At 43.1% G+C, this 144,179-nt stretch overlaps 5 protein-coding genes and 1 non-coding gene across 10 annotated transcripts; 4 read left to right on the top strand and 2 right to left on the bottom strand.

Moving 5' to 3' along the window:
• Positions 1-37,931: 37,931 nt before the first annotated feature.
• Positions 37,932-60,580, top strand: col1a1b (collagen, type I, alpha 1b). Its single transcript, XM_014179844.3, has 49 exons — positions 37,932-38,184; positions 39,857-40,051; positions 40,758-40,783; positions 41,204-41,239; positions 41,931-42,026; positions 42,704-42,775; positions 43,827-43,871; positions 44,235-44,288; positions 44,627-44,680; positions 45,064-45,117; positions 45,379-45,432; positions 45,705-45,758; positions 45,877-45,921; positions 46,188-46,241; positions 46,526-46,570; positions 46,695-46,748; positions 47,407-47,505; positions 47,779-47,823; positions 48,015-48,113; positions 48,419-48,472; positions 48,815-48,922; positions 49,545-49,598; positions 49,992-50,090; positions 50,329-50,382; positions 50,633-50,731; positions 50,939-50,992; positions 51,188-51,241; positions 51,431-51,484; positions 51,608-51,661; positions 51,918-51,962; positions 52,144-52,242; positions 52,489-52,704; positions 52,919-52,972; positions 53,118-53,171; positions 53,309-53,416; positions 53,985-54,038; positions 54,190-54,243; positions 54,423-54,584; positions 54,942-55,049; positions 55,221-55,382; positions 55,670-55,777; positions 56,169-56,222; positions 56,340-56,447; positions 56,680-56,733; positions 57,392-57,499; positions 57,732-58,023; positions 58,248-58,438; positions 58,648-58,890; positions 59,308-60,580. The coding sequence occupies exons 1-49, from the start codon at positions 38,103-38,105 to the stop codon at positions 59,452-59,454; spliced, it is 4,368 nt and encodes a 1,455-aa protein (XP_014035319.1). The 5' UTR covers positions 37,932-38,102; the 3' UTR covers positions 59,455-60,580.
• A 1,185-nt stretch (positions 60,581-61,765) lies between these two features.
• On the bottom strand, positions 61,766-75,239 carry sgca (sarcoglycan, alpha). Of its 2 annotated transcripts, none has more exons than XM_014179845.3 (11): positions 75,113-75,239; positions 74,588-74,716; positions 72,441-72,592; positions 69,293-69,362; positions 66,473-66,671; positions 64,705-64,873; positions 64,118-64,326; positions 63,888-63,914; positions 63,494-63,673; positions 62,475-62,501; positions 61,766-62,355 (listed from the first exon to the last, which is right to left on the bottom strand). In XM_014179845.3, exons 1-11 carry the CDS (start codon positions 75,147-75,149, stop codon positions 62,349-62,351), a joined length of 1,206 nt encoding a protein of 401 aa, XP_014035320.1. In that variant the 5' UTR covers positions 75,150-75,239; the 3' UTR covers positions 61,766-62,348. The 2 variants fall into 2 exon arrangements, with proteins under 2 accessions (XP_014035320.1, XP_014035321.1); XM_014179846.3 differs by having other exon boundaries at positions 72,441-72,589.
• A 1,880-nt stretch (positions 75,240-77,119) lies between these two features.
• On the top strand, positions 77,120-104,879 carry LOC100380747 (neurabin-2). 2 transcript variants are annotated; one of them, XM_014179843.3, is made up of 11 exons: positions 77,120-77,515; positions 77,654-79,260; positions 96,106-96,238; positions 96,590-96,710; positions 97,107-97,211; positions 99,973-100,105; positions 101,667-101,819; positions 101,933-101,986; positions 102,353-102,582; positions 102,814-102,907; positions 103,147-104,879. In XM_014179843.3, exons 2-11 carry the CDS (start codon positions 77,791-77,793, stop codon positions 103,195-103,197), a joined length of 2,544 nt encoding a protein of 847 aa, XP_014035318.3. In that variant the 5' UTR covers positions 77,120-77,515; positions 77,654-77,790; the 3' UTR covers positions 103,198-104,879. The 2 variants fall into 2 exon arrangements, with proteins under 2 accessions (XP_014035318.3, XP_045565954.2); XM_045709998.2 differs by having other exon boundaries at positions 77,120-79,260.
• Positions 104,880-104,886: 7 nt separating this feature from the next.
• LOC106589631 (histone-lysine N-methyltransferase PRDM9) lies at positions 104,887-109,757 on the bottom strand. 3 transcript variants are annotated; one of them, XM_014179841.3, is made up of 7 exons: positions 109,547-109,757; positions 109,139-109,243; positions 108,917-109,015; positions 108,443-108,714; positions 107,923-107,990; positions 107,631-107,821; positions 104,887-107,435 (listed from the first exon to the last, which is right to left on the bottom strand). In XM_014179841.3, exons 2-7 carry the CDS (start codon positions 109,230-109,232, stop codon positions 105,304-105,306), a joined length of 2,856 nt encoding a protein of 951 aa, XP_014035316.3. In that variant the 5' UTR covers positions 109,233-109,243; positions 109,547-109,757; the 3' UTR covers positions 104,887-105,303. The 3 variants fall into 3 exon arrangements, with proteins under 3 accessions (XP_014035316.3, XP_014035317.3, XP_045565951.2); XM_014179842.3 differs by having other exon boundaries at positions 108,929-109,015; XM_045709995.2 differs by lacking the exon at positions 109,547-109,757 and having other exon boundaries at positions 109,139-109,540.
• A 182-nt stretch (positions 109,758-109,939) lies between these two features.
• Positions 109,940-110,010, top strand: trnag-ccc (transfer RNA glycine (anticodon CCC)). The gene has a single exon. It is a non-coding gene; the product is annotated as a tRNA-Gly (tRNA).
• An 840-nt stretch (positions 110,011-110,850) lies between these two features.
• fbxw10 (F-box and WD repeat domain containing 10) lies at positions 110,851-138,792 on the top strand. The gene is made up of 15 exons (XM_082970363.1): positions 110,851-111,407; positions 112,518-112,715; positions 113,872-114,117; positions 121,022-121,149; positions 122,389-122,610; positions 122,782-122,888; positions 123,104-123,307; positions 123,584-123,705; positions 124,211-124,365; positions 124,596-124,738; positions 124,855-125,013; positions 136,257-136,543; positions 137,016-137,216; positions 137,370-138,078; positions 138,233-138,792. The coding sequence occupies exons 1-15, from the start codon at positions 110,876-110,878 to the stop codon at positions 138,459-138,461; spliced, it is 3,642 nt and encodes a 1,213-aa protein (XP_082826489.1). The 5' UTR covers positions 110,851-110,875; the 3' UTR covers positions 138,462-138,792.
• The last annotated feature ends 5,387 nt before the right edge of the window (positions 138,793-144,179 follow it).

Genomic DNA, 144,179 nt, shown 5'->3' with positions numbered 1-144,179 from the left:
GAATCCCAGAGCTGACAAGGTAAAAATATGTTGTTCTACCCCTGAGCAAGGCAGTTACCCCACTGTTCCTAGGCTGTCATTGAAAATAAGAATTTGTTCTTAATTGACTTGCCTAGTTAAATAAAGGTAAAATAGTGATTAAATCTTCCTCTGATTTGTCATCCAAAGGGTCCCAGCTATATCATGTAGTGTCGTTTTGTTAGATAAAATCCTTCTTTATATCCCCAAAAGTCAGTTTAGTTGGCGCCATCGATTTGAGTAATCCACTCATTCAACATGCCAAGATAGGAATCCAAAAATCTACCCCTAAACTTTGTTTCAACAAGTCAAAATACATTTCTAATAATCCTCAGATACCATAAAATGTAATCAAACTATAATATAAAATTATGAAATGTCACGTTTCACGTGTCCACATGTGAAATCATGTGTTTCTAAATGTAATAACTTGTGAAAACATGTGTTTTTGGAACACTTCACATGTGACATTACACGTGAAAACAAGTGTTTTTGGAAGGATTCACGTGTGACATTTCATATGAAAACATGTTTTTGGAACACTTCACATGTGACATTTCACATGTGTTTTTTAAACACTTAACATTTGAAACTTCACATGTGATCATGTTTTTCATGCGTTATTGCTGTTCAGCTGAAGTATGACCCCACCTGGGATTTGAACTCACCACCTCTGGATTTGAGGTATACTGACCTTTCTGATACATCAAATGGGCTATAGCTTTCTTGTACACATTCAATACCTATAATACATATCTGCACTTAGTAAAAAAGGGCCATTTGCACTGCAATTTTAGTTATTCTGACTATTCTCTCATCATTGATTCGATTTACTTATTTCAGCAATTTGAGGGTTTTCTGAAAAGTTGTCTATTGTTGGTGGGGAATATTATCCTGCTTTAATGTTACTTCTGAATCACTATGATAAATATATTTGTTTTTTCATGAGTGTTGTTTTAACAAGGCTGAGATGAACTTTGAAGTACAAAGTGTAGAAATACAGGTGAAATCAATGGTGGGGTAGCAGGACAATTGGAATGTTCAAATCCCAGGTAAGGATATTTTGAATAATAATAACTGTATAACTAAACATACACAATGTAGTCATCAACGTCAGATATGTACTGTGTATTAAATGCACTGTGTGTGTATCATAACAACTCATCTTTGTTTACAGGGCATCAACTGTGAAATCCCATGTGAAAATTTGAATCCACATGTGAAATATCATCACATGTGATGTGTTCCAAAAACACATTGGTTTCACATGATCTCACAAGTGAAATATCACATGTGAAGTGTTTCAAAATCACATGGTTTCACATGATTTGTCATGCTGTTCGTCATACCAAAACCAATCAATACAAAAATAACAGCATCTACCTAAATCTAGCCAACCATACATGGCAGTCTAGTGGCAATGAGATAATAACATGTAAATGATATGCTAATAATAAGGTAACAAAAAGCCAACATTAACATGTGTCAACCCACTTTTTCCAGAAAATAACCCTGACAGATACACAGAGCAAGATCTGGGTTGTTGTCAGAGGCCTTACAGTTCTGTTCTCCAGCGGTGTGACCCAGATTTTTTCCATCTTGATTTTCAGAGAAAACAATGGGGCTGAGTGTGGGAGGGGGTCTTTTCTCTGGCTGGCCCTCAATGGGGTCGTGACTGCGGTGGAGGGTTGCGTCACAAATGGCACCCCATTCTCTAGATAGTGCACTAAATAGGGAATAGAGTGCCATTTAGGACGCAGTCGAGGAGGCCGCACAGCTTGCACCCTTGGGCCATCCAGACACGTTTATCCTGCAGTGTAGAGATCTTGGCAGGATGTTGCCTCACAAGTTGCTTTGAGGCTGAACTTACTACTTATAATATATATATATATTATATATACAGAGAGAGAGAGAGAGAGAGAGAGAGAGAGAGAGAGAGAGAGAGAGAGAGAGAGAGATTATTTGTTGAACTGCAGTCTGTACTCCATTTTTTTCATCATTCTTTAGTTCTTCCACTCTATCCAGATGTGCACTAACTAGCAGCCGGGGCGTTGAGGCAGAGAGCTGGTGCTGCAGTCTGTTCTGTCTGAGCTGCACGGACAGTGTGTTCTGCCTCATGATTCATCCTTTCCGCACACAAATATTTAGTCTTCCAGCGGGACTAGTGCTTACAATAACTGAGTCTGTGGCCCAAATGGAACCCTATTCCCTACATAATGCACTAATTTTGACCAGGGCTCTGGAGTAGGATTTCAATTGGGATTTCAATTGGGACACCGTTTGAAAAGCTGTGCCACAGACTAAGTCCCAGACCAGAGAACACTAGGATTAAAAGCAGCCTGACTCCATTTCTCAACTTTACTTTCTGCCAGTCAATGTGGGATTTGTATTGTGTTGAGACGGTACAGCAGCCTACAGTTTTTCCTGAACACTATTTGTGGTGTTAAATGAGGTAGTCGTGCTGCTTGTCACTATATATTAAGAACAGAGTCATTACTGAGTTAGTGGCGGTGGTAACAGTTAGGGAGGTTAGGAGGGGTAAGGAAGAGAGTTGCCGGCTGGGAGAAATGGGATGGGTGTGAATTCAGACGACAACGTCCCCCAGAACATTTTGGTCTCGTGACTCATTTTAATTACAGTGGTGGTAGATTGAGTTGATTAAAAATAGTTTTGCATTCAGTGGTTACACCTATTGTTCATTCAGATATATAAGAATTGGTCAGGGCCAGCTCTAGCCTTTTGGGGTCCCTAAACAAGATTTGGTTGGGGGGCCCCACACTTCTCAGCAAAACATTTATAAAATAAATTTTTCTTCTGACACCTGCTTGAACATCTCACTGAAAAAAATCACAGGCATTTATATGGCATTAATATTGGTCCCCCTTCGCTGCTTTAACAGCCTCCACTCTTCTGGGAAGGTTTTCTACTAGATGTTGGAACATTGCTGCGGTGACTTGCTTCCATCCAGCCGCAAGAGCATTAGTGAGGTCAGGCACTGATGTTGGGCAATTGGACCTGGCTCGCAGTCGGCGTTCACGATTGGTCCCAAAGGAGTTCGATGGGGTAGAGGTCAGGGCTCTGTGCAGGCCAGTCAAGTTCTTCCACACCAATCTTGACAAACCATTTCTGTATGGACCTCGATTTGTGCACGGGGGCACTGATTCGTCTAGAATGTCATTGTATGTATGCTGTAGCATTAAGATTTCCCTTCACTGGAACTAAGGGGCCTAGCCCGAAACATGAAAAACAGCCTCAGACCATTATTCCTCCTCCACCGAACTTTACAGTTGGCACTATGCATTGGGGCAGGTAGCGTTCTCCTGGCATCCGTCAAACCCAGATCCATCCGTCGAACTGCCAGATGGTGAAGCGTGATTCATCATTCCAGAGAACACGTTTCAACTGCTCCAGAGTCCAATGGCGGTGAGCTTTACACCACTCCAGCCGACACTTGGCATTCCGCATGGTGATCTTAGGCTTGTGTGCGGCTACTTGGCCATGGAAACCCATTTCATTAAGTTCCCGACAAACAGTTCTTGTACTGATGTTGGTTCCAGAGGCAGTTTGGAACTCTGTAGTGAGTGTTGCAATCGAGGACATACGATTTTTATGCGATGCACGCTTCAGAACTCGCTGGTTCCGTTCTCTGAGCTTGTGTGGCCTACCACTTCGCGACTGAGCTGTTGTTCCTCCTAGACATTTCCTCTTCACAATAACAGGACTTATGTTGACCGGGGCAACTCTAGCAGGGAAGAAATTTGACGAACTGACTTGTTGGAAAAGTGGCATCCTATGACGGTGTCACATTGAAAGTCACTGAGCTCTTCAGTAAGGCCATTCTACTGCCAATGTTTATCTATGGAGATTGCACACCTGTCAGCAATGGGTGTGGCTGAAATAGCCTAATCCACTCATTTGAAGGGGTGTTTACATACTGTTGCATATATAGTGTACATTGTAGCAGTTTTAACGGCCCAGTGCAGTCAAAACTATATGTTGTTCCTTTGTACCATATTGTACAACAGCTGGTGGAACTAACACATCATTGTGAAAAATAACGATCAGTGTTATCTCCTGATAGCGGGTTGAAAATATAATCTACACAAAACCTTTTAATCAGCAGGTTTGCATGAGCCAGAGTTTCAGCTTTCCACGGTGACATCATCATATGGTAAATTGGTTAATAGACCATTAACAAAGAAGGTTCCAAACATCTACCAATAACAGCTAGTTTCAGTTTTTCCTCCCCTTTCAGACCACTCCCACATAGTCCTAGTAAAATTTTTGCTTGAGAAATCGTTTTTTGGGGGTAAAATGGAAATCTTTAACAGTATGGCACTAAATTGTTTCCCCAAAATAATTTGATATTGATATAAAAACGGCTGCATTGGACCTTTAAAGCTTATTCCCTGCAATTCTACACATTTTGTAATGGCTTATGCCATGTTAATATTATATCTGGCTGAAAATGACTAACAAAATCAATGGGAGCACCCCTGGAGCTCGGGGCCCCTGGGCACGTACCATGCGTCGGCATTCAGCCATGATTACTACAAGTTTAGATAGCTGGCTAGACCCTAGCGCCCGGGGGCCCCCTAGTGCCTAGGCGACTGCTTATGTTGCTTATGCCTGGAACCGGCCAAGGAATTTGGCCACAGGAGGTCATGTAAAAACAATGCTTGTCTTGCCTGGTGTTGTGTACTGGAGTGAATATATCTTAGATACAGAAATGTAGGAATCATACATCACATGCAAGCTAAGTAGTTGCCCTTAGCAATTGTAAAAGTGTGAAGTGAGAAAACATGGCCCTAGTTTAGTAATACTCATTTGAATTAGACAATGAAACATTTCAAACTATTGTCAAAATTGTGCCAAACCCAGGCTTATTTAATTTATTTCAGCTTCCCCAATCCCCAGTCTAGTCTTCCAGACAATCAATGATGAAAACACTCCTTCTTCAAGTACTCCTGGAGGCAGAGACATCATTACATGCCAAACCACACGTTTATAATTGGTTCTAAACAAGTAAATTCAGAAGTAGAAATAACTGATAAACATATCTAATAAATGATATGGGGAGTTAATGTCCATGCTTCACATATGCTATCTATTACAGCTGAATAAATTCAATATATTCTGAATTGAGTGTTGAATCTGCTTAAGGGCCCAGTTCCTACTTAGAGAAATTGTTTTTTCTTATGGACGCCTGTCCTATGCAGTAGTTGGTATTCAGACTTACCTTATGAAGGTGCGTAACAGGCTTTGCAGGAGTGGTTCCCTTACGCGCGGTGAATACATGTAAACACCAGCAGCATCCCTCTGCTGGCTTACCTCTGAAGCTAAGCAGGGTTGGTCCTGGATGGTAGACCAGATGCTGCTGGAAGTGGTGTTGGAAGGCAAGTAGTAGGCACTCTTTCCTCTGGTCCAAAGATAATATCAAAATGCCCCAGGGCAGTGATTGGGGACATTGCCCAGTGTAGGGCGCTGTCTTTCGGATGGGATGTTAAAAGAGTTTCCTGACTTTCTGTGGTCACTAAAGATCCCATGGCACTTATTGTAGGGCTGTTAACCCCGGTGTCCTGACTAAATACCATCATGGCCACCTAATCATCTCCCCTGTAACTATTCCCCAGATCATTGCTGCAAATGAGACTGTATCTCAGTCAACTTACCTGGTAAAAATGTAATTCAACTGCTGAGAACCCTCCCACTTGCTGACCAAAAGATTGTCTTGTGGAGTTTTCATTCAATGGGGATTTTAGTACAAGTCATCCCTTTAAATACTGTGTACCTTCAATTAGAATTTTGTCGACAGACTACATCAAGAGAAAGGGTTTAGAAAACAGGGATCAATGAAAGAATATCATCTATGCATCTTCGTCTCAGTTTCCGCACCAACTGATAGAGAAAAAAATACTCTGATCTTGTAGATTATTTAGGCATATTTTAGGGTTAAGAAAGTATGTATGAATCATAAAAAATGGTTTGGGAGCACTAAATATATTGATGAATAAAAAATACTGTGGTTGTTTGATTCATTCATATTCAAGTTCAATCCAATATTGGATGGTGTAAAAAAGTGTACAATAGGGGTTGAACAATAGTCCTATAAATCTACCCTAATTTACACTCATCATGAAGCTGTATGACAACGGTCCAGTCGTAGTGAACCGTGTGCCAGGCTCCAGGTTTAACCTGCTACGTGTGGTCTGAGTTCCATAATGATTCAAATAGGCTACATGACCCAAATTATTGCACAACGTTAGCCTAATATGATCCACTATTGCTAGCGACCCTCAGGAACAACTACACGGACGTGACAGCGGAAAGAAAGAGAAATGGAATGGAATGAAATGATGCAAAATGGAAGCTACAAATGGAAGAAAACGAACACTAAAGTGAGTTATAAATGTATGTGGGTATTACTAACTGTGGCTCCCGATAGTGACTAATACTTAACATGATACAAATTGTAAAATAAAATGGAGAAAAGCCAGGGCAAGGGTTATAATTAAAACATTGTACAACTCAGCAGGTTCAGCCCTACAGAAGCCTATAGCTTGAGTTTCCAAATTTTATCTACGCAAATTATGAGGGCACACAATTAAAACTGAAAAATTGCACAGCTATTTATAGCATGTTTCACTGTGGAAAAGGGGCCGCAATACATGTCATATTGATTTAATTTTCAGTTTGCTTCCATATGGCTGGTTTCACATTCGTCTCCAGGGATCACAAGGAAAAATGATCTAAAACAATTGCTATGTGTATTTACAATCCCCTTCTCCAAACGGATTACTAATTTACCTAGCTCTTATCAATAGCTCTTATCCATTTATAAATTACAGTCCATGGAGAATACTGTTATTTATATCAGAAAAAAAATTAAGAACATGCTTTTTTTCACTTGGAACCGGCAGGTTCGCTCGACCTTGAATTATGAGGCCATTAGGTCAAGGTCAGAATATGGCTTATCTGTAGTCACACCTCCGCCACACCTTCAGTTCTTAGATCTCAAAACCGAACAAATAGCGGGTGAATAGCATGCTATTCTCATGCTTAAGTTCAAGGTCAGAATATGCATTGAGAGAAAAGTGCATAAAAAGGGAATAATGTTCCATATACGCGCACTTAACTCGGGTCGGTATTGGGGCCTAAGTGTTTTGTTTCTTCACAATTGTTCAGTAGAGGTGCGTTGATAAAATCCCTGGGGAAAAAAAATGCCTCCCCTCCCCCAAAAAACATATTACAACCTATGTGTTGTGTGATAATGGAATTGTTTACTCTATAACCTGTTAATTAAGAAGACACAGTGGCATAATAAATTCAACCACTCCTTTGTTTTATTACAAAACCGGATAGCAACCTCTGTCCAATGAAGTTCATTAAGTATATTGCATGTATAGTAACAGAAAGTTACATGACCTACAGCATGGTCAAACAAGATAATGTTTCTGACATTTTCGGTCCGCTAAACAACTATTGCAAGTCGCATTGAAAATAGGAGCTGCCTCCACTATTCAAGCACCATTTCAACTTCAACATTTCAACATCATCAAATCACCTCGGCTTAGTCTAATACAGTGACAACTAAATGATACCAAAAACATTTTAGTCCAATCAACGTAAGCGAAATATGATGTGGCTGTCCATGGTTCTAATTTCTGTGTGTGCGTGCGTGCGTGCGTGTGTGTGTGTGCGCATTCATGCAATTAGAAGAACATGTTGACTCACCCTACTTGTAGAGAAACGCCAATGCCATCCTCATATCACTCTGTCATACAGTACATGCTTTTATTTGTTGTTGTCCTAGGCTACCTGGCTAAAATGCTTGCTCACTAGCCTAACTTACATTCATGGATAACGTTAGCTAGCTAACAGTAGCCTTCTACATCGAGCTACATATTGAACTTTCATCTTCTCAGGCCAGGGACACAACAATGTATGAATTAATGGTTGGATCAGATTCACAATTAAAATCATTAAGTAAAACCACAAGTCCAAATCCCTATCTCCATCCATGGCTAATTTAGGAAATTGCCAATTTTAGCTAGCTAGCTAGCCACCGGAGGACAACAACACGAGATGCAACAATTTAAGTTTTTCTGTCACTGACGTATGCGCACAATGGGATTTGATAGGAGTGATGCCAAAATCCAAACAGGCTTCCCTTGACACTTTCTTTTGGTGTGCCAGGACCATTCACAGTTGAGCTCGTTCAGTTTAGCTCAACGCTGATTGGTTAATTTTTATACGTTTTTTTTATGTCAAGTGAGGCCAGATGCCCACTGGCTTTCCTTACCTTCAATGCTAGGGGCGGCTTCCCTTGGCAGCCATGAATACACGCCACTGCAATTGTTACACTTACTGGGTCGAGCTAGGATTTAATTTTCATGCAAAAATCGGCATGTATTTTCCAATGGGGGTAAATAGTGCACATTAAGTAAAGTGCACTGATTAATTTTACCTGTGAGAATGCAACAAAACAATAATTTTGATAAATCAATCAGGTTCACTGCTGTTACTATTTTTCCCTGTGTATGTTTTGTTACCACAGCTGAAGTCATACAGCAGACCTCTGCTAAAACGGATCCAGCAGCATGAAACTAAGTGATTCCAGATGCAGGAGGAATTGAGCTCATGTGTCTGTGAGAACAGAATGATGCTCTCGTTTCCTTCCTCAATCTGCCATCACTTTCTCTCACCTGTGTCTCTATTCAATCCGTATCACAGAAGTTGAGGGCTATAGTGTGGTTGAAATGTAAAGGTAATTTCTGATGGAACCGACATATGCAGAGTTTACCACGAATGCAGTCTCCTCTAACGCAGGAACATTGCCTTTAATTCAGGCTGTAATACGGAACTTCAGCGCTAAGGATTGAATCAAACCTTTTATCTTTATCACTCACATGCCTGAACTCAACCTAACAGTACCTGAGTCTGCTGCCTCCTGTAGCTATAGGCATCATGAGGTACTATTAGGGCTCTTTGGTATAAAACAAAGGGAGGCAAACACATGGATGGTAAAGCTGCGTTTGAAACCATGAAGAGATCAAGTTTCAAGAATATGGAATGGAAAAAGTTAGACTCATTGGGATGGAGAAAAACTGGAACAAAAGCCAACCAATGACTGGAAATGGGAGAGCCATTTAGAGGACTAGAAAATTGTTCTGCGCTTTTTTTTCTTCAGCTTCTTGCCTGAATACTGTACTCCAATCCTCTGCTTTAATCAGTAGAAAGTATAGAAACTCAGTGTAACAAACATAACATACCATATAAATCCTACTTAACATGGAATAATAACTAATAAACACAACAGCTATGTAAGTATTCACAAGTTAGTAATTTTAAATGATCTGAAACTCTTTTATTGTACATTTAAATAATCATTAAAGAGCCTCAACATGGTAGAAGTACATATCACCCAAACTGTACACATCACCTGGCCTGGCTGGCCAGTTGGTCTCTAGAATTAACGGGGTATCCACATTAAATCATTCATTCCCTCCAATCCTAATAACATTCCCTCAGTAAAGACAGGGATGGGTAGGGCAGGGTGCGGCAGGGCCAGGAGGGGAAAGGCAGGGAGAGGCAGAGACTAATTTGGTGTGTGTTACGTCTCCCCTATAGTGAGCTGATGAATGATGTAGAATGATGCACAAGGCAGGTAGAGACAGGAGAGGGAGAGAAAGACAGGGAGGGGGAGAGAGAGGGGTGATAGAGCTAGAAAGAGAGAGAGGGGAAAGATAAATGGAGCGAAAGAGAGAAGTAGAGAGAGAGAGGGAGAGAGAGAGAGAGAGAAGGGGAAAAGAGAGGGAGGGAGAAAGAGAGATGGAGAAAGAGAGAGGGAGAGAGAAAGAGAGAGATGAGAGAGAGAGAGAGAGAGAGAGAGAAGGGGAAAGAGAGAGGGAGAGAGAGAGAGATATTCAGATTTGGAGATGTGGCAGTGAGGGGGGAGAGATGACTTGTGTGTCTCTCTCTGCTCAGGCATGAACAAAGCTAATGAAAGGTTTGTCTCTTTGGGAAGGTCTCCAACAGTCTGTATCTGCATTGAGCTCTGAACCTCTGAGAGGGATGTACAACGGAAAGATTCACTGATGTGGTGGTGAATGGACGACTTTCTATATTAATTCTCCCAAATTAACATTTGTTAGGCTACATTTTTAGAATGACTTTCCTTCTCACACCCAGCTGTGTGTTTTAGTGATAGTGATGATAGCCAAAGTCAATGCAGGATATGGCTAAGGCCGGGTTTCTTGTTTTAAAGAGGGGCTACTCTGGGAAAGCTGTTTTATGAAGGAATGCTGTCTGCTCAGTCTCAACATGCTGAAGATTAGAGGGTGCAGGTGTTTATGCTTAATGTCCTCCATTAATGTTCCTACTGGGTCAACAACAAAGGAGTTTTCTGTGGCTAAAATCAGATACTACCACTGTAAGCATAAATTATAACTATACATGCAGGCTAGAATGTATATATTTCTGCAACATGGCACCCTACTGCATACTGTATATCAATAGGCAACATTCTTGTAGTTTAGAATGTTCAAAAATGTGTTTTTGTGAATGTTCACACCCAGACTATAACATTTACTATATACGACTTTAAACGCCCCCCCAAATTGTCGTTTAGGGGGTCTTCCACTGTAGTGTAGGTGCATTTGAAAGGAGGATAATAGTAGTCATTTGTGTCATGTACAGGGAAAGAGGGAGGGGAGAGGATGCTTTAAATATACATCTCTGGGTAGGGTACTGTAATTCTGAGGTAAAATATTCTGTGCCTATCAGAGGCAAGGAGGAGTCTCACCAAAACTTCTGTGTCCCAAATGGCACCCTATTATCTAGATTGTGCACTATTTCTGGCCGTGTGGGGCCTGGTCAAATCTATATAGGAAATAGGGTGCCGTTTATAATACAAAATAATTTGGTGGGTGCTGAAATGTGTCCTATTTCAAACAAATGTGTATTGGAAATGTGTTTTTGCATATCCCCATGAGAGTGAGGTCACGCCCTGCCATTATCAACAGCAACCCTGGAGAAATTAGAGTTAAGTGCCTTGATCAAGGGCCCATTTGCAGACTTTTCACCTTGAGGATTTGAACAAGCAACCTTTCGGTTACTGACGCAAAAATCGAACCTCTTGGCTATCTGTTGCTCATTTGGAACTCAGATAATGTCAGTCTAAATAATGAACACGTTGAAATACTTTCGATCCCTTCCAAAGTTCCGTTCCTCCTTCCTTCAACTCCACATCTTCATCTGACTTGAATAATCCCACAACATAGAGGAGCTATGCTGTGATGACTCATTCCCTGTTTAAAGCTCAAAAATGTTTTTCCGCTTTCAAATACACATTTGACTGCAGAGTAAAAGTATACTCATAGGCTACATCTTTGAGACAAAAGCATGTCTTTCCTTTGTTTGAACATAACATGTCTGGTTCCCATAGTCGCTGAAGTGAACATGGAGCATAATTCATGGGACGTAACAATTGTGTAAACATAGGGAGGCTAAAAGATAGTGCGAGAATGTGGGAGAGGAGGTGGGCTAAAATAAATAAATAAAGTTTAAAACATTAATATTTATGTTGAGTCATTATTAGTGGAGCTATTCTCCTAAAAACAGAATAAAACATGATCAACATTACATAATTATTTGTTGAAGACACAGGAAAGACAAATAAAACATACTATATAGAATTCTATAAGCAGCATAGAATATATGTTTCTCACACTCTAGACAGTAACAGTACATGTGCATGCGTGGCCGTGGATTAATTCAACATTCAAAATGCAACAACCATACAAACTAAAGTTGTGTAAGTGCTCTCTTCTGCCCCTCCCTTCTCTCTCTCCCTCCCCCCTCTCTATCTCCCTCCCTCCCCCTCTCTCTCCCTGCCCCTTCTCTCTCCCCCCTCTCTCTCTCCCTCCTCCTTTCTCTCCCTCCTCCTTTCTCTCCCTCTTTGGCTTTAAGTGTTGTGTTTCTTTTTCTCTAGTTCGATCTGAGGACATGTTTTTTCTTCTCTCTGTTTGCACCTCAGCCAAGCGTACTCCCTCTGTTGATGTGGCAGGCAGGCCTGAGAAATAAAATGGTGATCTGTATTTGTGTTAGCAAAGCCTCCAGGACAAAAGGTGTCCTCCTCTCTTTTCACTGGTGTTCATTTGCATGGCTAAATAGGTGGGTTGAAACAGGTGAAGGCTCAAGAGGCCTCCCTGACCTGCACCTCTAAATATTTTATTGAGCATAACAATTAAAAAGTGGCGAATTAACTCACTAATTAGGAATCAAAGTCATGGCTGGAATCCCCCTCAATAAGTCAAGTTATTTAAATGTATTCAGTGGAAGCCTTGTTTTAGTGAGTGTAGGTGGGCCAGAGGCTGGATCTAGGATTCTGATCTATGCTTAGCGCGTTGCCATGATGTGATGTAGAGAAAGGAAACAGGCGGCTAGCTTGACCCCATTCCAAGGTCCAGCTGAACACGCAGCATGGAGAAACTAGCAGCATGGAGAAACTAGCAGCATGGAGAAACTAGCATCATGGAGAAACTAGCAGCATGGAGAAACTAGCGGCTCATCTAAATATGAGCATCTGTCCACAATCAGAAAACTAGCAATCTTTACATAGCCAATCAGAACTAGGAATCTGTCCATAGCCAATCAGAGAATTAGAATCCTCTGGCTTCATCCATTCCTAATTCACAAGTGACTCACTTTCACCTTATCCCTTTTCCAGTTAAACATGTGACGTGGAAACCTCAAATTCAGACATTTATTTATTTACAGTTCTCTTCTTTTTTTTTTACTCTAGGCTCAGTTGTCAGTCAGTGTGTCTCTCCTCCCCTCAACTCCTCCCGTCTCCTTTCCTCCCAATCGATGCCCTCCACTCCTTTCCTCTTATTCCCCTTTGTTCTCCTCTCCTCGCCTCCTCTCTCCACCACCATTTCTCCTCGCCTCCTCTCCTAGCAGTTAAGTGTTGGGCCAGTAACTGAAAGGTCGCTGGTTTGAATCCCAAGGTGGAAAAATCTGCCATTCTGCCCTTGAGCAATGCAGTTAACCCCCAACAACAACTGCTCCCCGGGGGCCGATGACGTGGATGTCCATTAAGGCAGCCCCCGCATCTCTCTGATACAGAGGGGTTGGGTTAAATGTGAAAGACACATTTTGGTTGAGTTGAACTGACTAGGTCTCCCCTTCCCTTCCCTCCTCTCCTCTTCATTTCTTCTGTGTATCTTCCCTGGTATTTCCTCTGAAGGGTTTCTGGTTCCCAGCTGACAGAGAGAGGGGCTTTTGGCTGTTGGCTGGGCCAGGGCGATGGGATGTTTGCAGTGAATCTCTCTGTCTGGTAGGGGCATATGGAGAGACACAGTTGGACTGCTCCCTAACTATGGCCATAGATTCAGGGCTGGTTTTCGCATAATTATTTTTAATAGAGAATCTCCATTGAAAGTGTGTTTTAGTCCAGGACAAGACTTGATCTGGTACAGGGAAACTGGTTCTTAGTTTTTACCGGCACTATGCTATTGAACAGTGCAGTGTTGCTTTATGAACTGTACAATGCCATAAAGAAACCCAGGTCTGTAACTCTGTTCATCATTTTCAGTAGACACGAGGGTCAGATTAGTACCATGTTTATGTGTATAGTAGTGTCTGCTAGATGAACACAAACACACAATAGTCCTAGGACATCAGACACCCTTATCGTGAGCCACAAACGCTTGAGTTAAATAGGGATATATTAAACTGTGGAGCATTTCTTATAAACATTCCCCAACCGTCTTGAACTTTCAGACTGACTATCAGACCGCACAATGTTCCTCTCACTCACCAACAGAATGCATTTTTACTTGCTCAAGTCAAATGTTTGTCCATTTGGAACAGAAGGGAGGCAAGGGAGGGTGGGGGAGCTTTGCTGGTGAGACACCAAATAAAGACCTTTTCCTCCAGCCTCTTCACCATGACTACACACTGTCCTTATCCCTGATGACTGTCTTCTGTTCCAGTACTGTTTATCTCTTGTGTCCAATTGAAGTAGCAAGTGGGCAAGTGAAAACCTGTAGCCCATTTTATACCTGTTTATCTATATAGCCCAATTTATACCTGTTTATCTATAGCCCATTTTATATTTATTTATCTATAGCCCATTTTATACCTATTTTTACATACCCCATTTTATACCTGTTTATCTATATCCCATTTTATACCTGTTTATCTATAGCCCATTTTATACCTGTTTATCTATAGCCCATTTTATTCCTATTTATCTATAGCCCATTTGGATGTTTATAGTTTACATGGCTAAAACATGCATGTGCTGTGCCTTGCTAATCAGGTAGACAGAAGTGGAATTTCATGCACTACCTGGCTATCACAAAGTGTAGACTGGTCTTTATGTCAACATAAACCAAACAATTTCAGCCCTAAATTCCATAGAGCATGGGTGTAATTATGACATCAATGACAGGACCCATACTGTTTATATCATACTTTTCTACCACCACAAAGGGATTACAGCAAAATGCCACTGTAGATCCCCATGAAACAGACAGGGTGTGCCTAATTCACCTTAAAAAACCCTTGCCCCCCAGCGGGCAAAACTGGTTGCACTGTTGTCTAATAATGTCTTTAGTGAAGTCATGGTCAGGTTGTATGCTGATTGTAAAAGGATGTTTTATTATATGTCTTTTCGGTGACTTGAGTATTCCAATTTGAGACACTGAGAAGTTGTTGTGAGAAAGACATTGAGTTGAGGCAGACACGTTTCAGCCTTCGCACTGCCTGTCCTGAGCTACTTGGCTGCTGAGTCACAAATGATGTTCTATCTAGTTTCAATACTGCAGTCCAAGGAGCATCTGCTTTTGTCACACATCAAACATTTTCGAGAGTTAGTAAGTCAATGAACTCATCTCTAGATAGAGGCACTGCAAAATACATTAGGCAGCAGAGAGAGATCAGAACCTGTGAAGTTAAAGAGTTTGGAGTGCTTACAAGTGTCTTCCACTGAATGGATATCCTTACCTGTTTTAAAAACTGGAACTGAAATTGTGTGTGTCTGCCGCTTGGCATCGTAGAAAACACTGTTAGAAAATAGCTGCTGAAACAGATTATATCGGCTCAATTTGTAACTTCTTTATGGGACTTCAGACATTGGCATTCACATAAAAAGTGTGAGGTCCTTTAAATCGAAACCTTCTGCTATTCTGATTGGTCAATCAACACTATGGAAGTTTGGATAGCAGCCCAAGGTGATAATATAGCTGTTCAACTTCTTCAGGGAACAGGGATACAACACTTGAGCAATTAGAATTAAAAAAAATCCCTAGCTGGCTGTCAACATTAGAATAAACTGAATCAGTATAGATAAAGTGGGAGCGCTGTAGACTGAATTTCTAAAACCAGAAAGTTCACAAAATGGCTGCCCTTTAGACATCATCAGTGTATCATCCAACCCTCTGTTCAAACACTAGCCAGAGCAGACAGGGAAGGAGGTACTTGGCAGGACACCAGCAATAATAAAAAATGAGAAAATTATATTCAAGGCTGCAATCTGTGTGGTACTAGGCCATAAACCAAGTTACCCAAACCAGTCAGTCCTTCTCTCTCTAAAGCCTCTAATTTGGGGACAAAGTATTTTAGTAGTTTATATTGAATGTGTTCTCTGTGCAGAGTCAACATCACTTGAGGCAATGACCTTGCACTATTCTCTTTCATATGCCACTCTTTTTGTGTAGTCTATGGGATGTACCCCAAATGGCACACCCTATTCTCCCCATAGGGTTTGGTTAAAAGTAGTACACTAAATAGGGAATAGTGTGCCATTTGGAATGTAACCTATGAGTCATCTGAGACTGATGGGTTGGTTAAATCTGCTCTTTATTTCAGGCGTCTGAATTATAGAGCACTGTGTTATGGGAAATGAGTGTCTCTGTGCTATGGGAACTAAATGGGATTTTCTAAAGAATATAATAGAAGAAGACAATGCCTATCCTTTAGTGCAGGGGAGACATGTCAATTCAAGAAGAGAAAAGTACAGTAGCTCTTCTACTACTTACAGTAGAATTATATCTATTTAGGCTATGGATAGTCAGCCATTTTGGAGCAGATTACTTTTGTGTGAGCCCATTGTTAAGTATTTTGCGTATGTCTTTGACACTGGCAATAGGAAGAGCTAAACAGAAAACACTCCGTTGATATTGTGTAAAGAAAGTCAGAATTCAAATAAGCAGCCATTCTGTCTTTAAAGGACATTTTAATGACAGCAGTTAACTGAGGAATTGGGCCGGAACGGCCACTGGTTAAAGGGGCAATCTGCAGGTTAAACAACAAAGTGGGCACCCGCCACTGATTTAGTAAACAGCTGAGGGATAGAGCTGGAGAAATGTAGCCACTCTCAAATTCACATACAGACCTATGGATGCAAGGACTGACCATCCAGAGATTTAAATGATTTACAGCGTTTTTCCCCCAAATAAAAACAATGGAGTAATTTTTTTTTTGTTGGGGGGGGGGGGGGGTCCTGAATGGGTACGACAGTTGAACTAAGCTCATGAGGCATAATATATTCTTTGAGAATCGATGGGTATATATCATTATTTTAAAAATCCCAAAAAATTGATGTAGCAATCGCAGATTGCCCCTTTAAATTGCAGTGGCCACATTGAATGGTAAACAATGGAGGTTGAAAGGGAGGACCTAGTCGTGGGTAATGTTCAGTCCAGGTGTCTGAGAGCTGAGTCTGAGATTTACAGTTGCATAAACATAGTGCAGGAAATTAAGTGTAACTTGTTTAATATATACCATACATAGCTAAGTACGCACAGCCTCAGAAAGAACCCAGTAAGCAAAATTACGTTGAAAATACATATTTTAGAAGTATTTTCCACTTTGACATCACATGCATTTTAGGTGTTGAATGAAAGGTGAAAATACGTATTTTCCGGCCTTCAAAAATTGGTATTTTTAGGGATGTTGAAAAGAAGTATTTTCCGGACATTGAAAATATGTAATTTACTGACATTGAAAATACATATATTTTTTTGTCATTGATTCTATGGGTAAATTTCAACTGCTATGCATTCTCAATTAAGTAGGCATTATATCACAATAATCATTTTTCGTGCCACTTAATGAGGATCGGACACTTTTTAAATGTTTCTCCTAAAATGACATACCCAAATCGAACTGCCTGTAGCTCAGGACCTGAAACATTGCAGTTAGATTAACAAGAATTGAAGCTTTCTGCCCGTATCAGATATGTCTATGTCCTGGGGGGTGATCCTGTAGAGGTTACTAACAAAGAGGACCCAACTGAAGGTTGCAACAAAATATGTATTATTGCTCCCATTTATCACATGCACATTTTTTTGTTATTTCAAAAGCTTTAAAGATGTCCTCCAGTGATTTTTGGACTTTTACTGTTAGGCACATTGGTGCAACGACAGTGCTTTTTTTGGAAATGCGCTTGTTAAATCATCACCCGTTTGTCGAAGTAGGCTGTGATTCAATGAGAAATTAACAGGCACCGCATCGATTATGTGCAACGCAGGACATGTTAGATAAACTAGTAATATCATCAAATCATGTGTAGTTAACTAGTGATTATGATAAGATTGATCTTTTTTCATAAGATAAGTTTAATGCTAGCTAGCAACTTACCTTGGCTTCTTGCTGCCCTCGCGTAACAGGTAGTCAGCCTGCCATGCAGGCTCCTCGTGGAGTGCAATGTAAGGCAGGTGGTTAGAGTGTTGGACTAGTAACCAGAAGGTTGCAAAAACGAATCCCTGAATACCCCCTGAACAAGGCAGTTAACCCCCATTCCTAGGCCATCATTGAAAATAAGAATGTGTTCTTAATCTGACTTGCCTAGTTAAATAAAGGTGTAAAAAAAAAAAAAAAAAAAATATCTCGGCAAATCGGTGGCCAAAAATACCGATTACCGATTGTTATGAAAACTTGAAATCGGCCCTAATTAATCGGCCATTCCGATTAATCGGTCGACCTCTAATTGGTTCATATTTGGTCCGGTCCGGACCAAATCTGAACCAATTATAAACGTCTATGTTTGGGCTAAATCAAGGCTGGTCCGGACCGGACTTGATCTGAACGTCTAAATCAAGGCTGGTCCGGACCGGACCTGAACGTCTATGTTTGGGCCAAATATAGGCCGGTCCAGACCATACGTCTGAGGACCTCTACGATTGGTTCAGAAAAATCTACGTCAGAGGACCAAAAAAGACGTCCACAAATACATATTAGCGACTACTTTTGACCAGGGCCCTAAGGTCAAATTAATTGCACATGAGCTTCCATATGTGATGAGCCACATGACAAATCATGGTCACAACACTATATGTATTTACATGATGGGAAAGTTCCATCCATGCTAATTGAGTCAGTGTGTCTCTCACTATGTAATTGAAAGTAAGGTTAACTCCCAAATCACACCCCATTTCCTATGTCATGAATTATTTTTGACCAAAGTCCTAGTCAAAAATAGTGCACAAAGTAGGGAATGGGTGCCATTTGGGACACAGTCCAATAACATTTGGTAACTCAAATAAACCGTAAAGAGGGTCTGCTTCCTCCAGCCTTGGCCTCCTACTGTAGTTCTGCCCTACAATGACCCATCTCCAATCCCCACCCCCCAAGCAACATCGGAAAGCTTTTAGCAACACATTTCCTGGGTGAAATAGGAGGCTGGCTTAAATCTTGGTTCTCGTCTGCCCCTGCGTCACAAAAGAACATGTGGCACCAGGCGAGCCTCAAAGCGCACCACATGAAATATCCCCCTCACAGTCCTCCATGACAGAATCCTCCCCAAAACAAGGAGAAGACTAATAAAGAGGACATGGGATCACAGGTCAACGACAGTATAATGTCCAGGTCTGCGTCCAACTAGTGCACTACATAGGGAATAGGGTGCCATTTAGGACACAACCCAGGTTAATCCCGGCACCCAGAACCAAATCTCCAGTGGAGGCTATACCACTCACTAGAGGCTATGTTATGACTAGGTTGAAGAGGACCACAATTGTGGATGTTGTGTTGTGCTTTTGCAAACTGTCAGCGTTTCCACAAAGTCAAACCAGTAAAATGAGACAGTCCAAATGGATCTCATTCTTTACTGAAGAGAGGATTTAGCATAATAAAGAAATAATTCAGTGGATGGAAACATGCCAGAAATAACTTCATTTTGATCTCTATTCCCAGTGAGAACAGCAGCAGCAGGGAGGAGAAATAGTCTAACGTGGCAACCAATGTTACACTGATCCAGTGGATGGAGGAGGAAGGGGGAGGAAAGAGAACGGTTGTGGCCATTTTAAAATAGGAAAAGGCATATTCTCTCTCCACTAAACAGTGGGTTCAAGGAAGAACACGTATTGAGTTGGATGTTAGGGGAGGGAGAATCAACCGCGGCGCTGAATTCTTTTCCATTGAGGTCACTGCTGCTGCTTCTCTCTCTCTACCATTCTGATCTACTCAGCGAGCAGAAAGAGCTGTTGGTCTGGTCCCTCTGCAAGCTGTTTCAGCACAGAGTTGGGGTGCTGGGCCTCTGTCTGCACATGCTCAGAAGAGTTTCAGTCTGATGGTGCTCTCCCCATGACCCACCACAGTCTTTGCCCGCAGAGAATCTGACTTTTCATTCATTCCTGTACTGTATGTACTAGCTTCAACATGGACTACGTCAAATTATACCATGGCATTGTTGAAAACTCATTTTTGATTGGCTTGAAGGGCATTATAGGGCGTGCATTATTTCCCAATTATGCACAGTATATTTGCACGGTAGAATTCAATGGCTATAGTTCTTACATGTTCTATGTTTGTGCTTGTCAGGCGGGGGGTGTAGCTGGTGCATGAAGTCAGGCGCAGGAGAGCAGAGATGAGTGAACAACGCACTTTACTTGAGAAAATAGCACAAAGTAACAAAACCAATGTGCGAACAATAATGGTTGCAATACAACACGGGTGAACACAGCACCCGGAAAAAAACAGCCGGAAACGTACCGACCTTAACAATAAACAATCACACACAAAAGACATGGGGGAAACAGAAACAGAGGGTTAAATACATGACCAGTAATTGGGAAATGAAAACCAGGTGTGTGGACAAAACAAATGGAAAATGAAAAGTGGATCGGCGATGGCTAGAAGACCGGCGACGTCGACTGCCGCCCGAACAAGGAGAGGAACCGACTTCAGCGGAAGTCGTGACAGTGCTGATTTTGAAAGCAAACGTTGAATTGAAAACATTATTGGCATTGTTGAATTTGATTGTCATAATAGCAAGCTAGGACTGATGGTTTGGTTAGCTAAACTAGCAAGTCTGTTAGGTTACCAAGGCAACTACTGTTGCTATCTAGTAAACTGTCTAGCTATTTAGTGGATGTTGGACACGTTTCTACCTGCAAATGAACACATTTCTAGCAGTAAATGTGTTAAATTATAGCCTTGGTATGAAAGGGATAATCATTGAGGGGCTTTGCATTCTCTGGAAAATAATGCAACTCAGTGGAAGGTTAGTGCCACTCCGCTAGCACGTTGTGGAACACCTCCCACGTCATTCATTATTTTCCAGACAATGCATAAATCCCCTTGCTGATTATCCCTTGCATGTTCTCACTGGTTGAATTAGCAACTCAACCAATACATAGGCACTATTCAGGTATTACGGTATATCTCAAATACTGATATGGGTCCATGACAATTCCGTATTCCAGGTGGGCGCCAGCTGGCAACATCACATTCACATTTGGCAATCTAGTGAGTTACAGGGATAAAAAATTACATGCTATATTTCTTGCTCATTATTTCTTGCTCACACATACGGTTTGCAAATGTATGAGCTTGTGGTGCACACAAGTAGACACACAAACTCCCTCTCAGCACACAGCAAAATCAATGGTGTACGTTTAACTCTTAAAGTGTAAAAAGTACACTATTGTCAGTGAACATATGAGTCCCACTGTACTGGTGTTAAAATAATACTTTTGAAAGTGTTAAAGCTTTAACTCTGTTGCAGTGTTACCCATTTTACTCTTAAAGTGTTCAAATTAACTCAATTGTGGTGTTTGCATAGCTCTACTATAGAGTAATACGCAACACCTACAGTGTAAAACATAACACTTGATTTAGAGTAAACTGGACTCACTTTGCTTAGTGCTAACGTTGTTACATTTTCTCAGTGTAAGAAATTAACACCTGTAGTTTTACAATAAATCATTTTTGGGTGTTGTTTTAACACTGTATGTGTTAACACCTAATTAGCATATTCCCCTTGGTGCCTTTTCTTTTTAAGTAAATTGTAGCGTTAACGCTCATGACTGTATGTGTTAGTGACAGAGACTGGTTGTCGGGGCTGCAGGTAGCCTAGTGGTTAAGAGTGTTGGGCCAGTAACCAAAATGGAGCTGGTTTGAATCCCTGAGCCGACTACGTGAAAAGATCTGTCGCTGTACCCTTGAGCAATGCACTTAACCCGAATTGCTTCTGTAAGTTGCTCTGGATAAGACCGTCTGCTAAAATGTAAATGTTGAACTAATTAAAGGACTGTGGCTTTCACCAAGTGAGTTCTTGGGCAAATGTTATCATTAAACTGAGACAATAAATTACTAATATCATAAGGCCTTAATATTGGCCTAGTTTTACCCTAACACAGTGGTGTTAGGAAAGTCCTGGTTTACAGGCCACATCAAGCCTGCAAATCACATTGCGAAGTGACTTGTAATTCCTGTTGGAATCCAGCCAGAGTTAGGATAGCCAACAGTTCGATTTTTGTATTCATTCTGCATTCAGAATGACTTTCAGGATTAGGGAACTTATTTAAAAAAACACTACCTAAACCATTTCAATCGGAACATCAAATTTAGTAACAGGTGCAATAAATCAAACTAACTGATTGAATTAGTTTACAACAATTAATGTTATTTATCTTTGTAGCATAAGATGTATCAATCAAGAAACATACATGCAAAAACACAGATATTAAAAACAATCCCCCAAAATCTGCTTGCAGTAGAGCATGCTGGAAAATATGATAATAATGGGTGTGGTTTTGATGGGACCGTTTTACTCTACACAATGTTAAACTATAACTCTGGTTATGAACACCAACACTGGGGGCTGTTTTACACCACTGAGTGTTAATTTCACTCTTACAGAGTGAATTTAACATTTTACCGCAGTGGGCTAAATTAGGGTCACACAGAGTGTTTGTTGGTAGCCTTAAACAAATCTACTTTGAAACAAAAGTATACACCTCACACACATGGTTATGGGCTTAAAAAAAAGAAGACACTTGTACCATGTCAGTATTCAATTTTGAGTTTGCATCCCAATATTAACCTTTATATACAGTGCATTTGGAAAGTATTCAGACCCCTTGACTTTTTCCACATTTTGTTAAGTTACAACCTTATTCTAAAACGTATTAAATAAAATATCAATCTACACACAATACCCAATAATGATGAAGAGAAAACAAGTTTTTAGAAATGTTTGCATATTTATTCCAAATAAAAAACAGAAATACCTTATTTACGCAAGTTTTCAAACCCTTTGCCATGAGATTCAAAATTGAGCTCAGGTGCATCCTGTTTCCATTGATCATCCTTGAGCTGTTTCTACAACTTGATTGGAGTCCACCTGTGGTAAATTCAATTGATTGGACATGATTTGGAAAGGCACACACCTGTCTTTATACGATCCCACAGTTGACAGCAAAAACCAAGCCATGAAGTCAAAGGAATTGTCCATAGAGCTCCGAGAGAGGATTGTGTCAAGGCACATATCTGGGGAATGCTACCAAAACAATTCTGCAGCATTGAAGGTCCCCAAGAACAGCGGCCTCCATCATTCTTAAATGGAAGAAGTTTGGACCCATCAAGACTCTTCCTAGAGCTGGCCGCCCAGCCAAACTAAGCAGTCGGGGGAGAAGGGCCTTGGTCAAGGAGGTGACCAAGAACCCGATGGTCACTCTGACAGAGCTCCAGAGATCCTCTGTGGAGGAAGGACAACCATCTCTGCAGCACTCCACCAATCAGGCCTTTAAGGTAGAGTGGCCAGACGGAAGCCACTCCTCAGTAAAAGGCACATGACAGCACGCTTGGAGTTTGCCAAATGGCACCAAAAGGACTCTCAGACCATAAAGAAACAAGATTCTCTGGTTTGATGAAACCAAGATTGAACTCTTTGGCCTGAATGCCAAGCTTCACGCCCGGAGGAAACCTGGAACCATCCCTACGGTGAAGCATGGTGGTGGCAGCATCCTGCTGTGGGGAAGTTTTTTTGTGTCAGGGACTGGGAGACTAGTCAGGATCGAGGGAAAGATGAACGGAGCAAAGTACAGAGAGATCCTTGATGAAAACCTGCTCCAGAGCACTCAGGACCTCAGACTAGGGCGAAGGTTCACCTTCCAACAGGACAACAACTCTAAGCACACAGCTAAGACAATGCAGGAGTGGCTTCAGGACAAGTCTCTGAATGTCCTTGAGTGTCCCAGCCAGAGCCCAGACTTGAACCCTGATCGAACATCTCTGGAGAGACCTGAAAAAAGCTATGCGGTGACGCTCCCCATCAAACCTGACAGAGCTTTCGAGGATCTGCAGAGAAGAATGGGGTATTGTGTGTAGATTGACGAGGGGTGATTTTAGATGTTAGAATCAGGCTGTAATGTAACAAAATTTGGAAAAAGTCAAGGGGTCTGTACATCAAGGGGTCTGTACATTCTTTGATGTACATGCACTGTACATCAAAGAAGACTGAAATATAACAAAACCGTTTGACATAGAAACACAGAAGTATTGTTTATTAATTATGAAATTATAAAAAAAATATTAATAACATTCAACCCATGAGTCCACTAAAGGGTGATTTGGTCATTTTACTGCAGGAAAGAGGTAGCTCCTGAATCAACACTAGAAATGCTGCACTGAACACAACACCAACACAACACAGTCAAGGGGCAGGCCTTTTCTCATCATTCATTAACAGCCTCTCGCTGATGTCATGTAAACCTTTATGGCCGTTATGGGCTCTGTAAAAATAAGTTGGGAGTGAATAGAGACTAACCTTTGAACTTTAACCTTTGAACCTTAACCTTTGGACTTTAGACATCGAGGCAGAGCGGTATAGTGCAAAACTGGTGATGCACAACAATATTTAGATGGGTGATATTCCATCCACAGGCGGCTGCTGAGGGGAGGACAGCTCATAATAATGGCTGGATGGAGCAAATGGAATGGCATTAAACACATGGAAACCATGTGTTTGATGTATGTGATACCATTCCACTCATTCTGTTCCAGCCAATACATTGAGCACGTCCTCCCCAATTAAGGTGCCACCAACCTCCTGTGATTCCATCTTATACAGTACATACCAGTATAAACAGTATAGACAGCTCTTATTATGCTTGTGAACTTTTCTCATTGTTTGTCATTGTTTATGCTGAATACCACCATCTGAAGTTATGTAATTGCAAAAAGCACTCCAGAGTTCTTTCAATACTTGTTTTGATTTCTAATGCGTATTTATTGTGAGGATGTTTACTTGTGAGTGAATGCTATTTAGGTTTTTATAAGTTCACTCTGATTGCTGTTGAAAGCCATCTAAGGTTTACAAGACAGATCAGAGTAAATACAAACCCTATTTTCACAACAGGAAAATAGACCTGTTAAACTAAGGTTGCTTTAACAAAGGCAGAAAAATAATTTGGATTCAGGAATTAATTTACTTGTCCATTGGTAGTTTATGTTTCTTATAAATGCATCAATGATTTAAGCATCAATGTGATCTGGTAGATCTGGAACATGTTTTTGTAGGTGAATGTGCAGTTTTTTTTACATTACAAGGAACACTATTTAGTTGAGCCAATCTCAATAAGAAAAGAGTCGTTGGCTTAGATACCAGGACAGATGTGTCTGAGGAACCGTCATGCAGCTGGACCGATGGATTTACCTGCTGTTCTGTAGAGAAGCAGAGAATAGGGGGCAGAATATGAAGAGGGAATACGGGAAAGCAGAGAGGGGAGAGAAATAATAGTATGCTAACTATAGCTGCCATGTGCTACAGTATCATAACATGCTGTTTCTGTTTGGAAGTGAAGAGAAATATGGGAAAATCAAAGGATAGGGAGGATAAAGTATGCTAACTGTGGCTGCCATGTGAGATGATCACATGATTGTTTTTGGGCCTTCTTCTCAGTAGCCTGCTGTGAATCAGGTAGAGGTATTTCATTTTTTATATAGTATATCAACATGGTAGCAGTCGGTTAATTGAACTTTCCACATGGTAAATTCAAATTCCACATGCTTTTGTGCAGCGCTAACACAAAGAAAGGAAACAAAACCCTTCATATGAATAGCGTGTCTCACAGACTATAAAAGCATCCCTGCACAAAATGAGGTTTTAAAAGGTTGTGGTGAGTTTAGTTTTAGCATGAGGGGAGAGCGTGAGTCATCCGTAAGATGTGCACATTTTCCTCCCAGGGTTCCAATCTTCTCCAATTCCCATCCTGGCTGAGTCAAGGCTGAGGTTTCCCCATCCTTCTTTCTTTCTCTCTGTCTCTCACTCCTTTTTCTTTCTTTTTCTCGTTCTCTCTCTCTCCCTTTTCTATCTCCCTTTCTCTCTGTCTCTCGCTCCTTTTTCTTTCTTTTTCTCGTTCTCTCTCTCTCCCTTTTCTATCTCCCTTTCCCTCTGTCTCTCAGTTCCTCTTTCTCTCTCTCCCTTTCTTATTCTTGCCTTCTGCCCTTACCTCTTCTTTCCCCTTCTCTCAGACTATGAACATCTCTCCAGAGCCGCCTCAGTATTTATGAGTGCTTGCTTTACGCTGGAGCGTCAGGTAACCGGGGTGACTGAAGAGATTTCCAGACCAGTCTTTCTATGAGCTCATTTCCCCTAATCATTTTCACATACTCACCTGTTGACATGGGCCTCGGTGTAATGTTTAGCCTTGGCGTAATGTACCTCGTCTGAGACGTTTTCCCCCCAGCCTGTACACTGTACTATAAGTTAGGGTTTGCAGTCTAGGAATCCAGACTTAATTTAAACTATTTTTCAAGTTTGCAACAAAAAAAAGGGAATTTCAAGGCGAGATCTTTATAGATTTCATATAGGTTTTCAAACAACTGACCTCATGCAGGACTTTATTCATGATCATTAAAGCTAGCTGGACATATAAACAGCAAGACAGCCTCAATAAAGATGATTTGAATGAATAAAAGGGAACAACAAAAGATAAAAGGAGTTAGAAATAAACTGAAAAGCCATGAAACCCCCTTTTCCCCAGATGTTTCTCTGGCATGGAACCAAGATGGAGATGGACAGCCTGCCAGGGCAAATGGAAATTATGGCTTATGTCGAACAGGCTGAGAGTTTCTGAGTTCCTCTGCATATTTCCAAACCCTGAAACCCTGCATAATCCATTTGATCAAATGTAAAAGATACATGATAGCGTAAGCACTCTTCAGGACAGTCTGAATGCCAGACTCGGAATGCCACACAGAAAAGCTTAATATAACGGTGTTGGGGCGGTTAAATCGGAAAAGCACTCAGCATAAGATTTCAATTTGAACACCTCACATGCAAAAAATGCATTCCTTTTTCTCTCCCCAAATGCTCAACCCCATCCAAAGCCAGACTCCCCCTATTCTCCGACACAATAGTCTCTCCCTCTGTTTGGGGTTTTGTGGCTGGGAATGATGCTTCCCATGTGAGTCTGTCAGGACCTTGGGTTGTGTCTTGTGGCTTCTGTCGTTGTGCTAACATGCACTCAATGAACATAAACACTGTCCGAAGAGCAGGTTGTTTAGAGGTGTTGTGAAATACAGCTCTCTGAATTACTGCTCTGTAGAATCTGATCTATGAAAATGTTTATTCACTCATGGGGGGGGGGTGGTCATAGGTTGGTCATCACTCATATCTGGTGACGTGTCTACAATGGAGCTTTCTCCATAACGGCTGTCTTCATGCTTTGTGCTCCAACTTCTCTCTATGACAAATGAACTAGTTTCATCAGTTGGTTCCCTTATAGCAGTGGAGTGGAGGCATTGGATACAATATCTCACCTTTTCGTACAAAAAGTCCTTAACTCCCCCAGAACCTTTTTTAGATCAAGAATAATCAGCTGCATGTACAGCCATAAAAATAATGAACAAGTTGGAAAAACTGTTAGCTCTGCCATAGACATTAAGTATGAACAAGTTCCACCATTGCCCAGCTGTGAAGTAGGTTTCAATTGATGAACGTGTCACACTGCGTCCAGACCAGCACCACAACCCCAGAGAAACTGCTCACTGTCTGGTATGCTTTCTTTACCTCTGTGTTTAGTTGTGTCATGCCTGCCAGCAGAGCACCAGCAGCAGCAGCACCAGCCTTGCACATTATCTGAAGTTAGGGAAGAATTCAGTCATATTTTCCATGTACTCAGTGTGTCTGACTCTGAATGTCTGAGTGGTGGTGGAGCGGGAGTGGGATGAGTGGAGAACACAGAGGGAGGGAGAGAGAGATGGAGGGAGAGAGGGCGGTCTCCGGCAATGGCAGCTTCCAGAGAAGGAGAAGAAAACTGGACCAAGACAGAGGAAAAAGACCTTCGCTACAATTTGTGTTCAGGCTGAGTTGAAGACAGAAAACACAATACTTTCCAGAGGTATAGGTTTTTACCAGTATGTGTAATGTCTTCCTAAACACCTGAACATTCTCCATAAAACCTGACAAAAGCTGCTCCCTAGGTTTAGAGGCAACTTAACCAAATATTCAAATGAAATGAGGTTTGTGTCCGAGTGTTGTCTTGATGGCTTATTAAGGATGAAGACCACAGAGGTGTCACGCCCTGACCATAGAGAGCCCTTGGTTCTCTATGGTGTTTAGGTCAGAGCGTGACTAGGGGGGTGTTCTAGTCTTTCCATTTCTATGTTGGTGCTCTTAGTATGGTTCCCAATTAGAGGCAGCTGATGTTAGTTGTCTCTGATTGGGGATCATACTTAAGGGTTCCCTGTTCCCACCTGCTTTGTGGGATATTGTTTTTGTGTGTGTGCATGTTGCACCCCGGCTATCATGGTCGTTGTATGTTTATAGTTTTTTTATGTTTCACTTTAAATAAAAGATGTGGAACTCAACTCACGCTGCGCCTTGGTCCGTCCATTACGACGATCGTGACAAGAGGTTTAAGGTTTGGATTCCTCACTACTTTTCCTATGGCCTGTTGGGGAGGTAGCACTCATTCAAAGGGGAATAGGGTACCTCTTTCTTTATAGGCTATTATTTAAATAACAGCATAAAGTCTTCAAGTTAGTGTTTTTTTCATTTGTTTCCATTTTTATGCATTCATTGGTGGTAAATCTGTGATTCAATTATCTGTCAATGGAGAAAGCTCTCACGAAATGAAGAGCTAAGACATAAGTCATTCCAACGCCCACTAACTACATGGATCCACCACCATGAGGGGAAATTCATGGCAATACGGTTATCCCAAAATACAATAGAAGCCCTACCACTGGTATTTATGAGTCTGTCCAGAGATATACTCCTACAGTATGATACAGTCCTCTTCCAACATTCCATGCCCAGCTTAAGTAGAAAACTACCACCCTGGATGAAAATGACTAGTATGGAGACGACAAGAGTGGTGCTCCACTAGCACCACTCTTGTGGTCCCCAGAAGCCAAACCCATGGGATTCACATGATTACAGTCCATTACGACACCACTGGCAACACAGCCAGCCCCAGGTTAAGTGAGGTGGATTGGATTAGGTGAGGAGCATCCACCCTGTAATAAATGTAATTGAGCTTTTCCCATATGCTGCAGATAGAAGTACCCTCCTGCCAATATTAGACTCTAACTTCGAACAAACTGAAGGTCTAGTACAGCTTGATGGTTTATTTTCACAGAAGCATTGGACACTCCAGGACTACTAAAACACCACATAATTCACCCTGTCACTCTCTCTCTCTCACTCTGAGAGAGATGAAGAGAGAGAAATGAAGAGAGAGAAATACTAATTATAAAAATACTTGAATCAGTTACAGAACCTTTTTAATGTGTATAGTATTGCTTACTAGATGTTGTCCAATGAATTCTGTAACCACTCCCTCTTTAAACCAGGGCTGATTGGAAAAATCTGTTCAAAAAAGGACATTGTATTATAATTTCTTTGTACTCCCTGACGAAGGCCATGCAGCCGAAACGCATCAGAGTTTTAAAACTTTGTTTCCATTGAAACATGCCATACAAATAAAGGCATTTTAATTCATTATATGAAGAGTGCCTTGGTCCTCCTTTCTTTTTGATGAGCAGTTATAGAACCCATTGCCCTTTACGGTTGTGAGGTCTTGGGTCCGCTCATCAACCAAGAATTCACAAAATGGGACAAACACCAAATTGAGACTCTGCATGAAGAATTCTGCAAAAATATCCTCTGTAAAATGTAAAACACCAAATAATGCACGCAGAACAGAATTAGGCCGATACCCGCTTTTGATAAAAATCCAGAAAAGAGCTGTACAGAGAGATGAACCTGGAGAAGAGTCCCCTAAGGAAGCTGGTCCTGGGGCTCTGTTCACAAACACAAACAGACCCCACAGAGCCCCAGGATCATGAGACCCAACCAAATCATGAAAAAACAAAAAGATAACTACTTGACACATTGGAAAGAATTAACAAAAAAACTGAGCAAACTAGAATGCTATTTGGCCCTAAACAGAGAGTACACAGTGGCAGAATACCTGACCACTGTGACTGACCCAAACTTAAGGAAAGCTTTGACTATGTACAGAGCATAGCCTTGCTATTGAGAAAGGCCACTGTAGGCAGACCTGGCTCTCAAGAGAAGACAGGCTATGTGCACACTGCCCACAAAATGAGGTGGAACTGAGCTGCACTTCCTAACCTCCTGCCAAATGTATGACCATATTAGAGACACATATTTCTCTCAGATTACACAGATCCACAAAGAAAACAAACCCAATTTTGATAAACTCCCATATCTATTGGGTGAAATACCACAGTGTGCCATCACAGAAGCAAGATTTGTGACCTGTTGCCACAAGAAAAGGGCAACCAGTGAAGAACAAACACCATTGTAAATACAACCCATATTTATGTTTATTTATTTTCCCTTCTGTACTTGAAATATTTCCACGTAATTTGACATTTGAAATCTCTTTATCGTTTTGGAACTTTTGAGAGTGTTAATTTCTATCATGTATTTCACTTGTGTTTATTATCTACTTCACTTGTCTTTCCCATGGCAATAAAGCCCTTAAATTGAATTGGATTGAATTGAGAAAGAGAGAGAGAGAGAGAGAGAGAGAGAGAGAGAGAGAGAGAGAGAGAGAGAGGGAGGGAGAGGAAAAAAAAGACTGGACTCGGGGCAGAAATGAGCTACAGATGTCTGGCTGGCTTGAAAGTGCAGGACAGCACTGCTCGAGGTCTCTTCGGGTTTCCTTATTACATTCCATGACTCATTTTAACATGATATAGGCCTGAATAAATCTACCACACACCCTACAAGGCTGATAAGTTATAGGAAGATATGAGTTGAAAGCGAAGAAGAAGGCCTGTGCCTACTTGTGGTAGATGGACATTTCAGAGTTATTGGTGCAAACTTTAGGAAAGAGTGACTTTCGTCAGAGCCTACATATCAGTGCACCAAGAACACTTTGATGCACTTCTCTACTCATTCTTACTCCTGAGGGTGTTGTATTAATCATCTATGTTTACACAGAACATATCTGCTTGTAGGGTGGCTTGGAAAAATAACTGCAGAGACTATGGAATATGTCGGTTTGTGGCAAGTTGCACAGTAGCTAAAGAAAAAGTTGGAGTGTTATCAGGATAACACTGCTTAATGTTTTTACGCTTGTATCGCTTCTGACTTCAGAAAGAATACAGATCTGAGCTACTTCAGATCCATTATGGCAACAATATGTTTTATTTTACATAATAACAGACATTAACATTTAAAAGTAAACATTTCAGGCAATCATATCCCAAATACAATTCGCCCATTCCGAACCTACAATTTGTCTGGAATGGTTGGGATCACAAAAGATGACTGCCTTAATTTTAGAGGACATAACATGTCTGCCTGGAGCCAGGTTTACCCAAAACTTGAGCTCCAAAAATCCTAAATCGTAATGAGCTGGCCATTACATAGTAATCATTATGCATTATGAATCATTTCTTAGTCAACTGATAGATCTGGGGACTGTTCCGTGCCTCTAGCTATAGATTAACCTCTCAGGGTTCTAAATACAACTTTGTCTTCACAATGATTGATAGTATCAACCAGATTTTGGCATCACAAGCATTTGGAGCAAATCTCGCATAAGCTCCATCCGTTTCAAGTAGAAACACGTGGACAAAGCCAGATGCTGTGTTGCTGCTTGCTACAGTATATAGCTCAGAAGCTTGGAGAGGAATGCTCTGTTTTCTGCCTTTCATATTACCTTTAAAACTATGCCTGCTACAGTGCTCCAAAGTCTAATAGGCTTTAGGCTTTAGTTCAGATATTAGGTTCATATTACATTATTAAAAGTCTTCGAAGGTGCTTTCTTGAGAACACAATTTTATTACATTCAGGTCCTGGCTGACTTTCTGTTGTGTTATGTCAAGAGTGAGATGTGTTTTGACAATAGTGTCTTGGCCACCATTCTCAACCTAGCCTATTCACGGTAAGGGATGAGTATTGGGTTACATTGTGGAAAACAGTAAGTCATGTCAGAGTAGACTGTAGCAGTTGCCACTGTGGCATAACGCCTTCTCTCTCTCACACAGTTACTCTTCGGGTTATGACTTCTATGGGCCAATGAAAACATTGGATTTTCCTCTTTCTTCTTAGAGTTGTAAGGATTCTGGGCATCTAATTCAAACGAGGGGGTTTCCTGTTCCTCCTTTCATTAAGATGTGGAGGCTATACGTCTCCATTGTTGATAACATTACTGTGAGACAGTCATAAAGACGTCCTTCTCCCAAATCTTATTGTCAGACTTTTATTTGAATATAATTCAAAAGTAAGGTTATCTCGTTTCTCCTTTTAAAGATGTGAAGGCCTCCTCCTACCAAATACTGTAGACTTTTATCTAAAATCCTTCTGGCAGTTTGTGAGGCAGTTATTTTAGCAGTACTTTTCAGAAAAAGGTTGTCCCTGGACACCATACAGACTGCTGAAACGCCACACTCTCATCCAGTCTGTTTCCATACTGACCACCGGCCTGAACCTTGACACTGTGACCGCAGAAATACAGATGACTATCAATTCAGTTCAACAAAACCACCAAAACCACAAGTTCTGCTTATAACTCCGTCCTGCAGGCTTCCTCCTCGTCTCACTGGAACGGCAGTGTCTTAGCGTCTTAAACGACTATGAATGTTACAGAATCAACTAAAACAGCAGGGATAGACCATCACAAACTCATCATGCATTTGAGTTGTCGTTCCATTTACTGTAGTATAGCTTTGATGTCCAACGCACTTAAATAAAACATTGACATTCTGATTAAGTGTTTTAAACTCACTGTTCTCACTCCATGAACTTCCGTTCCAACTGAAAGCAAGACCTTTCCCATTGCTCTGGTCCTAAAATTATAAACTTAGTGAGTGATATAAACTAACAACAGCTGCTTGATATCACTGTTTAACATTTCTCCTCAAATTGAATTTGTTAGTTGAGCCAGACATTGGGTAGTTTGAACAAGCCTGATTTCTACTCAAAGATAGCGACAATGGGACTGCAATAACCAGATATCCCTATTTTGACAGGACACATTCATGATTACAGAGGACTGAAGGGCAGACGCAAACACTGTGGGACGGCTGGAAAGAAAGAGGGCAAGATTGTGTGTCTGCATTTTTAATTGTAGTTAAAAATACACACAGACACACACACACACACACACACACACACACACACACACACACACACACACACACACACACACACACACACACACACACACACACACACACACTATCATTATCCCTAGCATTCTCTCTCTTATCAAAGGAGATTCAGGAAGTGAGTTTGCTTATGTTGTGGCTTGAACCTTCTGCCTCAGGGCACCATGAACCATCTTCATGGGTTATTATGTGTCCTTTGTAAACAATGGTTTTATACAGTAGGCCTGTTGCAGTGAATTGTGAAGCACATTAGAAATTAAATTATAAATGTGTAATAGACTGCTTATGAAGAGTATTCACAATATTATCAGGACATTGTACAATACAAGTACTTTCTTAACCACAGAGCCACAATGACAGTCAGCACAATTGATCTTAAATAGGTGACATAAGATTTGATTTAATAGGTGATAGAATTCAAGTAATAGTACAGCTCAACATATAGTACCAGTCAAAAGTTTGGACACACCTACTCATTCAAGAGTTTTTCTTTATTTTTACAATGTTCTACATTGTAGAATAATAGTGAAGACATAAAAACTATGAAATAACACATATGGAAACATGTCATAAGCAAAAAAGTGTTAAACAAATGAAAATATATTTGAGATTTGAGATTCATCAAAGTAGCCATCCTTTGCCTTGATGACAGCTTTGCACACTCTTGGCATTCTCTTAACCAGCTTCATGAGGTAGTCACCTGGAACGCATTTCAATTAACAGGTGTGCCTTGTTAAAAGTTAATTTGTGGATTTTTTTTCCTTCTTAATGGGTTTGAGCCAATCAGTTGTGTTGTGACAAGGTAGGAGTGGTATACAGAATATAGCCCTATTTGGTAAAAGACAAAGAACAGCTCAAATAAGCAAAGAGAAACGACAGTCCATCATTACTTTATGATATGAAGGTCAGTCAATACGGAACATTTCAAGAACTTTTAAAGTTTCCTCAAGTGCAGTCGCAAAAACCATCAAGCGCTATGATGAAACTGTCTCTCATGAGGACCGCCACAGGAAAGGAAGACCCAGAGTTACCTCTGCTGCAGAGGATACGTTCATTAGAGTTAACTGCACCTCAGATAGCAGCCCAAATAAATGCTTCAAAGAGTTCAAGTACAAGACACATCGCAACATCAACTGTTAGAGAAGGCTGTGTGAATCAGGCCTTCATGGTCGAATTGCTGCAAAGAAACCACTACTAAAGGATACAAATAATAATAAGAAGAGACTTGCTTGGGCCAAGAAACATGAGCAATGGACATTAGACCAGTGGAAATATGTCCTTTGGGCTGATGAGTCCAAATTTGAGATTTTTGGTTCCAACCGCCATGTCTTTGTGAGAGGCAGAGTAGGTGAACGGATGATCTCCACATGTGTGGTTCCCACCATGAAGCATGGAGGAGGAGGTGTGATGTGTGGGGGTGCTTTGCTGGTGACACTGTCTGTGATTTATTTACAATTCAAGGCACACTTAACCAGCATGGCTACCACAGTATTCTGCAGAGATACACCATCCCATCTGGTTTGCGCTTAGTGGAACTATCATTTGTTTTTCAACAGGACAATGACCCAACACACTTCGACTGTGTAAGGGCTATTTGATAAAGAAGGACAGTGATGGAGTGCTGCATCAGATGACCTGGCCTCCACAATCACCAGACCTCAACCCAATTGAGATGGTTTGGAATGAGTCGGACCGCAGAGTGAAGGAAAAGCAGCCAACAAGTGCTCAGCATATGTGGGAATTCCTAAACGACTGTTGGAAAAGCATTCCTCATGAAGATAGTTGAGAGAATGCCAAGAGTGTGCAAAGCTGTTGTCACGGCCTTCGTAAGGATTGGACCAAAATGCAGCGGGAATGTGTATGCTCATTTTCTTCTTTATTTAAATAAATGAACACTGAACTAAAAGAACGACGAAAACAGTCCTGTCAGGCACACAGCTAAACAAGAAACAACTACCCACAAAACCCATAGAAAAACACCCCTACTAAATAGGACCTTCAATTAGAGGCAACGAGGAACAGCTGCCTCCAATTGAAGGTCAAAACAATAAACCAAACATAGAAATAGAATAACTAGAAAATAGAACATAGAAATACAAAACATAGAACCCTACCCAAAAACCTTGACAACACAAAACAAACACACCCCTGCCACATCCTGACCAAACTACAATAACAAATAGCCCCTTATACTGGTCAGGACGTGACAGCTGTCATCAAGGCAAAGGTTGGCTACTTCGAAGAATAAATATTTGTATTTGTTTAACACTTTCTTGGTTACTACATAATTCCATATGTGTTATTTCATAGTTTTGATGTCTTCACTATTATTCTACAATGTAGAAAATAGTAAAACTAATGAAAAACCCTTGAATGGGTAGGTGTGTCCAAACGTTTGACTGGTACTATATGTTCAGAAGTGTTAATGGAATTGAGAATTAGGTTATTGACAGATGCCTGTCTCCTAATCAATTGTTTGAACAGACAGTCCTTCTCCTCAACTTTCATTTGGCTTTTAACATAACAGACAGTAGAGAAAAACTGTTTAGAGCTACAAAATGGTACCTGCAGAAGGCCGTAAACATGGGCCTGCATATGGAAATAATGGGCAAACCACCCGTAGACACCAGCAGGTGCAGGAATGACAGAAAAAACACAAAGTACTGTAACTGTATGGATACATGTTGAATAATTTCTGAAATATAATTTATATTTTCTGCAAGCCTTAACCTGTGTCCAGGATACCAGCTCATAGAGTCTATCTTTTGTTTTACAAGAGTAGCTCAATAAAGTTTTAATAATAATGCTGCAAAACATTTCATTTTTCCCTCTGATATTATGTTTTTTAATTGTAATAAGAAAGTCAGACATGTTTCTAGGTTGAATGCCCTTAGTGACATACAGCAGAAAAAAAACTAATGGGAGAAGGAATGAGGTCAGATGTGGCCACGTTTATAGAAGTTGCAACGTGTCCTCTCACTGAGAGTGCAATGAGAGGGCTTTGTAATACTGCCACATTTTCTTCTCTTCTTCTTCTCTAGCATCATCGTACACATGGGAGGGGCAACCCAGATTTGGATAAGCTGCATTATGCATGTCATGCAATTACAGTGCATTCAATGCCAGCAGTGATTGTTGTGCTGGATTGTATGCCATTCAACTGTCTTTGTCAAATTTGTGTCAACCATACGCTGCATGTGAGAATAACCTGAGAATAAAAACAGAATGTTGGATGCACATTGTAGGAATTTAATTTGAATATAAGTTTTCTTTAATACTAAAAACTTGAATGAGAGTGTATACAAGTAATCTATTCATTTCTAAATCATCTCAACAACGTTATAAACTCATAGCACATATCGTTCAAAATATCAGTATCTCAAGCTTCCCCCAGGGCATTTATATAAGTAATCTATAACTAGGCCACTCACATGTCATAAAGTCTATGTCTAATCTCATCCTAATAACATACGATTCAATAATGTTAACATCAGTGCTATCAATCAATAAAATGGCATGAGGCCCCTGACCCATGAGAGATGAAGGGTTCCCTAGCCAGCCTTGCATAAACAATTAACATCTATGTTTGTAAAAGTCTGTGCATATAAGTCAATCAACGCTTAAAGTAACTGTCCAGAGAAAATCTCACATTTAAAAGTTAATATATAATAACTCATACCCAAATAATGTCATATACTCATATTTGTGGCCAATGCACAAATTGGAGGAAATAAACAAACACTTCAAAAACCCCACCTCATACGTGTATCTCAAACAGATTTTTTTGGTTGAAAAAATGCTTGCTATTTCCTCATAGAGGATGATGTCATCCTCCTGAGGAGGATGAGCTGGCCAATCAGCCTTCTATTTGCATGAATATTTTTGTATGACTTGTATACACCCACACCATTCCAACACAGAAAAGCTTATTTTAACATACTATTTTAGAAGTTAAACTATTTAACTCAAATTGTAATTAATTGTAGGTCCTATTTCATAGAAATCTGGAAACATTGATGACTTTCTGTGCAATCAGATAATTATTCTTATCTTGCATTTCATGACACAGTCCTGAAAAACATCCCCATCCAACAACATCTCAAGATTCGCAACACAAACCCAGCTGTTATACCACATAAAATAAAAGTCCTAAGGCTACAACACAATTGAAACAATAAAACACTTAATTGCATTTATCAGATATACAGTGTTGGGGAGTAGTGAACTATATGTAGTTCAACTAGTAATTTAACTACATTTTGTAGTAGCTTGGTGGTAGTTGAACTAAATTCAAATCTAGGTAAGGTTTTCAGTAGTTAGTTAATTTTTTATATATGTAGCAGTGTAGATAACAACTGGAACTACACACTACTTTTTTTGTAAAATAAAATATGGGTGAATAAGGCAATAATGTCCTTTCATTTTCAACATCAGACCTGCCTAATTCTCACTTGAAACAACCTTTTTTGTGTCTACTAGGCTAAATTACACATTCTGTTAACATCTGACTCCAGAGTGATCTGTTCTTGCAATTGGTAGTCTATGACATTTCAGATGTAGATATGATAATATATCACAAAGTAGTTTAGATGTAGTGAACTACTTTTCCAAACTAACTTTAGTTAAGTAAACTATATTTTATCCATTAAGGTTAGCTTAAGTTTAGCTGAACTTCTTCCAGTGTAAAGTAATTGTTAGCTTGGTAAAGTATATTTGCAGAGTAACTTCCCCAACACTGCAGATATACAGCAGGGAATGTCGCCTTCTGTTTTGGCTAAGAGAAAACATATTCCAAAGTGTTGATCAAACACCTTGCCTCAAGTTGAACAAAAGTGGTTCGTGCAAAGAACATCCACAGGGACGGGTAACCGTTTGAAGATGAAAAAGGAAAAAAAGCGCACCGGTGTTTGAATGTCCACGTTTTAACCAAAATGTGAACTTGTTTGACACCCTCCTCCCCCCTTGTGAAGGAGGGACTCCTTTCACTTGTACAAGTTATCTTCTGCGCCCAGGACCTCCCCAAAAGTTTGGCATATAAAAACCCAGTTTACTCATTTGTTTAGGCAGTAGGGAGGTTCTGTCAGGGTCTGGATTGGAGTAACAAAGTACCGGACCCTACTTTTTATGGTTGGAGTCTGAGGAGTTAAAACAGGATTCCCCTTGCCTCAAAGAGTCTACATGTCTAATATTTAGACATGTTCAGCTTTGTGGATATTCGGTTAGCGCTGTTGCTAAGCGCAGCAGTGCTATTGGCAAGAGGTCAAGGAGAGGACGATAGTAAGTATCACTTTATATGAGATTATGGGACACAGGGACGCTCGCAAGAACAATGGATAGCGCGTAAAGGGACCTTTCTATTATGTTTGGGATGATGTAAATGACGCTTACCTACCCTGTGGGACACCTGACGTTAAATTGTCAGCAAACATCATCAAAGGGGTTATATCATTGCTTTTGGAGCTCCGAAGCTCGATGCATTGAACAAGGATTGTATATTTTTTTGCTTCCATGGCTGCTCCGTTCCCTGGCGTGCAGACACATGTTCAGTGAGCATGTTCAGTGAGCCCCTGCGCTCGCTTTTCACGCGCTATTTCATGTCCTCCGGCAAGGAAAATTCTAGCTGTTGCAAAAGCTTGGATGCGCAATGATGACATGATGTTAAAATGGAATTGGAATAAAATACAAATATACAAACCACTTGAAACAATTATATTACTAATGTTAAATACAAATAAGAAATAGGGAAATGTTTTTCAGAAAAAAAGCTCAGAACAAAATATTATTGTCATTGACGCCTATCACCCAAATTCATTAATGATATTATGTACAATGGCAACAACGAATTGTGCCTGGACTGGAACTAGCTCCTGAAAGATTAGGCGATAGGAAAGCCTTATTCCCCATTAGCCTACTAGTATACATGGAAATGTGGAGCCTATTTAATACACTTCATGGCATCTGCAATAAGAACTTTCCATTGCTTGATTTATAATAACTTTAAGCCAGGGAGGCTAATTAAATGAAAATAGTTGTACTATGACGTCTTCAGGAATTGTCTAGACATCAATTTATCAGATTGGGTGGGTATAGCTAGGGGGGTGTGGCTCGGTGGATTATAATACCATTGTACAGGCTTGGAGCGCAGCTCTGTGGCAGATAGTGGAAATGTTGGCCTCATCACCAGAATGACAAAACAAGCCTGGGCCGACTGCCCAAATCACCACACGAACCTTTTCCAGTGTGCCTTGATTGGCTACTTGCAGGATATACAGCCTGACGTTGGCTACAGGCCTAGGCCTACTTCATATTCTTTCGCTTGTAGTTCAAAGTTCAAACATAGGCCTGGGTAAATGTCATTAAACATTATGCATGCCATGAAGAATTTCATGTCATTTGGAAACTTTTTTATGTTTTGCAGGGGCGGCTCCCCCATTTTCACCTACCACGTTACAACTCCCATTAGACATCCCCAATGGCCTTTGGCCAATACTGGTCTACTGCAAAGGCAACAACCAGCGCAACACAATAGGACATTTAGATAATTTATGTCTATAGTTCGGAAAACAATGAAGGGAGAACCCTGTCTCTGTAGGCTACTTTCTCTTAAGAATTCTCTAAATCTATGAAATATCTCAAATATTCTCTAGTTGGGCCATGAGTCTGGGATGTTGGTAGGTATAGGCCTTGCTAATCGTATGCCTATGTCATTCATTGAGAGTGGCCTCCTAGGATCCTACATTATGACTACCTGTGGCAGGACTCGAGTTTCACAGCCATGACTGGTTTGCTTAAACAGTTTATTCTGTTTAAATAATGTATCCTTTTTTTTATCAGACATTCAGACAGTATAATTGGAGAAATAGTTTGCTTTTGAAATGCTCACTTCTGATAGGTCTATTCAATTGCCATGTGACTTACCTTTCGTCTCCAAAACTCTCCATCTTCGCAGGCGGATTCGGCAGCTGCTCGTTGGACGGCCAACAGTACAACGATAAGGATGTATGGAAACCAGAACCCTGCCAGATCTGCGTCTGCGACAGCGGAACCGTTATGTGCGACGAAGTGATTTGCGAGGACACAACCGACTGCGCCGACCCTATCATCCCCGACGGCGAATGCTGTCCTATCTGCCCTGATAGCGAGGGTAGCCTACCTTTGATGACCACTTACACCTGTGCCTTTTGGTAGCGTTCTGGCGCCCCCAGTGGCACCAGTAGGCTGCAACGTTTCCAGTTATAGACAGAGGGGGACAAAGGAAACCGGGCGGGCCTTACACAGCCTTACACGCTGGCCATTACTTAGAATGGACTGTGGATACCTCATTGAGGATAAGCAGCAAAAAAAATCACATTGGATATTACTATTGCTTTTCTTTCCCCCACACCTTCTTTATGAATGGATTAACCCTGTTCAATGCTGGAGATGTGGATGTGCAGATTAATTTTACACACACATTTTATCTTCACTAGGCAAGTCAGTTAAGAACAAATTCTTATTTACAATGACAGCCTAGTGGGTTAACAGTGGGTTAACTGCCTTGTTCAGGGGCAGAATGACAGATTTTGCTCTGGGATTTGATCCAGCAACCTTTCAGTTACTGGCCCAACACTCTTACCACTAGGCTACCTGCCGCCCCAAGGCAGGTATATAGGCCTAATCAGCATTAGGCCTGTAATCCCTTCACACTCTGCTATATGGGATCCAGCCATACAATAATTGTCAACACAGTATTATTGTACATTGAGAATCATTGTTTTACAGGATATGGTTTTTACTACTAAGTTCATGTGTGATATGAGTTTCTAATGGGTAATAATAATATTATCTTTTCCTCTTAATTGATTTCATAGATCCCCAGGTACCAACTGTGCCAAAGGTATTTATGCACATTTTACAACTAATATTGATTGTGTTAATTATGTTATTATGTCATGTTTTATATGTGTTGTAACACATGTATTATTGTGTTACTATGTCAGTGAAAAATCATATTGTCAATGTATTAACATTATTGAATAATGATTGAACTCTGGCCTTCTTACAGGCCTCATAAATAAGCCCATATGTTCATTATGGTTCATATTTATTCAAACTGTGATACCATTCAACTGTGCTGTAGGCCTACCATTTAACCCTCCACCAAAGGTTCAATGCCTTCATTTATGCTAGGCCTACTCTACATGTGTCCTGACTCTAGTAGTTCATAGCTCAGTAGGCCTACACCACTCTCATTGAAGTGCAGTGAAACGAGCACTGCAGCACACCTGATTCTCTTCCTCTTGTTGTACATCCACAGGGACCACAGGGAGGCGATGGCCCCAAGGGTGATGATGTAAGTTTTGAACTGTTTGTTTTCAGAAATAAAATGAAATCATACATACATACATACATACATACATACATACATACATACATACATACATACATACATACATACATACATACATACATACATACATACAACCACAGTGCATTAGTGTCACTGATTCTTTTGAAGAAGCATGGCTTTGTGGAAGTGGTGCTTAAGGTTGAGGCTGAGATTTGAATTGTAAAAGATTGTAAACACAGGTGGGTATTTCGGAAGGGGAGGAGCTGGAGTTTAGGCAAAGGCTTTGACTTATCTGCTGTTTCTGTTCAGTACAGATTTAAGTACCTCAGCACAGAAAAACTATTTTGCAGTATAGTTAATACTATGTCATTTTAACTACTTAACTTATACCAATCTTTCAAAGTAATGATTGAAATTAGTTTCTAGAGACTGGTATGTATTTTTCAAGGATTTGACCTATTGACCTATCAACCTTTGGCGGAACTTTGACCTTTGCATCACAGGTCAAGTGCTCCTGTGGGTGGTAAAATCCAGATGTAGCTTTCTAGCACATGGAGCCCCAAATTCAATCATTAGAGATTTTTTTTGTGTGGGGAAAGCAGCAGGGCCAGAGCTGTTTTCATGGCATGCTGATCCATCTCTCTGTCTTTGTTACTAAGAACCTGTGTATCTGTCTGTCTGTCCATCTCTCCAGGGTCCTGAGGGTGTTCCAGGTAACGATGGCGTGGATGGCCAGCCTGGCCTGCCCGGCCCCCCAGGCCCTCCTGGACCTCCTGGCCTTGGCGGCGGAGTAAGTTACCGCCATGACAAAATCATTTCCAAAGGCTATTTCCTGTGGATATTTACCAGTCACTACCAGTCTAGTACCAGAGTTATCCGTATCCATGGTTTTTGGTATGCCTGAGAGGAAATATTAATAGATATCTAAGTTAGAGAGTAGTGAGTGTATCTCCCTGCTCCTTTCAGCACCAGCGGTGTGTGGACAGCTCCCTAGTCCCTAAATCTGGTTTGTGGAGGAGAGGAGTTAGACTAGAGACAGAATACAGAGGAACACAATAAACTGTTATGATTGTTGAGACAGTTGGTAGTAGAGGGAGACTATTCCTCCTTCTTGATGGTGATGATAGTAGTGACTAGCCACATTGTATGATTCATTGTTTCATGTATCAAGCTGTTATTTCCCCCTCTGACTAAGGCTGCATCCGAAATGGCACCCTATTCCCTATATAATGCACTACATTTGACCAGGTCAATAGGGCGCTGGTCAAAAGTAGTGCACAATATAGGGAATAGGGTGCCATTTGGGACTCAACATACGACTGAGTTACAGACAATTTTATAAACTGTTGTAACCAGTTATGAACAGTTGTAACCAGCCGTTTTGTCACCTCTATGTTGTATGCTTAAGAAACATCCCAAATCCCCCAAAAATAGAAAACAATTGATTATTTATTTCCTTTCCTGCAGAGCTTCTCTCCTCAGATGCACCATGGTTATGACCAGAAATCCGGTGGTGGCCAGGCCCAAATGGGACCGATGGTATGAATGTCCTCATCTTGTCTTCCTCTGTGCTGTTTTAGTGATCAAAGTAGAGCCACATTTCCAGGCTAAATTGAGCTAAGATGTCTGGTCTCAGGCAGTATCAAGCACTATTGTGAACTGTATGCAATGCATACTAGATGACAACATTTCTCTTGTCTGGATTCAGAAATGCACAACCAATATGTATGTGGTCTATACCAAACCTCTACAAAAGCAGTCTTCAGAGCAGTGTTTAAGCTATATAGTTTAAGCTACCAATTACTTCACAATGGAAGAAGTTACACTACACGATAGATACCCTTATAAAATATATAGTTCTATAGTTACTTTGAAAAAGTAGTTCACTACATCCAAACTACTTTGTGAAAAAATATAATCTCTAAATCTGAAATGTCATAGACTACAAATTGCAAGAACAGATCACTCTGGAGTCAGATGTTAACAGAATGTGTAATTTAGCCTAGTAGACACAAAAAAGGTTGATTCAAGTGAGAATTAGCCAGGTCTGAACACTACCAATATTTGAGTTGAATTCAACAACCACCAAGCTACTACAAATGTAGTTGAATTACTAGTTGAACTATATGCAAAACCATTGGGATGCTACAGACAGAAGTTGACACATCAGCTGTACCAAAGTGCTGTGAAGCTTGTGGGTGTCGTGGAGCAAAACAACCAACATGTACATGCTCGTGGGAGTCTCACCTTTCGATTTCTTTATTGTACAGAATAGATTTCCGCGGGGGCGCACACATCAACTCTAGCTGCATGGTATTGCTGTTTTGAAGATCATGGATCCTGTCATGGTTAGGTGATGATTTGCCTATGCAGTGTAGTTTACACTAAGCTGTACAGTACAGTACAGTACAACGCTTTCAGGTTTGCAGTAGTCCTCTGGTAGTGATTGCTCACAATGATCAGCTATGTATTTTATGCTTTAGGTTACAATACCTCACATATTCACTTTATCTCAATCAAGGGAGGTAAAGTACTGTTTCCAATGGTGTCATTTATTAATTGACTAATTGGTTGTTGTGTTTTCCATCAGGGCCCTATGGGGCCCCGTGGTCTCGCTGGACCACCAGGCAACACTGTAAGTATCCTTTCATTATTTCTTTTCATTTTCAACAACAACAACCTCACTCATCTCATGTTTTATAAGACAAATAATGAAACATTTATTTGAATCGCTTTTTATTATACCAGGTGTGAAAATCATTCCAGTTATAACATTTGTTGTACATACATTTATACAGTATACAGTGTAGTATATTTATATTTGTCTTAAGTAATATATATCTTATAACAATACTTCTTATAGGGCCGGTTTCCCAGACAGATTAACCTTGATCCTGAGCATGTTTTTTAGGCCAGGAAAACCAGGCCGTATTTCTTATTACAATAGTGTATATAACCCGTGTCACATGCTCGGATCTGTGTTCCTGTCCTCCACCAGGGTCCCCCCGGTCACCATGGTCCCCCTGGCGAGCCCGGTGAGCCTGGCAGTTCTGTGAGTATACAAAAACGAGAACTTCCTGTTGATTTAAATATCAACTGACAACACATTCTGAAAGCACCACTTCCTGACCATGACCAACAGTTGTAGTAGCAACCCCACCATACCCCCAAAAAGACCCCCCTCCCACAAACACGCACACAGACACACACACACTTCATCCAATTGTGTTTACTTTATATTTCACTGAGCCCTGACATTTGTGATGTACAGCAGTCATAGTAACTATACTCATGCACTAGCAACCTTTGCGAACCAACATCGACACACAAAATCATCCATTTTGAAAGGACACACACACACATCCACTCATCTTTGTTTGTTCCTTGTAGGGTCCCATGGGTGAACGTGGTGCAATGGGCCCCCATGGCAAGAACGGAGACAATGTACGTTATATTTTTTGCACGATCTCAATTTTCATTCTATTTCATTCCATTTGTCAGATCTGTAGCTCGAAAAACATGTTCATTTGTAAACACAGTCAACACAGAACTCAACATAGACTTGTCTAGTCTTACCCCTTTGCAACTTACACCACAATATTTCCCCCCAATGTATATTGTATTGACATGTTATCATTACATACATTTTAATAATATATATAATACATTTCATAGTAATTGTATCATCCATTTTTTTATACAGTTTTTTTATGCCACATTATTATCACTGTTTGTATTAGCGGCAGAATTATTCACAGTGAGAGGACCTCTCTGTCTCTGTGTCTCTCCATTAACCTCTGTCTCCATCCCTCCTCTCTACTCCACAGGGTGAGCCTGGCAGGTCTGGTCGCCCCGGTGAGCGTGGCTCCGCTGGACCTCAGGTGAGTAGCCCTCTAACCCTATAGGTCAAGGGTCAGATGCTCCTGTCAAAACAGACTTGGTTCATATCAGTAAAGGACCTACAGGGCAGCTTTCCTTTGACCAATGTGTTTTTGATGAGAACCATTCTAATAGACTACCGTAAAAGTAAATAACCACTAATACAAAGACATTTTAGTTTCAACATTGAAAAGGCAACACTATTTTCTTTATGTCTCTTATGAAGACGAGTCCACAACATTTCTTCTTCTCCTATCCTACAGGGTGGTCGTGGAACCCCCGGAACTCCTGGCCTCCCCGGCATCAAGGGACACAGAGTGAGTAACATAAGGAGGAGGAGGGACATGAGGATTCTCCAGGGTGAAGTCTCCCCTGGGTACAGATCTAGGATCAGCTTTCCCTCCCCAAATCCTTTCCCTAACCATTAGTAGGGGAAATTAATAACTGACCCAAGAACAGCTACTAGGGGCAACTTCACTCTACTCCCATGATGATATGATGGCCATGACACTACAACTTTCCTACATTACACTCCTAACCATACAGAACAACACCTGACCTAACAAATGCTCTTTGATTTCCTCCCCAGGGTTTCAACGGTATGGATGGCGCCAAGGGAGACGGTGGCCCAGCTGGCCCTAAGGTTAGAAGTCTATCTAATGATATCTATCACCATGTGAGCCTATCATTACCTGTTGCGGAGAACTCATCTGTTCCCCGGTGTTTTCTTCCTATTTTTCTCTCTGTCCCTCTGACCACAGGGAGAGGGCGGTGCCCCTGGATCCAATGGCAACTCCGGTGCTATGGTGAGTATCCCGTTCATATGACAAATACACTTTGATTTCATTTAAGTAAAGCTCTCGTCTCAATAAACACATCAGAGCCCATTAACTCTCAGAAACTTTAAAGATATCAACCTGCTTTCCAGGAGTAGCAAAGACTAAATAATGTCCGTTTTTTAAACGAAACGTTATGGCCCAGTGAAAGTAGCCAGCCGCTGACATTGTTTAGTCATTACTGTACTATCTAGCATTACTGAACTCCCTCTGCTTCACCCCTCCCATCTACCCAGGGTGCACGTGGTCTTCCTGGTGAGAGAGGCCGCCCTGGACCCGCTGGCTCTTCTGTAAGTACCACACTGCACTGCCTTCACTTCATTTTGATTGATAGATTGATTGATCACAACATGAATCGCAGAAAAACCTTAGACACCATCTCCAATGACACAGAAAAGTCTGAGACTTGATGTCATGTTGATGTAATGCTGCAATACCCCTAAATATCAACTCCTGTCTTTAATGTGCAGTATGCTTACACTTGTTCCCCTGGCCAATATGCTTTCATAAATTGTTCTTATCAGAACCAGAAATAAATAGAATTGATAATAATATCCCCCGCATCTTCTTCTAGGGTGCTCGTGGTAACGATGGTAACTCTGGTCCTGCTGGATCCAATGTAAGTATCTTTATTACTGGTGACTAACCTGTCAACCTGTCAAAGCAATTCAGAGTACACCATTCAGTGTCATGTGTTTCTCCTGACTATGTGAATTTAACAAGTGTTTATTTGATCTTTCCAGGGACCCACTGGCCCATCTGGTGCCCCTGGATTCCCCGGAGGTGCTGGAGCTAAAGTATGTCATACCCCCCACCCCACCTCGCTAACCCTAATCCTCTTGTTGCGTCCCAATTCTCCCAAAGTGTGCCAATTGTACAATCGTCACCATGCATTTTGAAAGCACTGGATAGAGGCAGTTTCACCCATATTTCTTACACCAGGCTTTTCCTCTCAAATCCATGATTTAAAGTGAACAAGTACACTCTTAGGGCAGAAGGGTAGAGAATTGGAACCCAGATTGAGAACCTGATCTGATATAGGCAGTGGCCACCAGATGGCATATGTACACCTCGTGGTACACCTCTCTACTGTTCCCTTACTGTAGACTACAGTACAGAGCTCTATTAGAGAGGAAACAATGAGAGGAGGGAGAAGATGAAGTGGTTCAGAATATGAAAGATATAAAAATAACATGATTAATTATCTTCCTACATTCCTATGCACACACACACCCACCCACCCACACATACACACCCGCACACACACACCCACCCACCCACCCACCCACCCACCCACCCACCCACCCACCCACACATACACACCCGCGCACACACACACACAGACAACCCCCCCTCTCCGTCCCCCTACACACACACAACGGTAACATCAGTCACAAAGACTAAATATCCAGTATCCATACGCCCTCCTAATTCCCTCTCTGCTGCCCCCCTTAGGGAGAGACTGGTCCTCAAGGAGGACGTGGCTCAGACGGACCCCAAGGATCTCGTGGAGAGCCCGGTAACCCCGGACCCGCTGGTGCTGCTGGACCCTCTGTGAGTACTGTTGTGCATGCATATGCTTGCCCTGATATGCTTATATGATTATTTCTCTTGGTTGCAAATGCTTATATGTCCTTGTCTTACATACTGTAAATCCTTATCCATATATATATATATATATATATGTATGTATGTGTGTATTTTCTTATGGTTGCCCTCATAGTGCACCATCTAACCTCAGACCCCTGATGTTTACTGTAATATAATGTCCCTCCCTCTTCCCCTCTCTCTTCCTCTCTTTTCCTCTCTTCTCCTGTAACCAAACAGGGTGCCCCTGGAAGTGATGGCCAAGCAGGAGGCAAGGGTTCCACTGTAAGTATGAGCCATGTGGATACATCAAACTGATTGTTCAAATGATCTATGATAGATTATGTTCAAATGAATACTGGTAATACTTCATATAGAAATTATAATGTACGCTTTTATGCAAAACGACTAACGGTATAGTATGTCCATACTGGTACTGGTACACTAACGTTTGTCTCCTCTTGTCTGTCCCAAAGGGTGCTGCTGGTATCTCTGGTGCTCCTGGTTTCCCAGGAACTCGTGGCCCCGCTGGACCCCCTGGATCTGGTGGTGGACCCGGCCCCAAGGGTAACCATGTGAGTACCACTGTTACGATCACTATTTTGTAAATTGGTCAAATAGCATTTAATGTATACACTCGCTGTACTGCATTATTTGGTGATGTGCTTGTGCTATTTTGATCAAGCAGTCATGGCGAGTATTGCTTTGTAAATTGGTACAACACAAAATTCAATAGAACACAGTAATTTAATGCATCTCTATGGGGTAAAAAAACTATGAAACTTTTGTAGCACTTCACTCCATTTTGTGATGTGTAATATTGACCAGGAAGTAGTGGTGTGTAACCTGATGTGATTTGTTTGTTTGTTTTCCCTTACAGGGTGAGCACGGAGCCCAAGGCCCCAAGGGAGAGCCCGGTGTAAAGGGAGAGCCTGTAAGTTTGCAATGAACTCTATGATATATCACCTATGGAAACACAATCTTGCACACTGTATTTAGCAAGCAGCTTACCATGTCTCAAAACATTTAGAGGATGTATCCGGGACACAGATTAAGCAAGCCCAGTTCTGGACCAACAAGCATCTTCACTGGAAAATCCCAATGAATGTAGCTTTTTGTTCAGGACTATGATCAATCTGTGTCTGGGCCATAGGTGTCTAACCCAGGTGTATAACCTGTTTCTTCTGAAGGTGTTGTTAGACTGGTGAGTTTACTGTACTATGGGTCTGGTCTCATGTCTGACCCCTCTGTCCTTTCCACCTCTTTCTCCAACCAGGGTTCCACTGGTCCCGGCGGACCCCCTGGACCCTCTGGTGAGGAGGGAAAGAGAGGCGCCCGTGGTGAGCCCGGTGGAGCTGGTGGTGTTGGACCCCCTGGAGAGCGTGTACGTTCCCCACCTCTGACTCCTCAGCCCCTTTCTCCCATGTCAGATAACCCTTCCCTGAAGTGCCTCTACTCATAACTAATGTGTCTCTACACAGAGATTCATTTTAAAGTGTTTGTGTTTTGTTTTCTCCATATGTTTACAGTAAATATGTTTATTTATTTTAGAATATGAAAAACCATCAACCAACCATCAGAGCCTCAGCCACCAGTCTATACTACTTAGAGCCTCAGCCACCAGTCTATACTACTTAGAGCCTCAGCCACCAGTCTATACTACTTAGAGCCTCAGCCACCAGTCTATACTACTTAGAGCCTCAGCCACCAGTCTATACTACTTAGAGCCTCAGCCACCAGTCTATACTACTTAGAGCCTCAGCCACCAGTCTATACTACTTAGAGCCTCAGCCACCAGTCTATACTACTTAGAGCCTCAGCCACCAGTCTATACTACTTAGAGCCTCAGCCACCAGTCTATACTACTTAGGCCCAGAACCATCTGCATACTGTAGAATACGTTGAATTCCCAGGGGTCAGTGTTTGTCAGTCAAGCCCTGACTTTGTGATATGGTGTGCCTGTGCTATGGGCCCAAGTGTAATGTTGGTTCTGTTTCTTCCAACAGGGTATGCCTGGTATGCGTGGTTTCCCCGGTTCTGATGGAGCTGCCGGTGGCAAGGTGAGTCAATAGTCAGATATAATAATGATATAATCCTATAATAATATGTGTACAGTGTGTATACGACAAATACACTTTGATTTGATTTTAATAGTTAATAAACTGTCAACTATAAAGCCATAGTCTAAGAAACATGAGACCTGGTGTGTAGCGTGAAGCACCATGTTTGGTCATACGTGAAATGAAGGAGCACTGTAAGCATCGTAGCAGAACATTGTATTGAACCTAGAAACACATTTTATTCAGCACACGATCCTTAACTATGCTGTCTGTATGTGTCCTTATGGTTACCCTCATGTAGCACTATCTCATCTCTGAGTCCTGGAGCTTACTGTAATGTTTACCTATCAAAACTTGGCGCTGACATCACCAATTGACCTTCCTATGTGATAGGGTGGCCCTGGTGAGCGTGGAGCCAATGGACCAATGGGAGCCCAAGGTGCCACTGGTGAGGCTGGTCGTCCTGGCGAGCCTGGCATGCCCGGATCCAAGGTGAGTGGTACCTGTCCACATCTCTCTCTATTTCTCTCTTTCTCTCATTGTAAAAAAATACAAATAAATGACCATCAATTCACCATGTGACCTTTAACTTTACTGTAAGAGCACAGTTTACTACATGATATATCATTCACATAGATGTTGTGCAGACTTGTAGTCTTTGAGTATTGTAACCTGTATTCTCAGGTAGAATGTCATCTAATGTGTTTTCTTCTCTCCCTGCCTGCTGTAGGGTATGACTGGCAGCCCTGGCAGCCCCGGACCCGATGGGAAAGTTGGCCCTGCTGTAAGTACTACTGACCTATTCACTGCAAACTCAATGCATACTTAATTACTATATTATTACTATGATATATAATATACTATATTGCCAAGAGGACATTATCGAGAGGATTTAACACGTTTTATCCTCCACGTCCCTTAGTCATGATGCAACGATAGCAGATCATGTGGTAGTCATTGCATTTGTTCAATCTGGAAGGCACCAAACCCTTTCATAACCTGTGTGATCCTTCTCTTCTCCTGATGTACTGTAGGGTGTCACTGGAAACGATGGTCGCTCCGGACCCCCAGGCTCCTCTGGAGCCAGAGGTCAGCCTGGAGTCATGGGATTCCCTGGACCCAAAGGACCTGCTGTGAGTAAACAAACAAGCTAACAAACATACAAACAAATGAACATGAATTTCCTTCCTAAATAGTTGTTACTAATGAATTATTTTCACCATGCTATTTCATGTTCTGAAAAAATCTAAATGAATGGTAGGGCTGGTGTTCAGTGTGTTTTCTGACACTCTGTATAAAATCTAAATGTATTGTACATTTTGTCTGTCTCTTCCGTATAGGGTGAAAATGGCAAGCCCGGCGAGAGAGGTGAAGCTGGAGCTGTTGGTGGTCTTGTAAGTAAAGCTATACGTATACCTGAAACAGATAGGATCAATCATTCATACTGTATCCTTTATGCGATATGGGCCCAATTGTGGACTGAAGTCCATGTTAAGTCAACTTATATCAAGTCAGAATAGGGCTCTTTGTCTATAGGCCATTGTGTGTTTTCTTGGGTTTGTAATAGACTCCATCTTGTTTCTGTCTAGGGTGCTCCTGGTAAAGATGGTGACTCTGGTGCTCCTGGAGCCCAAGGGCCTGCTGTAAGTATTCACAAATACTTTTCTTAGAATTAATGGTACATTTAGCCACACACATCTCCAGTACATTGTCTCCTTCAATATTGGATTGTCTCTTAACACGTTGAGACACCTTTGTATGAATTCATTCATGAGCCACCCAGACACCATACTTAAACTGCGCACTGATATAGTTCCCCCCTTGTGTTCCAGGGTGCTCAAGGAGAGAAAGGAGAGGGCGGCCCCGCCGGACCTAATGGATTCCAAGTAGGTTACCAATCACAATCCTAACCTCCACAATCATTACTTGTCTCCATATTCACATTTTCTAACAGTAATGTTACATGTTGACCTGAAATCTCAACCACACTTCTCCCCTCTTCCCTATAGGGTCTGCCTGGAACTCAGGGAGCTACTGGTGAGCCTGGCAAGGCTGGTGAGCAGGTAAGTAGTACCCTCCATCACAGAGATCCTATAGGTTCTAGATGTAATTCCATGACATATTGAATTGAAATTGGAAAAGTATACCTTATATACTGCTGGAAAGCAAGTTTTTTACCCAAATGCAGTTGTTGAAGTCTAATCAGCCGCTATCAAGCAATAAATGTCATTATGTGGAAAATGTTGCTATAAAAAGGGCTATAAATACATTTGATTGATTGGTTGATTGACTGATCCCCTCTCCTCTGTCGCTCCACAGGGTGTGCCCGGTGAGGTTGGAGGTCCCGGCCCCAGTGGATCCAGAGTAAGTACAGTACCTTACTGCAGCTCTGGATAGGATCTGAAACCCCAGAAGCTGCCATCTGTCTAAGCTGCCTTCTTCAGTAGCTGTTCCATTACTAAACATGATGTTCACGGATCTTCTCCCTGATCCTCTCCTCCCATCTTCTCCACCTCTTTTCCTCCCCTCTCCACCACATCCTCAGGGTGACAGAGGTTTCCCAGGCGAGCGTGGTGGCCTCGGATCTGCTGGCCCCACTGGACCCCGTGGAGCCAATGGTTCTCCTGGTAACGATGGTGCTAGGGTAAGAGAACACTGGAGAGCACAGATACAGATGACATCATTGATTAAATAATTAAGTTGGTCCTTCTGTTGATCCAAGGACTGAGAATTACATTAGGCCCCATACAACCATATCATTAGTCGTTTTCTTATTTATTTTATCACCGCAACAAATATTTTTAAGGATGTAACATTTTTGTTGATATATTATTTGGCCATAATGTGAAAGGAGTTTTAATGTATGTCTCTGTCTACCATATTTGTTCAGGGTGAGAGTGGTGCTGCTGGTGCCCCTGGTGGTATGGGAGCTCCAGGTCTGCAGGGAATGCCCGGAGAGCGCGGCTCAAGTGGCAACTCTGGTGCCAAGGGAGAACGAGGTGATGGTGGCCCCAAGGGAGCCGACGGTGGCCCTGGAAAAGACGGCATGCGTGGTATGACTGGACCCATCGGACCCCCTGGACCCACTGGTGCTCATGGAGAAAAGGTAAGAGCAAAATGCTGTTTGGATGAAACGGTTTGATTACTCAGTAAACAGTGTAATATCATTTGTTGAAAAACGAACGCGTATCTACAGCCTTGATGTATAACATTATTTTTTAAAGTATTAAGTATTCAATTGAGACAAATATGAGATAGTTTTATTCTCATCTGATTGCCGCTCTCCCCCTCTTTCTCTCTCTCTCTCTCTCTGTGTTTAGGGTGAGGGTGGTCTCGGTGGCCCCCCTGGCCCCACTGGAGGTCGCGGTTCCCCTGTGAGTATCTTCCAATGACATACTACATCTTCACCTGCTTATGACGGTGGTGTAATACCCCGAATGATGGCACGCCATTTCTCTTTATCACACTATATATGTTTTTCATTCCCAACCTCTGTGTTTTCTACCCATAATCCTCTAGGGTGAGCGTGGTGAGCATGGTGCCCCTGGACCTGCTGGATTCGCTGGACCCCCTGTGAGTAGCATCATCACCCTATCTGGTCCAGTCCAGAACACTCTGAAGCTGGTCACAGTTCTGCTTCCAGTGGAATCCCATAACCCAGTAATGACCAGTCTTGACCAGTCCTTTCCACTTCTCTCTTCCCACTTCAGGGTGCTGATGGTCAGCCTGGCAACAAGGGAGAGGCCGGTAACAACGGCCCCAAGGGTGAGGCTGGTGCTCCCGGGCCCGGTGGACCCGTTGGTGCTCCCGGACCTCAGGTATGGCTGTCTGAGGCTGTCCAATCAGCTTTAACTCCTGACCCTCCAGACCCTCCCCCCCCAACTACAACATTTTATAATGTGTCCAACTGATGCATACTTATCATTTATATGCATTCAAATTTCCAAGATAGGTAGAAATATACATTTTTCATGTTGCTGTTTGTTCCTGAATCAACCAATTCAGGAACAGTTTGCAAATATACAGGACAAGTTACTTTTAGCTAACGGGGCACCCATGTACAACATATATATCCTGTAACGTACTGTAATACAGTGACCGATAGAAATAGTCTCTCACCATTAGAAGGTGCTTAGGACTGAAAAGGTGATGTGACAGTCCTGTGTTTCTTTTTCTTTTCTTTTATTTCACCTTTATTTAACCAGGTAGGCTAGTTGAGAACAAGTTTTCATTTACAACTGCGACCTGGCCAAGATAAAGCAAAGCAGTTCGACACATACAACAACACTGTCCTAAATAATATCATAATGTGCAGTGCATATATTTATTATCCTATGTCCTATTTATTGTTTTTATGGCCTAACTCCCTGTTGTTTGTGTCCTCAGGGGCCCGCTGGTAATTCTGGTGCTAAAGGAACTCGTGGTGCACCTGGACCCCCTGTAAGAACCTCAAACTTCTCCTCAAATCGTTCATAACAACACTTTTAATTGCTTTAAACTGAACAAAATATATACGAAACAAAGAGTTGTAAAGTATGTGTTTTTTTGTGAAAGCTATTCTGTTATCTCTTGTGTGTGCGTGTGTCCGTAGGGTGCTTCTGGTATGCCTGGTCCTGGTGGAAGAGTTGGTCCTCCTGGTGGAAGTGTAAGTTCACCTAACCAAGGTCCTCCATCTTCTCAACAATCTATCAAACAGTCCCATTCATGCACACTGAAACATATCAAGTTTGGCTTTTTGAGTTAAACATCTTTAACTCACATACTTTTATACTTTTAAAAAATGTTGCTCTGAACAAACTCGCCTCATCTCCTAAATGTTTTCAGGGAGCCCCCGGATCCGCAGGCCCCCCCGGCCCCGCTGGTAAAGAGGGACAGAGGGGTGGACGTGGTGAAACTGGTAATGCTGGTCGCCCAGGTGAGGCTGGAGCCGCCGGACCTCCAGGTCCCTCAGGACCCTCTGGATCTAAGGGTAACGATGGTCCAATGGTAAGTAAAGATATATAAACAACAACAGCAGCAATAAACAAAGTAGTAAACAGAACAACACATCAAATACTAAAGGGATGAAGGGATATTGGGCAAAAACAACAATTATTATATATTTTTTATTTCCCAGCAATTTTCAAGCATTACAAAACTAAATAAAAACAATTTAATGTACCAGATGGAATGTTTAAAAAACAACAACAATGAAACACAAAAAATACAAATGAAAATCTGTAATGCTGCTTTATTTGTAACATATGTATGTAGTCAAGTTTAAACCATGTTGATTCATCTCTTTATAAAGGCTTTTTCTGGTTCTCCCTGCTGCAGTGAATAATCTGTCATCTTTTTCTCCAGGGAGCCCCAGGAACCCCCGGACCCGGAGGTATTGCTGGACAGCGTGGTATTGTGGGGGGCCCCGGAGGAAGGGGACCCAGCGGTACTGCAGGAACACCAGGACCAGCTGTGAGTGTTCCCATCAACAACAACCCCCCCAAAACACTGACCATATTACTCTTAACCTCTATCAAAAGTATTATCTCACAAAAAAATGACTTTTTGTCTTAGCTTTGTCTCTACTCCTAAAGCCTTCACACTTGACACTTAACCCTTGACTTGTCCCTTGTCCTCTCTCAGGGAGAGCCCGGTAAGCAGGGACCTGGCGGCCCCGTCGGTGAGCGTGGCTCCCCTGGCCCCATGGGACCCCCTGGCCTGTCTGGTGCGCCCGGTGAAGCTGGTCGTGAGGGTTCCGCTGGTCACGATGGTGTTTCCGGCCGCGATGGACCCCCCGGCCCCAAGGTAAGCCTCCACTATCAAACCACCTGCTACACCGAACTTCTGTTATAAACAACATTGCTGCTGGATAATATATATAAACAGACTACTTTTCTTATAATGTATACACGTACTGCATTTTTAAGTAGAGCTTTTCAAGACGCTCAAAGAGCTTTAAGGGAGGAAACTCACCTCATCCACCAACAGGAAACTCACCTCATCCACCAACACTTGTCCCCATCACTGGTGACATTACCCTGATGGCTCTTTGTCTGTGTGTGGGTGTTTGTCCGTGTGTGTGTTCATTGCAGGGTGACCGTGGTGAGAATGGTAATGCTGGTTCCCCTGGTGCTCCCGGACCTCCCGGTGCCCCCGGCCCCTCTGGTGCTTCTGGCAAGACTGGTAGCCGTGGAGAGTCTGTAAGTACCTCTTCTCGTCAATTTAGGGGTCGACTATAGTAACTTTCAGGCCTTACACATTTTTTTTCATTTTGGACATTTGTTGGACTAGCTCGCAATGTTACCCTGACATACCCTGTGGTACATCAATGTTACCCTGACATACCCTGTGATACATACCCTGTGATACATCAATGTTACCCTGACATACCCTGTGATACATCAATGTTACCCTGACATACCCTGTGAACATACCCTGTGATACATCAATGTGCTGTATATAAGCAGATTAGTGAATCACCATTCATTCAGGTATTATTTATCATTTTTTATTATATGCAGTTATTCTTTACACACTTATCATTATCCTTGATTCTCTCTCTTTATATCTCTCTCTCCCTCTCTCTCTCAGGGTCCTGCTGGTCCCGCTGGCCCTAACGGTCCTGCTGGTGGTCGTGGTGGTCTTGTAAGTTTTCTGTCAGCATTTTGGCATCCTTACACCTTAACCTAATGCATTGTAAGGATGTCTGATATTTATTGGCAGTGTTGATTACCTGTTTGACCCCTTGGCCTATCTCTGCAGGGACCTGCTGGTGCTCGTGGAGACAAGGGAGAGGCTGGAGAGGGTGGAGAGAGAGGCCACAAGGGACACAGAGGTTTAAACGGCATGCCCGGTCTTCCTGGACCTTCTGTGAGTATACCAGGCTTATTATATCATACAACTCCTGACTAATATAATGCATCATATGTTAAAGTAAGGTGCTACTCTTTATGCTTATGTACTGCCATTTTAAAAGTTGTTTTTTATTTAATTTGAGGCATTAAGGAAGCATGCACATTGTCTCTGGGCTGAAGATCTGTTGTTCTCTATGCTTTACCATGGCTGATCTAATGTGTGATTAATGTGATGTATCTGGTTCTAGGGTTCCCCTGGCGAGTCTGGACCTGCTGGACTTAACGGACCTTCTGGACCCCGAGTGAGTGTGACACACACTTCAAGCCCATCAATAGAACATGAATCAAGGCTGATAATATAATATACATATGTCATGTTGTGTTCTTTACCATAACAACATGATTACACACATCAGATTACGCAGGGATTTCCTATCTATTCCTTTATTAAAGTCATGTTGTGTTCTTTACCATAACAACATGATTACACACATCAGATTACGCAGGGATTTCCTATCTATTCCTTTATTAAAGTCATGTTGTGTTCTTTACCATAACAACATGATTACACACATCAGATTACGCAGGGATTTCCTATCTATTCCTTTATTAAAGTCATGTTGTGTTCTTTACCATAACAACATGATTACACACATCAGATTACGCAGGGATTTCCTATCTATTCCTTTATTAAAGTCATGTTGTGTTCTTTACCATAACAACATGATTACACACATCAGATTACGCAGGGATTTCCTATCTATTCCTTTATTAAAGTCATGTTGTGTTCTTTACCATAACAACATGATTACACACATCAGATTACGCAGGGATTTCCTATCTATTCCTTTATTAAAGTCATGTTGCCGGTGGATAAATAATGGTGAGCGAGTGTTGTGCCTTTTCCTTTTCAAGGGATATGACTTCTAAAGGAGTTGTTGTTTTGTCTCTGTCCTACAGGGACCCCACGGTTCTTCTGGCTCCGCCGGCAAAGATGGCATGAACGGTCTGCCTGGACCCATCGGACCCCCCGGACCCCGTGGTCGCAACGGAGAGATGGGAGCAGCTGTAAGTCTCACACTAACCTCTTCCTTTCCTCCACAAGCACACACAGCACACACAGCACACAGCACAGAGCGCACAGCACACACAGCGCACAGCACACACAGCACACACAGCACACACAGCGCACAGCACACACAGCACACAGTGCACAGCACACACAGCACACGGCACACACAGCGCACACAGCCTTTGAGGCCAGATTTGACCCCTTTCTATCCTCTTCTTTCCTACCCAGGGTGCTCCTGGTTCTCCTGGTCTGCCCGGTCCTCCAGGTCCCGCTGGCGGCGGCTTCCATGTCGCACCAATCTACAACCAGGAGAAGGGACCTGACCCCATGCGAGGAGGAGGAGGATACCACTACCGTGCTGACGAGCCTGACATGATGAACGGCCGTGACATGGAGGTGGACACCACCCTGAAGAGCCTCAGCCAGAAGGTGGAGAACATCCGCAGCCCCGAGGGATCCCAGAAGAACCCCGCCCGCATGTGCCGTGACATCAGGATGTGCCACCCCGAGTGGAAGAGCGGTAAGTCCCAGGCTCAGTCCAGCCCACCCTCCAGACAGACACTGGTCATGGACTAGGCATGCTGTGATCAGTGATTGGTTGGTTGGATTTATAAGATACTCAAAACACAACCAAAACATCAAAGAGCTAGCAGCCTACATAAACTTTATTACTACTTTATTTTACTTTCATTTTCACCTTAAGCACCTTGATGGCTTATGTTCTGTTCTTTCTTTAACCCACAGGCCAGTACTGGGTGGACCCCAACCAGGGGTCTCCTCTGGATGCTGTCCAGGTCTACTGCAACATGGAAACCGGAGAGACCTGTGTCTATCCATCCCAGGATACCGTCCCCATGAAGAACTGGTACACCAGCAAGAACATCAGGGAGAAGAAGCACGTCTGGTTCTCAGAGTCTATGGACAATGGCTTCCAGGTATGGACCATTCAGCGTAACCAGGTGTCAGGAACTCCAATCAGAGCTCGGGTAGAAATGACTCGGTCTTACACTCAAACCTGGATTGCTAGGGAAGTCTTGCAAGTCCAAGTCGAGTCCCATACTGGACTTGGACTTGAGGTTTAGTGTCCTGCCTTCACTACAACACTACCTTCATGATACTAACCCCCTCCTCTCTCCTTCTCCAGTTCCAGTATGGTAGCGAGGGATCCAACCCAGAAGACGTCAACATCCAGCTGACCTTCATGCGCCTGATGTCCAACGAAGCGTCCCAGAACGTCACGTACCACTGCAAGAACAGCATTGCCTACATGGACGAGGCCACGGGCAACCTGAAGAAGGCCCTGCTGCTCCAGGGAGCCAACGAGATCGAGATCAGAGCTGAGGGCAACAGCCGCTTCACATACAGCGTCAGCGAGGACGGCTGCACGGTGAGACGCCTACTACTACTGTCTACTTTTACTGTCCCCTACTCTCTTCTATTATCTTTCAGCTCCCTTCTGCGCTCTTCCACTCGCTGCTATTCTCTTCTCTCTTTACTCTCGTATTTAACTGTCTTCTACTGTCTTCTACTCTGCTCTTCTCTCTTCTACTCTGTTGTCTTTATATCTCTTCTCTCTTTTTTGTTTTGTTCATCTGCTATCACATGAGGTAGTGGTGCATTGGCTTCATTTTGAGATAAGACAGTGTGAAATCCATGTTATGGAACTAAAGATAGATGAAGTGACTAAATAAAAGAGGGGTTATGTAGAGGTTAGCGTGTGATCAACCCCTTTTACCAAGACTGTTTTTGATTCTGACCCATGTTCTCTCCTCTCTCTCTCTCTCTCTCTCTCTCCATTCCACAGTCACATACTGGCACATGGGGCAAGACAGTCATCGACTACAAGACATCAAAAACATCTCGCCTGCCCATCATTGACATCGCTCCTATGGACGTTGGTGCACCTGATCAGGAGTTTGGCGTCGAAGTTGGCCCCGTCTGCTTCGTATAAAAAAAAAGAAATGTGGACATGAAATTGTTTTTTTTTTCCCTAGCCGTCATCTCTAATTCTATTTTCTATGCATTACCTACAAACTCATTCGGCTGCCAAACAGTTCCACGAGTTTGAAACTACTCTGCCGAAGACGTCGTTTGCGTGTTTTTGATTCTGAATAATTTGTTTGAGGGGACTGCTACTTCAACCGAAACCTACAACAATCAAGGACACTTAAAAAAGAATATTTTGTTTCCACTGGACACAAGAAAATGATTTTAAGTGTAAAATCTCCCCTGGAGAAACACAATGAGATACAGGTGACTTTTTTACCACTGCGGAAGGACAATGAAACCAACAAATGCTATGTACCATTTTCTGGTATTAAATACATCTTAAAAACTGAGTGTCTTCTTGTTCTAAATTCATGACAAAAAAACATCTGAAAGTTCACCTTCACTTTAAATACCTTAATGGCTACCTCAGAGAAGAAGTCCATGTTACCCAAAATGTTTCATGAACACTAGGGCAGATTTTACGCTACAGGAGTATTATCAGAAAGAAAACAACTGTCAAAGGTGCTATAATATCAACTCATGAGGTCCAGTTATTGGTATTTGATAGAGAATTCCTTTCCTGTCATAATTAGCTAACAACCATCGGATCTTTGGTGCTAACAAATCAACACGATGTCTTCTTTGTTGTCAATGTAGTTCAATTGTTTTCTTTGTGAAGTGTTGGTTAATTAACAGTTCCGGAATATGATTTACTGTGGATATAATTCATGCTATGGTGTCTGGTGCAGATTTAAGCAAGTGGTTTTGTTTTTAGTTATATTTCATTTCCCCTGCCCCCACCTGATGTTTAAGTGTCAACCCTTTATGTGTGCCTTACCCTTCCGATTGTCCCTGTCACTGCACCACTCGACCCCCCCATCCTTTCGTTTGTGTTTTGTTTGTTGAAAAAAATTGAGTTTCTAAAAAAAGAAAAGAGTCAAAAAAAATCTGTGAAGCAGACACACTTCCATGGTTTTGAAAAAAGAGAATCTGTACTGATGTTGTACATGTATAATAAATCAAGATGTTTTTAATTATTTGGATACTGAATAAAGCATGTGAAGTGGTCTACTCGATGTTTGACATGTCACCTTGGTTTTCTCCATTCATTTCACATCATACCTAAATCAAACCAGCAACCGACAATCCAGTGACAGTGACTGATTGATTATACAAATGTAATATTTTATATAGGTTATTTTTGGCTGTTGGTGAAATAATCTCCCAAATAGCTTAAAGTGTAACTTCCCTTAAAATCCTGAAATCTGATATTCTAGGCTTAAAGCCCATGTTGAACCCTTTCTTGGGAAACATAATATTAAGGAATTAACTGTAGCCCTTGTCACAACTGACTTGATAGGCTATCCATTCCTCCTCATCGAACCCTGAGTGTGACTTGCGGGACATACAGTAGATGCAGGATGGTAAGGAGCAATTTGGATTAAAAGTGATGTGCTATTAGGCATAGTTGTTTTGGTTGAAATAAACGAACAATTTTTTAAATCTCTAGTGCTCCGAATTTGCAGCTACACAAGAATTACACAATAATAAATAATAAATTAGTTGACCATAATATACATGACCATCTGCATAGTCAGCCACACATTTTGATTGAAGCTTCTGAGCCTTATCACCGTTTTGTTGGATCCTAGAATTAGCAATGTAGCCTTGTACTGACCCCTGGTGGAATCCCGTGGAACAGCTCTAGAATTACGACAGAGTGGGGCAGGCTACCGTGTGGGTTACTGTCTGTCTACCTACTGCAGGTCTACTATGGAAAGTCGTTTTAACATAATCCTCCAAACCAGAGTGCCGCGTGGCAAGACACGTTCACAGGTCCAGTCACAAAACGGAGACATGCTGAAACGTGTGGATTCTGTGGATGCTATTCTACTACAATGCCCTTTTATGGATCATCTGCATTTTTGTTTTGAATATGAAGCCCAGATGACAAGTGGAGTTTTGATTCTGGTAATATATATATTTTTAAAAGAGAATTTGTCTTCCTAAAGATGATTTGGATCAAATGGAATATTCGATGCTGCATGCTCCTATGTGTGGTTCACTTTGAATTGTGTATTTGTTGTAGCCTATTTTGCTGTTTTTATTGTGTTCCTAATTTGCTTCTCTTTGATAGTATTATGGTAAGTACTGGGCATGCCTTGGCAGCACTCCTCTGATTAAGCAATCAATGGACCAATGTTGTTAAATGGTAATGACATAATTATTACACATAATAATTGGTGATGGCGCTGGCCATTAAAACAATAATACAGTTGGTTAGGGGTTTTATTAAGGAAAAACATTCAATCTATTAATTCTACCTCTACATGTAGGCTATATATCTACCAAGGATTTGGTTTTCAAAAAATACATATTGCACTCCATTAGTCCAAACCTATGGCAGAATTAATTAAATCCACCAATGCATAAAAATGTTTAACACAAGTTCAGAAGTTACAGTCACTCAACACTCACTCTTACAGAAAACTCACATGATTTCACCATAAATTTCACATGTGAAATCATATGAAAATGGTGTTTTTGGAACACTTCACGTGATTACGTTTTCACATGTTTAACTTCATGTTATCACATGTTACTTTACATAAGATTACATTTGATCACATGAAAACATGTGTTTTTTGGAACACTTCAAACATTCACATGTGAAATTCATGTGGTTATTCCATAAGGGGAGTCACTCCAAAATATTTGTAATCAAAGTATAATGTGATCAAGAAAGAGGATAAAGAAATTATAATGTGAAGAGAAAACATCTCAAATCCTACAGCAAACCAGCAGCAAACCCATAATACATTCAGTGGAAGTACAGTATGTCCTGTTTGGATGGCTTCATTTCCTGTTGGAACAAAAACAATATTGTAAAAAAGAATCCATGTATGTATTTCATAATCGTTCTTTTCTTCTTGTTGTACAGTTGTACTCATTTATTCAGACACATGTATTCCACTGTGTTACCTGGGTAGTGTGTCAGTGTTGATTTCCCTGCAAAAACAAATGAAGAATTGAACGTTATGGTTGAATTTAATAGCAAGGATTTTGCTTTTGTTTTGTTTACTAAACTGCTTATTGCTAGTTTAATTAAAGTAATAATGTGTTTATAACATATATGTGTTGAATAAAATAAAAAGTAAATTGTATGGCAATATTAACCATCAACCCCAATATTAACCACCTTTATGCGTGATTTGAAATTTACTGCTTCACTTTGAAGTTGCTCCACTAGGTTGTGGTATAGGTTACACCAAATATCATAATCCAAGTGGAACACATTTTTATTTAACCTTTATTTAACTAGGCAAGTCAGTTAAGAACAAGTTCGTATTTACAATGACAGCCTAGGAACAGTGGGTTAACTGCCTTGTTCAGGGGCAGAACGACAGATTTTTACCTTGTCAGCTCAGGGATTCGATCTAGCAACCGTTCGGTTACTGGTCCGACTCTCTCTCTCTCTCTCTCTCTCTCTCTCTCTCTCTCTCTCTCTCTCTCTCTCTCTCTCTCTCTCTCTCTCTCTCTCTCTCTCTCCTCTCTCTCTCTCTCTCCTCTCTCTCTCTCTCTCTCTCTCTCTCCCCTCTCTCTCTCCCCTCTCTCTCTCCCCCCTCTCTCTCTCTCTCTCTCTCTCTCCCCTCTCTCTCTCCCCTCTCTCTCTCCCCTCTCTCTCTCTCTCTCTCTCTCTCTCTCTCTCTCTCTCTCTCTCTCTCTCTCTCTCTCTCTCCCCTCTCTCTCCCCTCTCTGTCTCTCTCTGTCTCTCTCTCTCTCTCTCTCTCTCTCTCTCTCTCTCTCTCTCTCTCTCTCTCTCCTGTAGCCAATATCTATGACAACAAACAAGTTGGCTAAAGCACAAACCAACTAGACCACCAGGCTATGATTGAGCTACTATAGTGAGTCTCTACCAGTAACAGTACTCACTGCTGGGCCACCAGGTTGATCTACTGCAGTGAACACTCTACTAATAGTAGTGACAGTAGACTACTCACTGCTGGGCCAGGATGAGGGGGATGCTGGGGCTGTCAGTCTGGAACGGTGGAGCCGTCTCCCCGGTGCGAGCGTTGAACATGGACAGCGTGGAGAGGGGAGGAGGGACCCCACGACACCCAGCCATGCTCCGCAGCTCACTGGTGTTACCATGGATGGTGTGGCGGTGGTAGAGCTGGATACTAAAGGAACAGACAGAGGGGAGGAAGGTTTATATACATTAGTCAAGTGTGGGGGTGATACTAAGCTTATCCTTGGCAATTATCATAGTATAAAATATTAGACATGATGTCTTTGTCCATCTTCCTTAATCTTCTTGATGGTGTGATGTAATACATCTTCAGTAAATGTAAATAATGTAGTGGGTTTAGATATGTGGAATGGAAGGCTACGTACTCTGGTGTCTTTCCATCTCTTCTCTCACTGCAAATAAATAACAAAACATGTTATGTAACAACTATGAATAGTAATACAAAGTTGCCAAACGTAAAGATATTTCATAATTGAAGGTTGCTAGATTTTAACGTATTCAACAAGGTTTCCAGTGATAAGTTATAGCTGGTTGTTATTACTTAACAACGTTAGAGGACTAATGCCAATCTCAGTGGAGTACAAACAAAACATACACTCCCTCTCGTCTGCAGCACATGATGTAGGCCAATAGGAGACACAGGATGATGGCCAGAGCCAGGGGGACGATCACAGTCACAATGTAGTCTGGCAGGAAGTCTCTGGGAGGGGGGGACTCAGGAGGTTCATAGACCCCCCCAGCATCCAGGATCCCTGGGCCCATTGTGGGGGCAGGAGGGGGGATCACTGGTCTGGACAGATCAATCTATGTACAGTAGACACAGGGATGGCAGAGGAGGATACATATTTAGGAGCAACGGAATATAAGGTGATGACCGTGTTGATATGCTATTTAATGTTATTTAAATTATTAAAATGCTTGTTCCCACCAATCTACACCTTGAGAATGAATTGCAAAAAACATGTTGGCAATGCTTGTGTGTGAGGCAGATTTACCATTAAATGCAGCTCTGACTTTGGATGTGTGTAGATTAGCTCACTCTACAAGAATTTGACATAATACCTGCAGGTGATTCATTTCATTATTCATTCAGATAAATGTCACTGTTAGTAATGCTATGTTTTCCCCTAAAGTAATCTAATGACAAAAAAATGCTGTTTATACCAGTGCTTGTGGACTCACCAGTGTGGACTTGCACCAGGTGACACAGTTGCCTGGGTAGGAGCAGACCTTGCAGTCCCCAGGGATCTTGGCCTTGCCCCCGGCTTCACACTGTCTCCTGTGTTCAGCAGTCTGGAGCGTCAACAAGCACTCAGAGAAGTACTGGTCTGAACCCACCTTCACATACACCCTGGGACCCAATGCATGACACTGGCTTAGTTGACAATGACTGTACTGTACCTACTGTATATTCTGTAATGTATCATGTGCTGATAACGTCAATAAAATATTCCCTTGATTTAAATTTCAGTTTGAGTTTGACCTCTTTCATCCTCCAAAAAATGTTTTGATACTGAAAATGCTGAATGTCTTCTGATCATTGAAATTAAATCTTCACGTTGCATGATTTGACGATTTTTGTTCAGATACACTACCGTTCAAAAGTTTGGAGTCACGTAGAAATATCCTTGTTTTTTAAAGAAAAGCACATTTTTGTCCATTAAAATAACATCAAATTGATCAGAAATACAGTGTAGACATTGTTAATGTTGAAATTGACTATTATAGCTGGAAACGGCAGATTTTTTATGGAATATCTGCATAGGTGTACAGAGGCCCATTATCAGCAACCATCACTCCTGTGTTCCAATGGTACGTTGTGTTAGCTAATCCAAGTTTATCATTTTAAAAGGCTAATTGATCATTAGAAACTCCTTTTGCAATTACGTTAGCACAGCTGAAAACTGTTGTGCTAATTAAAGAAGCAATAAAACTGGCCTTCTTTAGACTAGTTGAGTATCAGGAGCATCAGCATTTGTGGCTTCGATCACAGGCTCAAAATGGCCAGAAACAAAGACTTTCTTCTGAAACTCGTCAGTCTATTCCTGTTCTGAGAAATGAAGGCTACTCCATTCGAGATTCTGCCAAGCAACAGAAGATCTCGTACAATGCTGTGTACTACTCCCTTCACAGAACTGCGCGAACTGGCTCTAACCAGAATAGAAAGAGGAGTGGGAGGCCCCAGGACAACTGAGCAAGAGAACAAGTACATTAGAGTGTCTAGTTTGAGAAACAGATACATCACAAGTCCTCAACTGGCAGCTTCATTAAATAGCACCCGCAAAACACCAGTCTCAACGTCAACAGTGAAGAGTAGTCTCTGGGATGCTGGCCTTCTAGGCAGAGTTGCAAAGAAAAAGCCATATCTCAGACTGGCCAATAAAAAGAAAAGATTAAAATGGGCAAAAGAACACAGACACTAGACAGAGGAACTCTGCCTAGAAGGTCAGGAGCCCGGAGTCGTCTCTTCACTGTTGACGTTGAGACTGGTGTTTTGTGGGTACTATTTAATGAAGCAGCCAGTTGAAGACTTGTGAGGCGTCTGTTTCTCTTAAAATGATAAACTTGGATTAGCTAACACAACGTGCCATTTGGAACACAGGAGTGATGGTTACTGATAATGGGCCTCTACGCCTATGTAGATATTCCATAAAAAATCTGCCGTTTCCAGCTACAATAGTAATTTACAACATTAACAATGTCTACACTGTTTTTCTGATCAATTTGATGTTATTTTAATGGACCAAAAATTTGCTTTTCTTTAAAAAACAAGAACATTTCTAAGTGACCCCAAACTTTTCAACGGTAGTGTATATGTACACTACAAGGCCTACTTGGGGAATGAATAGTGTGAATTCATGGTGTACTTCTCTTTCTGGTCTGGGATTCTCTCTGTTGAAAGTTAGTAGAAGTGACAGTTAGCAACAGTTGAAATGTGACACTTCTTTACCCTTCGTAGTGTCCAGCCAGAGGCAGAGGGACACGGCCACCTCGGTCCAACGCAGACGTGATGTTGACAAAGTCCAGCCTGTCTGTCTTCCACATCCTCATCATATCCTGCCTGATCTCTATCTGAACTGTAGAGGGCAGCACCTTCTCAATCTCCCTCAGTGGGATGAAGAACTCAGCCTGGTAGGGCATTCTCTTTGCTGAAAGAAAGGCCAATGGGAGAAACAAATAAACCAGTATTCACTGCTGTCACTGTGTGTATCTGAAATGGCACCCAATTCATTACTTTTGATCAGCCCTCATAGGGCTCTGCTCAAAGGTAGAGTGCACTATATCGGTCATTCTACAGAAGTGGAGTAAATAGGGGGTTGAAAAAAAATCAGATTTGTATCCTATTTCTCCCAAACTTTAAGCACACATGTCTTCTAACATATGTCAGATAGACATATCTACACACTGAAATATTTACCTGAATTCCTTACCACCCCCACTAACTGTGTCACTACTAGCATAGTGTAAACGTTGCTGTAAAGGGAGAACCATGCACATTAGTGATCATTTTGATTAACCTTCTAGTACAGATTCATTTAGAAATCGTATTTGCATACCAAATTAACAAAATAGTTAAAATATTATTTTTAAGTTGGTTTTCAAAACCTTTAAATTGAATTTAGAGAAATATAATCTCTATTGTTCTCTGTAAAATATTAATGTTGATTGTATGAATCTGAAACTTGTTAATTGATTGAATTACTTATGCATCTAATTAATTATGTTTTAAAATGTTTAAATTTACCTATCTTTATTTTGGCAAAAAATAACAGGCGTTTCGGTGTCAAATGTCAATCATAAAGATAAATACAGGGCTCTAGATGGGACTAACTCGTTTTGGTATAGGCATTGCCATTGAGGGCTTCCACCATTTAAAAGTAGTCAACTGGGTGGGGATTCCTATGGGTTGGGAGTGATCAGCCTATGATCAGAGCGCATTGTCTTCTTCAAATTGGGTTTCTTATGGTTTGTAAAGAAAGCAAAGACTATCCGGGAGCCAAGACCAATATTTATACCAAGACATTGGTCCCAAGATCCAGACCCTTAAAGACCGAATAGATCAAGAGTCCATGGGCCCTTCTTCAATTGTAAAAAACTAAAGTAGAGTAAACTTGAGTACAGTACAGTACAGCACAGTACAGTACAGCACAATACAGTAGAGCATAGGAAAGTAGGGTACAGTAGAGTAGGTTACAGTACAGTAGATTACAGTACAGTAGAGTAGAGTACAATATAGTAGAGCACAGTACAGTATAGTATAGTACAGTAGAGTACAGTAGAGTAGGTTACAGTACAGTACAGTACAGTATGGTACAGTACAGCAGAACACAGTCTGGTAGAGTACAGTACAGTAAAGAACAGTATGATAGTGTACAGTACAGTACAGTAGAGAACAGTAGAGTAGAGTACAGTCCAGTAGAGCACAATACAGTAGAGTACATGAGAGCCCAGTAGAGTGCAGTACAGTAGAGTACAGTAGAGCTCAGTAGCGTACAGTGCAGCATAGTACAGTAGAGCACAATACAGTAGAGCACAGTACAGTAGAGTACAGTACAGTATAGCATTATAGACGTCTATGTTTTGCCAAATATATGTCAATGTTTGGGCTTTTGGAGGGTTGGAGCCCAGTGGTGGCTATGCATCTCAATACTCTACACTTTTTCCTGAAGTGTGCACTTGTCCACATGGTGGTCCTCTGTAGCTCAGTTGGTAGAGTATAGCGCATACTGTACAACTTTAAATTGGAGACAGCCTCAATGGTGCTGCCCGTGCTGTCATAGACTCCATAATGGCACAGATACAAAGATGAGACCTCTATATATCTCTATGGTGTCAATTGTTTCGGTTGTGATCGTTTCGGTTTGGATCATTTTTGACTGATTTTTGACTTTAAAGATTTCCCATAGCTAACATACTGTATGTCTGGCTATCTTTCATTTGGACAGATGTACATCCCAGCAAACATATACTTTAGTCCCAAAACCATACTTTACATATTTCCAACTTGCTCACAAATTCTCTCCAAAATGCTTGCAGTCAGACTACAGTGGCCATAGTGGAGAGGGGTGCAATCCCATCACCTGATATGTGTAGATATGTGTCTTAAGGGACATTCATTCTAAAGTCTTTTAAAGTGTGTTTCTGTAGTGACATCAAAAGTGGGGACAGCATTTTTCAGAGAAAGATTTAAAAAAGCTAAACCACAGGAGGCTGCTGAGGAGAGAACTGCTCATAATAACGGCCAGAACTCAGCAAATGGAACGGCATCAAACACCTGGATACCATGTATGATACCATTCCACCTAATCCGCTCCAGTCATTAACACAAGCCCACTCTCCCCAATTAAGGTGCCACCAACCTCATGTGAAATAAACAAAACAAATAATTAGATCAGTATCTTTCAATGTAATAATAGAACAACTCAATATGTTCTATTGAAATAATAGTGTTAGAAAATAATAATCATGAATTGCTTTATTTTCAAACATGAGTCAGGGTTTGGGACAGCCACCTCTCAATAGATATAGGTGTATAAACAATGAATTTATACTATATCAGTTGAACAATATGTTTGTTATTGCCGAAGTTTGGATACTTTTTTTGGGGTGGGACAGCAATTTACACCACTTCTGTAGAATCACTCATATAGGTAATAGGGTGCCATTTTGAGCCTTTGTAAAAAAGTAGTGTCATTTTGGATGTTTAGACTCGATAGTATGTTGTAATAAATGATTTCCCAGAACTGTTCTCCCATCACAGAATACATACCTGGAGGGTCAATCGTTATGATCAGTCTGTCTCTGAATGTGTCATAGCTCCGTTTGTTAGTCACTGTGATCTGAAATGGAAAGAGAAACAATGAGATGTTAAAGGATGGCCGGGATGTCTTAACACCATCCTACAATCTAAGCTTGATGCCCTCAATCTCACACAAATGATCAATGAACCTACCAGGTACAACCCCAAATCCGTAAACACAGGCACCCTCATAGATATCATCCTAACCAACCTGCCCTCCAAATACACCTCCGCTGTCTTCAACCAGGATCTCAGCGATCACTGTCTCATTGCCTGCATCCGTATTGGGTCTGCAGTCAAACGACCACCCTTCATCACTGTCAAACGCTCCCTAAAACACTTCCGTGAGCAGGCCTTTCTAATCGACCTGGCCCGGGTATCCCGGAAGGATATTGACCTCATTCCGTCAGTAGAAGATGCCTGGTTATTCTTTAAAAGTGCTTTCCTCACAATCTTAAATAAGCATGCCCCATTCACAGAAAATTTGAACCAGGAACAGATATAGCCTGTGGTTCACTCCAGATCTTACTGCCCTTGACCAGCACCAAAACATCCTGTGGCGTACGGCATTAGCATCGAATTGCCCCCGCGATATGCAACTTTCAGGCAAGTTAGGAACCAATATACACAGGCAGTTAGGAAAGCAAAGGCTAGCTTTTTCAAACAGAAATTTGCATCCTGCAGCACAAACTCCCAAAAGTTCTGGGACACTGTAAAGTCCATGGAGAATAAGAGCACCTCCTCCCAGCTGCCCACTGCACTGAGGCTAGGAAACACTGTCACCACCGATAAATCCACAATAATTGAGAATTTCAATAAGCATTTTTCTACGGCTCGCCATGCTTTCCACCTGGCCACCCCTACCCTGTTCAACAGCCCTGCACCCCCGACAGAAAATTGCCCAAGCCTCCCCATTTCTCCTTCACTCAAATCCAGATAGCTGATGTTCTGAAGGAGCTGTAAAATCTGGACCCCTACAAATCAGCAGGGCTAGACAATTTGGACCCTCTCTTTCTAAAATGATAAGCAGAAATTGTTGCAACCCCTATTACTAGCCTGTTCAACCTCTCTTTCGTATCATCTGAGATCCTCAAAGATTGGAAAGCTGCCGCGGTCATCCCCCTCTTCAAAGGGGGAGACTCTAGACGCAAACTGCTACAGACCTATATCTATCCTACACTGCCTTTCTGTTGAAAGCCAAGTTAACAAACAGATCACCGACCATTTCGAATCCCCGTACCTTCTCCGCTATGCAATCTGGTTTCCGAGCTGGTCATGGATGCACCTCAGCCATGCTCAAGGTCCTAAATGATATCATAACCGCCATCAATAAGAGACAATACTGTGTAGCTGTATTCATCGACCTGGCCAAGGCTTTCGACTCTGTCAATCACCACATTCTTATCGGGAGACTCAACAGCCTTGGTTTCTCAAATGACTGCCTCACCTGGTTCGCCAACTACTTCTTAGACAGAGTTCAGTGTGTCAAATCAGAGTGCCTGTTGTCCGGACCTCTGGCAGTCTCTATGGGGGTGCCACAGGGTTCAATTCTTGGGCCGACTCTTTTCTCTGTATACATCAATGATGTCGCTCTTGCTGCTGGTGATTCTCTGAATCACCTCTACGCAGATGACACCATTCTGTATACTTCTGGCCCTTCTTTGGACACTGTGTTAACTAACCTCCAGACGAGCTTCAATTCCATACAACTCTCCTTCCATGGCCTCCAACTGCTCTTAAATGCAATTAAAACTAAATGCATGCTCTTTAACCGATCGCTGCCCGCACCTTCCCGCCCGTCCAGCATCACTACTCTGGACGGTTCTGACTTAGAATATGTGGACAACTACAAATACCTAGGTGTCTGGTTAGATTGTAAACTCTCCTTCCAGACTCACATTAAGCATCTCCAATCCAAAATTAAATCTAGAATCGGCTTCCTATTTCGTAACAAAGCATCCTTCGCTCATGCTGCCAAACATACCCTCGTAAAACTGACTATCCTGCCGATCCTTGACTTCGGCGATGTCATTTACAAAATAGCCTCCAACACTCTACTCAGCAAATTGGATGCAGTCTATCACGGTGCCATCCGTTTTGTCACCAAAGCCCCATATACTACCCACCACTGCGACCTGTATGCTCTCGTTGGCTGGCCCTCGCTACATATTCGTCGCCAAACCCACTGGCTCCAGGTCATCTATAAGTCTTTGCTAGATAAAGCCCCGCCTTATCTCAGCTCACTGGTTACCATAGCAGCACCCACCCATAGCACGTGCTCCAGCAGGTATATTTCACTGGTCACCCCCAAAGCCAATTCCTATTTTGGCCGCCTTTCCTTCCAGTTCTCTGCTGCCAATGACTGAAACAAATTGCAAAAATCACTGAAGCTGGAGACTAATTTCTCCCTCACTAACTTTAAGCACCAGCTATCAGAGCAGCTCACAGATCACTGCACCTGTACATAGCCCATCTGTAAATAGCCCATCCAACTAGCTCATCCCTATACTGTTCTTTTTTTTCTCTCCTTTGCACCACAGTATCTCTACTTTCACATTCATCTTCTGCACATCTATCACACCAGTGTTTAAATTGCAAAGTTGTAATTATTCGCCACATTGACTGTATGTTTGCTTATTCCATGTCTAACTCTGTGTTGTTGTTTGTGTCACACTGCTTTGCTTTATCTTGGCCAGGTTGCAGTTGTAAATGAGAACTTGTTCTCAACTAGCCTACCTGGTTAAATAAAGGTGATAAAAAAAAATACAAAATGTAAAAAGATCTTATCCTTAGACCATTACAAGCTACATACTGTGCCCAGAAATATCCTTCACATTCATTCTTCAAATATGTTTAACATTTTTCAATGCAGAACCATAGATATTTACATTTACATTTACGTCATTTAGCAGACGCTCTTATCCAGAGCGACTTATTTCAACTGAAAGAAGTTATAAACTAGATCCTCATGACAGTGTGACTGTGTCCCAAATGGTACTCTATTCCCCAACCTGGTTCTGGTCAAAAGTAGTGCACTATGTAGGGAATAGGGTGCTATTTGGGACGTAATCTGTGTGTATCTCAGAGCACCCCTAGTTGATGAGTCTGCACTGTGTACCTCTATCATACTCTTTCCCTGGGCCAGTGGGGTGCCGTAGAGGAAGCCGTTATCATAGTGGTGCCTCTGGGTAAATCGAAGCCAGCCAGGCAGGTCCGGGAAGGACTGCATGTTGCACTTAAACAGCATGGGATCATTGTAGACCCGCCCTGCTTTTCAGAATGGGAGAGTGGGAGAGAAGAGAGATGCATTATGGTTGTTGGTTGTATATCATTTGAACCTTACCGACACCTACCTGATGATACCCGCTGATTTGTTGTATGAATGTCAGTTGGGACATAACAATACATGTATTGAAGCTTTAAGTGTAAAAATATTAAGAAATTACAATAAACAACCAACATTTATATCTATTCATTGGGAAGGCTTTACATTGATAGATTATTGCTATTAGTAACCACAAGCTTCAACCCACTGGGCACGAACTGGTTAAATTAACGTTGTTTCAACTTAATTTGTCAACGTATTGTGACGTGTCAATTTACATGGAAAATACATTAGATATAAAAAAAGTTAGCAACTGTTGTTTTGAGTTTAAAATTTCAACCATAGGATTATGTCATCATGGTAATCATTTTTCTAAATAGACAAACCTTGTATAAAATATGTTGATATATGTTGATATATCCACTATAAGAATACAATAGGCTGGACAGCACCTCCTACTGGAGAGTTGATCTATCTACAGTTATCCCTCCAGTCTCACATCCAGGGTTTTAACAAGGCCCAGCCCTGCTTAGCTTTGATCTTTTTCAATGACTGTCACCAATGTGCTATCATGGGAACAATTGTTGAAACATATCCACTTAATAGATTCACTATCGAAGTCATTTCAAAGTGTAGGTTCAACAGAGCAAATGAAATGAAACCAAACCTTAACAGTCATATATCATCAAAGATGTTATTTAGGCCTATATAATTTGGGAAGTCATCAACAGCTGTTGTTTAAATTCAGCCCAGGATTCAACTAAAAATAGACAATACATATAGGCCTAGGGTTTCAAGCTTTGGTTGATTTCAAATAGAATCTACATGTTAATAATAAATACCTTCGATTTAAGTCTCCATCTCGGCCAAAAATAAAAGTGAAATAATAGGATTAGATCAAATCAAGCAGTTTTTAAAGTATATGTAAAGATTGATTTGATTTAGTCCTATTCTTTCATTTGTAGACAAACTGGAATTAAAACCAGTCTCAGTGGCTCAGATGGAACTGTCCAAGAAGGAGATACATCTCCTTTTAAACTTGATATTTGTTTGCGTTGGCAACCAAACACAATTCAATATAACTTTTGCAATAGAGTAAATAGCCTTTTAACTTCTGGACAAGTTAACAAATTATTTTCTGGATTCAGGTCTCCATCCCATCCAAAAATAAAAGGTAAAGAATAGGATTAAGCCAGTGGCTCAGATGGAACTATACAAGCAGTAGATACATTTCCTTTAAATGTTGATATTTGGTTATGTTGTCAACCAAACACAATTCAATATTACCTTTGGAAGACAGTAAATACCTAAATGTTAAGGCTATCTTACAAACTAATGTAACAGTATATATATTCAACCTTAAAATGAGTAACACAGCCATGGACACATTTTGAGGATACAGTCACAAGAAATGTCTTCTTATGTTCAGGGTCGCAGGTCTGTGGAAATCTTCACAATTGCTCTAATAATCTGCACAGAATCTCAAACAGAATTGATCACTTGTACGATACTTTAATGTAATGTCAACTAACTGTAATCCAGGTCATTTGATTGTGCTATTAGATCAAGCACAGTGAAAACACATTAAGATTGTTGTATTAAATAAACAAAATACCTGACATTGTATTCTCATTTGAACTTTAGTGTGCTTTTAAATGGTTGAAAGCACGGTGATAACACAATTAGGTGACAATTAACCAAAAATCGGACTTTTTTTTCCATTGGAATTTGGTTGTGCTTTTAGATGGTTGAAAGCATAATAACAAATTGGAATTCAACAAACTTTTGGCAGTCTTTTTGAGTGGGTGAAAATAGGTTGGAATCTCATTGATTAATGTACATGTATCTACCAAATATTACCCACGTTGAAATGACGTGGTGTGCCCAGTGGAAAGTTAAACTGTACACTAAGAGGTGACTTACTGAAATCTCAGCCTTACCATAGTGTTTCAGGAAGGGTTCAAAATCATTCTGGAAGGTCTCTCTCTGCAGCTCGAACACAAACAGCTGTCCCACAGGGGTATGAGCAGTGATGTCTGCCTCGACCACCAGTACACTGGTCACACACACTGCGTACATGTAGATAGGAGCACAAGTACCAAAGGATATCACTATTGGATATGGCAAAGTTACATGAGGTTACAAATAACATGAAACTTGGACAGTGAACTGATTTGCACTTAAACACCATGTCCACACCACTACGCAGCATAGCTGTTAAAACTATATTTTCTGTAATTTCACATAATGTCATATAACTTCAAAATTGTATATATATACTGGCAGCACAACATGACTCCTCTTGTTAGACACCTACTGTATTTAATCACTGGCAAGTTCTCTAAAATATCCATCATAAAACACAAATTATATTTGCTATAGAAGAAGTGATCTTTGTCAATAATAAAACCGCTTGTCAATGTTGTCATAATCACTATTATAAAGTAACAAATACTTAACCTTGCCTGTTAAAATAAATCTCCAGCCTGTCCAGTCTGCCATCTTGTTTTGAGCTGTGATTGACAGGGCCAAGAGGAGGGCTAGGTCGCTCCCAGTCAGCCAGGCACTTCAGGGCTATTTCTGACCCACACACTATACAGTAATAACTTCCTAATGTGTGTGTGTGTGAGTACATGTGTATCTGTCTGTCTGTCTGTCTGTCTGTCTGTGTGTGTGTGTGTGTGTGTGTGTGTGTGTGTGTGTGTGTGTGTGTGTGTGTGTGTGTGTGTGTGTGTGTGTGTGTGTGTGTGTGTGTGCCTGCATGTCTGTAGGTATGAGGTATAATAAAAACACTAGCCGTGTAGTCTGCCTTCCCTGTCCAACTATGTCACGTTGACACCTTCCCCTAGTCTTCCACCCCTCCTATACAATGGTAGAAAAAACTATACTGAACAAAAATATAAATGCAACATACAACAATTTGATTGATTTTACTGAGTTCAAGTTCATATGAAGAAATCAACCAATTTAAAAAAATGCATTAGCCCCTAATCTATGGATTTCACATAGATTGGTCACAGATACACATAAAAAATGGGCCTCACAATGGGCCTCAGGATCTCGTCACGGTATATCTGTGCATTCAAATTGCCATGAATAAAATGTAATTGTGTTCATTGTTGAACACAATTGACATCAGCAAACCGCTTGCCCACACGACACAATACACGCGGTTTGCGGTTGTGAGGCCGGTTGGACGTACTGTCAAATTCTCTAAAACAACGTTGGAGGCGGCTTATGGTTGAGAAATTATCATTAAATTCTCTGGCAGCAGCTCTGGTCGACAGTCTTGCAGTCAACATGCTAATTTCACGCTCCCTCACAACTTGAGACATCTGTGGCCTTGTGTTGTGTGACAAAACGGCACCTTTTAGAGTGGCCTTTTATTGTCCCCAGCACAAGGTTCACATGTGTAATGATCATGCTCTTTAATCAGCTTCTTGATATGCCGCACCTGTCAGGTGGATGGATTATCTTGGAAAAGGAGAAATGCTCACTATCAGGGATGTAAGCAAATTTGTGCACAGAATTTGAGAGAAATAAGCTTTTTGTGCGTATGGAAAATGTCTGGGATCTTTTCTTTCAGTTTGTGAAACATGGAACCAACACTTTACATGTTGCGTTTCTATTTTTGTTCAGTGAAGATTGACATTCATCATAATCAATCAATCCTCTTAATTATCTGGCAATTGTGATTCCGCAAAATATATGTGGGGAGAAAATGTATTAAAAATAAAACAAATAAAAGCTATGAAATAGATTACTGTCACTCTACTGTTTAATTTCTACTACTGAAACACCACTAAAAATGTATATTCTATGCTCTCTAAAAATGTAATTGCTGGTTGACGGGCCTTTCTATATTATTCACACTGATATCATTGACTTTCCAGTGGCTTTCGTGAATTAAATCAAATATGTAGCTATGCTACTATATCTAGCCTACACTTTAGGCTATATAATCATAAACTATATCACGGATCATTCAAAAAGTAGACTAGGTTAGCCTTATGCTGCATTGAAAATGCCACTATGTACTGTATGCGTCAGGGTGTGTGCACAACATGGCCTATCTCAATGGGAGTTGTGCTTCTTGGTTCCATATGGTGTCATTTCGAATAAAAATACATTAATGGTCGTTATGTTAACCGTTATCTGCCTATATATTCTGAGATAGCTCATTTACAGTCTATTGGTAGCTAGGGAAAACGCATTGGAGGACACGGTATGGAGCGCATTATTTAGATGCAGACTAAGAGGCATAGTCTACTCTACGCCCTCACAAGAATGTAGGCTAACACCGACTACTGCTAAAACATTGTATAACATATTATCATCAAACGTGTAGGCTAGACAGGCACTAGTGAACGCAGGAAGCGACGATATAAAAAGGATACATCATCATTGGACACAGTAATCTGATGCATGCTGGTTTTGATTTCTTCAGGGTCCTAAAGTGCCCAAAATACCAGTGTATAGAAGAATTCTGTTTATTTGGCTCGTCTACTTGATATCATAATTGTAATGATATAGAACTCGTGTATGGAGTAGCCCTTCACATATATTGATTATCTCTAGGCTAATATTCAAGGACTGAAAACGTAGAGTGAACCCGACCGGTGCTATGACCCAGTTTCGTCCCATCCTCAGTAGCAGTCTGCTTTTACGCGAGCGAGGAGGACCCAGAGCCAGAAATCAGCAGTTCAGAAAACCAAGAGATCAAAATGATGATGCTGCTGCTCTTGAAAACGGATTAAACTGAATAAATCTGTCGTCAGTGGAACATCCAGCGTTCATTGGGTTACTGTTCCAGTTTTCTGCAGTGATGTTTTTGTAACCAGGGCATTTTTCTCCAGGTTTTTCGTCAGGTTGGTGTTTTAATCACTAGCGAGTTTATGACTAATGAATGCATCGTTTTTCACTTTCCTCCATTCCATAGGATTAGGATACTGGATGCACGCGGCCTAAAACAACAACCTTTGTTTTTTTATTCTCCTGCTATTCAGTTCTAGTCGGCACGTAGGTTCACCGTCTCCCCAACAGAATTGACTGTTGGTGAGAACGGACCGATTTGTGCTGACAAACGAGGAAGAGAAAGGGAGAGATGCCGTTGCTGAGCAGCCGTTGTGAAGCTTGACTGATCATGATGAAGACCGATACCTCATCTTCCAAGAGCACCGGCTCTGGTTCGACGCTGAGGAGCCCATCTCCGCACCGGAACGCATACGAGGCGGGGATACAGGCGCTGAAGCCTGTGAAGGACAATGCTGCAAATGGCGATTATATGCAGGAAGGCCCCCGCGGCCGCCGGAGCTACGGCTCCAACGTGCACCGTATCAAGAACATGTTTCAGCAGATGCAAGGCCCAGGGAGCACATCTCCCGGCAGGGAGGGGGAGGGAGGGGAGGACCTGGAGAAGACTACTGAGAGGGTGCGTCTCTCCCTCCCCAGAGCCGGTAGCCTGAATGAGAATGTGGACCACAGCGCCTTGCTGAAGCTGGGATCCACTGTCTCAGAGCGGGTTAACCGGTTCAACCCCAATGCCAAAGCGGAGAACGGGCAGGCTCCCCTAGCCTCATCACCCAGCTACTCCAAGCTGCAAGAGACACGGAAGATCTTTGAACAACAGCAGGCGGCACAGCAGCTGGAGCGGGAGAAGCAGGCCGCTGCCACCAACCGGGTCCTACTGAAGACAGAGCGGACCTCTGGCCTGGGCTTCCATGATGGCAGGCTGGACGTGGTGGCCCGGTTCAACGGCAGCACAGAATCCCTGGACAGCCTGGACACCACCGAGGCCGTGTCCCCCACTGTCTCCCAGCTCAGCGCTGTCTTTGAACGGGCCTCTGAGCTCCGCAACAACCTGCACCGCCTCTCCTCCACCCCTCCACTGCCCTCCCGGGGGGTCAGCACCAAGGTGGGGGTGCAGCTCAACTCCAAAATCATCTCCAAGAGGGCGAACCGTGCTTCTGCCCTCCCAACTGCCAGCCAGGAGGAGGAGGAGGGTGGGGGGCGCAGCCAGAGGGACCTGGATGGGCCTCCCAGAAGCCTCAGGGCTAAGGCTGCCCCTTCATCCTCCTCCACCTCCGATGGCCTGAACGGAGGGCAGAATGGAGGCCACAGTGGCCCGACATCCCCCGAGCCCAAAGAGGGCCGGGATAAGACTGGAACCCAGGCCAAAGTTGAAGGCCAGTCTGAGGATCACTCTAGTGACCAGGAGCCTAGCAGCACCTTAGTGAAAGCTGACATCCACCACATCTCTCTGGAGAATGGAGAGAACCGTACAGAGAGCGAGGCCCAGGTGAGGGAGACCTCTCCCAAGGGCACTAGCAGTGAGAGAGGGAGGCAGGGTGGAGATGGAGAGATGGGCCAGGGGGGTACAGCGGAGGAGGGGGAAGAGAGGACTGTAAAGGATCAGTCAGGGGGAGAACAGGTGGATATCAGAACGTACAGCGCAGTGGGGGAGGACTCTGGAGGGAGCCAGCGGGATGAGGAAGAGGAGGATGAAGATGAGCCGTATGAGCCTGAGTCCAGCTGTCATGAGAAACCTGGGCTGCCTGAAGAGGAGGACCCTCCACCCAGCCGGAAGGTCTGCTTTAGCACGGGGCCTATCAAGGTGAGCTCGCACTCTAATTGAATATACATGGTCACGTACACACCATTGCACTGTATTCAATTATATTTAACACGTCACAGGCTTCCATCTTTACAACCAGTCCTTTTGTAGTAGTGCTTGACTTGGTCACTACCACGGATTTCCTTCACGCCATACATTACTATATGCTTAGTCATTTCCCCCCCTTGCCTCCTCTCCCCTTTCCCCCTCCCTCTGTGCCAGTAGCCTTATTCCCAGCCAGTTGCCACTGCCTGCCTGCATTCCCACTGTGCAGCTGACATGGCCCTGAAAGAACCAGTCTGTAGATCCTTATCTGAAATGCAGTGGGAGCTAGCGCTCTCTAGCTCTCTCTCTCTCTCTCTGTAGCTCTCTCTCTCTCTGTAGCTCTCTCTCTCTCTGTAGCTCTCTCTCTCTCTGTAGCTCTCTCTCTCTCTGTAGCTCTCTCTCTCGCTCTCTCTCTCTGTAGCTCTCTCTCTGTAGCTCTGTAGCTTTCTCTCTGTAGATTTCTCTCTGTTGCGCTCTCTCGTTCTCTCTCTAGCTCTCTCTCTGTAGATCTCTGTAGCTCTCTCTCTCTCTCTCTCTCTCTCTCTGTAGCTCTCTCTGTAGCTCTCTCTCTCTCTGTAGCTCTCTCTCTCTCTCTGTAGCTCTCTCTCTCTCTCTGTAGCTCTCTCTCTCTCTGTAGCTCTCTCTCTCTCTGTAGCTCTCTCTCTCTCTGTAGCTCTCTCTCTCTCTGTAGATATCTGTTGCTCTCTCTCTCTGTAGATCTCTGTAGCTCTCACTCTGTAGATCTCTGTAGATCTCTGTATCTCTCTCTCTCTGTAGCTCTATCTCTCTCTCTCTGTAGCTCTCTCTCTGTAGCTCTATCTCTCTCTCTGTAGCTCTCTCTCTGTAGCTCTCTGTAGCTCTATCTCTCTGTAGCTCTCTCTCTGTAGATCTCTGTAGCTCTCTCTCTCTCTGTAGCTCTCTCTCTGTAGCTCTCTCTCTCTCTCTGTAGCTCTCTCTCTGTAGCTCTCTCTCTCTGTAGATCTCTGTTGATCTCTCTCTCTCTGTAGATCTCTGTAGCTCTCACTCTGTAGATCTCTGTAGCTCTATCTCTCTCTGTAGCTCTCTCTCTCTCTCTCTCTCTGTAGCTCTCTCTCTCTCTGTAGCTCTCTCTCTGTAGATCTCTGTAGCTCTCTCTCTGTAGATCTCTGTAGCTCTCTCTCTCTGTAGCTCTCTCTCTCTCTCTGTAGCTCTCTCTCTCTCTCTCTGTAGCTCTCTCTCTCTCTCTCTCTGTTGATCTCTCTCTCTCTCTCTCTCTCTCTCTCTTGCTGTAGCTCTATCTCTCTCTCTCTGTAGCTCTCTCTCTGTAGCTCTCTCTCTGTAGATCTCTGTAGCTCTCTCTCTCTGTAGCGCTAGCTCTCTCTCTCTGTAGCGCTAGCTCTCTCTCTCTCTCTCTCTGTAGCTCTCTCTCTCTGTAGCTCTCTCTCTCTCTGTAGCTCTCTCTCTCTGTAGCTCTCTCTCTGTAGATCTCTGTAGCTCCCTCTCTCTGTAGCGCTAGCTCTCTCTGTTGCTCTCTCTCTCTAGCGCTATCTCTCTCTCTGTAGCTCGCTCAATCTCTCTCTGTGTAGCTCGCTCAATCTCTCTCTGTGTAGCTCGCTCAATCTCTCTCTGTGTAGCTCGCTCAATCTCTCTCTGTGTAGCTCGCTCAATCTCTCTCTGTGTAGCTCGCTCAATCTCTCTCTGTGTAGCTCGCTCAATCTCTCTCTGTGTAGCTCGCTCAATCTCTCTCTGTGTAGCTCGCTCAATCTCTCTCTGTGTAGCTCCCTCTCCAAAATGCTCTCGGTCTCTCAGTAGATCTCTCTCTGTCTGTGTCTGTAAATAATTGTTCGGGAGGAACAGAGGCAGAATAATTAGCGTAGCTGCTTTCCTATTTTTGTGTCGGGATAGTCTGACTGGCTGGACTTGTTAAAGGTCAACAGCAGTGCAGTGGTTGGTTTTATATGGATGGTGGTTATGCACCTAAAAAGATAGGTGTTCACTGCCATTCAAATCCAAAGATGAAGAACGGTTGAGTTATATTGGCTGGTTGGTGGTTGGTTCTTTCTCATGTGCTTTAGTACATTTTACATTTACATTTAAGTCATTTAGCAGACGCTCTTATCCAGAGCGACTTACAAATTGGTGCATTCACCTTATAATATCCAGTGGAACAACCACTTTACAATAGTGCATCTAAATCTTTAAGGGGGGGTTAGAAGGATTACTTTATCCTATCCCAGGTATTCCTTAAAGAGGTGGGGTTTCAGGTGACTCCGGAAGGTGGTGATTGACTCCGCTGTCCTGGCGTCGTGAGGGAGCTTGTTCCACCATTGGGGTGCCAGAGCAGCGAACAGTTTTGACTGGGCTGAGCGGGAACTGTGCTTCCTCAGAGGTAGGGAGGCGAGCAGGCCAGAGGTGGATGAACGCAGTGCCCTTGTTTGGGTGTAGGGCCTGATCAGAGCCTGAAGGTACGGAGGTGCCGTTCCCCTCACAGCTCCATAGGCAAGCACCATGGTCTTGTAGCGGATGCGAGCTTCGACTGGAAGCCAGTGGAGAGAGCAGAGGAGCGGGGTGACGTGAGAGAACTTGGGAAGGTTGAACACCAGACGGGCTGCGGCGTTCTGGATGAGTTGTAGGGGTTTAATGGCACAGGCAGGGAGCCCAGCCAACAACGAGTTGCAGTAATCCAGACGGGAGATGACAAGTGCCTGGATTAGGACCTGCGCCGCTTCCTGTGTGAGGCAGGGTCGTACTCTGCGAATGTTGTAGAGCATGAACCTACAGGATCGGGTCACCGCCTTGATGTTAGCGGAGAACGACAGGGTGTTGTCCAGGGTCACACCGAGGCTCTTAGCACTCTGGGAGGAGGACACAAGGGAGTTGTCAACCGTGATGGCGAGATCATGGAACGGGCAGTCCTTCCCCGGGAGGAAGAGCAGCTCCGTCTTGCCGAGGTTCAGCTTGAGGTGGTGATCCGTCATCCACACTGATATGTCTGCCAGACATGCAGAGATGCGATTCGCCACCTGGTTGTCAGAAGGGGGAAAGGAGAAGATTAATTGTGTGTCATCTGCATAGCAATGATATGAGAGACCATGTGAGGATATGACAGAGCCAAGTGACTTGGTGTATAGCGAGAATAGGAGAGGGCCTAGAACAGAGCCCTGGGGGACACCAGTGGTGAGAGCACGTGGTGCGGAGACAGATTCTCGCCACGCCACCTGGTAGGAGCGACCAGTCAGGTAGGACGCAATCCAAGCGTGGGCCGCGCCGGAGATGCCCAGCTCGGAGAGGGTGGAGAGGAGGATCTGATGGTTCACAGTATCAAAGGCAGCAGATAGGTCTAGAAGGATGAGAGCAGAGGAGAGAGAGTTAGCTTTAGCAGTGCGGAGAGCCTCCGTGACACAGAGGAGAGCAGTCTCAGTTGAATGCCCAGTCTTGAAACCAGACTGATTAGGATCAAGAAGGTCATTCTGAGAGAGATAGCAAGAGAGCTGGCCAAGGACGGCACGTTCAAGAGTTTTGGAGAGAAAGGAAAGAAGGGATACTGGTCTGTAGTTGTTGACATCGGAGGGATCGAGTGTAGGTTTTTTCAGAAGGGGTGCAACTCTCGCTCTCTTGAAGACGGAAGGGATGTAGCCAGCGGTCAAGGATGAGTTGATGAGCGAGGTGAGGTAGGGGAGAAGGTCTCCGGAAATGGTCTGGAGAAGAGAGGAGGGGATAGGGTCAAGTGGGCAGGTTGTTGGGCGGCCGGCCGTCACAAGACGCGAGATTTCATCTGGAGAGAGAGCGGAGAAAGAGGTCAAAGCACAGGGTAGGGCAGTGTGAGCAGGACCAGCGGTGTCGTTTGACTTAGCAAACGAGGATCGGATGTCGTCAACCTTCTTTTCAAAATGGTTGACGAAGTCATCCGCAGAGAGGGAGGAGGGGGGGGGGGGGGAGGAGGATTCAGGAGGGAGGAGAAGGTAGCAAAGAGCTTCCTAGGGTTAGAGGCAGATGCTTGGAGTTTAGAGTGGTAGAAAGTGGCTTTAGCAGCAGAGACAGAAGAGGAAAATGTAGAGAGGATGGAGTGAAAGGATGCCAGGTCCGCAGGGAGGCGAGTTTTCCTCCATTTCCGCTCGGCTGCCCGGAGCCCTGTTCTGTGAGCTCGCAGTGAGTCGTCGAGCCACGGAGCAGGAGGGGAGGACCGAGCCGGCCTGGAGGACAGGGGACAGAGGAAATCAAAGGATGCAGAGAGGGAGGAGAGGAGGGTTGAGGAGGCAGAATCAGGAGATAGGTTGGAGAAGGTTTGAGCAGAGGGAAGAGATGATAGGATGGAAGAGGAGAGAGTAGCGGGAGAGAGAGAGCGAAGGTTGGGACGGCGCAATACCATCCGAGTAGGGGCAGAGTGAGAAGTGTTGGATGAGAGCGAGAGGGAAAAGGATACAAGGTAGTGGTCGGAGACTTGGAGGGGAGTTGCAATGAGATTAGTGGAAGAACAGCATCTAGTAAAGATGAGGTCAAGCGTATTGCCTGCCTTGTGAGTAGGGGGGGGAAGGTGAGAGGGTGAGGTCAAAAGAGGAGAGGAGTGGAAAGAAGGAGGCAGAGAGGAATGAGTCAAAGGTAGACGTGAGTTACAGTACTTTACTACTTTACAGTACTTTACAGTACTTTACTACATGAGGAAGAAGTAACATTGATTTCTCTCAGCATGGTAAAGAAGTTATCCTGATATGGCTGTAGCCTCCGTTATCCAGACTTGTCATACCTAATTGCCTGCTTATGGGCCATATACTGGCGATGGGCCTCTCATTTTATTCAAACTCGTTAGGTAGCTTTATGCTACCAGAACACCCATCCCAATGGGCAATCCACGACAGTTGTCTGGATTTCACAGAGAAGTGAAAATTCACACATTTGCAATGTATTTTCTACAAACCAATATGATATTGAATGAAAGAATTAGACTGATATTGATTTTCCGTATCGTTGCCCATCACAAATGATTATACACATAGACGTATGTTATTGTAGACACCGTAATAAGCTGGAGGCTACATCATGTCAGGGCTAGGAGGGGAGAAGTTAATTCGGTGTCTCTACTGACTGGGAAGTGTAATGATCCAAGAAGCAGCATACAATTCTCTGCTCCCCCAGCTCAGTCTCACTGCTCTGTCATTATCTGTGTCCCAAATGGTAACCTGTTCCCTATATAGCACACTACTTTTGACCAGGGCCCACGGTAGGGAATGAGCTCTGGTCAAAAGTAGTGCCCCATGCAGTGCAGGAGTACTCAAGTACTATTTGAGAAGGTCCGGTCACTAAAATGTCCCAGGTGGTAAAGGTCCAGATGGATATGGTCATTTATCACCATAGTAACAAACCCCAAACTGTTAACACTCCTCTTGTTGGCGGAGAGAAAATGTTGCTGTTTTAAAGCTGAGTTCCTGCAATTCTACGCATTTTTCCATGTCTTATTTGTGTTTATATGATACCCGGGGTCAAAGCCCGACTGAGCCACCCCCCCAAATAATAATATTATTATTTTATTTACATTTTGTAGTCGGGACCCGCGGTCCGTATTGACCCAGTTCTGGGTCCGGATCAGGACTGTGGTCCGCCAGTTGAGTATGGGAGATGTAGGGAATGGTCGTTGGTCAAAAGTAGTCCACTATGTAGAGAATGGGGTGCTATTTGGTATGTATGGTATGTAGTCTTGTTCTCTGCTACCCCAGTTCAGTCTCACTGCCCTGAGGTCTCCAGCATTAACATGGAGAGAGAGAGAAGCCCTCGCTCTGCCAAGTCAAGTGTGCGTTGATACTATTAAGTCCCACACTCACACATGCAGGGCCAGCTCAAGCAGCTATCATGACCATCCATATTGAAGTCTCTCTCTCTCTCTCTCTCTCTCTCTCTCTCTCTCTGTCTCTCTCTCTCTCTGTCTCTCTCTGTCTCTCTCTCTCTCTCTCTCTCTCTCTCTCTCTCTCTCTCTCTGTCTCTGTCTCTGTCTCTCTGTCTCTCTCTCTCTCTCTCTCTCTCTCTCTCTCTCTGTGTCTCTGTCTGTCTCTCTCTGTCTCTCTCTGTCTCTCTCTCTCTGTCTCTCTCTCTCTGTCTCTCTCTCTCTGTCTCTCTCTCTCTGTCTCTCTCTCTCTCTGTCTCTCTCTCTCTGAACCGAAGTGGAGTAGACGTTGAATTGACATCTGTGCCCAGTGGGTAGGCTATTTCATAAGATATGTTATATTTCAACGAGTTATGATCACCCATAATTCCAGATCACTTCAGTAGACGACGTTGTGACCCTAATGAGAGTATCAAAAAGAGAACTGTGACATCCTGTAATGTTTTACATTGGCTCGCCATCTGCGTGGTGTGACAAAGCAGCAACAGCTCATTAGACCTAACAGAGAGCAGAGTGGGTCGGTCTGGGCTGTGGGCTTGTACCCAACAGTAATAACAATAATCTATTGCATCTCTGTCGCGCTTTTTCTAACAGAAATAACACTCAAAGCGCTTTGTGGCTGACTGTCACACAGTCTTTTTGATATGTTCAGTCTATTACTACTGTACCCAACAGTGTCTGTCCTCTGACAGACAAACCCTCCCATCACACTGCCACAGTCCTTCACTCTGTATCAGAGTCTCTTTTGTTGTTGAGATTGATGTGGGTACAGTGGGAATGCATGGGAGTCAGAGGGAGGTCAAATTGAAGGCCCTTTATTTGGTGGCTAAAATGTCATGGTTTAATGACTGCCAGGACTTTGGTCACACAGTATTGTCACTATCTTTTTTGTTGTTGTTGCTGAATCTCTGTGTCTCTCTCTCTCTCTGCGTCATTCTGTATTTTTCTTCTGTGTCTTTCTTTCGCTGTTTCTATTGCTATCTCACTGTCTCTCTATCTCTGTGTGTCTTTCTCTCTGTCTTTCTCTCTCTCTCGGTGGTACAGGAAGTGCTCGTGCTTGTCCATATTTTTTTTTTTTGTGAATATTTCCCCCTCATCGTATCTGCTCTCTCTCTCTCTCACCCAGACGCCCACACATAGGAGTTGTTGTGGTGACAGCCACTGTGGTCTGTGTCAAATGTATTTCTTTCTTTCTCTTCTCAAACTGGCACAAACAGCATCGCTGGGGTAAAGTTCAGTTCACACTACTGGCTTTGTTCACTCTAACACCCTCCTTTCTCTCTCTTTCTCTCACTCCCTCTTTTTTTCCCCTCTCCATCTGTCACCATTCTCCTCTTGTTTTATGATAAGTTGATAAAAATAGCAGCATTGTAATCACCTCAGACAGGCCTCTCCTTTGGGTCTGTCTGCTTGTTTTAAACACAGGAACCTGCTCTCCGGTTCCTCATTTCTTATTTGTTTTGTTGTCCTTACTCTATATTTCCTGTTTTACATCACTGTATTTCATAACTGTTCTCTCCTATTCTCCTGGGACAAGATGCTTTGAATTATTGATCCTAATGTTGATTGGAGTGATTTTAGTGTGTGTATATATATATATATATATATATATATATTATAATCTCCTTTGAATTTGTACCATGTGTATAAGAAAAACTATCTGCAACGTACACTCTTTCAACCAGGGACAGAGTTCACCTTTGTCCCTCTTCAACTATCTTTCCACCTCTGTCCGTTCTTCACCAATCCTCTCTCTGATGAATATTTACAGCCTACACAGTGGCATCCCATAATAGTCAGAGCTAGCTTCAGTCATGAATACACATTTGTTAGTTTTTTTTGCAGTGTCTGCAATTCAAACAAATAAAGAATACAAAAATAGTCTTTGATGTGATTATAGCCCAGTAGACTTTGTTGACTAGATATTGAAATGGGTTGAAAACTTATTTAGCAGGTATTTTTGCAAGCGTTAGTAAAATTGAGGGTTTTTACTTGGACCACAAGGGAAGCCAGAGAGATTTAATGCATCACAATGTGGCCAGGTATGATAAAACGGTCCCTTACCAGTGAACCTATTGGCCAGTCATCTCACACACTGTACTACCAAGTGAATCTATTGGCCAGTCACACATTGCCCATGAGAAGGGGAGGGGGGATGGGGGACCAGACAGATTATCAGCAAGGTCATTCTGTCCCACTTTTTTGGCTGTGCTGCACCGTATTATACAGTCTATGGGCTGCACCGTATTATACAGTCTATGGGCTGCACCGTATTATACAGTCTGTGGGCTGCACCGTATTATACAGTCTGTGGGCTGCACCGTATTATACAGTCTGTGGGCTGCACCGTATTATACAGTCTGTGGGCTGCACCGTATTATACAGTCTGTGGGCTGCACCGTATTATACAGTCTATGGGCTGCACCGTATTATACAGTCTGTGGGCTGCACCGTATTATACAGTCTGTGGGCTGCACCGTATTATACAGTCTGTGGGCTGCACCGTATTATACAGTCTGTGGGCTGCACCGTATTATACAGTCTGTGGGCTGCACCGTATTATACAGTCTGTGGGCTGCACCGTATTATACAGTCTATGGGCTGCACCGTATTATACAGTCTGTGGGCTGCACCGTATTATACAGTCTGTGGGCTGCACCGTATTATACAGTCTGTGGGCTGCACCGTATTATACAGTCTATGGGCTGCACCACCCAACTCAATGCACACCACAGTACAGTCCTGCTGCATGCAGCCTCTGTGTGTGGTTTCTGTATGTGAAGCTAGGGCTGTAGCAGTCATGTCATTTTGTCAGCTGGTGATTGTCAAGCAAATAACTGGCGGTCTCATGGTAATTGACCGTTAACATTTAGCATCTCCTGGCTTCCACGCATAGCCTACAAGCCACTGATGCAGACTTTTGGAACATCTACGTTTTAAAAAGTATAATAAATCAATTTTAATATAGCCTACACCATCACAATAAATCCATTTATTTATTTTAGACAAGTCTAAAGAAACATGAAATGAAGAAAATGTAGTCTATTTCAGAAGAACAGAATAGCATACTCTGAGTTGTCCTGATCTGGATATGCCATATGGCTGTGGGCTATACTAGTTCATTTAGCAGACAAGACTTCCTTAGAATTTTGTGGCATTATTTTATATTATTTATAGTATGAAGAATACAATTGAACATAAAATAGAAAGGATGTTTTCTCCAAATGAAATCTGAGGGAGTGCGCATATGCAGCAATTCTGTGTTGAGCGGTTAACAAAGAAATAGGTTCTCTTCTATTCTTAATTTAGTTATTCATGCAACTTTAGTTGTGATACAAACATTGGGCTATATGTTTTGATTTTTAATACATTCTAAGGCTGCATGATGTGACTAATGATGATTTGAGAAAAAGTTGCATGTTTCTTTCACAGCCTGCACACACTTCATCAGTCTCTCATTCACAATTTGACAAGCACTTGATAATGCCTAGAATTTCCCAGCGGCATCCCCCTAGTGTGGCTTTAAATCCCCCTAAACAAATCCATGCCTTTTGCGCCCAGTGGACGCTGTGCCCTTGGGCTGAATATAACAATTATAATTGCCTTCTTTCATCTGTGTGTTCCGAAGCACCTCTCACTCACATGGCTCTCTCAGATATCTCAATTCTTATTAGCCAATACCCGTCACTTGATTGAGTTCTTCTCACAGGCATCTATCTCAGCTCCGAAGTAGGCTACAAGTGAAGACAGACACATCAGGGGCGCAACTGCGCATGTCCTTCTTATCGAATTCCGTTGTGCATATTCAAGATGTTAGGACTGTCCACATTTACTTTTCATCAGCCAACAAGATGAGTAGGCCCAACGAACAGCAAAAGCACTAGCCTACGAGAAATAAATATTCCAAACATAGTCTGGGACTGTTGTGGGATGCGATAGATCCCAAATTAATACAACCACTCACATAAAAAAAAAACTTTCAAAAGCAATGATGCTCTTGCAACCGATCAAAACGTTTAGGTTCAAATGTTGATAAACTATTAGGCTATTTCTTCACATTATAAGCGCAATAATCCGCACACGGCATTGTGTGCGAATGTTCCAAAATGCAATCAACTAGAGGGAAAACACAATTTTCAAAAGTGACCACAAATGCGATTATGCATGTAATGCTTTATTATAAAAGGTGCATTTTTATGGTGAAAATGATCTTCCCCAAACTGTATGCCAGTTCAGGCTCAACACCAGTTGCAAAGCATATTAATGTGCTTAATTTTAAGAAGTTACTTGGACAGTTTAGTTGCGATTCAAACCTTATCAAAACATATAGGCCTACTGGCTAGGCTACATGAGGTGGGGGACTATGATTTGAAAAATTTGGGAAAAAAGAGGCATGTGACATTTCTTGCCTTACTGCACACAAGCTGGGCATCATTCACAAGTGATAATATATCATTCAGCACTCCATCACTCTCCTTCTTGGTCAAATAGCCCTTACACAGCCTGGAGGTGTTGGGTCATTGTCCTGTTGAAAAACGAATGATAGTCTCATTAAGCGCAAACCAGATGGGATGGCGTATTGCTGCAGAATGCTGTGGTAGCCATGCTGGTTATGTGTGCCTTGAGTTGTAAATAAATCACTGACAGTGGCACCAGCAAAGCACCATCACGATGGGAACCGTGTCTTACAAAGACACGGCGGTTGGAACCAAAAATCTCAAATTTGGACTCATCAGACCAAAGGACAGATTTCCACCAGTCTCATGTCCAACGCTCGTGTTTCTTGGCCCAAGCAAGTCTCTTCTTATTATTGGTGTCCTTTAGTAGTGGTTTCTTTGCAGCAATTCAACCATGAAGGCCTGATTCACGCAGTCTCCTCTGAACAGTTGATGTTGAGATGCATCTGTTATTTGAACTCTGTGAAGCATTTATTTGGGCTGCAATCTGAGGTGCAGTTAACTCTAATGAACTTATCCTTTGCAGCAGAGGTAACTCGGGGTCTTCCTTTCCTGTGGCGGTCCTCATGAGAGCCAGTTTCATCATAGCGCCTGATGGTTTTTACGACTGCACTTTCAAAGTCCTTACTTTTCCACATTGACTGACCTTCATGTCTTAAAGTAATGATGGACTGTCATTTCTCTTTGCTTATTTGAGCTGTTCTTGCCATAATATGGACTTGGTCTTTTACCAAATAGGGCTATCTTCTGTATACCATCCCTACCTTGTCACAACACAACTGATTGGCTCAAACACATTAAGAGGGAAAGAAATTCACTTTTAACAAGACATACCTGTTAATTTAAATGCAATCCTGGTGACTACCTCATGAAGCTGGTTGAGAGAATGCCACGTTTGTACAAAGCTGTCATCAAGGCAAAGGGTGGTTACTTTGAAGAATCTCAAATATAAAATATATTTTGATTTGTTTAACTTTTTTTTGGTTACTACATGATTCCATATGTATTATTTATTCGTTTTCATGTCTTCACTATTATTCACCAATGTAGAAAATAGTAAAAATGTAAACCCTGGAATGATTAGGTGTCTAAACTTTTCACTGGTACTGTTAATGCGGAAGCTTATACCTTTCCAGACCATTCAGATCTGCAAACATTGACGAGTTAGGGGGAAGGGGTGGCGAGCGCATTGGAACTGACTGACTGTTTAAGGAGGTATCCCTTCCTTATATTTAGCTTGTTTATGCAGTTTAATTAAGGTTCAATTGTCATCAGGAGACTTAGTGGGCTTGAGTGTTTGTTGTAGGTACGTCTGCTTAATTCTCGTAGTGTGTTATACGTTATACGTGCTAAGATTGTTTCTGCAGTTAGTGGGAGATTGAGTGTTTGTTGGAGGTAGGCCCACCTGAGTGATTCTCGGAGGGACGTTAAGTCTGTGCTGAGCTTGTTGCTGCTGCGGTTTGATTAAGCCACAAGCCAGCTCTCGGAAACTAATTTCTCACACATATAGTGGGTTAATTGCCACAGATATCCGGTACATTGAAATGAAATGCTCTGAGACCGCAAGTAGCAGATAGACTGCCTGTTCTGAACTATGAATGAAGATGGCAATAGGACACATGAGACAACCAATCTCATCGCCTTCCATCCCATAATTCTACTTTAGACAGAGCTTTCTTCAACTACCAAAGTGCCATTTCAATGGGACATGGGGAGAATCTCAACTGCATTGCCTTAATTCCTCACGTCCACTCTCCTCGTCTCCTTCTCAAAACCCATTGGATGAGAATGTCAGAGGGGAGGGATCTCTGACCTTTGCATCCAATGGGTTTTGAGGAGGCCAGGACAGAGGATGCAAAGGAATCAAGAAAATGCAATTGAGATTCTTCTATGCATGGAGAGCAAATAGTATACAGTGAAAACGAACATCTTGTAAAAAAGAAAATATAATGGGAAGAGCGTCTAAGAGAGTGTTATAAAAAAATGTGTGAAACGGCCCAGTGGTAATGTTAATAGGTTAGCAGCTGAGCTTGACGAGAGACTGTGTGGAGAGGAACATGCTATTTCTGTTGTGAGAAACCAACTAAACTCACCCGTCAACACCACATCCACACAGCCTATTGGGTTTAGCCCAGATTTGGATTTGTTTTGGGGGGAAGCAACAAGAGGAGGAACAGGGTAATCTGCTTTCTACTAGGATAGCGTTTCCCAAACCCGGTCCTCGGGAATCCAAGGGGTGCACATTTTCATTTCTGCCCTAGCACTACACAGCTGATTTCAAATAAATAATGATCATTTGAATCAGCTGTGTAGTGTTAGGGCAGAAATGAAAACGTTCACCCTTTTGGGGGTCCTGAGGACAGAGTTTGGGAAACCCTGTACTAGGAGGATGTGACCACAATGTTACCCAACCACATCCCTCCCAGCCAAGAGCTGTGTACCAAGTGGCATCCTATTCTCTAGTTCAGGGGTAGGCAACCCTGGGCCTGGAGTGCCGCAGGCACCTGGAAGACCAGGTATGTTGAATTTAGGCAATGTACACTGTGTTGATCAAATCCTCGAGTAATTAACCTAGTTTCAACACAATTGGCAGGAAATGCTCAATGCTTCAGGAAGCTTTGTTTCCCCTTCACTACATTTGACCAGGGCCATAGGGACTAGGGTGCCATTTAGGGTGCAGCCTAGGAGCCATTGTGGTAATTGTTGAGAAAAGGGCATGCTATACCTCCCATAGTACCAACCTAGTCATTTGTGTGTTTTTGTTAAAAAAAGTGGTTGCTTGGGCTTTTTAATATGTGATACATTCCAAGCGGTTTCCCTGTTTGGTTTCCCTGTTCTGACACAAACAGAAGGCGTTAGCTTAGTTTAGCTACTGGCTGCACACACAGCTTTTGTAGGGCGGTTGGTGGCAGAGAGGGTTGCAGGGAGGGGTGTTCCTGGCCATCTGTTAGCCACTGTGACCTATTATCTGTCACAACTGGAGCAGCAGCATGTATCCTGCCCCTGCCCCAGCCCCAGCCTCCCCCTGCCCAGCCCCCCACCTTAATCCCAATGTTTGTCTCCTGAAAGGGGGAAAGGCTGGCAGGCAGGCTCATGTCGCTCATTGACTGCCACAATGCCACCTTCTCTGCCCCGCCCAGCTCAGCCAGTGTTGGACTGTGTGTGCGTGCATACAGTACAGGAGGGAGGGAGGGAGGGAAGCAGAGAGGATATGAGAGCATCATGTAAGATGATCAGTGTCTGTCTGGCCTTTAGTGGGATACTCCCATATAAGGAAGAAGTAAATCTCTTGACTTTGGAAGGAGAAAGTGTTAGCTTTGTGCGTGCGCCATGTCAGTGTGTGTGTGTGTGTGTGTGTGTGTGTGTGTGTGTGTGTGTGTGCGCCATGTTAGTGTGTGTGTGTGTGCGCCATGTCAGTGTGTGTGTGTGCGCCATGTCAGTGTGTGTGTGTGTGTGCGTGCGCCATGTCAGTGTGTGTGTGTGTGTGTGCGCCATGTCAGTGTGTGTGTGTGTGTGTGTGCGTGCGCCATGTCTGTGTGTGTGCGTGCGCCATGTCTGTGTGTGTGCGTGCGCCATGTCTGTGTGTGTGCGTGCGCCATGTCAGTGTGTGTGCGTGCGCCATGTCAGTGTGTGTGTGTGTGTGTGCGTGCGTGCGCCATGTCAGTGTGTGTGTGTGTGTGTGTGTGTGTGTGTGCCATGTCAGTGTGCGGGTGTCTTTGCCATGTCAGTGTGTGCCTGTGTCTTTGCCATGTCAGTGTGTGCCTGTGTCTTTGCCATGTCAGTGTGTGTGTGTGTCTTTGCCATGTCAGTGTGTGTGTGTGTCTTTGCCATGTCAGTGTGTGCGTGTGTCTTTGCCATGTCAGTGTGTGCGTGTGTCTTTGCCATGTCAGTGTGTGCGTGTGTGTGTGTGTTTGCCATGTCAGTGTGTGTGTGTGTGTGCGCCATGTCAGTGTGTGTGTGTGTGTGCGCCATGTCAGTGTGTGTGTGTGTGCGCCATGTCAGTGTGTGTGTGTGTGCGTGCGCCATGTCAGTGTGTGTGTGCGTGCCATGTCAGTGTGTGCGTGTGTCTTTGCCATGTCAGTGTGTGTCTTTGCCATGTCAGTGTGTGTCTTTGCCATGTCAGTGTGTGTGTGCGTCTTTGCCATGTCAGTGTGTGCGTGTGTCTTTGCCATGTCAGTGTGTGTCTTTGCCTTGTCAGTCAGTGTGCAGGTGATGCAGCCCAGCCTAACACAGGCAGGTGGTACAGAGGACAGACACATCTGGATGTAGGGGACTTGTTTCCTTTGACACGTTTTAATACTCTGAACTGTAGTTGGTCTCTGGTCACAAGGCCATGAAATGGGGTCAGGAAGGGCCACCAGCTGTGGCCATTAAACTCAAGGAGCGAACTGCCATGTGAGACAGTGGCTAAATCCCAAATTACACCCTACTCCCTATGTAGTGAACTACTTTTCAATTCAATTCAGAGCTTGATTTGTCCCCTTAAGGGCAATTCTATTAGCGCTATGGCGGTGCTTCAGACACAGAACAAACAGGCACAGATGCAATAAATAGACAAGAATAGGGCTCTGGTCAAAAGTTGTGCCCTATATAGGGAATTGGGTGTTATTTCGGATGCACACAGTTAGAGAGCTTTGGAGGACCACTTTCAGTTGTTTTAACTGTTGATGTGCTGATGCCCTCAAACTCAAATCTGTACCTCCAAGCCAGTTCCACTGCTTTTTTTTCATTCTTCCCCTCTAATCAGGGACCTGGGACACCAGGTGGGGTGTAGTTAATTATCAGGTAGAACAGAATACCAGTCTGGACCTTGTAGGGTAAGATTTGAAAACCCCTGTGCTAGTGCCAGGCTACATCCATTCACATGAAGGCTAAACATATTTTCTGTCTGCTTATAATCCAAATGATCCTAATCCTAATACAAAGGTAACCTAAATCTCACAACCTATTTAGACCATATGCCAAACCCACGCCATTGGTCTACACCAGTCAGAGGTTTACTGGTTTAGGTAGTCATAACGTGTGTGTGTGTGTGGGCCTAAATGTATAGCTCTGAGCTGGCATTTACGTGGTCATAGGATGCGTCGTCAAGTGTATGTACTGTACAATGACTGCTTTGATGCAAGACCTCTTCCGGGTGTTTTATTTGAAAACCTTTGCTACAACTGCACAGACCTAGATACAGTTTAGCCCAGCCAAAGAAATGTGCCTCACCTCAACCTTCCTAGTATTCAATGATGTATGAAAACAGATAATAGTCCATTTAGTTCTCTCAGGATAAGGTTGGTTGAATCATAAGGGCAATGTCAAATCTGACAAGCACTTCACTGTGGTTGCTACGGAGACAGAAACCATGTGATTTTGACGACACTGTACAAGCAAAGAGGTGTGTGTGTGTGTGTGTGTGTGTGTGTGTGTGTGTGTGTGTGTACTGACTACTCTGAGACAGGCACAAACAGATGACAAAAGGTAGCAAACATGAAGACCGTTGTAACAGAGAGGAGGAGGGATATTCATTGGAGGGAAACGATTAAAAGATGAGGGGTAATATTGGGAACTGAGGGAGTGAGGAGAAGAAGAAAAAAATAATTTAAAAAACCAGAGGGAATGAGGAGAGTGAGAAAAGAGAAGAGGTTATTGGTGATGTAGGGACGGAGAGAAAAAGAGGAGAGGATTGAGGGATACGAATGGGAGGGTGAAGAGTGAGATGGAAAGAGAAGAGAGGGTAAAGCACAGAGCAGGTCCTGTGTAGCTTAGTAGGAGAGGGGTTATGTGAGGTGCACATGAGCCTCCCTGGAAGACCAGAGAGAAGAGTGGACGAGAAAGAGTGTGTGTGTGTGTGGGGCAGCTGCAGTGGCCAGGACTGCATTAGAATGCTGAAGGTGCTTATGTATACTGTCATGGGCTAATTCCCAAATAGCTCCGTATATAGTGCACTACCCATAGTGCTCTGGTCAAAAGTAGTGCACTATGTAGGGAATATGGTGCCATTTGGGATGCAAGAATGCTGTTGGCGCTGAGCTAAAGTGGAAGCTCTGCTCTGAAATGGGTCACTATCTATTCTATGAGAGGTGCTTGGGTTTTATACCGGGGTTGATTTGTTACCTGAATATAATAGCATTTTGGTAGTTGAAACAAGCTTTAACTTGAGGCAAATTTGGTGATGGAAATTGTTTGTGTCCATTTTTTTTAGGTGAATGACGTGACAGTATAATGCACAAAACACTATGTGGTCACCTTTTTCACTGTGTCCCACCTCCATCCACCCTATCAGAACATAATGGAACTAAGGCCCTCTTCTAACACGGATAGAAACATCCTCATACTCAATGATAAACCTGCAACTACTGCTCAATCAGTAAATCTATCAACAACAAAAATATATTTTATAAAGCAGTTGTCACAAAGTGCTTTACACATGTCCAGCCTAAGTAAAAAGTATGTTTAAACAGTTCTGTAATAAGCTACTTTGTTCTCTTCATCTGTCAGGTGTTTGCCACCTACCCCAACGAGGACTATGATCGTCGGAACGAGGACGTGGACCCCATGGCTGCGTCTGCAGAGTACGAACTGGAGAAGAGGGTGGAGAGGCTCGATCTGTTCCCCGTCGAGCTGGAGAAAGGTACACCTCAGCTCAGTTACCCCCATAACCTTAAAGTGTCAATCTGCGATTCGAAAAACAACAAAGAACATTCCAGATTGCCCACTTAAGAAAACTCCTCTTCACAGTACTGTAAAGGGGAGTTGTATCGCCATTCTCTTGAGACATTTAGAGATCAATCCCCTCACTCAATCAGCACGCATCCATCATCCCTCCATCTGCCTTCCAGTTATCCCTTCTCCCATGAGGAAATTCTGATTTAAAAAGCTATTATGAAACAAAAGAGCATTTCATTTTCATCATGGATTACGATGATTTTATTGTTTTCTCACAGTTCAGACAGTATTTCTCTTCTATCCACTGTGTCCTCAGATGGGGATGGACTGGGTATCAGTATCATTGGGATGGGGGCGGGGGCAGACATGGGCCTGGAGAAACTGGGCATCTTTGTCAAGACGGTCACCGACGGAGGAGCAGCGCACCGGGATGGCAGGTACGTTACAAAATGGTGGCCTTCATCTACGGCTTTTCCATCTATACTCCTGGCAGACTTACCTGAACAGGTTCTGCATGATTTTAATACATCTAAGAAGCAATCAAGCATGTGAGATGAGCCAAACTTGTGTGTCTAGTAGTAGTATTCACATCTCTGTCTAGCTTGCTGATTTTGATATGTTATTGCTTTTCCACAAATAGGTTTTGAATAATAAAGGGATTCAATTCGGTCGCATTACGGTTCCTTGCGGGAGCAGGTCTCGCTAGCAAAACAGATTTCTATCTCCGAGACGAACCTGTATGAAAGGTTGAATAAAAAAAGGACTGAAAAAGTAAGCATATTATAAGACTGTGGTGCTGAGGTTGTTGTGCTGCTTTGTGTTTCTCCACCCAGGATCCAGGTGAATGACCTGATAGTGGAGGTGGATGGGACCAGTCTGGTGGGGGTCACCCAGACCTTCGCTGCCTCCGTCCTCAGGAACACCACAGGCACCGTCAAGTGAGGATATGTTTTTGGCAATAGTGCGCTACTTTTGACTAGGGTCCAGAAGGCTCTGGTAAAAAAATGGTGCACAATATAAGGAATAGGGTGGTATTTGGGATGTAGACTTCGATGCAACACTCTGATGTTCAGAGGCTTCTAGTTAACACTTTTTCTTTTTAGCAGGTTTCTTTTCCTCACCAACTAAACTCAGCAAAAATAAAACTTTTTCAGGACCCCTTTTTCAGGACCCTGTCTTTCAAAGATAATTTGTAAAAATTCAAATAACTTCACAGATCTTCACTGTAAAGAGTTTAAACACTGTTTCCCATGCTTGTTCAATGAACCATAAACAATTAATGAACATCCACCTGTGGATCGGACGTTAAGACGCTAACAGTTTACAGACGGTAAGCAATTAAGGTCACAGTTATGAAAACTTAGGACACTAATGAGGCCTTTCTACCGACTATGAAAAACACCAAAAGAAAGATGCCCAGGGTCCCTGCTCATCTGCGTGAATGTGCCATAGGCATGCTGCAAGGAGGCATGAGGACTGCAGGCAATAAATTGCAACGTCCGTACTGTGAGACGCCTAAGACAGCGCTACAGGGAGACAGGATGGACAGCTGATTGTCCTCGCAGTGGCAGACCACGTGTAACAAAACCTGCACAGGATCGGTACATTCGAACATCACACCTGCAGGACAGGTACAGGATGGCAACAACAACTGCCCGAGTTACACCAGGAATGCACAATCCCTCCATCAGTGCTCAGACTGTCCGCAATAGTCTGAGAGAGGCTGGACTGAGGGCTTGTAGGCCTGTTGTAAGGCAGGTCCTCACCAGACATCGCCGGCAACAACTTTGCCTATGGGCACAAACCCACCATTGCTGGACCAGACAGGACTGGCAAAAAGTGCTCTTCACTGACGAGTCGCGGTTTTGTCTCACCAGGGGTGATGGTCGGATTCGCGTTTATCGTCGAAGGAATGTGTGTTCCACCGAGGCCTGTACTCTGGAGCGGGATTGATTTGGAGGTGGAGGGTCCGTCATGGTCTGGGGCGGTGTGTCAGCATCATCGGACTGAGCTTGTTGTCCTTGCAGGCAATCTCAACGCTGTGCGTTACAGGGAAGACATCCTCCTCCCTCATGTGGTACCCTTCCTGCAGGCTCATCCTGACATGACCCTCCAGCATGACAATGCCACCGGCCATACTGCTCGTTCTGTGCGTGATTTCCTGCAAGACAGGAATGTCAGTGTTCTGCCATGGCCAGCGAAGAGCCAGGATCTCAATCCCATTGAGCACGTCTGGGACTTGTTGGATCGGAGGGTGAGGACTAGGGCCATTCCCCCCAGAAATGTCTGGGTACTTGCAGGTGCCTTGGTAGAAGAGTGGGGTAACATCTCACAGCAAGAACTGGCAAATCTGGTGCAGACCATGAGGAGGAGATGCACTGCAGTACTTAATGCAGCTGGTGGCCACACCAGATACTGACTGTTACTTTTGATTTTGACCCCTCCCCTTTGTTCAGGGACACATTATTCCATTTCTGTTAGTCACATGTCTGTGGAACTTGTTCAGTTTATGTCTCAGTTGTTGAATCTTGTTATGTTCATACAAATATTTACACATGTTAAGTTTGCTGAAAATAAACGCAGTTGACAGTGAGAGGACATTTTCTTTTTTTTCTGAGTTTACTACTGCTTTGAGAACAATTAGCTACTGAGAGGGAATAGAGTTGCCTTGATGGACGTCTCTCTCAAACACTTGAATACAGACAGGTTAAATGACTTGGCCCTGTATAAAGTTGGGCCCGTCAAGTCTAATCCCTACTCTATTTTCTTTGTAGTACTGCGTAACGCCAGACTCCGTTAAGGTTTTCTGTACACATTTTCTTCTTAGTTTTGCAGCGGCTTTAGACTCTAGAGAAGACTGTCTAAATGACCACATCCTCCCACATATATACTGTGTAGACCAGGGCATGCAGAGTAGTCAGTCATCAGAGGTCAAATAGGGCCATGATGAAGAGTGAAATCTTCCCTTCGGAGATACAGCAACAGAACCACAGACACAGCTGAAACTCACATTTGAACCATTGAAGAGCATAAAAACATCACCATCTTGCTCACAGCAGGCATCAACATAATTATCATTCTGAAATGCCAGAGGGGTCTATTTGTGGCTGAGATGGGGCACCAGAGTCGCCTGCCTGTTCCTCAATCCCCAGCGCTGCTTTGTCGTCGTATACAGGCTCATTCATTCATAATTCTGGAACTAGTGATCAGTAGAGCTATGAGGGGTAATTGTTAGTGTGTGCTGTTCCTGTGTGTGTGTAATTGTTAGTGTTGTTTGACTTTAGAGGTAGCTCATGCATTATAGATCAGTAGACGGGGAAGGAAGGGTTGAGGCAGGCAGGCGTTCAGTTGGGCCTATTCATAAAAATGTCAGCCATGGGAATGGATGGGTGAATGAGGATGGGAGCTGTGTTTTAGCATTTAATTACCTGATAGTTAACGGAGGTAATTCTAAGGCTGTTGTGGTGGTCTTGATAACTGACTATGGCTACTCATTCTGAACTGCACTACTCGGATTCCTCTTACAAGCTGAGGAGAGTATTACACTGAAAAACACGTCTCTCTCGGAGCATATTGAGTCGATGTTGAGAGGTTATATAATTCAGATGATTTAACCTCTTGCTAAGGGACCATATAGAGGTTCCTCTTATTGCAGTCCACATAGAAAGCCATTTTCAGAATGTGTGTAATTGTATGCAGGTTTCTGATTGGTCGGGAGAAGCCGGGCGAGCAGAGTGAGGTGGCCCAGCTGATCCAACAGACTCTGGAACAGGAGCGCTGGCAGAGAGAGGTGATGGAACAACGCTACAGCCAGTACATGGACGACCAAGAGGTAGGTCTACAACCAGTCTGTAACCAACCAGTACATGGACGACCAAGAGGTAGGTCTACAACCAGTCTGTAACCAACCAGTACATGGACGACCAAGAGGTAGGTCTACAACCAGTCTGTAACCAACCAGTACATGGACGACCAAAAGGTAGGTCTCAACCAGTCCAACCAGTCTGTAACCAACCAGTACATAGATGACCAGAAGGTAGGTCTACAACCAGTCCAACCAGTCTGTAACCAACCAGTACATGGACGACCAAGAGGTAGGTCTACAACCAGTACATAGATGACCAGAAGGTAGGTCTACAACTGGTCTACAACTGGCCTACAGTTGGTCTACAACCGGCCTACAGTTGGTCTACAACCGGCCTACAGTTGGTCTACAACCGGCCTACAGTTGGTCTACAAACAGTCTACAGTTGGTCTACAACTAGTATAGCTAGGTCTACAACCAGTCTACAGCCAGTACATGGACAACCAAGAAGTACAGTACAGATGGACAGACAGACCACCTGATAGCAGGGGAGTTACTACCAGAACTTGTCCAATAAGAATACAGATGTTTTCTTTGTTGCAAAATGTTTTGCTACTCTGTGCCTTAAAGAACATGACCCTGAACACGGCTAGTTTAGAGATAAACTGAAACCTGGTCACTATTTGAATTTTTTACAATTAATATTACGCTTTTTAGGTACATTTTTCCCTCTGTGTGTTCTCTTTTACCCTTTATGATTAAGATGGTGTATGTGTGCCAATCACATCTTTGTCAGAATTGACCCAAAGACGGTGGCTGTATCTAGTGAGCTGAATGGGCGTGTGTCCACAGCTACGCTGTTAATGTTCAGTATAGCATCCAGACAGTATAAACACAAGTCTGCTTCCCACATGACACCCTATTCTTCCTATGGGCTCTGGTCAAAAGTAGTGCACTATATAGCCAATAGGGTCCCATTTGTGATGCATACCAACAGGTCAGTTTAGAGAGCGTAGGCCAAGTAGGATAAATTAAATTCTGTCTCCCTAGGACTCCTTTTTCAAAATGAATCAGTGTTTCTGATGTTTTGGCCTCTTCATCTCTGGGTTGTTGGGTTAGAGATTTTAGAGTACTTACAACCCAAAAGCATGATTCAACCTCTATCCAATCAAAATCCTATGAGGATGCAGGGCATTCTTATGTTCTCCATCTTATTACGTTGACATGCAGAATGATGGCATAATGGTTGAGGGTTTGTTCTGTGTTCCCTCCCCCAATCTAGGAATGCTCTTCAATGGTGTTATACGCCATCTAGTGGCCAGTCTCAGCACCAACCAACCATTTATTGTTTTATTTTACGTTTATTTAACAAGGCATGTCAGTTAAGAATAAATTCTTATAACCATGATGCTGTTATAGTAGCAGCAGTCGCAGGCAATTATACAAATGCTGTGAAATGGGATTGATGGAAGCATATTGAACCTATTCAAATATGCAGACACTTTGGCCCTGTCAATTAAGAGCTGGAGATCAATTAAACTCCAAACCGACTAGTTACTTCGGGCTCACCGGTCCTCTCTCTCCCCAGGATGGTGAATATGGTACTGATGAGGAGGAGGATGACGAGGAGGAGGTCAGCCCCACGGAGCCGTCTGCCATCGAGGTGTTTGACCTGGCTGAGAACGAGGACATCTCACCCCTGGAGACGGACCCTGAGAAGCTGGCCCATAAGTACCGGGAGGTGAGAGAAACCATTAAAGATGTCACCATTAAAGATGTCACCCTATTCCTTATATACTGCACTACTTTTTGGACAGATTTTGCAACAACTTCCTTAACTCTCTCTCTCCTCAGCTTCAAATAAAGCATGCTGTAACACAGGCAGAGATCCAACAGCTGAAAAGAAAGGTAGGTTAAGTTGTATTATGTAGCTGCTATGCTATGTTGTCTTAGGTCTCTCTTTATGTAGTGTTGTCTCTTTTTTGTGATGTGTGTTTTGTCCTATATTTTTATTTAGTATTTTTAATTCCAGCCCCCGTCCCCGCAGGGGGCCTTTTGGTAGGCCGTCATTGTAAATAAGAATTTGTTCTTAACGGACTTGCCCAGTTAAATCCAGGTTAAATAAAATAAAAATATACATATGTTTTTTAAATGTTATGTCCCAATGTATAATTGTCCTACTCCTACATCTCCTACTTAATTAATATTCAGTGGCGTTTACAGCCAGTCCATTTCTCTACCTGTGTGTGTGTGTGTACTTCTCCACACTCCCAGCTGAACCGTGCAGAGCAGGACAAGCAGCGCTGGCGTATGGACAAGAACCAGCTGGAGCAGACTCTGCAGGAGAACAAGGAGCGCATGGAGAAGCTAGAGGGCTACTGGATGGAGGCCCAGAGTCTGTGTCAGGCTGTGGACGAGCACCTGAAGGAGACGCAGGCCCAGTACCAGGCTCTGGAGCGCAAGTACAGCAAGGCCAAGCGCCTCATCAAGGAGTACCAGCAGAAGTAAGGCCGGGCCATACACACACACAGAGGTTGCATTGCTACTAGCGTTAGCGCAGTGACATGCTAGCTGTTCCCATAGACTTCCAGTCATGGAGCCATTGACTATCCATTTAAAAGTGCGTTTCTGCATAAAAATATTTTTGCAGAGGCAACAATTTGGGCCACCGCTGCTAAATGAATATAGGGGAAACACTGAGTGTGATTAGTGTCTCTGTGACGTCTCATCTGTAGGGAGATTGAGTACCTGAAGAAGGAGACTCAGCGCTGTGTACAGGACGGGGCCGAGGCATCACTGAAGGAGGAGTCAGGACAGCTCCATGAACAGGTAATAGTGGAGACTGATGGCTATATGTGTGGTTCCTACACCAAGGTTTGTGTGTTCGATTCCTGCTGGGGCCGCCAATACAAAAAATGTATGCACGCATTACTGTCAGTTGCTTTAGATAAAAGTGTCTGTTAAATGGTATATATTATATTTCATTGTGTGCAGCCATTGGTGAAGCAGAGCATTGGTAAAGTTTTTAGTAGTCTATCATAATACGTAACCATAACTTTCTGTTGCAGGTAGCAGATCTGGAATGCAGGGTTGAAGAGCTGAAATCTGAACCTTTATAAAAGCCTTGTTTCCTATGTCTCTTCAAGAACATTAAGTGAATACCAGGATGTTATTGTATTTGCAGTGGACCCAGGGTATTTCTTGCCTCAAACTTTAGCTTGGTTTGCGGTTGCATACATGTACCCTCAGGCTTTGTATTGCTGCATATAATCTCTTTATCTAACAACCCTTTTAATCCTGTTTTTGTTGTTTGTTTTGTGAATATTTCCCATCTGGTAATATTGCCAATGGCTACTGGTTTGTCTGATAGTTTAATCAACCACTTTCTTAACATTAAAAAAATACTGGCAAGAACTTCTGTGGAGCTCTAACCGTTGCTGTTCCTCATTTTTCCCCCGTGTTCAGTATTTGGCCATTTGATAGAAAATAGTGTTTGGGTGAATTAGAAAACCAGGCTTTTGATTTCAATTGCAAAAACAAATTCCTTTTCTTTGTTTTGTGATGTTTTTTATTTTCTGGGATTGTCATTTTACAGCTGTAATACTGTGTGGTTTATCAAACAAAGTTTGGTTTGTATATATTTTTTATTAATACATGTAAAACATTTAACATGTATGCACTAATGGAGTCAAGAGTTGGTGCATATGATAACTTATGTGACCGTGGAAGACGTGTAATTGTAAAATGTTGACACTGGAGAAGATATAGAATGATTGTGTTGGTGCTTCACTGGACTGGAAGGGAAAATAAGAGATACCGTAGGCTATCCATCTCCTTCTACAATTAGATCAGCAATCCAACCTTTGCAGGGGTTTGGCACTCAGCTTCAGTCGACTGCTGCTTACCTTTCAGAGTTAACCACCGTAGAGTATGTGTGTCGTTAGCCAGTCAACTCCGCTACCCAGTAATGGCTACTGATGCGATTCAGTAAGACCATAGTAAACCTTCAGTAACAACCCCTTAAGTAACTGAACTTTTACATAAAATAACTCATTGTAAAAAGGACCAGAAGAGAAAGTTTCCAAATCTGCTGTGCTACAAAGGGACATGGACAAGATTTGAAATCTGATCGTTTTTAATTTTATTGTGGATGTTATCAAAGATGTGTTCATCACTGACTGAACGGCAGACACAAGAAGTGGTGATGGAAACACAACTGGGGCATGTTCATTAGGAACCAAACAGAATAAAAGGGACTGAAACGGGGAAGGACTAGGCCTATCTGGACTTGTCCGTTGTGTACCCTAATGAACACAACCATGGACTTCGATGGTGATGAAACATCACCAGCAGCTATCGTGCACTCCCCATTCCTCTGACTGTAGCACATGGAATCACTGCCAGGTAGTATTCACCTGCTTCTTCACAGTTTGGAGGGAAATTTACTGTAAAAAGCCTATTTGTGTCAACTCCCATACCAGTGTGTTTGTATAGTTAAGATGACTGAAATATTTGAGTTGTTTATATGGTAAACGCCATATGTGAGGTATTGGATTAAAGCTGGTAAGATAAGCAATGCAAAGAAACGAGTGCTGATGGAAAGAAAGGAAAAACGGTCTAGAATGGATATTTGTTGAATTTAAGAGGCAAGACCTGGGTGATTTCACAAAGACAGTGTTAGATAATTTTATGAAATGAAGAAATATCTCATGAGCATGTTATGTATTTTCATAAGATTTTAGGCTTGTACAGGGCACATGCTTTGCATTATATGTTTTGTGGAATAAATGGTGAACTGTGATACAGAAGTCAGTCATTTTTTTATTCATTTTCCATTTCCCTAATCTTCAGTTTACAAACTGAATTGTCCTCCAGGTACAAAGATACACTACATAACCAACAGTATGGACACCTGCTCGTCGAACATCTCATTCCAAAACCATGGGCATGAATATGGAGTTTGTCCCCCCTTTGCTGCTATAACAGCCTCCACTCTTGGAGGGCTTTCCACTAGATGTTGGAACATTGCTGCAGGGACTTGCTTCCATTCAAACGTGAGGGTTAGTGAGGTCGAGCAATAATAAAACACAAATCGCATGCTTTTACTTGTGTTGTAAATAGAATGGTATTCTGATCTGTGAATGTTGCTCTGCTACAGAAATATCAACTTAACCAAGTGTTTTCAAATAAACCCAATAGTAAATAGTGTGGGTGGTGCAGCCAAATTATGAGTGCATCTTTTCATGGTGTCTCGTCAGGTGATAATTTCGTGAAAACCTTTTGACACACTGATCACACTTGTACAGTTTCTCTCCGTTGTGCAGCAGCTGGTGAGCTTTCAGACTCTGAGGTCGACTGAAGCTTTTCCCACATTCAGGACAGGTACATGGTTTCACCCCAGTGTGTTTTCGCTCATGGCGCTTCAGATCCCCAGACTGACGGAAGGTCTCTCCACACTCTGTACACAGGAAAGGCTTCTCCCCTGTGTGTATCCTCACATGCACATTCAGCTGTCCAGAGTGGCTAAAACACTTCTCGCAGTAAGAACAGCGGTATGGCTTCTCTCCCGTGTGAATCCGCTGATGCTGTTTAAGGCTGTAGAAACAAGAGAAACCTTTTCCACAGTCGTTGCACAAGTACCGTTTGGCTGTGACTGACTGGAAACACCTGTGAGATTTGAAGCATTTAACATACTTGTAGCTCTTCCCACACTGAAAGCAGAGGTGGACCTCTCCTCCCTCTGCGGCCTTCTGCTCTGGCGGAATGAGGCCTGAGCCCAGGCCTGAGGCCTGAGAAACATACTCCTCAGGGTGGTGTCTCTTAACATGCTTCCGGAGGTACCTCTCCTCGGTGAAGGAGAATTGGCAGTAGGAGCAGGGGACAGCTTCAGAGCTCAGCTGGATGTCCTTACATACTTCTGCCTCCAGGTGGCGCTGTAGACCGGCAGCCTGACTGAAGAACCTTCCACAGCGGGTGCAGCAATAACGCATATTTTCCTTCGGGTGCTTGTTGAGCTTGTGCTTCTTCAGGGTGGTGTACCGTTTGAAGGTAACCCCACATGTAGGGCAAGAGTACGGCGGCGGCCCCACCACGACCTGGATGCACTGATGGGATTTGAGAGACTCTGGGTTGTCGTAGGTTCCCTGACACTCAGTGCAGCTGTACTGGGCCTCTCCAACAGCATCTCCCTCCATCTCCTCATCCATGTCCAGAGCATCTGAATCAGGATCTGAATGGGATCTCTTCTTGGTACTGATTTGTCTTTGTTTCGGTGCGTTTGCCTTAGTTTTGGCTTTAGAGGTCCTGGTGGACTTTACTCTGAGGTTCCTTAGTCTCTGAGAGGGCGCTCTTCCAGTCTGGGTCTCTGTAGGTGAATCATTGGTGGAGGGGGGCTCCGGTTCCCAGGCGCTGTCAGAGGGCGGCCGGGGCAGATTCTCCCCTCTGACCTCTACTACTCGACGCTTCTTCTTTGTTCCGTGAACTCGTAGCTGGTGCCTCGCCAGGTCATACCCCTGAGCGAAACACTTCCTGCACTGGGGGCAGCAGTAGGGTCTGACGTTGGAGTGGACAGCTCGCATGTGTCTTTGGAAGTGGCCCTTCTGTTTAAAGCTCTTCCCACACTGAGAGCAGCTGTTGGCCTCCTCACCTGTTTGTGCTGGCTCATCTGTCTGGGGCTCTGTATGTAGAGCATCAGAGGGGACTTCTGGGGATTCGGGTTTATGGGTGCTCTCCCCTCTGACCTCTACAGAAGCCTGCATTTTGATGACCTTTTCCCTTTGGTCATGGCTCTTCATGTGCTGACAAAGACTGCTCTCCACAGTAGAAGAGAATGGGCAGTGAGGACACGGGAATAAGACAGAGCCCCCTGTAGGTGGAGCATCGGAGGTGGAGGACTCAGTTTCCTGGGTCCTGTCAGGGGATGGCTGACTCTTCCCTCTGACCTCTTCAGACATAAACTCTTCTATTCCCTGCTTCTTCTTCTTTCCATGAACTCGTATCTGGTGCCTGGCCAGACAAGACAGCTGAGCGAAACACCTCCTACAATGGATGCAGCAGTACGGTTTCACCTTGGAGTGGACATTTCGCATGTGTCTCTGGACGTGGCCCTTCTGCTTAAAGCTCTTAGGACACTGAGGGCACCGGTAGGCCAACTCATCTACAGAGGACGACGACGACATAGGGTCTGGCTTCACATTGCCGTTAGAAAGGTGATCGTCAAGCTCACTCAGTGCAGACGCAGGTGATAGGTCCAGAGAGTGTGATTTCTCTGTATGTTTTTGAAGGTAGGACTTGGTGGTGAATGTAAGCTGGCACTGACAGCAGAGGAAAACCTGAGACGACAAATCTGTTCTAAACTCTGAAACAGAGAGAAAAGAAGAGGCAAAAGTTAGGTCTTACTAAACATTACTAAAGTGACTGGCATTCTTTCAACTTTTTTGAGTTTGAGAAATGTAATATTCCCTATTATTATTCCTTATACACCATCACATAAGCCTTCTAGACGCCCTGTGCCTGAGCAAGGTCGTAAAAGGAGACTGGGAATGATAAGTACCTGAAGGGGTGCACTTTCGGAGCCAGATTTGGTCAGAGGGGTCCCTAAACCTTTCGATGAATCTGCCCCCAGGCCAAAACAGGAACTCATCTCCTGGGAGGATGGAGCGGCAGCAGTGGAAGAAAACAATCCCCCTGTACTGGAGTGCTATGAGATTACCCTCCTCTTCATTACGAGCACAGTTAACATACCTGAGAGATAGACAGGAGAGAGAGAGAGAGTGCAATGTGACTTAGACAGACAGACAGACAGACAGAGTGTAGAATAAGCGAGGGTACGTCCTATAAGTTACCTCATCCAGTTGGAATGGGTGTCTCGTGCAGCATCGATGTACTCAGATTCACTCTTACTGTTCCAGACCTGAAAAAAAAGCTATGCTTTTATAGAAAAACATGATAAATAATCTCAGCTGACTCGGCACAACAGTCATAAAAAGAGTATAGAGACAATGCTTAGGATTTCCACGGAATAGCACTATAGGTGCACCCAAATATCACCCAGAGTCCTAGGGCTGTGGTCAAAAGTAGGGAATAGGGTGCCATTTGGGACACAGTTAGTTTCACACAAACTATAGTACAGTATTTTGTACATTATTTAACCTTTATTTTGACAGGGAGTCAAGCTGAGACCAAGGTCTCTTTTACAGATGAGCCCTGCAAATAGAAAAATATACACATATCACTACGAAAAGCAAAAGAGAGATACAAAACACATCATAGGAAACAAACACACTATTCAGTAAAAAGGTCCTAAATCAGCCATCTGAATTTCCCTACATATCACAATTGCCCAGTATATCAGCACTCACTCACCTCCCAGGAATAGTCACTTGCTACTGCTCTTTCCCTGGTAGTCACCTCCCCCTCACAGGGGCCAAAGTGCATTCCTGGGGCCACAGTTGGCCCTTGGTTTAGGACCCCCAGGCCTGCCCCTGGGATACTGGATCTGCCTACCACCAGCCCATGGGGTAGGGTGAGGAGGGCCCTCTGGGGTATACCCATTGGAGTGGGAGAGTCCAGCATGAAGGACAGACCACCTTGGACATCACACTGGTCTTTGTCAGAGGCATGACACTCCTCACAATCTGTAAAAATAGAAATAGAAAGTGATAGGCCTAAGTAAGCTGGTACAATCATGTGGTAAGCTAAACTGGATATAACATGGCCTTCCACTTACCAACTGTAGATCTATGCAACTATGATTTGAAAGATGCATGCAAAGACCATTGATGGCCTTGGAATTCAAGATAGTCATAGTCATAGAACACAGAATTCGTTCTCACTCACAGAGTTCATTACCGTTGTCATCTAGAAGTTGATGATCCTCCTCTTGGCCTTGTACCACAGTGTTCACCAATATATTCTGGACGAGGCTGTCAGAGAACACTGTGACAACACAGATCCAGTGAGAAAATTGAGTGTATGACAAATGTTCCTGACACAGGAGTACATGACAATCACAATCTGAAACTCTGATTGAATTTGGCTACTGTAGCCTGAGTACCACACCTGCAGAGGGGTTGTCTGTAATGATTTGGACTTGGCATCCCTCCTCTGACACACCAGGCTCTGCCCACTCCACGACGATCACTTCTTCAGACATTACTGTAGGCTCTATAGTCGGTTAGTAGTGTAGCAATGGCAGTGTTAGCAAGCACAACACAACAGCCATGTATCAGGACAAAACCTTCACCCTGTGTGATAAACTATGGCAAAAGCCATTTGTCCTGATATTATACCAATTTCACGAATTAATTTAACAGTGCATTAGCTACTAAAGAAAATACAACATCTAAATGTCATAATGCACAATGTTGTTGGCTAGCAAGCTACATACAAAATAATGCTAGCTAGTAATGTGGAATTAGCATTATCTTGCAAGATAGCTAGCTAATGTTCAAAATAATATTGACAGACCTGGACAACCTGATCTTCTTGAAACCGGTAATTACTAATAATCTTCGTTATCATTTAGGTACTAGTGTATGTCAATTTTGGAAAACGGATTTGACTTTTGAGGAGAAAATTCATGAGTAGCTTCTCCTTTTTCTTCAAGTTGTTTTGGTGGCGGATCGCAACCATTCATGGGTAGCTTGTAGCGCTGTTCCCTTTTCATGACCCGGAAGTGAAAACCTTCCACAACGATGGCCTGCTTCTAAAATGTGACTTTTTGCAATGATTGATTATGCTTTGATGACCAGAGTATTATTCATACGATTTAGTTGTTCTATACAGTAACATAATCTCATAAATTACTTTACATGATGAATGACGTATTCATATAATCGCAAACGACACTAACGTTCAGCAGCGCCGCTGGTGTAGTGGTATCATGGAAGATTCCCATTCTTTCGACCCGGGTTCGATTCCCGGGCGGCGCACTGATTTTGCGATCTTGACACAAAAATGCAGTGCTGTGTTCTATGGTGCATTAAATGCACGATTACACAAAGTAACAACAGCGACGAGTTAACTTGGTTAGTCATCATCAGAAAAATTATCTACATAAAAAGAAAGTCTACACTTGTCACATGGTAGCCCTTGGGCTTGCCTGGAAAACAGACGCTGAATTGCATTGAATTCTACATCGGGAAGAAATTGCATTTTGAATCTGGAAAGTTTCCTCTCATGACCCCTACAAGCCAGAATGTTGAATAAAATTACATTTTAACGAACTTTACGGGTTGTCCATGCAGGTTGGTCAATTTGGCGGTAGAAATATGAGACAATATATCCACAGGAAAGTATAATTATGTTGTTATCATATTATTTCCATCACCTGAAGCATGAGCACAAGATACAAATAATAGTACATGCACAAGACACATGCATACTTGGCGAGCTTGTGCAGTTTACATGGTGCTGATCATGCCTTAATGATCGAAATCTGAAAGCACTACCAGTGCTTTGAAAGGTTGACGTGATTATACTTTCCTATATCGTCTCACATTCCTACCGCGAAAACAACCAACCGCACCGACAACCGGTAGTGTACGTTAAAATATCAATTTATTCAACATTCTGGCTTTTAAAGGTTGTGAGAGGAAACTTTCCTGATTCAAACGCTCATTTCTGCCCGATGTAGAATTCAATACAACCTCGGGTTTCCAGGCAACCAACAAAAAAAGGTTGACCAGCAACCCTTGGGCTAGTCGCATGGCAACAACCAAGCTACAGCGATAAGAAGTTCCAACCAGGTTGCAGTGCAGCCAGTCGGAATTAAACTACGCTTAATAAACCAACGCAATGAAACGCTTTGGATCAAAAGAACAGTGTGGATATAGAGTCGACACAGTGGGCAGGCTTTGTTGCAAGAAGGAAGATGCAGATTTCAACATCTGTGGAAATTGCCAATCTTGCATCTTCACTTCCAAGCTCCACGATTCGACCCAGTGGATGTCGCGCGCAGGGGACTCGTCCAAAAGGAGATTCCTTACTGGCATTCTCGTGCGGTGCCAAAGTGTCGAGATTCTCGAAACCATCCAAAGAGTACTGCAAGTGACATTTGGGAAAGATTTCACCTATACCAGGTCACGACAGAAGTCAAGTGTTTCAGAAGATATGACCACTTGGAGCCAGGACCGAGCGCTTGACACCAAACTTCTTGGGATGGAGATGGTTGACACTTGGGACTGGTTCAGTCGCAGCCACCACTGGACAAAATCCAACTATCTTTTAGGAATTCTTTCCCTCTGCGATACAGGGCTTCTTCACATGCTTGGAAACTTGACAAGTGTGCTTATAGTTAGAGCAAAACGGGCCTTCCTCCAACTTAACGGTACAGGTACTTTAGTAAAGATTCACCCATTTTGAATGTGTTTGTGCATCTCTGAGCGATGTTCTATCAATTCCCTGGGTCATTTCATGTTTTCATGTGTATGTGAATTCCCTGGGTCATTTCATGTTTTCATGTGAATTCCCTGGGTCATTTCATGTGTATGTGAATTCCCTGGGTCATTTCATGTTTTCATGTGTATGTGAATTCCCTGGGTCATTTCATGTGTATGTGAGCTATTGTCGTTCAAGTATGCAGAAATTGGGCTGGTATGACGTAGTATTGCGATAAAACCACTCTCACTACACTGGAAGTTAATAGGAATACGACTTATCGCAAAAATGTATTTCATACTTGTCAGATTTCAATACTGGCTGATGTCACAATGCGGGAGTTCGACTTCTCTCGAATGAGCCATTTTTGCGATATTGCTACCTCGAGAAATGTGTAATTTAAGAGGGTCAAACGTTTCTCCAGTTTGTCTGCCTCTTCAGTCCAGGATGCATTTCATGGTTCCATTGCGAATATCATACTCCTCTCTGACGCACAGATCTGCTGGTTGAACATGGGGATATTGTAGACTCCTAAATTGATAGTGCAGTGCAATTTGTAGGCGATTTTTACAGCTACCTAGCAACTTCACATGCCGATATTGACTTTGGTATTATTGTGTATGTAGCTACGCTTGCTAGTAGGTACTATGCAGGTAGCCAGCCCATAGAGATAAAATTGCATTGTGGGTGTTGTAGTCGACTTGAGCTGCAACAGATTTCCACAACGATATTCACATGTTGCTACCAACCTTGTCACATATTAGTGTTGTGCAACACTGTAAATTATAGGAATGAGTGGTTTTGGGTGGATTTTTACTTTATACTACTAACCCCTGTAATATAATATAACTTTTATTTATTGTCTTACTATTTTTATTTTTATGATATATATATATATATATATATATATATATATATATATATATATATATATATATATATATATATATATATATATATATATATATCATAAAGTGTGAAAGTTATCTTTATGAATTGTAGGCTAATTTGAAAAACTGGATGTATTTTTAACCCATAATAATCTAACCTCTCTTTACAGTGCTGGAGGATGAGGATCATGAGGATGACACCTCCTCTATCCCAGAATCCACCTACTCTTTCAACTCTCAGGAGGGTCATCCAGACCTGGACCTCCTCACCTGGGCCAGCTCCTTCTATGACACTGTCAACATGCACCATGAAACTGACATCGACACAATCGATGGAGGCCAGGAGACATGCCATGATCCAGAGTTCTGTGAGTGTTGCTGTTAGAAATGTTTTTGTGTTTTGTTGCCATCAGGAATGAATGTCAGCAACGGTAGGCTTATCTATGGTCAACCTGTAAGGGCAGTGGGGCAGGGTTGGATTGGCCATTTGGCAATTCTGGCATATGCCAGATGGGCTGGACCATTTTTTAGTTGGGTGGGCTGGTTGAAATGTACACACATTTTGTTTTATAAATACAGTGCATTCTGGAAAGTATTAAGACCCCTTCCCTTTTTCCACATTTTGTTAAATTACAGCCTGATTCTAAAATGTATTACTTTATTTTTATCCCTCATTAATCTACACACAATACCCCATAATGACAAAGTGAAAAAAAGGGTTTTAGAACGTTTTGCAAATGTATTAAAAAAACAAAACAGAAATACCTTATTTACATAAGTATTCAGACCCTTTTCCTATGAGACTCGAAATTGAGCTCAGGTGCATCCTGTTTCCATTGATCATCCTCCAACTTGATTGGAGTACACCTGTGGTAAATTAAATTGATTGAATTTACCCAGTGACACCAACGGGAAATGTTGTGATGTTAGTGAATCACATGCAGTCATGTGATTCACTAAAATGAAATGATGACAAATACATTAGTCCGTAGGTCACTCCCATAGAATTCACTCCCACTAAGGCCTACTTTGAATCATTGATGTCCCAGACTTACTGTATATGCTCAGTGTGCAATAGCTTGGGGATGACGTTAGGAGCCCTGTAATAGTAATTAACACTTAGGGTAGGTGTAGAACGTATAATGGTTAATAAGCAGACAGACAGAGACCAGGAAGAAGCACAGAGTGACAGCAGAAAACATGCTGAGACTGGGAGGCAAACAAAATGGTGAGCTGGCGGTGTGCGCAGTGATGTGGGCTGGTGTGGATAAAATGCCAGGGCCGAATTCTTGTCCCAGTCCGCTCCTGCAGTGGGGGTACCTGTGTTACTGAATGGTTATGATAAAAATGTCATGTTTGATTAATTGGACAAATATAAGCACCCAATAAATTATTATTATTGTAATCGAAGTAGACTACAATGATCATTGACATTTTGGTTGGTCAAATGTTTGTGCACTCTTCAAAGTTCCCCATATCCAGTCCACTATGAATTTCTACCTCACTGTGTTTCTTTATTTTCAGCCAAGAGCTGCCAACTCCATGTAGCTCCATGGGCGGTGGTGGGTGCCAGCCCTACCTCTGAAGGCCTGCAGGGCATTGGCAGTGTGTGTATGGGGGTGGTGAAGGAGGATAGTGACACAGACTCCACCTGTTCAGACGACCCTGCTCTGATGGTGGTCCCTCGGTCCTCCACCTCTCTGTCTGGGGTCTGCCGATACAGAGACTTCATCCGGGGTCTCCCTGTTCATCTTGCCAAGAGGATTTTAGGTGAGCCACCATGTACCCCCCCACCCTCTACCCCTCCAAAACATGTCTAAGCTATCATTCAAAGGACTCTGTGGTGTTACATGAGAATATCTATCCTCCCTGTGTAGTGGAGGGTAAATGCAACTAAACATAGTTTTGCTGAAAAAATACATTGAAAGTATAGGGAGCATAACTTTTTTCACCGTGACCGGTGATCAGTTAACCCACCTATTTTTTTTTTACTACTACATCACTGCATATTCCCCTCTCCAGTATTCTACATGAAGAATACTGCTCTCAGCAGCTATTATCAAATCAAATTGTATTTGTCACATGTGACTGTGCATAGATAATAAACAGCGAGTAGCAGCAGTGTAAAAGCAAAGGGGGGGGTTCAAATAGTCCGGGTGGCCATTTGATTAATTGCACAGCAGTCTTATGGCTTGGGGGTAGAAGCTGTTAAGGAGCCTTTTTGACCTAGACATGGCGCTCTGGTACCGCTTGCCGTGCGGGAGCAGAGAGAACAGTCTATGACTTGGGTGACTGGAGTCTTTGGCAATTTTCTTCTGACACCGCCTAGTATATAGGTCCTGGATGGCAGGAAGCTTGGCCCCAGTGATGTACTGGGTCATATGCATTATCTTCTGTAGCACCTTACGGTCGGATGCCAAGCAGTTACCATACCAGGCGGGGATGTAACCGCTCAGGATGCTCTCAATGGTGCAGCTGTAGAACTTTTTGAGGATCTGGAGACCCATGCCAAATCTTCTCAGTCTCCTGAGGGGGAAAGGTATCGTCATGCCCTCTTCACGACTGACTTGGTGTGTTTGGACCATGATAGTTTGTTGGTGATGTGGACTCCAAGGAACTTTAAACTCTCAACCCGCTCCACTACAGCCCCATCGATGTGAATAGGTATGTGTTCAGCCCTCCTTTTCCTGTGTAGCACAATCAGATCCTTTGTCTTGCTCACATTGAGGGCAAGGTTGTTGTCCTGACACCACACTGCCAGGTCTCTGACCTCCTCCCTATAGGCTGTCTCATCGTTGTCGGTGATCAGGCTTACCATCGTTGTGTCGTCAGAAAACTTAATGATGGTGTATAGTGATGAACTTTGTGGGCACTATGGTGTTGAACGCTGAGTTGTAGTCAATGAACAGCATTCTCACATAGGTGTTACTTTTGTCCAGGTGAGAAAGGGCAGTGTGGAGTGCGATTGAGATTGCGTCATCTGTTGGGGCGGTATGCATATTGGAGTGGGTCTAGGGTTTCTAGGATGATGGTGTTGATGTGAGCCATGACCAGCCTTTCAAAGCACTTCATGGCTACCAAGATGAGTGTTATGGGGCGGTAGTCATTTAGGCTGGTTACCTTAGCTTTCTTGGGCAAAGGGAATATGGTGGTCTGCTTGAAACATGTAGGTATTACAGACTCGGTCAGGGAGAGGTTGAAAATGTCAGTGAAGACACTTGCCAGTTGGTCCGCACATGCTCTGAGTACACGTCCTGTTAATCCGTCTGGCCCCGCGGCCTTGTGAATGTTGACCTGTTTAAAGGTCTTGCTCACATAGGCTACGGAGAGCATGATCACACAGTCGTCCGGAACAGCTTCATGCATGCTTCAGTGTTGCTTGCCTCGAAGCGAGCATAAAAGGCATTTAGCGCATCTGGTAGGTTCGTGTCACTGGACAGCTCGCGGCTGTGTTTCCCTTTGTAGTCCGTAATAGTTTGTAAGCCTTGCCTAGTTAAATAAAGGTTAAATAAATAATAAAATAAAAAAACATCCAACAAGCGTCAGAGCCGGTGTAGTAGGATTCAATCTCAATATTGACGCTTTGCCTGTTTGATGGTTTGTCTGAGGGCATAGCGGGATTTCTTATAAGAGTCCGAATTAGTGTCCTGCTCCTTGAAAGTGGTAGCTCTAGCCTTTAGCTCGGTGCGGATGTTGCCTGTAATCCATGGCTTCTGGTTGGAATATGTACGTACAGTCACTGTGGGGGGGACGTTGTCGATGCACTTATTGATGAAGCCGGTGACTGAGGTGGTATACTCCCCAATGCCATTGGATGAATCCCAGAACATTTTCCAGTCTGTGCTAGCAAAACAGTCCTGTAGTGTAGCATCCACGTCATTGGACCACTTCCGTATTGAGCGAGTCATCGGTAATTCCTATTTTAGTTTTTGCTTGTAAGCAGGATTCAGGAAGATAGAATTATGGTCAGATTTGCCAAATGGAGGGTGAGGGACAGCTTTTTTCTGTGTATGGAGTAGAGGTCGACCGATTAATCGGAATGGACGATTAATTAGGGCTGATTTCAAGTTTTCATAACAATCGGTAATCGGTATTTTTGGCCACCGATTTGCAGATTTATTATTATTTTTTATATATATTTTTTTACACCTTTATTTAACTAGGCAAGTCAGATTAAGAACACATTCTTATTTCCAATGACGGCCTAGGAACGGGGGTTGACTGCCTTGTTCAGGGGGGATTCGGTGATTCGTTTTTGCAACCTTCTGGTTACTAGTCCAAGTCCAACGCTCTAACCACCTGCCTTACATTGCACTCCACGAGGAGCCTGCATGGCAGGCTGACTACCTGTTACGTGAGGGCAGCAAGAAGCCAAGGTAAGTTGCTAGCTAGCATTAAACTTATCTTATAAAAAACTATCAATCTTAACATAATCACTAGTTAACTACACGTGGTTGATGATATTACTAGTTTATCTAACGTGTCCTGCGTTGCATATAATCGATGCGGTGCCTGTTAACTTCTCATCGAATCACAGCCTACTTCGACAAACAGGTGATGATTTAACAAGCGCATTTGTGAAAAAAGCACTGTCGTTGCACCAATGTACCTAACCATAAACATCAATGCCTTTCTTTAAAATCAATACACAAGTATATATTTTTAAACCTGCATATTTAGTTAATAATGCCTGCTAACATGAAATGTGTCACTGCTCTTACGTTCATTGCCTGGCTCGTTGCGCACTAATTTGCCTGAATTTTACGTAATTATGACATAACATTGAAGGTTGTGCAATGTAACAGGAATATTTAGACTTAGGGATGCCACCCGTTAGATAAAATACGGACCGGTTCCGTATTTCACTGAAAGAAAAAACTTTTGTTTTTGAGATGATCGAGATGCTTTGACCTCTTTCTCCCCTCTCTCTCCAGATGAAATCTTGCGTCTTGTGACGGCCGACCGCCCAACAACCTGCCCGCTTGACCCTATCCCCTCCTCTCTTCTTCAGACCATTTCCGGAGACCTTCTCCCTTATCTCACCTCGCTCATCAACTCATCCTTGACCGCTGGCTACATCCCTTCCGTCTTCAAGAGAGCGAGAGTTGCACCCCTTCTCAAAAAACCTACACTCAATCCCTCCGATGTCAACAACTACAGACCAGTATCCCTTCTTTCTTTTCTCTCCAAAACTCTTGAACGTGCCGTCCTTGGCCAGCTCTCCTGCTATCTCTCTCAGAATGACCTTCTCGATCCAAATCAGTCAGGTTTCAAGGCTGGTCATTCAACTGAGACTGCTCTTCTCTGTGTCACGGAGGCTCTCCGCACTGCTAAAGCTAACTCTCTCTCCTCTGCTCTCATCCTTCTAGACCTATCTGCTGCCTTTGATACTGTGAACCATCAGATCCTCCTCTCCACCCTCTCCGAGTTGGGTATCTCCGGCGCGGCTCACTCTTGGATTGCGTCCAACCTGAAAGGTCGCTCCTACCAGGTGGCGTGGCGAGAATCCGTCTCTGCACCACGTGCTCTCACCACTGGCGTCCCCCAGGGCTCAGTTCTAGGCCCTCTCCTATTCTCGCTATACACCAAGTCACTTGGCTCTGTCATATCCTCACATGGTCTCTCCTATCATTGCTACGCAGACGACACACAATTAATCTTCTCCTTTTCCCCCTTCTGATAACCAGGTGGTGAATCGCATCTCTGCATGTCTGGCAGACATATCAGTGTGGATGACGGATCACCACCTCAAGCTGAACCTCGGCAAGACGGAGCTGCTCTTCCTCCCGGGGAAGGACTGCCCTTTCCATGATCTCGCCATCACGGTGGACAACTCCATTGTGTCCTCCTCCCAGAGTGCTAAGAGCCTCGGCGTGACCCTGGACAACACCCTGTCGTTCTCCGCTAACATCAAGTCGGTGACCCGATCCTGTAGGTTCATGCTATACAACATTCACAGAGTACGACCCTGCCTTACACAGGAAGCGGCGCAGGTCCTAATCCAGGCACTTGTCATCTCCCGTCTGGATTACTGCAACTCCCTGTTGGCGGGGCTCCCTGCCTGTGCCATTAAACCCCTACAACTCATCCAGAATGCCGCAGCCCGTCTGGTGTTCAACCTTCCCAAGTTCTCTCACGTCACCCCGCTCCTCCGCACACTCCACTGGCTTCCAGTTGAAGCTCGCATCTGCTACAAGACCATGGTGCTTGCCTACGGAGCTGTGAGGGGAACGGCACCTCCATACCTTCAGGCTCTGATCAGGCCCTACACCCAAACAAGGGCACTGCGTTCATCCACCTCTGGCCTGCTGGCCCCCCTACCTCTGCGGAAGCACAGTTCCCGCTCAGCCCAGTCAAAACTGTTCGCTGCCCTGGCACCCCAATGGTGGAACAAGCTCCCTCACGACGCCAGGACAGCGGAGTCAATCACCACCTTCCGTAGACACCTGAAACCCCACCTCTTTAAAGGAATACCTGGGATAGGATATAGTAATCCTTCTAACCCCCCCCCGAAAAAAGATATAGATGTACTATTGTAAAGTCGTTGTTCCACTGGATATCATAAGGTGAATGCACCAATTTGTAAGTCGCTCTGGATAAGAGCATCTGCTAAATGACGTAAATGTAAATGTAATGATAGTTTCCGGATTCAACCATATTAATGACCAAAGGCTCGTATTTCTGTGTGTTTATTATATTATAATTAAGTCTATGATTTGATAGAGCAGTCTGACTGAGCGATGGTAGGCACCAGCAGGCTCATAAGCATTCATTCAAACAGCACTTTCGTGCGTTTTGCCAGCAGCTCTTCACAATGCATTGCGCTGTTTATGACTTCAAGCCTGTCAACTCCCAAGATTAGGCTGGTGTAACCGATGTGAAATGGCTAGCTAGTTAGCGGGTGCGCGCTAATAGCGTTTCAAACGTCACTCGCTCTGAGACTTGGAGTAGTTGTTCCCCTTGCTCTACATGGGTAACGCTGCTTCGAGGGTGGCTGTTGTCGATGTGTTCCTGGTTCGAGCCCAGGTAGGAGCGAGGAGAGGGACGGAAGCTATACTGTTACACTGGCAATACTAAAGTGCCTATAAGAACATCCAATAGTCAAAGGTATATGAAATACAAATCGTATAGAGAGAAATAGTCCTATAAAAAATAACTACAACCTAAAACTTCTTACCTGGGAATATTGAAGACTCATGTTAAAAGGAACCACCAGCTCTCATATGTTCCCATGTTCTGAGCAAGGCACTTAAACGTTAGCTTTCTTACATGGCACATATTGCACTTTTACTTTCTTCTCCAACACTTTGTTTTAGCATTATTTAAACCAAATTGAACATGTTTCATTATTTATTTGAGGCTAAATTGATTTTATTGATGTATTATATTAAATTAAAATAAGTGTTCATTCAGTATTGTTGTAATTCTCATTATTACAAATAATGTAAAAAAAATTGGCCGATTAATCGGTAGTGTTTTTTTTGGTCCTCCGATAATCGGTATCGACATCGGCATTGAAAAATCATAATCGGTCGACCTCTACTATGGAGTAAAGGTGGTCTAGAGTTTTTTTCCCCTCTGGTTGCACATGTGACATGAGGTGAAACGGATTTAAGTTTGCCTGCATTAAAGTCCCCGGCCACTAGGAGCGCCGCTTCTGGATGAGCATTTTCTTGTTTGCTTATGGCCTTTTTCAGCTCGTAGAGTGCAGTCTTAGTGCCAGCGTCGGTTTGTGGTGGTAAATCGACGGCTTTGAAAAATGTAGATGAAAACTCTCTTGGTAGATAGTGTGGTCTACAGCTTATCATGAGGTACTCTACCTCAGGCGAGCAATACCTTGAGACTACCTTAATATTACTCCATACCTTCCCTAGCTGCTAGTTTATATGGTCGATCATATTGCAGATTCAGTGTGTGCAGAAGTGAACCTGTGCATGTGCACTTCGCTGACCCCTTATGCCACCTGATATGCACAGTGTTTATCTGGCTCTGTTCAGGGACAGCGGTATATTCTGCACTGTCTCCTTTTGTCTAGATTGAAGTACCTGTTGACATTTCCTTGAATCAGCCCCATAGAGAAACATATCAGGGCTAAATAGCTATGCCATGGTGATGACTTTGTTTTGCAAGGCTACCCTTTTAAAGCTCTATGCCTCTGCTTAACTGCTTCATACCTTGAGTTGTTCTCCCTGCATATTGATGAGATGGAAGAACAACAAACCTTTGCTTAGCAATCGGTACAACAATTCCCTTGGCGGTGTCGTTACAATGTTGTTAAGTAGCCTTCATTCTACATTTGCATAATGATGGTCCAATTCTTATATATATAAAAAAAGAATAATTTTAAAATACCATAATAGTTTTCTATTTTTCAAACAAAAGACATTTACCTTTTCAACAACTGTTCAATATTTGAACCACTATCTCTGAATAATTTTCTCATTCCATGCTTTTAAACACGAAACGCCTTGTGACATCACCAAGGTTTCCGTAGTGCAGACGGAATAGAATTTCAATCCGAATTCTCTCATTCTGTTATGAACAATCTCAAGTAGTCGTCCTTCAATGGACCACATATCGATTAGATCTACAGTATGGACTGCTGTAACCTTTGAGGGATGGCTGCTTGTCGTCATACCCTCAAAGATTTTAGTGCAGAAGCTGTTTGTTTCAGGTCTTCTAGACAAGACCTCTCTGAACAGCTGCAGTGATGTCTCCCTACACTGGCGATACCTGACGGAAGACACTCAGGAGGACCTTAATGCCAAGAAGATGGTGGAGAAACAAGCTATGTTGATGCAGGTACTGTATTGTAACTATTAAAATACCACACTCTAAATCCACCAATGACACATAGATTTTTAACATTCGGGACAATAAAGATATTGATTATTGAAGAAAAATAAGTAGTAGGAGCTGGTCTTGAAGGGGAATAGTACTAAAAAAGCGAATGGAAAAAGAATAACTACAAATAAGTGCTAAGTGAGTCTTGCCCTTAAGGCAGAACTGATAGTTTTTTTTCGCTAGATGGGACAGCTGCAAAGTCAAAATTGTCTATATTGTAAAAAAAAAGTTGTGCTTTTTGGTCTGCATTTAAGGTAAGGTTTAGTAAGGTTAGCAGTGTGATTAAGTTTATGGTTAGGTTTCCAATCAGATTTTAGAACTTTATGGCTATGCTAACTGGTGACCACTATGCAGTCATCTCAATAAATCCCAAATGGCACTCTATTCCCTACATAGTGCCACATTTTGTAACCACCTGATTTAGATTTAATGTGTGCATCGGTATGATCCCCAGAGCATCTTGAGCCACTTTTAAAATCAATCAAACACTCAATATCTTTGATAAGTGGCATAAAAAATTCCAAGTCAAGGCACTCGTGTGGGTTTGCAAGTTAAAAAGCTTTTCATGAGTGGGCTAGTTCATTATTAAAATACACCAACGCGTTTCAGCTAACGCCTTCACCTTGATGAAACCTGTTGCTGTATTTCAATAATGATCTAGCCCACACATTAAAGAGTGACTGAACATGCCGATTGGCACTTGTGTTTTTCTGTTTCTCATTAGGAAAACAAGATTTCAGTCTTGGAGGTGTGTTTCCTGACCGATTCTGTTCGCCCCATTTTAGTGGGTAAATGGACATCATCAAATCAAATCAAAACCCAACCTACATTTACCCGTTGTGACACACGGATGTTCCAAACGCCGTTTCAGACGAGACTGACTTTGTGACCAAGATTATCCTATCTACACTTTGTAGTAAATTTTGACACTAGAATAACTGTTTCTGACTCATATCAATGCCACATAGGCAGATTTCAAAGGGATTCATTGCTCTTTAAAGGCTTTTTAGCTTGCAAACCCACACAAGTGCTTGGATTTAGATTTTTTTATGCCACTTAGCAAATATATTGATTGATTGATTTTAAAAGTAGCTCAAGATAATCTAGAGATCACACAGATGACAGGTTGTCCATTATCATCATGGCATGCTAAGTACATGTTAATATAAAGCCGTGTGACTTTTTTCCCACTCTCAGAGCAACACTACAGGTGTCAGCTCTACATATGCCAAAGTCCGCAAGGTCCTAGTGCCCATCAGGGAGGATGAGAAGCACATGCACCACAGAGAAATCTTCTCCAAAATCAGACAGGTAAACACATCACTATCTACTGTATCTACCTTATTATCATATCAATCAACGTCACCACTTATCCCAGATGACAAAACTGCTCTAGGGGATGCTGCTTTCATCCTATGTGTGTGTGTGTGTGTGTGTGTGTGTGTGTGTGTGTGTGTGTGCGTGTGTGTGTGTGCGTGTGTGTCTCTTGGGGCTTGTGAAAAGCGGAAGACGATTCTATTCTATATTCTGATGACTAGGATATGATCCCCTGACGTTTGTACTGGCTATCTGTGGTTGTCTGTCCTACAGGAGAGGGGCTTTGAGGCCATCTATGCTGGCGTTAGAACCCAAGCCATACAGATGGAAGAGCGGAATGTCTACTGTGGGGTGTACAACGTTCTGGTGCTGCTGGACAGGTTGGTAACGGTAACCACAGTGTCTTTGTAACATTATAGCACCTGCTGCAAGCAAATAATACAGTAACAAGGGCTATATTTCAAAGTCTGGGAGTGCGTCCGGAATAACACCCTATTCCATATATAGTGCACAACTTTTGACCAGAGCCGTATGAAAAAGTAGTGCATTGGGGCCATTTGAGACGTAACTGATGTATCTTTGTTGTGGTCAACAGGGAAGACTCCTCCAGGGTGGTGCACTACAGTGGAGGTCAGCTGGTGGCCGTGGGGTCCAAGGACCGCGTGGTGCGTCTGCTGGACGTGCTGACACTGAAGGAGGTGTCCCCGGTGATCCAGGGCCACGCCGGCTCCATCAGGGCCCTGCTGCTCTGTGAGGAGAGAGGACTGGTCATTAGCGCCAGCTACGACCTCAGCATCAGGTAGGAGGAGGGTAAAGGCATAGAAATAGAATTACTAGAATGGACATCTCTAGTCAATGAGACCATCATTGGTAGTTTGGATCCGTTTTACTCAAGTCTATGGGTTTTTGATTTTGGTTTGAAAACACAGCAATGACTGTGATGAAGAATGACTGTGTTTTTAATGCTAAACTTGTGATTTACTGTCAATTGTAGTTGACCTTGCTAATTTAGGTGATCAAACTTATTGAGTCTTTATGAATGACTGGTTTGATATATACTGTACATTCACTATAGGTGTTGGAATCTGAAAACAGGCGTGTGCCTTATGCTCTTCCGTGGCCACTTGGGTACCATCAACTGCCTGGACCTGCATGGGAATTGTCTAGTCTCAGGGGCCAATGATTGCAAAGTCAAAGGTAAGTAAGTGTCACACGTAAACCTCACCGGCCACGTTGTGAGCGTTTACACATAAATTATTAAATAAAATGTCACCCACAACACTCAATATGTGTGAACGAGCATCTGCATAGACAGGCACTAAAATAGAAGTTGTTCTATGTGAGACGCTCCACATGCTGCATGTTCCCTCCTTATTGGATATCAGGAAGATACAAACCCACGTGGATGCTTGAAAGACAAACGAGGAATGATAACTAACTAAAAACTAGCTAGGTTTCCCTTTTTATCTGTGGATTAATCGTTGGAGTAGAAAAACACATGATTTTGTATGACTTTTGTATGACAACCCAATGTTCATCTCCCATGACAAAAATAAATGTCTATGAATATTTGATGTGTGTTTCGACCCCTAATTAATATAGTTGGTGGCTGGTGTAGTCAGCATGTCAGGCAGTTTCCTTGAAAATGTATCAACCTTGTTTTGTGTGTTAGTAACTTTGTGTGCTTTCACCTCCACGGCAGTGTGGAACCTGCAGACAGGGCGTTGCTATGAGAAGCTGAAGTTTAGGCACCACAACCCCATCCTGTGTGTGAAGATAGACAAGGCTTTAGTGATGAGCAGCTGTGACAAAGGGCTGGTCAAAATGTGGGGTATGGAGACCGCCTCACTCCTCAAGGTAAGATGGTCTGTACTCTGTCATGTCAATGTCTTCATTGACCTTTTACACAAAAGGAATCCATATCTATATTTTCAGGAGTCTTATCTAGTGGTCAGAAGAAAATATGTACAGTAAACTCAAACAAGGGTACATGGAATTGGGTCTCCCACTTCAGTAGGTTTAGATTTGAATGTTTGAGTGAAATTGACACTGTCCTCCCTCACCAAAGTCCCTGAGTTGTCTTCCAGGTAATCGATGCCCACCACAGCTCTGTAAAGTGTCTGTTCTTCGACCAGTGGCACATCCTGTCAGGTGGTTCTGATGGACAGGTCATGGCCTGGAGCACCAACTGTGACATAAAGAAGAACCTGATGACCTATCGCCATCCAAAGTGAGCATAAAAAGATGTCAGACAAAAAATAACAAGTACTTTCGTTTTTGGTACTGTTTTTGACTGGTTTATCTTGAGGTTCGTTGAATGCTGTTAGTGTGTTTGTCATCCTCTAGGGAGGTCCTGGCGCTGATCTACCTCTTCCTGCGTGTCATTACCGGCTGTGGGGACGGGAAGATCCGCATCTTCAACTTCCTGACAGGGGACTGCCTGAGAGTCATCAAGGCTGGGGGTCAACACAGTCCTATCAAGTCCCTGCACACACACAGCAACAAGTAAGTACTGTACTGTCCCTGCAGCCACACAACAAGTGAGGAATCATTCATTTAATTTTTACTTTGGCGACCATGGTTTTACCCAGAAGCGTATGTCTTTAAGACATCTCCCTCTCTTCTCTGCCCCTCCTGGTTCCCTTTCAATCAATCAACTTCGGTACAACATACTATGGGGAGTCACACTCTTGCGACTTCGGTTGAAGGATGTAAAATCACGCCTGACGGATTGCTTGGCCTGGCTATACCAATTAATAAAATGGCAAAAAATGCTCAAATCAGTTTGTGTGAAAGACTAGGGGATGGCTGGCATTGTTCCCCTACTAGTCCACGAGCAGGTACTCTTAACAATCGTGTAGCATTCTTAAGGGGGCTTGGTGTTTCCGATAGTGACTTCCTCTCCCGAGTGCCCGTACCTCGGCTGTCTGAGTTGTGGGATGCGGAGATGGATTGGCTCTTTGGTCAGAGCAAATGTTTTGTCTGCCTGAGTGCATTGGCAGCCCGCTCTCAACCTGACTCCAGTATGCTCTGTCGCCAGTAATGGGAGGCTACTCGAAGAGAGAGGGTGGCCAGTTTCGGTGGGTACTCCGCCACCGCCTGTGTCTGCCTCGGTCAAGCACTGCTTGCCCTTTCTTCCCAGACTTGTCAATGAAGGGTCCGGTCCCACCACGGTGATCCAGTCCTACATAGACTTTTGAGACCAGGCTAGCTAACAAGCGCTGCATTGCGTGCTAGCCAGGTTAGCTAACTCATCGAGGAGAGCTAGCTTATACTAGCTATTCCTGCATCCGATGGAGTTGCTTGGGTAGCTCTGTTGTTTAGTATACCTAGCGTTAAGTCGTTTGGTTATTCTAAATGGACGGTGCTGCGGTCAAAGATGCTAGCTAGCCTAGCTTAGACTAAAGAACATCCTGGCTAACGTTGGTTACCATTTTTTTTCACTTCCAGTGAATGAAGCTTGCTAGTGTTCCCCCGGCATTAGGCAACCCAATTCCTATTTTCAATTTCAAGTTGGAAGGAGTGGAGAAAGCCGGGCTTGCGTGCTCCTCCAATTAGGAAGCAGCCCCCAAATCGCTGGCTCGGGTAACCCTGGAATGAGGGGCCTTAGCACAGGTCTGAGCAACCAGTGCGCCACTCTGCAAAAACATTACTGTGATGGCAGTGCCCCCACGTTTTGTTATGGTAAACGGGGTACTACATCAGCCATTTCCAGAGCCCTCTGTGCTAGAGGTCGACCGATTATGATTTTTCAACGCCGATACCGATTATTGGAGGGCCCCAAAAAAAAAAGCCGATACCGATTATTCGCCCGATTTAAACACTTTTTTATTTGTAATAATGACAATTACAACAATACTGAATGAACACTTATTTTAACTTAATATAATACATCAATAAAATCTATTTAGCCTCAAATAAATAATGAAACATGTTCAATTTGGTTTAAATAATGCAAAAACAAAGTGTTGGAGAAGAAAGTAAAAGTGCAATATGTGCCATGTAAGAACGCTAACGTTTAAGTGCCTTGCTCAGAACATGAGAACATATGAAAGCTGGTGGTTCCTTTTAATATGAGTCTTCAATATTCCCAGGTAATACGTTTTAGGTTGTAGTTATTATAGGAATTATAGGACTGTTTCTATCTATATGATTTGTATTTCATATACCTTTGACTATTGGATGTTCTTATAGGCACTTTAGTATTGCCAGTGTAACAGTATAGCTTCCGTCCCTCTCCTCGCTCCTACCTGGGCTCGAACCTGGAACACATCAACAACAGCCACCCTCGAAGCAGCGTTACCCATGCAGAGCAAGGGGAACAACTACTCCAAGTCTCGAGTAACGTTTGAACTATTAGCGTGCACCCCGCTAACTAGCTAGCCATTTCACATCGGTTACACCAGCCTAATCTTGGGAGTTGATAGGCTTGAAGTCATAAACAGCGCAATGCATTGCGAAGAGCTGCTGGCAAAACGCACGAAAGTGCTGTTTGAATGAATGCTTACGAGCTTGCTGGTGCCTACCACCGCTCAGTCAGACTGCTCTATCAAATCATAGACTTAATTATAATATAATAAACACACAGAAATACGAGCCTTAGGTCATTAATATGGTCGAATCCGTATTTCAGTGAAATACGGAACCGTTCTGTATTTTATCCAACGGGTGGCATCCCTATGTCTAAATATTCCTGTTACATTGCACAAACTTCAATGTTATGTCATAATTACGTAAAATTCTGGCAAATTAGTTCGCAACAAGCCAGGTGGCCCAAACTGTTGCATATACCCTGACTGCGTGCAATGAATGCAAGAGAAGTGACACAATTTCATGTTAGCAGGCAATATTAACTAAATATGCAGGTTTAAAAATATATACTTGTGTATTGATTTTAAAGAAAGGCATTGATGTTTATGGTTAGGTACATTGGTGCAACGACAGTGCTTTTTTCGGAAATGCGCTTGTTAAAACCTGTTGGGGCTAGGGGCAATATTTGCACGGCCGGATAAAAAACGTACCCGATTTAATCTGGTTACCACTCCTGCCCAGTAACTAGAATATGCATATAATTACTAGATTTGGATAGAAAACACTCTAAAGTTTCTAAAACTGTCTGAATGGTGTCTGTGAGTATAACAGAACTCATATAGCAGGCCAAAACCTGAGAAGATTCCATGCAGGAAGTGGAAATCTGATTTGTGGAATCACCTTCAACACTTTGCCTATGAAACACACCGTGAGTTAGGATTCATTTAGCACTTCCTAAGGCTTCCACTAGATGTCAACAGTCTTTACAAAGTGGTTTGAGTCTTCTCCGGTAAAAACTGACCGAACGAGAGGCCTGGAAAGTTGGTCATAGGGGGAGGGCCATTACTACTATGACGCGGGCGCCCGTGGGTACCCTTTCGTTCCGAAACGTTTAGTAAGACAATGCAATCGTCCGCCTTGAATATTATTGAAGCTCTGATTGAAAAAGGCCCTAAAGATTTATGTTATACAACGTTTGACATGTTTGAACGAACGTAAATATATATTTTTTGCACATTCGTGACGACAAGTCCCGCGCGCTTCAGTACATTATGAGTAGCCTTCGGAACGCGCTAACAAGAAGGAACTATTGGGACATAAATTATTAACTTTTTCGAACAAAACTACATTTGTTGTGGACCTGGGATTCCTGGAAGTGCCTTCTGATGAAGATAATCAAAGGTAAGGGAATATTTACAATAGTATATTTGATTTTAGATGGTTCCAAGATGCGCTAACCTGTATCGCCTAGCCTATTTTTCTGAGCATAGCACCTCGTTTATTGCAAAGTGTGATTTCCCAGTAAAGTTATTTTTAAATCTGGCAATGCAGTTGCATTCACAAGATGTTAGTCTATAATTCTTTGAATGACAATATTACATTTTAACAATGTTTTCGAATAGTCATTTTGTAAATTGTAGCGCTGATTCACCGGAAGCATTTGAGGGAAAATATTTTCTGAACGTCACGCGCCGATGTAAAATGCTGTTTTTATATATAAATATGAACTCCTCGTGGAGTGCAATGTAAGGCAGGTGGTTAGAGCGTTGGACTAGTAACCAGAAGGTTGCAAAAACGAATCCCCGAATCCCCCCTGAACAAGCCACTTGACCTCTGTTCCTAGGCCGTCATTGAAAATAAGAATGTGTTCTTAATCTGACTTGCCTAGTTAAAGAAAGGTGTAAAAAAAAAAATAATAATAAATCGGCCAATCGGTGGCCAAAAATACCGATTACCGATTGTTATGAAAACTTGAAATCGGCCCTAATTAATCGGCCATTCCGATTAATCGGTCGACCTCTACTCTGTGCCCATAAGGGCCCGGGCTTAATGCAGGCTATTCAGTCTCATGTATTGGAAGCTTGTCCATGTATAATGCCCCACTGGTACCCCACATTCCATTCTGTTCATGGTGTTCAGGGGGCATATCAATCTTACCAGGATGGGAGAAATAAGTTGGGCAATTACCTTTCTGTCCACAAGGCGCTAGGTGGCTCATAATATGTAATATATTATAATAATATACAGTGCAATCGGAAAGTATTCAGACCCCTTCCTTTTTTCCACATTTTGTTACGTTACAGCCTTATTCTAAAATGTATTAAATTCTTTATTTTCCTCATCAATCTACACACAATAACCCATAAGGACAAGCGAAAACTGATTTGTAGACATTTTTTGAAATGTATGAAAATTTAAACATAGAAATACCTTATTTACATAGGGATTCAGACCCTTTGCTATGCGACTCAAAATTGAGCTCAGGTGCATCCTGTTTCCATTGATCATCCTTTAGATGTTTCTACAACTTGATTGGAGTCCACCTGTGGTAAATTGATTTGGAAAGGCACTCACTTGTCTATATAGGGTCTCACAGTTGACAGTGCATGTCAGAGCAAAAACCAAGCCATGAGGTAGAAGGAATTGTCCATAGAGCTCCGAAACAGGATTGTGTCGAGGCACAGATCTGGGGAAGGGTACCAAAACATTTCTGCAGCATTGTAGGTCCCCAAGAACACAATGGCCTCCATCATTCTTAATGGAAGAGCTGGCTGCACAACCAAACTGAAAAATCAGGGGAGAAGGGCCTTGGTCAGGGAGGTGACCAAGAACCCGATGGTCACTCTGACAGAGCTCCAGAGTTCCTCTGTGGAGGAAGGACAATCATCTCTGCAGCACTCCACCAATCAGGCCTTATGGTAGAGTTGCCAGACGGAAGCCAGTCCTCAGTAAACGGCACATGACAGCCCGCTTGGATTTTGCCAAAAGGCACCTAAAGGACTCTCAGACCATGAGAAACAAGATTCTCTGGTCTGATGAACTATTTGGCTGAATGCCAAGCGTCACCTCTGGAGGAAACCTTGCACCATCCCTAAGGTGAAGCATGGTGGTGGCAGCATCATGCTATGGGGATGTTTTTCAGCGGCAGGGACTGAGAGACTAGTCAGGATTGAGGAAACGACGAACGGAACAAAGTACAGCGAGATCCTTGATGAGAACCTGCTCCAGAGCACTCCAGGATTTCAGACTGGGGCGAAGGTTCACCTTCCAACAGGACAACGACCCTAAGCCTACAGCCAAGACAAGGCAGGAGTGGTCTCTGAATGTCCTTGAGTGGCCCAGCCAGAACCCGGACTTGAACCCGATCAAAAATCTCTGGAGAGACCTGAAAATAACTGTGCAGCGACGCTCCCCATCCAACCTGACAGAGTTTGAGAGGATTTGCAGAGAAGAATGGGAGAAACTCCCCAAATACAGGTGTGCCAAGCTTGTAGTGTCATACTCAAGGCTGTAATCGCTGCCAAAGGTGCTTCAACAAAGTACTGAGTAGTATCGGAATACTTATGTAAATGTGATATTTCAGTTTATAAATTTTTTATACATTTGCAAAAAATTCTAAAACCTGTTTTTGCTTTGTCATTATGGGGTATGGTGTGTAGATTGATGGGTAAAAAAGCTATTTAATCCATTTCAGAGTAAGGCCTTAAAGTAATTAAATGTGGAAAAGTCAAGGGGTCTGAATACTTTCCGAATGCACTGTATGTCATTTAGCAAACGCTTTTATCCAAAGCGACTTACCGTCATGCGTGCTCCCGGGTCACATATGGGTGGCCCCGGGAACATTGCTGATTCCTGCCTGTAGCTCATTAGTCCCTATGAGGTGTCTAGTGATGCATGTTATGGGCCCTGTAGGCGATTGATGGTTGGTAGCGGAGTTGAGGGAACAAGCAGGGTTGGACACGACCATGCTATTTTGCCACACACAGTCTCTGTGGTTCATATAAACCCCGAAATGAGTTGTCTTTCTCCAGCGCAACGCTTTTTATTCCTGGGAATTTTATTTTATTTCAAATCTCCCCTCTCTGTTACCAAAGAAGGGGGTCCATTTTTCAGAGCTGTCTGACCCATTACCAGGTAGGTTACAAGGTGCTTTTGTTGCCTGTACCTTTGACTGTGGTTGGGTATCCTCCATGATAAAGTTGTTTTTCTTCCCCTGGGTCTATTTTTTATTTGTGCGGACCAGCGCTGGGTGCCAGCCGGCACTGCCAATAGGGGTACATCACTGAGCAGCGTAGCCCTTGTACCCAGGGTGGACCGGGCTTTAGGCAAACCTTGGCACATAAACACAGTTTTTTCAACCCCAAGTTTCACAGTGTTCATGCATATCAAACGTTTTGTTTCTCGCACATGTGAGTTTGATGGAAAGTGTCCCTTCTCCACGTTCAGACACACGGTTGTCAAGAGTGGTGGAAATTGATTATTTTTCCATCTCTCCCAGTCCACAATGTGGCGTTCCGCCCCTTCAGATGGCACTTCACAGGAGGGTCGCTGTCTGCTCCGACCAATGGCGTGCATGCGCAGTGTCGTCCTGGATCATGCGAACAGTGACGTCATGGTACTGGCTACAATTTGTTGTGCGTCCTCCACGCTTCTGCAGGGCATCACGTCAACTGTTACCCAGGCCTCAACACCCGTTTTGAGGGAGGAAATATCCTCCTGTCTCTAGAAGCAGGCAATCTGAGTGGTTCCTGTCGAAGATCCAGGTTGGCTGGTACAGCCAGTATTTCCTGGTTCGGAAAAGGGACGGGACTTTACGTCCCATTTTAGACCTACAGTACGTGCCCTCAAAAAGCACCTCAGAGTCTACAAACTCAGAATGCTCATGAGCCGCTGGCTATTACAGCCAGCGGAGTCGAGGGGGCAAGCAGTGTTATACACATCCATGCTACTTTCCTGTATTCAGTCTCTAGGCTTCATAAGAAACCTGAAAAAGAGCTGTCTCACTCCATCTCAGCACATTCCGTTTCTGGGTCTCGAGCTAGACTAATATGCTTATTGCACTTTTCTATCCCCACGGAGGGTGTCCAGGTTCCAACTCTGCTTAGCCAAATTTCATCTGAGGCACACAGTGCGTTTTCGTCAGTGCCTACACCTACTGGGGATGATGGCTTCTGTGATGGAAGTCGTTCCCGTGGGGCTGTTGTTGATGGGGCCCTTCCAGAGCTGTGTGCTAGCCACTCACCTGGATGCATCTTGCAGCCTAAGCCGGTTGCTTCAGGTGTCCCTGTCATGCCTATGGGCCATGGCCCAGTGCTGGGACCCTCTGCTATTGTCAGGGGTCTCCCATGGGCTGAGTGTGGGGTAAGCTGTACGAAGGCAACTCTATTCGGGGTGTATGGACCCTGGTGCCGAGCACGCTGCATATCAATTACCTGGAAGTCCTAACAGTGTATCTGGCGCTTCTCCCTGCTTTTGTCGGGCCAGCTTGTGCTGGTCAGAACCGACAATATGTCAGTGGTGGCGTGCATCAACGATCCCGGAGAGACTCTGTCTCTCTCCTCTCTCCCTCCTAACTTTGGTTCACTCCCTATTGCTGGGGATCAGTGCATACATACTCTCCCTTTGGGCGATGCATGTCCTCGATTGTCTCTAGCTCAGGTCCAGATCTTTTATCCAGATGTCACCCTCTCTCAGGAGTGGAGGCTACACCCCTGGGTGGTTTTCGGCAGGGCCGACGTATATATTTACGAAACACGCATTGTCGTCAGTTTTTCTCGATGAGGAAGCCGAGCGTTGGGGAGGGTGCTCCAGGAGGGCTTTGTGGTGGCTAATTTCTGCATTACCAAATGAGGAGAGTTACAAACACACCCGTCCGAGTTAACTACATCTTTAATAATTAAGATACTTTTGCAAAAGCACTTTGACCTTCAATAATGCAATGGTTCATTCTCGAATGAACCATTGAAAAGGAAGGTCTCTACACAACAGTACAAAGAGCTTTTTATACCCAAGAATCCACCCCTTCAACGTACATGACGAACCACAAATCTTAGGAACAGTTCACAAAGGTTAAGTTTTGTATGAAAGATATCTATAAAACACAGCAGACAGCAACTGCTATATCAACAGTCATTGCATAGACCGGTGTCTGGTCTCCCTAGAACCGTCCCTCCCTGGTACGGTATAGTACAAAACCATTAGCTCATGTCCTCTGGAATGCTTTTTAGGCGTTCTTATCAAAATACACCATAAATCTCCTCTGTCAGTGCTATCTCATAGAGGCCCATCCTCAGTAAGACACACACACCCATACGTAGACAATGTTTCATTCTGTCCTCCTCCCTGTCTGATATTCTGCATAGCAACAGAGACATGTAAAAAACAAGTCTGACCTCTCCCCTCTCTGGGCCCCAAGTGTCTGAGCCCCAGCTAAGGGAAACGTGCAACTGAAAGACACCAGAGTCCAAAGACACTTTCTAATGACAAGTATCTCACATAAGCATATTATACAAATAAAACATCTAAATTATCTATGTTACCCCAATAATTCTGATTCATTCGCCACAGCTTGTAGTTGAATTTTGTGCTACTCGTATCCCAAGCAACCATGTTTCGCGGAGATCGGCTGCCTATTGGGCAGGGTCCCGTGGCAACTCCCGCTGTGCAGGGATCAACTATTCCAGGCGAACAGGCAGGTTTGGCACCCTCGGCCAGAAATGTGGGGTCTGTGGGCTTGGCCCCTCAGATGTCCAATCTCGCGGCTAGAGGTTTACCTTCGAACATGATTACTACTATTTGTCCGCAAGGGCGCCTTTTTTCCACGGGAGGGCTGTATGTGTGCATGGTAGTCAGACAGAAAGCCAGCGGGTGCAGTATGAAAAGATGCGGGAGGAAGAAATCGGTCCTGCACAGACCTCTACTTTGGTCCCAAAATAAAGGAATTGTTCCTTTTCAGAGCAGCGTCATTCATTCTCCACTTTGAAAGTGTACATGGCGTCTATTTGAGCGTGTCATGTGGAAATGGATGGCGCCACAGCAGGGCTTGTGTCCTGGCGGGTTCTTAAAGGATGTGCGCCATCTCATGCAGGTTTCTAAACCTATTCCGCCAACTTGGGATTTGGGTTGGGATGCTCTGTGTGTGGCCTCCTTTTGAACCACTGGAGTCTGTGGATCTGAAGATCCTCTCCTGTAAAACCTTGCCCGAGGCTTTGGCCTCAGCTAAAAGTGTTTGGGTATATCACGCATCATTCGTACATCGTTTCTGTACTCAATTCGCCCAAGACGACTCTTAAGGTGACGTTGCGTCTAAATGTGGAGGCTCCCTTTCATTAACTTCTCTAGGGCCAGTGGGACGATTTCGTCCCACCTACGTAACAGCCAGTGGAAACCTGTGGCGCGTTATTCAAATACCTTAGAAATGCTATTACTTCAATTTCTCAAACATATGACTATTTTACACCATTTTAAAGACAAGACTCTCGTTAATCTAACCACACTGTCCGATTTCAAAAAGGCTTTACAACGAAAGCAAAACATTAGATTATGTCAGCAGAGTACCCAGCCAGAAATAATCAGACACCCATTTTTCAAGCTAGCATATAATGTCACAAAAACCCAGAAGACAGCTAAATGCAGCACTAACCTTTGATGATCTTCATCAGATGACACACCTAGGACATTATGTTATACAATACATGCATGTTTTGTTCAATCAAGTTCATATTTATATCAAAAACCAGCTTTTACATTAGCATGTGACGTTCAGAACTAGCATACCCCCCGCAAACTTCCGGTGAATTTACAAAAAATTTACGAAATTACTCACGATAAACGTTCACAAAAAGCATAACAATTATTTTAAGAATTATAGATACAGAACTCCTCCTCTATGCACTCGATATGTCCGATTTTAAAATAGCTTTTCGGTGAAAGCACATTTTGCAATATTCTCAGTAGATTGCCCGGCATCACAGGGCTAGCTATTTAGACACCCAGCAAGTTTAGCACTCACCAAAGTCAGATTAACTATAAGAAAAATGTTATTACCTTTGGTGTTCTTCGTCAGAATGCACTCCCAGGACTTCTACTTCAATAACAAATGTTGGTTTGGTCCCAAATAATCCATTGTTATATCCAAACAGCGGCGTTTTGTTCGTGCGTTCAAGACACTATCCGAAAGGGTAAAGAAGGGTGACGAGCACGGCGCATTTCGTGCCAAAAAAAATTCTAAATATTCCATTACCGTACTTCGAAGCATGTCAACCGCTGTTTAAAATCATTTTTTATGCCATTTTTCTCGTAAAAAAGCGATAATATTCCGACCGGGAATCTGCGTTTAGGTAAAAAGAGGAAAGAAAATAAAGCACGGGGTCGACTCGTGCACGCGCCTAAGCCCATTGTCCTCTGATCGGCCACTTGCCAAAAGCGTAAATGTGTTTCAGCCTGGGGCTGCCTCGATATCATTCAGCTTTTTCCCGGGCTCTGAGAGCCTATGGGAGCCGTAGGAAGTGTCACGTTACAGCAAAGATCCTCAGTCTTCAATAAACAGAGACAAGAAGAACAAGATCTTGTCAGAGAGGGCACTTCCTGTAAGGAATCTTCTCAGGTTTTTGCCTGCCATATGAGTTCTGTTATACTCACAGACACCATTCAAACAGTTTTAGAAACTTTAGGGTGTTTTCTATCCAAAGCCAATAATTATATGCATATTCTAGTTACTGGGCAGGAGTAGTAACCAGATTAAATCGGGTACGTTTTTTATCCGCCCGTGTCAATACTGCCCCCTACCCCCAACAGGTTAAGCAGCAAGGGTTACCTAGCGGTGTACGTGTGCACTCCACCAGGGCCCTGCCAGTGTTTTGGCTGTTGTTTAAAGGGTTGACTATAGGATTTATAGGATTTATAGATTTGTGCTGCGGCGAGTTGGGCATCACCACAGACTTTTGTGAGGTTTTATCGCTTGGATGTCACTGCTCCCAGTGTGCCACATCTTGTGGGGGCAGGTCTGAGTGGTCTGCCATGGGCCGTTTAATTTAGTATCTGTTGGAGTCGTTATGGGGCGTGATTCTATTTCTCCACAGTGTGTTGTACCGAAGTTGACTGACTGAAAGGGAACGTTATGACTATCACTACTGTTCCCTGGGGGAGGGAAATGAGGTACAACATCTGTTTGGAAACACGCCCACCCGTTCCTGGGCTCGGTGAAGAGCGGTATTAAATTGAAGGAATGAATCCGAGTCTCACGCTTATCACCTTTGGAAGGTGGGGCTTCCAGCGAGGCGCGGATTACATTGAGATCCTTCAACTGAAGTCGCGGGAGTGCAACTCCCCATAGTATGTTGTACCTCTCATTTCCCTCCTTCAGGGAACAGTAGTTATAGTCATAACTTTGTTATTCTTCCTCTCTTTCTTTTCCACCCTCCGTCTCTCCCTCCCAGTATGGTGGTGAACACGGGGACCAGTGTTCTGATCTACCAGTTCACCAGGGTGCGCTGGGACTACTCCGTGCTGGCTGAGAGGGAGTTCTTTAACGAGTTCAGGGGTACTCTTAAAAGCATGCTCAATAAAAACAAGTACCCCTACTCCTATGTGCGGGCTGAGCGCATGACACAGGTGGGCTCGTCCATTCGTAAGATCTACGACCGTGAGGGCAAGAAGCCGGAGAGACCCGAGCTGTCCCACCACGCACGCTCTCTGTCAGCCCCCAGCATGCGCCGAGCACAGGGTGAGTGTTTCTTTGGGTCTGGTGGCCGATTAGCCTACTGCTAGCCTTAAATTCAACCTGAATATCGCTCCATTATCGCTCGCTTTTATTAACCCCTTGTCTTTCCAGACACCTTCCTCTACCCTCATTATTTATCTCCTGTCTCTCATCTATGGCCAGACAAAACTCTGAATATTGCTCTGAAATAGTTTGTTATTTCTGTTTGCAGACACCTAGGTATTCATTCATTGTTACATGTACGTATGGCATAACAGCCATATAATAGTGGTCTACAGAACATAGAGCATGGGATAAAGCACAAACAGACTGGACCACCAGGCTAGGCTAATATCATCCTGCTGTGACTATACTTTATCAAGGTCTCTGACATAGAAATATAATTTCCATGAGGATGCAGTCAAATTGCCATGATCTGAGACCCTTTTTCCTCGTTCTACTAATTATATTTCTGTGGTCTCTCTGCTCTCCGAAGCTGCGCAGCAGGAGTCTATGAGGCCGGTCACGTGGAGTAAGCTTCAGGGCCACCGTAGGAGCCGGGCCTACATTGACCTGCAGCCAGAGTTCATCACCAAGCCCCCCTCGGCCATCTCTCCTGGAAGACCAGTCAGCGGACACAGCCAGGACTCCCAAAGCAGGGCCAGTCACACGCCCAGGAGCCAAACCACTGGCTCAGGTGAGATAGAATGGAATGCAATAGAAGTTGAACATAATAGAATAATAATTGAGAGAGACAGAAACGAGACAGACTATAGTCCTTATGGCTGTATAACAAAGTGCATGTTTACTATTGTTCCTTGTAATCAACCGTATATGCACCCTCTCACAGCCAGGGAGCTGTCTGTGACGACTAAGTGCGTGCTGACGCGCAGCGAGAAAGCAGTGAAAGACCGAGTAAAGAAGAGGGGCCCCCATCAGCCCATCACCCCTCAGCATGTCCTCCTCAAGGTCAACTCCACCCACCAGCCGCAGGGAAGCGACCAGGCCGGGGCCAACATGAAACTCAACGCCCGGGTACGAGACGCCTGGGGCTCCCCTCTACTTCTACCTGTCCAGGGGATGGATCCAGAGCCCCACGCCTCACCATTCCCACCTACAACCCCAAAACGGAGCCCCCAGAGTCAGTCACAGAAGGCCCCAGCAGGACCCAGCCACCAGGTCTTGCAACATGGCATGACCAAGACCTACGTCTCCCTTATGACCCCTACTCTGGATCTCAACCTGAGGCAATCCCTCGGCAGCCGTGAAGTCTGTTCCAGCAGTCCCTCCCCAGCTGTGATGCGGCCTCACACCAGCCACGCAGCTTCCACCCAGCGTGCGCTGCGCCCCGAGCCAGAGAAGAAGAGGCCCCAGACCGCCTGTGGTATAGCGGGTCCAGCGGTGCGTAAGGTGGGGGCATTCACTACCACTGCCCAGTCGAATGTCCAGGCCCCGCAGCGCATGTTCATGAAGGTGAGCAGCAAGCGGCCAGGACGCCATGTGGACTTTGAGATGCCCAATAAGACCATTAGCCAGTACAACCCTCTAGACCCATTCAGGTATGATATGCATAGAATTACACATAGAACAAATACATTATAAGATCTCTATGATGGTATGCCTTTATGTTGCCAAGCTAATTTTGAAGTATTTCTTGATTTTTTTCTATCCATCTATTAATTAATTTGTTAGTTTATTTATTAATTCCCTCAGGGAGCGTGGGGCCTTCAGGCTCCACACAGACACCCAGCTGGAGGACTACTTCAGGGTCCAGAACCACCAACTGAATCAGCAGGGGGAGGGATGCTATAGGACCAGGGAGGACCAGGACAGACAGAGGAAGGGGGTCTGGAAGATGAAGGTCAAAGGTGTCCCTGCCTTAGACTTCCCCAAGCAGGACCAGGTGTATGCCCCCGAGCTGGGCCATGAAATCTACATCTGAGATTGTCTGAGACTCAGCTGGACAGGTGTTTGGCTGGCTAAACCCAATACACACATGGAGCTTTTTGAACTGTGTGACCATGCCAGGGCAAGAATAGAGCCCAGGGCTTTTGCATGTATGATTCTCCCCCCTGGTGGCTTGTCTCTTGGTTTGCTGATCCTGGACTTTCTATGCAAGAGTTATTTTTAAAGAGACTATGTGCACCGCTACTTGTGTATTATGTAAATATATAGATGCATTTCTGTACTCCCACCAATCCATATATTATTTTTGTAATCTGATGAGGAGATAGCAGATTATTTTCTTTATCTGGTCTAATGAATGATTTTTACTTCACCTGTTTTGTGTCAGAAATTTGTATTTTTTTCAAAGTGAGCTTATGTTATGTTCCAAACTCAACCTGAATATTGCCCCAGTGTCCAGTAGGGGTCAGTATAATACCATCTGAGTGTTGGTCAGTCAGCTCAGAGAGAGAGAGGTCATAGGGGTTTCCATCCCAATAATCTCTCCATCCTCCAGAAGTGGGCACTCACTCACTACTCCCCACTGAAGTCCACAAGCGATGGGAAAAGGTGAGAGGAGAGCACTTAGATGAGCGAAGGAATTATACAACGAGCAAAGTGATGATGCTGTTTGTATGTGGCTGCAATGAAAGTGAACTGTGGGTGATCGGGGGTGTACTCATATCGTCGATTCTGTTGAAAAAATGTTGGCAACACTTTACTTGATACCCAGCGTCATAACACATTATATAGAGTATTGTGGTAGGTGCATGTATGACATCAATATGTGTGCAATTACAATGATAATTGAATGTTACATTTCTGAAAATGTTATATAACAAAAACATTCTGATCATTTAATATGTACAATTTCAGAAAATACTGTTGCATACTGTTTTGCCTTGTGTGGTAGGTTGCGTGTTATGACATATTATGTTAGCTGTTATGACATATGACATGGTTATGACCATGTCATAATGTGTTATGACCCTGGGTATCAAGTAAAGTGTTACCAACGTTTCTTAAACAGAAGCAAACGGAACAAAATGGGGTTAAACCTACCTGAATTTGTCCAATAGAAACTGTTTGGACTAATGATTACACCCTAGATCAGTGTGCAAGGCTGGTATTGAATGTGTCACTGTCTGTTACCTTGATTACTCCCATTTGTCTCTCGACCTGTTATAAACTTTTATTCATAGGCTAGGTTATATCAACCTCATGATGGACATAGGGAACATTTGAGTATCATGTAGTAGCCTAAACCTATAAGTGTTACATTGAATGGAATATGAATGACAGTCATCCCCAAATTTTTTTATTTTATTTCACCTTTATTTAACCAGGTAGGCAAGTTGAGAACAAGTTCTCATTTACAACTGCAACCTGGCCAAGATAAAGCAAAGCAGTGCGACAAAAAACAACAGAGTTACACATAGGATTAACAAAAGTAGTCGATAACACAATAGAAAAATCTATATACAGTGTGTGCAAATGGAGTAAGGAGGTAAGGCGATAAATAGGCCAAAGTAGCGAAGTAATTACAATTTAGCAAATTAACACAAGTGATAGATGTGCAGATGATGATGTGCAAGTAGAAATACTGGTGTGCAAAAGAGCAAAAAAATATATAAAAACAATATGGGGATAAGGTAGGTAGTTGGGTGGGCTATGTACAGCTGCAGCGATCGGTAAGCTGCTCAGATAGCTGATGCTTAAAGTTAGTGAGGGAGATTTTATCTCCAACTTCAGCAATTTTTGCAATTCGTTCCAGTCATTGGCAGCAGAGAACTGGAAGGAAAGGCGGCCAAAGTGGGTGTTGGCAAACCAGTGGGTTTGGCGACGAATATGTAGTGAGGGCCAGCCGACGAGAGCATACAGGTCGCAGTGGTGGGTGGTATATGGGGCTTTGGTTACGAAACAGATGGCACTGTGATAGACTACATCCAGTTAGCAGAGTAGAGTGTTGGAGGCTATTTTGTAAATGACATCGCCGAAGTCGAGGATCGGTAGGATGGTCAGTTTTACGAAGGTATGTTTGGCAGCATGAGTGAAGGAGGCTTTGTTGCATCAGTAGGTTGCCAATAGTCATTTAAAAAACAGAATAAGGCCGCTAATGGTTCTAACGTCAGGCAAGAAACAATTACACTATAAAAACTAAGAATTTGTTTCACGAAGAGATTGAATTAATTCATGAACCTTGGATGGAGGGGGGCAAGACAACTCAAATGTGAAATCCATTAACGCCAAGACAATGGCATTCATTCCCCTTGGCAATCAACCGTTCTCTCTGTCGTGGGTGTTGTTGGCTTTCGCGAGTGGTCGAGCACCGGTACACACTACCAAGTGCGCTATTTTTCAGATGTTGCCCTACTAGAGTTACACAGTAATAGCGTCACTGCTATTAGCTTCACGGCACACTATGGAACGCCGTTTGGGTCTTTGCGTGTCAAAAAAGATACACGTCAAATAACACTATTTGACAATAACACTATTTGACTCATTAAATAAGCTTTTAATTTGACAAGTCAAATAACACAGTTCTATTATATAATGTTGTGTGTACTGAATTTGCACGCGCAAGCAAGCGCCACCACTACCAGTAGCACTGTCAATGCTGTACAAGAAAGTATGCAAACAAGCAAACACCGGCCACGAATGATGTGTTTACAATGCCGCATTGGTAATAAAGCATTATTTGTTCGACCGCAACTTCTGGGGTAGCTAGCTAGCTTTAGCTTGGTACCTAGCTAGCACCGATACAACCAGCCTGAAAATATTGACCAGTAGAAACTGCAGTCATTTTCATTATTCTTTGCAATGATTTAGGAATCCCCGTGAGTAAGTATTAGCTAGGTAGTAGTTCATGTAAATAAATAGCTAGCCAGCTACATAACCCTGTTGCCCAAAGCTAACGTTATAAGCAGCCAGCTAGCTTCCTATGGCTAGGGAGGCTCGACCTGACCGGGTTATGTGTTGTGAAGCTAGCCACAATAAGGCTTAGGCACAATAGTGGAATTTGCGGTTTGCCTTCAAAATAAAAGTACCTATTTGAAAGTGATGCAGAAGGTTACAATTGGTGGAATCATGCCGTATTTATACTAGATAATGTTAAACAAGGTTGGAATGTGAAGCAATGAAATGGGGTATCACTCTCTCGGTGACACCCACAGAACACAACTGTGAAGAGTTTACGCTAATGTTAGCATTGTAGCTCTTATTGCGGGACTGTGACTGTATGAAATCACCTTCCCAGTCTATTGTGTGTATTGACATTCACATTGCACTGCACATCTTTACCTAAGGATTGGGGATCAATGAAATGAGGTATGAGTCTACTCAATACCCAATATATTTTTTCCAAAGTCTTCCTCGGAGTTATCAGACTCCAAAACATCCACTCAGTATTGTTTTTCCTCAGGAATAGTGTTCAACACATTTACATTTTTATTTTAGTAGATGCTCTTATCCAGAGCGACTTACAGTAGTTAATGCATACATTCCATGCATTTAATTTATTTACTTTTTTGTACTGGCCCCCCGTGGGAATCGAACCCACAACCCTGGCATTGCAAACACCATGCTCTACCAACTGAGCCACAGGGAAGACCCTACACATAGGTTGACAATAAATGTGGCTCAATTCACAGTTGTTTCAGAGTCCCGCAATAAGAGCTACGACGCTAATGTTCTCTGGGTGTCACTGAGTAGACTGATACCCCATGTCATTGATCCACAATCCATAGGTAAGGCTGGAAAGTTAAATACCTATGCCCCCAATGCAATATTCATGTATAATACATCCAATGTAATTTCAACAGATTTTTGTCAAATTGACAAATTATTATCTTTTGTTGATTTTATATAACAACATTCCAACCTCGTTTAGCATGATCTATTCAATTATGGCATAATTCTACTATTTGTATTAATTTGTGTCACTGTCAATGACATACTTTTATTTTGAAGGCTAACCGCAAAGTCCACTATTGTGGCTAATCCTTATTGTGGCTAGCTTTACATTGATGGGTTCCGACCACCATTAATCAAATAAGAACTGTCTTATAAATGAGGGTTATTTTAGAAGATAACACCTAGCTATATAGTTAGCTAGCTTATCAATGTGTAATAACTACGTAAAAAATGTATGAATGTATGAATTATTATGTGACGTGCAGTCATATTCAGGTCCTGATTGGTCAACAAGCTTATTTGGGAAAGTGATCAGCGCAAACCCTAATAGCGTAGCAGTAGAAACAATTGTGCTCTGCTCTACTTGATGCAAATTTCAAGCGAAGCGTTGGAGTGAAGAGTTGTCAAGAGGAGGCGCCCGCCTCTGGACAAAACCCACAGCACGGGTATTAAGCTATGACTTTAGCATTATGTTAGTAGCCTACAGAAATCCCCCTCTTCAAAAACCCTTTATTGTCTAAGAAAATTCCGCCTCCAGAGATTGTAAGCAGATACCTGGTACAAGTTTACTGTGCACTTCACTGCTCTCAAAGTTCAATCACGGCCCTCTCTCTCTGATGCCTGAGTGAGGAGCTATGAGGTCATTAGAACGAGACCAGTTGGTTGAATTGTCCTTTCCAACGAACCAAAGCCATTCAATCTGCCACCTGCCCTCTGGCCCCGGTGCCTTTGGGGCATCATTAAAGGGTAGAGGAGGAGGAGATTTGGGGAGGGAAGGTTGGACTCTTCCTTTGACTACAGCAGCAGAACAGCTGGAAACTATAGCAAAGAGAGGAGAAAGAGGTAGAGAGGATAGCGGCAGGAGAAGAGAAGACACCCCCTTCAGAGATGATCCTCATTCAGAGGCAGCCCTGCTGCTAATTTGATTTAATCTGCAGAAAATTGGGGTTTTACGGCAATGCGTCTTCCCCCTTTCCCTTTTCTCCCCGGACACCGGCTGTGTGAGGTAGCAAGAGGACAAAACACCCCCTGTTCCCCTTTCCAGCTTAGCCCGATCAGGCAGTTCAAACCTCCATTGTTCCCCCAGGTATGGAAGCCCTTGTCTGGGGTCACCAGAGCCACGGGGAAATAACGAGCGTGAAATCAAAGTAAAGGTAGAAAAGAGAAAGTCTTCATGGATGGTGGAATGCCCAGAGACCTTCTGCTCCCTAGAGTTGGCCTAGGGGTGGGGTGATGTAAGGGGGAGGGGATGTTGGAGGTTGGAGAAGAGGAGGACAGGGGGGTAAAGCTTTAAAGAAAGGACAGTTACCCATAGATCTATGGGAGGTTATGCGGGTGGAGCTTGGGCCAGAGGATACAAAGAGACTTTTTGGAATAGGACCTTGTTGACCCCATGACATAATCTGCATGGTTTTGCATCTGCATAGACTCAGCGATATAGGCAGATATTTGCATTCCCTATAGTTAATTTGTCAAATCAATTTTCTTATTTTTCATGCTGTTTCGGTGGCAGATTTGAACTCTAGGACTAAGGGCACTTAGCGAGTGCCTGTCTGTCATGGTTCAGGACATGGTTGACACGATCAAGATCTGAAGTTGTAGGCTATTTGCATGACACTCAGACAGTAGTCTAACCTGCCCCGAGGCTGTGCAGACAGACATCACACATACTAACACTGATACTAACAAAAAATTGAATTGACAACCATATCAAACCTCTGACAAGAACAGCCATTGATTAAACACTGCTGCAAAGTAGGTAAAAAAAATATCTGCGGTTTGGCCCTTTTATGACGTTATTGAT

The sequence above is a fragment of the Salmo salar genome, chromosome 28, assembly GCF_965601325.2.
Source record: "Salmo salar chromosome 28, fSalSal1, whole genome shotgun sequence".
In the NCBI taxonomy this organism is placed as follows: Eukaryota; Metazoa; Chordata; class Actinopteri; order Salmoniformes; family Salmonidae; genus Salmo; species Salmo salar.
Note: the sequence above shows the minus strand (reverse complement) of the source record. Positions and strands in the feature narration are given on the sequence as shown.

What these genes read in the sequence shown, in the direction of transcription:
- col1a1b (XM_014179844.3), top strand. Translation starts at nt 38,103, where the DNA reads ATGTTCAGCTTTGTGGATATTCGGTTAGCGCTGTTGCTAAGCGCAGCA. An exon ending in CTGGAGCCCAAGGGCCTGCT is followed by an intron (nt 51,242 to 51,430) that starts GTAAGTATTCAC and finishes CTTGTGTTCCAG; the next exon opens with GGTGCTCAAGGAGAGAAAGG. An exon ending in CTGGATTCGCTGGACCCCCT is followed by an intron (nt 53,172 to 53,308) that starts GTGAGTAGCATC and finishes TTCCCACTTCAG; the next exon opens with GGTGCTGATGGTCAGCCTGG.
- fbxw10 (XM_082970363.1), top strand. Translation starts at nt 110,876, where the DNA reads ATGAAACGCTTTGGATCAAAAGAACAGTGTGGATATAGAGTCGACACA. An exon ending in CAATGATTGCAAAGTCAAAG is followed by an intron (nt 123,706 to 124,210) that starts GTAAGTAAGTGT and finishes CCTCCACGGCAG; the next exon opens with TGTGGAACCTGCAGACAGGG. An exon ending in AACCCTCTAGACCCATTCAG is followed by an intron (nt 138,079 to 138,232) that starts GTATGATATGCA and finishes TAATTCCCTCAG; the next exon opens with GGAGCGTGGGGCCTTCAGGC.
- LOC100380747 (XM_014179843.3), top strand. Translation starts at nt 77,791, where the DNA reads ATGATGAAGACCGATACCTCATCTTCCAAGAGCACCGGCTCTGGTTCG. An exon ending in CCCCGTCGAGCTGGAGAAAG is followed by an intron (nt 96,239 to 96,589) that starts GTACACCTCAGC and finishes CTGTGTCCTCAG; the next exon opens with ATGGGGATGGACTGGGTATC. An exon ending in AGTACATGGACGACCAAGAG is followed by an intron (nt 100,106 to 101,666) that starts GTAGGTCTACAA and finishes CTCTCTCCCCAG; the next exon opens with GATGGTGAATATGGTACTGA.
- LOC106589631 (XM_014179841.3), bottom strand. Translation starts at nt 109,232, where the DNA reads ATGTCTGAAGAAGTGATCGTCGTGGAGTGGGCAGAGCCTGGTGTGTCA. An exon ending in ACCCATTCCAACTGGATGAG is followed by an intron (nt 107,822 to 107,922) that starts GTAACTTATAGG and finishes TCTATCTCTCAG; the next exon opens with GTATGTTAACTGTGCTCGTA. An exon ending in CCGAAAGTGCACCCCTTCAG is followed by an intron (nt 107,436 to 107,630) that starts GTACTTATCATT and finishes TCTCTGTTTCAG; the next exon opens with AGTTTAGAACAGATTTGTCG.
- sgca (XM_014179845.3), bottom strand. Translation starts at nt 75,149, where the DNA reads ATGGCAGACTGGACAGGCTGGAGATTTATTTTAACAG. An exon ending in CATAACGATTGACCCTCCAG is followed by an intron (nt 66,672 to 69,292) that starts GTATGTATTCTG and finishes CCTTTCTTTCAG; the next exon opens with CAAAGAGAATGCCCTACCAG. An exon ending in TGCTGCAGACGAGAGGGAGT is followed by an intron (nt 63,915 to 64,117) that starts GTATGTTTTGTT and finishes ATTTATTTGCAG; the next exon opens with TGAGAGAAGAGATGGAAAGA.